The 144,179-nt window shown below is 41.3% G+C and overlaps 1 protein-coding gene across 6 annotated transcripts; it reads left to right on the top strand.

Annotated features, from left to right (window-relative positions):
- The first annotated feature begins 36,820 nt into the window (after positions 1–36,820).
- On the top strand, positions 36,821–117,992 carry vit (vitrin). Of its 6 annotated transcripts, XM_052089799.1 has the most exons (23): positions 36,821–36,958; positions 51,121–51,215; positions 58,552–58,611; positions 58,699–58,855; positions 82,382–82,515; positions 82,813–82,890; positions 83,028–83,195; positions 83,872–83,904; positions 85,221–85,259; positions 90,812–90,865; positions 98,029–98,091; positions 98,197–98,256; positions 99,227–99,301; positions 99,496–99,561; positions 101,536–101,598; positions 102,931–102,981; positions 105,215–105,253; positions 105,609–105,674; positions 105,788–105,935; positions 110,334–110,437; positions 112,576–112,802; positions 113,448–113,961; positions 117,063–117,992. In XM_052089799.1, exons 2-23 carry the CDS (start codon positions 51,170–51,172, stop codon positions 117,239–117,241), a joined length of 2,424 nt encoding a protein of 807 aa, XP_051945759.1. In that variant the 5' UTR covers positions 36,821–36,958; positions 51,121–51,169; the 3' UTR covers positions 117,242–117,992. The 6 variants fall into 6 exon arrangements, with proteins under 6 accessions (XP_051945759.1, XP_051945760.1, XP_051945761.1 ...); XM_052089800.1 differs by lacking the exons at positions 83,872–83,904; positions 85,221–85,259; positions 90,812–90,865; XM_052089801.1 differs by lacking the exons at positions 98,197–98,256; positions 99,227–99,301; positions 99,496–99,561; positions 101,536–101,598.
- The last annotated feature ends 26,187 nt before the right edge of the window (positions 117,993–144,179 follow it).

Below are 144,179 nucleotides of genomic sequence, written 5' to 3' on the forward strand. Positions count from 1 at the left end.
GATTCTCATTAAATTCCATGGGATGGATTTTCTTATTCTCCATTTATAACTTAACAATAGTGCAGAATGCATGCAGGTTGTTTGGAAACTGTTTAAAGGTCACTGACACAAATTGCAGTGCATTGTCAGAGACAGCCCTCTCTGGAATGCAGTGAGAGACAATGACATCTTTGACTGTGGTCACTGTGTCCTCAGAGGATGTGACCAGCTTATTGTGTCTCCAGAAATATCTTCAATGTGTGGGAAAGTGCAGGCAGTAAAGATGTTTACCATCTAAAGCAGAGGTCAATAGGAGCCTGACTTGTCACAGATGCTTATCATCACTGAAGTTTAGTAGCATACACTCTAAAAAATGCTGGGTTAAAAACAACCCAATTCTCAACCCAGCACTGGTTTATTATTGCACCAAATTGCATTGGGTTAAATTAACCCAGCTGTGTTGGTTACAATACTAACCCAGTGTGCTGGGTTGTACCAAGCCCAGCAAGCTGGGTTGCACTACCTCAGCAATGTGTTAAACCAACCCAACAACTTACAGAAAACAACCCAGCACCTGACCAGCACCTGACCAGCACCTGACCTAGCTGTCACGATTCCCGTTGTCTGCTCAGTGTTTCACTTGTCTGTCTTAAAACTACACTTCCCATAGTTCCCTGCCCTCATCACTGCCAGCACTCAGTCATTGTTCTCACCTGTATGTCGTTTAGTCCTCATTACCCCTGTGTATTTAAAAACTGTTGTTTCTCCATTCCTTGTCGATCGTTGTTTGTAGTTGTCTGGATGTTGATGTTTTGCCCTGCCCACTCTGTTCTTGTACCCTTTGAATGTTTTCGTGTTTTTGTTTCAGTTTTCCCATCGTGGACATTTCATTTGTTCCTGTTTGCCTTGTTTTCACTATTGTTCAATAAACCCGCATTTAGATCCGCACTCCTCATCTGCCTCCTCCTACTTACGTTACAGATATGTCACGATTCCCGTTGTCTGCTCAGTGTTTCACTTGTCAACTGTCTTAAAACTACACTTCCCATAGTTCCCTGCCCTCATCACTGCCAGCACTCAGTCATTGTTCTCACCTGTATGTCGTTTAGTCCTCATTACCCCTGTGTATTTAAACCCTGTTGTTTCTCCATTCCTGGTCGATCGTTCTGTAACATGAGTAGGAGGAGGCAGACGAGGAGTGCGGATCTAAATGCGGGTTTATTGAATAATAGTGAAAACAAGGCAAACAGGAACAAATTAAATATCCACGATGGGAAAACTGAAACAAAAACACGAAAACATTCAAAGGGTACAAGAACAGAGTGGGCAGGGCAAACCATCAACATCCAGACAACTACAAACAACGATCGACAAGGAATGGAGAAACAACAGGGTTTAAATACACAGGGGTAATGAGGACTAAACGACATACAGGTGAGAACAATGACTGAGTGCTGGCAGTGATGAGGGCAGGGAACTATGGGAAGTGTAGCTTTAAGACAGTTGACAAGTGAAACACTGAGCAGACAACGGGAATCGTGACACTAGCACTGGTCAATCCGTCAACCCAAATGTTGGGTTAATACAACCCAGTGTTGGGTTACAGTAACCCAGCAAATGGGTTATTTATTCAACCCAAATGCTTGTTCACTTTTACAGGAATGCTGGGTTAATTTGATCTCATAATTCATATTAATATTTTCAGGTTGTTTTATCATTTTTAAATAAACCACATAATAACTGTTAATTTGATCCCTCCTTTATTTTGGATTCATATTAATACACAAAATTTGTTCATTTAAACTTATTTTACAAAATTTTGAATAAGGAGTTTGTAGAACAATAATGTGCAATGTATAATTAATGTTACTACATTAGGCATTAAAAACATAAATATATTGTATCATTAAATTTACTTAAAATTCCAGTGTCTATTCCGGCAGCCAATTAATGTATAAGAATCCAAATGGAAGACAGATACCATGGCTTAAAATATATATCCAAAAAGAATCATATATGGAGAGGTGCTCATTGCCAAGTGGTGCTGCTATCAACATCAAATTAAAGTTGAAACCCAGCAATGTCCAACACAAAATATTTTATTAGGCAACAAAACATTAAAAAGCCAAAGCGTGGGGCCTGGGTCTTGAAGGTAAAACAGCATATGTAATGGATGAGTCACATCCTGACTGGGCTCCAACACTGCACCTGGGACACTCTGAAGTGCTTGCTGCAGAGTCAGACCGGTATTCTCGTCGATTACAATGACAACAAATGAGCATGTCAGTAGCAGGAGACAACATTGAATCCCAAATGCAGGGAGAAATTACCGCAGAAGATGAGGAAGAAATAAACCAGGTGGGAGCAGCACAAGAAAAGGAAGATGACCAGACAGAGACTGAGGCAGATGTGGTAGCAGATGTGGGAGGTGGTCACCAGGCAGAGGTGGGAGCTGAAGAAGATGATGAATGTGGACAACAGGCGGATGTGGAAGCAGCAGTGGATAAGGAAGGTGGAAACCAGGCAGAAGATGAAGTGGCACATGAACCAACAGCTACGAACGAGACTGTCACATATTCCCTGTTGTCTTTTGTTTTTGTGCTTTTATGTTGATTTTTTTTTTTTTTTTTGCCATTTTATTGTCATTGTTCAACAATGTTAAGGAATTCCTGCCTGTTACAAAAAGTTGTCATCCTTTCAAATGCTTTTTTTGACACTCATACGTCTGTGACTTGATCTTCCAGTAGCCCATCTGTCTCACGTAAAACTCTTTCCACTGCCTTTACTGACACCATAGATGTGTTGTATGCACAGCTTAACACCTTGGTGTAATGGCCAGAGAGGCATTGCTTACAAGCCACAATGCAACATACATTTTCATAAGCTTTTGGGAAAAAACTCTTGAGAACTGTGGCCTTCTTAACAAACTGTTACCAGGTGATATGGTGTTAGCTGATCGAGACTTCGATATCAAGGATAGTGTGGGAATGATGTGTGCAGAGGTCAAAGTTCCTGCGTTTACTTAGTGAAGATGTCAACTCGATGCTAAGGATGTGGAAAATACATGAGCGATAGCACACCTGAGGATTCATGTTGAAAGGTTGATTGATAATATGCACAACAAGTACACATTACATAAGAGAATACCAATTAGTTTGTTACTGCCATGTGAGGGGGAGGAGATGACACTTCTTGACAAGATAGTGAATGTTTGCTGTGTACTTCTTAACATGTGTCCCAGTGTGGTTGTAAAACCAGATGAAAATGAGAAATGTGCATGTTAAAATTGTATGTTTCTTTTTATTGTTGTAAATATTTATATTGCTGTTGTAAACATTTAAACTTGTATTACATGTTTGTATACTTCTATTGAAACAGATGACACAATATGATCTTGTAAAAACCTAATAAAAATGCAATTTGCAAGTACAAAAACAAAAACAACAGTTTTGGGGTGGTTGAACTTGAACTGAATTTATCCATCAATAAATGTAAACATGTCTGAGTAAACATCTTCAGAAAGTGCAACAAAAAAGGTTACAAGTACAACTTATAGCAACATATTAACCACATATATGAACAATATAACAGCAAAAGATTGTAAAAATTGTCTAAGCAAAATAAATATCTTAAAGATGAAACAAAAATATTAACAATATTGCAACAAGTAACAAAAGGGCGGTTAAGAATATACTTAAATATACATCTTTCATATGCAGTGCAAGAGCCAGACTGTGGTGTGTTCTTTGAATAATTTTTGGCTACAAGCTCGGGAAAGCAAACTTTCTCAAAGATCTTTTGTGCTTTCTGTAGACGTAGATCCCAGAATTCCTGGTCTGGAAAGACCCGTACTACATAAGTACATGTATCTGCTACTCCTGCCATACATGTGCAGTGTGCACAATCCACCTTTCCACTGCTGCTGACAATCACCCATGGTTTAAAGGCGTTTCATTCAGTCGCTTAGAGTGCATAACCTTGACACAGACAAAAGAAATGTGAATATTGTAACGTTAATGTATTCTCTTCATAACGTTGCCGGCTGGCTATATAAAAATGCTAAAAGAAAGCTGGTTCCTTCATTCGGACGACAGGGTTTTCACCATTGACAGGCTTATAAATCTTCAGGTCATGTACCCATCCATTGGTTAACTGAACGTGGGCTTCCAAAGATTTATAATTCCGAAATTGTCCAGCAGTATAAGCACTGACAGAACACACAAGACAAGTAAAAATATCAGGAAATGTTACGGGAGGTAAGGCGTCAGGGTCGCGGATCCACTGGTCTTTTGGGACTTCATAAGGATCAACATTTCCGATAATGTTGATTATCTGAATTCTTTTCTGTTGATTTTCTCGCATTTCTTGGCGTCCGGTAGGGGTTTGTCTCTGTACAAACCATCTTGTTTTAAACAATTTTTAAGCATACTTAAAAATACATCAACTCAATCAATACGAGGTAAACACTGCTTTTGCATGGTTACTGGCTAGTGTGCGTGGCCACACAATATGGCGGATCCTCCCCACAATACATTGCGCGTCAAAGCTAATGAAGCTAGCGTTACATCTAATACCCAGATAGCAATGAGTCGGCGGGCCGCTGGCGGTGCTCCGGAGGCAATAGAAGCGGCAGAATGGCAATATCGCAAACACGTTTGACGGCGCACCGCCAGCGGCAGCCGCTTTTTAAAAGCGGCAGCCGCCTTCCTACCGCCTTCGTTCCGCGGCCGGCCCGCTGGCCATCCACCGTTCCGCCGCCGTTATATCGAAGGCGGACCTTCCGCAGGGCGTCGAACACTTTTTCCGAGCGATCTGCCGACGCTTATTGTGTAGATATATATATATATATATATTTTTTTATATATATATATATATATATATATATTTATAGCATGCAGTTTATCAAGAATAATGATTGATCAAACCAGACAAATTTCCATTTGGCGTTTTAATTCCACATTTCAAAGTACAGTAACTGTCATTGAAACAAGATGTCAGATCAATGAAATATAAATAACAGAAAAATACAAACATTATACACACACACACACACACACACAATAAAGAACATGCAGGTTTCCAATTCAATTTTGGTAAAAAAAAAAAAAAAACACTATTGTAACACTTACAATAATTGTTAATAATATAAAGAGGTCAGCTCTGGGATGAAAATAATTACCAGTAAACATAAGCAATGAGGATATTTGGTACCAAAGAAAGTGCAGGATACCAAATAAATTGAGGTATAACATCATATTTACAAGTCATTTCTAACAATAGGATAAGTGGTAATAATTTAGAGTAAAGCTCTGGAGTAGAATATACCATTATAACTGCAATGCTGACCTGTGGCACAAGCATTTACAAGCTATATTTAACAATAGAATAACAGTTAAGCACTGTGACGGAATGAAAGTAGAATTTTTGGTACTAGTTAATGTGCAATATCAAGTATCAGAGGTATGAAATAGGATTTACAAACTATAATAGAATTGTTAAACACTGACGGAATGAAATAAGCCAATACTAAAGTCACGGTAAGTAGAATATTTGATACCAGATAATGTGCTGATATCAAGTATTAGATGTATAATCTAGGATTTACAAGCTATATTTAAAAATAGAATAGTTAAGCACTGTAACAATGAAATAAGCAGCAAATTGTATATGAAATAATTGAGATCTTTGGTATCAAGGAATGTGCAGGATAACAGGTATAATATAAATTTTGACATTCAACTTACACATGACAACAAGTGGGAACAAATACAATTAACAGCAGAAAATCTGGCTGTAGAGAACACAGCCAATCAGAATGTCTGGAGTGGTTGGGGTCTGCGTCAAACCATCCCATATTCATCCAAGGAGTTGCCCTCAAAGCAGGGTCACGAGAGAAAAAAAAAAAAACAAAAGAGCAATTTCCACAGTGAACAGTGTGGATTGGGTGAGTGTAGTCTGACACTTTTAGCAGGCTTTTTTAGGGGTCTTGATGTTACTGACTGCAGGATAAAGAAAGGGTTCCAGTTGTCAGTGATGCTGGGGTGTCAGAAGTCAGCCTAGATTTAAGGGGTCGGTTGTGGGTTCCTCTCAGCTGTGCGGCGCCTTTTTCCACCTTCACGTTCAGATGCTCCTTTCAGGTAAAGCGTAACGTTAACCTGGATCGGCTCATCAGTGGCATCCTGGGTTGCCGGGTTCTTCCGGATGGCTCCTGTGGAAAATAAAGATCTGTCATTCCATTTGAATGGCATAAGGTCATACACATCTACTTAAATCTAAAAAAAATATCCAACTTACTTTGAACAATGGTCTTCAGGAACATGTCTCTAAAACATGCTTTATCCCCTACACCAGTCCAGGTTGTATTGATGGAAAGGTGATTAGAGAAGATACTCTGAAGCATTCGCCACACGGTTGTCTTTAGGTCCCTCCCACATTTGATTGCCAAAAACCGAAGCTGAAAATACAAAAAAAAAACGTGTTACAAATTACATTTCTCTGAAGCTTCTCATAAATTTAAAATGTGACAGGCTGTGGATTCAGACTGTAGAATATGCAGTGTACAATCTTAATTGTACATTTTAGATTACCCTATGGCTTTATAAACGAAATCAGCACACTTACAAATCGTTGCTGGAGCTCTTTATCCTGCCTCAAACTGTTGTCAAGCAACGCCAAATCTTCCTGGGTGTCTAGGGGGGAGTAACAGATGCCCTGGCAGGGATAACTCTCCAACCGACACATTGGCACTGAAATGTTGCAGCATAGCATCCATTTTGTTATCCATGCTACGCACAACATCACCAAACTCTCCAAGACATCGCAGCATTAGGGTTTGATCTGCACCTACAGGGGTTCCCAGAATAAAATAATAAAGTAGTCAGTCCTGGTCCCTCAACTACTAAACTATGACATTTATATCTAGGTCTACTACATGTACAGGTGGCCCCAGTGGGAATTAAACCAACAACCACAGGTGTTGTTTGCAAGTTGTACCTGATTGCCCAGTGCGAGCAAACGTCTTCAACATTGTCCCAACTTGCTTCACCTGCTCTTGAAGTGAGCCGCTGTCACCTGGGAAGTAACAATATATTGATTAGCAATACACTAAATATAATAGTAATATAATATAATCACAATTATCATACCAGTAACTTTCCCTGTAATTTTTATCCACAGTATGTTATGCATGGCATACAAGTTCATAATGAAGGACCCTTATGAGAACATCAATTTCATTTTTTTTCTTTGAAGCAGAATATTTGTTTGTAAAAGGGGAGGGAAAAGAATATAATGAAATATTGGTATACAGATTTTGGTTGATATATCATACTGTACAGTGAAATTTGCTATTGTTATATCCCTGTCAGGCCTTTGTAGAGTGTGCTCCTTCGAATAACATAAAACTTTCATGAGTGGGAAGTTGCATATCCACAGGTATTTTAATTCAAACATGCAACATATTGTAATAAATCTACAATATTCAGCCTTTACCTTACACCCTCGGTTGTTTCTCTACACTTTTATTATATTAAATACTTATTTATATAGCTTACTCACTGTATAATCATGATAGCCTAATACTTATAACACAAGATTGCATCTTAAACGAATGACTGTGTTGAAAACTTGAATAAGAACGCATTTTACCCGGAGGGGACCAGCTAGCGAAACTTACCTGCCTACAATAACTGTTTTCATTTGATTTGAGTTACATTAAACGTGAATAACCTTAGCCGAGTCCCCAGGAACATCGGGCTATTAAAGTTACAAGCCTATAACTGCAGTCTTATCAATTCTAGCTTCACCATACACTCAGACTGTGAGGTTTCTCTGTTTTCGTCATGGACCTGTAGCACAATGCCCTGACAGTGACTTCACCTGTGCCCTGATCTTTATTAGAAACTGAGAAGAGAGACAATTGATATTACAATTATCACAAAAATTAACAAACAGTCTGCTTTAAAACTAAGAAAAAACAAGCTTCTATACTAACGTTACATTAAAAATGAACACGTGGCGAACTAGCTTAGCCGCTATCTGCCGGCACACCACATTAGATTAAAATACTTACCCTTGTAGTTGTGCAGATAACTAGATATGTAGAGTTTAAAGCCCTTGTCCCTCTTGCTTGTCAGATCAGGGGACCAGGCATCAACATCGAACATCGCTGACGCAATTTTTCGGAAGATCCTAGAGACATCGAAAACAGACATTTTGTGTGACGCGCAAGTAAACCGTAAAAAGATAAGCCGACTTCTGGCGACAGCGGAAGTTCGTCACTACGCTTGTGCACGTAGGCTATTCAGGACTCCACAGTTCACAGTCTTTGTAATGTGTTTTAGCAATACATTTAACATTTATAATGTGTTTAGATTTTTTTTTTATTGCCTTTACAGGGACTTACATTTGTACAGGTCATAATTGCAAATGAATCCCTTACCTGTAAAAGGTAAAATAACTTAAAAAAAAAAAATCGAGGTTGGAAAAAATGTAAAGACATATAAGAAATTTCTGCGCAACTGTAAAACCAGAGGATAATTTAGCTTTATCATTGAGTTTATCCTTCACGTCAAAACAGGGATTTTCATGTTTATGATAGATATCACCATGGTTGCAAATTAATAAAAAAAATATAAAGTATACCCAAGATTTTGGCCATGTTGCAGATATCTTTCACTGTTCACTGATACAGGCATTGGTGAAAAGTCTAACTTCATCAATTTATTCTGCTAAATTGTTCATACCATGAATTAAATATCTATTTTAAAACCTAATCAGAATCAGAAAGATATTTATTGCCAAGTAAGTTTTACAAAAGGAATTCTTTTTGGTTTATTGGTGCATGTCTCAAATGTGCATCAATCAAAGAAATGTAAACAATTTTCACCTAAGTGCATAAAATAATTCAATATATTTGACATATATTACTGTATAATCGCTTCAGAGTTTCAAAGTAATTTAAATGTAATTTCCTAAACCTTATCTTATCATGGAATCAAGAGTCAAGTCTATGTTATAGACTTTTCGCGGGCGGCATCTCGCAAGAAATGGGAGTGACGAATTCGGCGGCAAATGTTTCATCCCCGCCAGTGGGACGCACCTATAGCCGACAGCTTAGGGTCGGCGGCAAAAAGAAGCTGTGCGGACATTTTTTGCTATCTGGGTAACAGTATTGCCACCTGAGCTGTCCTATTCTGATTATGGAACAGTATCTTTGCATTTTCTAATAATATTTTTATAGATAGAAGTATTGACTGAAAACCTTATTTCACAGAATAAATCCTCCAAATCCTCCAATCCTCCTGGCGCTGAGAACCACTCTCTCCTGAAGTTGATGCAGGCAACTCTTGACACTGCTGCTGGATCATATCGCAGTGGGGGGAAAGTTGTATAGGTTCAACTGTCAGTGAGATAACACAGCCACTAACCCAGCCACAACCCAACACTGAGAAAATAACCTAATAAAATGTCCCAACAGGCTCAACCCAGTGTTTGGTTTGAAGAAACAACCCAGCATTTTTTAGAGTGTACTGTGCTCTCTGGTTTGAAATTGTTTGAGATATTTTAAGCTGCGGAACTGGGGGTCCTGCTAATTGAAGCCATGCTGAAGTGGTGTAACCAAAGCTTTCTGAGTTAGCACTGAGGTCAAAGTTACATACTGTCATTTATAGTATGAGCACAATGTTGCAATGAAGTATGAGTATGGCCTCTTTAGCTTCAGAGTGACTGCAACAGTGTTCCATTTTACCTGCTTTCATTTACCAGTATGACAATGGTCTTCTCCAATACACACATTTTCAAAAAGTACAGATTTTCAATCCCACTGGCACATTTTTGGGAAATTCACTATGAATCAATTGTGGCCGGTAAAAGTGTTGTTGGTTTGCACATGCTGTCTACACTGATGTATTGACCCATTCACTAAAGTAATAATGCAGATTAGATAACAGTGTAAACGGACTCAAAATATCTATGCTGAAACACAATTTGCACACTGCAATTCCTATTATGTGGGTCGGTTCTGAGTGCTATATAGTGGAGGATCTAGCAGCTGTGCATAATGTCTCACGTAAGTTGGGACGTGAAGTTCACACTAAAGGCTTAGTAACTACTAGTTAGTTTGTAACTAAGTCAGTGCTTAATTTGGTTGCACCACCTGTTCTTAATGCAAGACTTCACTAGTAGGTTGTAAGCTCTCCGTTAAGTAATGCGTAGTCACATGATATGACGTTTAACTGTATTGATCCAAAAAACAGCCTTCAAATTTGTACAAAGAAGTGTTAAACAGCCGTGAACTTAAATTTGATCTTGTTACGGTTGAAGTTCAAACCTTGTTTTCTCACGTAACTATCAGCTGTAATAAATAATATCCCCATTAAAATACAATATGTAATAAAAGTAGATTTGATAAATAGCCCTGTGTAAATAACACTATATAGGAACTGTATCTAAACTAAATAAAGGGTGATAAATAAATGCTAATATAACAGGCTGGAAAAATAGACATATTATCATATATATATATATATATATATATATATATATATATATATATATATATATATATATATATATATATATATTTAAATATGTTGAAACTTAAAAGTATGTTTTTTTTTCTCTCCCGTAAATGTAAACGAGTGTAAATGCCAACCCCATCATATATGTCGAAAGGACTGAAGCCTGTCATGCTAAACATGAGCTCATTGATGTCATAAAATATCAGTCTGCTTTTAGACTGAGACTTGGAGTCTGCAGTAAATATTTAGTTTATACACAGGGTTGCGTTCTACCTCAGTTTAATGTTGCAACACTTAAATATTTTGTAGTGCGTAAATTGTGAATCAGTGCCCATTTAAACCACAACTAGGCTAAGCTCTAACGTACGTATAGCTGGTGCAACTAGTCCCTGGACTGCACAGCATCACTCCACTACTGTGATCCAGACACCTGAATCATCTCTTTATCGTGTTGAAAGAGAGCTTGACTAAACCGTGCATCAGGATAAATGTATGTTATAAGCACTCTTCAACATTATTTGATCATTATTGGATGAATTACTGCTGCTGTGATAGGCCGAAAATGTACAGAAACATCAATTTTAAAGAAAATTCCAGAGCAAGACATTTAATACAAGTTTTGTAAATGAAGCACAATCTAAAATCAGCCTAAACTAAATACAAATGAGGGGTGCATGAATGGAAAGGAATGGCAATTACTAATTTGCTCCTGCTTAAACTGGATTGCGTTTAGTGAATAAGAGGCAGATGTTTGTGATGAAATATCACGTGCAAAAGTGGCATAACTTTTGAGTGAATTCCCCCTGTGTTTCAAGGAACTGTGTTTCCTTGATTGAAACCTCTTAATTTTTTGTGTACTCCCAATTGTTCAGTGCATAACTGTGAGGTCAATCATTGTCATTAGGGAGTGAAATTGTTATCATTGTCATCATAATTGGCTTGGAATTTCATCTGCCTGTGGTTTATATTTTTTTTGCTGCAAGCCAGTAATGCAGTGGGATACAGTCGCTTTGTTTGCGTGGACTGTTTGTAGAACGTTAGATAAACAGGGTGCGTCTGGGTAATTACAGAAATTACAGTAAACCCTCCTGTTTCATTTGTGGGAAGATATGAATGGGAGCCTATATTTCAATAGCATTCAAAATTAAAATAATTCAGCCATGGCACATAAAATCACTATATCCCACAGTCATTCTGGAAAAAAAAAAAATTCTAGCTAAGAAAATATATGAAATTAAAATCCCAGCATGTCCCCCATATAAGAGCCTGGTGCTGACAGCGCTTTCCCTTTAGAAACAGTGCAGTGGAGAACATAGGTGGGATGTAAATATTTTTGAAAGAGAGAGAGAGAGTGAGTGAGCGAAACAGGCATGTAGGAAGCATTAACAGGTTCCTCTATCAACATGACGGGACACAAGCAGTTGAATTATACTGAAATCCTGCACCTGAGCATCCCTGTACTCCAGTGGGACACAGAGACTTATTTACACACAAAACACAGATATATCAGCACATAGCTATAAACAAGGATTTCACACAAAATTCAAAAAGGTAAAAATGTAATAATCTGTCATCGAAAAACCCACATTGATATGATAGACTGATGTCACTGAATTTGGTGCTGAAATTCGTTTGTGCTTACCGACATTCAAACCACTGCCCCCAGTGACTGAAGCTGTCATTTTTGTTTACCATTCCAAGCGAAATGGCCACAGGGTGGCGCCAAAGCGAATTGTAATTTTAGTTTAAAAAAAATTAATACGGTCAACAGAAATGCGTATCATCCAGCTGTCTCTTATTCCACCTCCATAGACACTACACATTATATTAACATGTTTTCACATCTGTCAACTTCGATTTGGTCTATTGCAATTTTTATTGTAATCAAACTGTGATCTGTGAACAACCGTGAACAGTGAACATTTGCACATTCTATGGTTCATATTCTGCACATATTTTACACATCTGTACAGCTCCTTTATTAAAACCAGTCAGTTTACTTTTTCTCAATAAATTGTATTTTAAATATAGTTCTGTAACTCACTCGACGTTGTGTCGATGAAGTGACACTAGGGGTCGATCTTGAGAGCCCGAAGCACCTTCACATCTTTGAGAAAAGGCCAATAAGAATTGGTGAGTTGAATTTGCATGCCACTTCCCCAACATACAGGTATAAAGGGAAGTTCATTCAGATTTTTTCTTCTGAGACGAGCGATCGCACTACAGCAAGCTGAAGTCATCTGCTCATTTCAGGGAACGGAGGTTACGACAATGACCAAGACGTTTATTATTTATCTTACTATGTTTATTGTTATTGTATGTATCAAACACCAAGGCAAATTCCTTGTATGTGAAAACTTACTTGGCTATAATGTCAATTCTGATTCTTACCTACTAGTCTACACATCTTCATCAGTAGTCTTCCTCCTGTCCATGCACCCCAAATTGTCCCCCTAACCTGCTAGTCTTCATCAATAGTCTTCCTCACTATTTGACTACTGACCTACCAAATACCAAGTTTGCATGCCAACGCCCCCGGGATGCTCCCCTATGCCCACCGTCGCATAGGTACGTCACTGGACATTTTTGGAAATTCAATACTTTTTCACTTCATTTTGTCCACCCAGTGGCTTTTAAGTGCAAAATCAAGTGCATGACATCATTGCCATGGTAACCAGATACATTTCAGCTCATTTGCTGAAGAATTAATGTATCGCCAAATCAAAGTGCGAAGCAACAAAATATTATTTTTGTAACACTAAAGAAGATAAGGAGGAAGCTGGGACTGGCTTAACACATTTAATGACACTTTTCAGTGTACAAACGAATACAAATATGCACTGCTTTTCAGCCAGCTGTGTCAAATCATAAAGACAGTCAAAGACGCGGACAAGATTCGTACATCTCTCCCCGTCTGACGCTGTCTCTTCTCCTTAAATACTCCCACCTCCCCTCGCTGGAACACGAGGCCGGTATGGCATGCAGGTGGAAGTCATTTGCCACTTATCTTCCCAGACCCTCTCTCTGCCCAGATGCCGCTCGGCTCTACCCTACTCAGCACAAACCCCATTGCCGAACTCAGATCCAGGATCTGACCTGTGCATGCCTGGGAGTGGGAACAGAGTGAAAGAGAGGAGAAAGGGAAGAGGGGGGCAGGAATAACAAAAGGGAGAGAGAAAGCAGAGTGGGGAGGGATAGGAGAGAGAGATGGGATTGCCGGCCCAAGACACTCCATCGACTGGCCCTCAGCTTGCTGTCATGCTTCCGTCTGCAATGCCGGGCGATACCACTTGACCCCTCAACCATCCCTTCTGTTTGCCGGTTGATGCAGTGCTCCAGCACCATCATATCGAGCACTACCTCGGCGACCACCTGCAACTTATTTAACTCAAGAATAGGCAGTCTATGGACAGTCATTTTTTAAACTCCAAAATCTAATAAATTATTAAACAGCATATTTAGGAGGCTCTACACTTCCTCCTAAAGCATGTTCATCCTATTCTGCTGGGTCGCAAAAAATTGCAGTGTCCACGACCCGTCAAATAGGCACTCCGGAGACTCCTGTTCAAAAGTGGTGCCCTATGGTAAGGAATGACTTGAGGGTGTTGCATATAATCCCTAATCCCTTAGACAGCACTCGGGAGGTAAGAGAAACCGGTAATTTTCTGAAGATCAGAAATGTCCCGACAAACACTTGGACAATTTTACAACATAGAAAATACTTGAAATGTATAATATGTTTTTATATTAATTTTAAAGACTATTATAGTTTCTCAGTATCATTATTAATGTGTAAATTATTGTCCAACCTCTTCTGTAGCAGTGCATAATCAGCACTGCCACATGGCACCTGTATGTTTTCACAGCACTTTTCAGGATGCACCAATCACAGTCGTTTGTGATTACTGCAGAAATATTTTTTTAAACTTTCATTTTCTGAAGGATACACAGGGGAAGATTTCCATTTGTAACTGAGGGACAATCCTTGAATTGAATCGATTTTAATTAATCAGTTCATACAATTTATAATGATGCAGAGAGCAGATAATTCTAGGTACACTTCTGCTGTTTGTGTCTTCCCATTAGATCGCCCTGCAGCATGTTAGTGATTTCTCATATTGCGTGACTGCCAAATCTGTACTCCTGCAACAATATTTCATTTCTAAAATGGTCTAAACTGGGTTCTCTCTATCGCATACAATTCAACTCGGCACACTATGCACTTCAATTGGTTGTATAAACAAAGCTATATCTTCATTTTTAGAAACCTTGTAACACTTTTTTTAAAGTTTATAATATTTTTTTATTAACAATTTTTATTGATTCCCTTCAACAAATAAAATAAACATAACAGAAAATATGGAATCAACTTATATAAAATTAAACCCTTCCCCCCGAACCTTTAAGACCAAGCCTATACAATCTAGATGGGGTTCAATAGAATTGATGTAAAATCTTAAATTGCATAAGGCCCACCCTTGCATCTCTAGATGTAGACTTTTAGAATCCTAGCCCACACTTCACCTCCAATACCAAGTTTAAATCTTTTTCCCATAATCTCTTGGGAGAAGTTGAATTGCTCAATCCCCCAGACTCTGAATTAACAGGGAGTAATACACTGATGTCCCATGACCTTTTCCAAAAGCAGTAATCACCACTCCCAGAGTATCTGGCACTTTAGGGGGGTGCACACTACTCCCAAAAATAGTACAGAGCAGGTGGGCACAGCTGTAAATACATAAAGAATTGAGACCTGGGAATCCCAAAATGTTGAACCATACTTTCAAAGGATCTCAACACTCCATTCTCATATATGTCATCGAGTGTATTAACCTCCCTTACAATCGACTCTGACCAGCAGAAAGGGGATTTATTAACACATCATTTTGGGTTAAGCCATATGCTCGAGGCAACATTTAAATAAATGTCTGAATTAAAAACTCTGGATACTTTTGTCCATACCGAGTGCAAATGCAAGATAACGGGGTGTAACTTAATGTTTCCGTTTTTTTTTTTAGAAAGGCTTTGCAATGGAGAAATAGGGGCAAACACTTCCTGTTCAATAAAAAACCATGGAGGGGCTCTCTCTCAGGTGGAAGCGACTGTAAGATTATATGTGCAGAAGAATTGAAACAACATATATCTGGATCTAGGAGAAACCCAGCCTTTCAGTTTGGAATGTTTCCACGTCATAAATTACCGGCTTTCAAAAAGAACCCCCTCCCAGTTAAAGCAGACTTCTCTTTTGTAAGGTTACAAGGACCATCAGATTCACACAACTCGAAGACATTTCATCTTAATCTAGCCTTGCTAGATATTTCTAGATAAATCGCTTTGAACTGTGGTAACGTTTGTACCTGACAAAATAATAATTATAGGCTGATGGAACTTTTTAACCCTCTGGGGTCGACGGACGCGCTGGCGTGTCCAGCTGGATATTTTTGTCATTACAGCGGAAACAATTTAAAATACTAATTTTTGGGTATACAGATACGTGTAAGACATCATTAGAGACCATAAAGGGTCTACTTTTATTTGTGTACACTCACAATAACAACAAAATCTTGTGCTTTTGTAAAATAAAGAAAATAAAAAGGGTGAGGTTTCAGCAGTCTCTGTGTTCACGAGCATATATCTGAAACAAGTCACAAAAATTAACTGAAACTCCGCAAATACTTATCACACAAACATGAAACTTGTCTAAAGAAAGCTTAAAATGTCTACTTTTAAATAAAACAATTCAAATTTAAAACAAATATTCTCCTGCAATGTAATCTGTATGAATCAAAGCGATGTACAGTTTTTACTGGTCTATCTAATTATCTGTAATGTGATCCCACCCACCAGCAGAGCGCGCCATTCATACGCTAATGTGCTGAGACGATCAAGGGAAATGTACACGCCCCCGACTGTGAGGTTTGATTAAAACATATTTAATTCATTTTTCTGCACGTTTGTGACAATACACAGGCGATGAACTCCAGGATATTAAGGAAGAGTTAACATTTTCCTCCGAAGAAGAGTGGGACTCGGATGAACATTTGTATTTTGAAGAGAGACTTGATCCAGCCGAGGATACAATTTTGGACGAGTAAGTCATTTAGTTTTAATTAGTTGACATGCTATTTTATATAAACATGTACATATTTTACTAGTGGGACTGTTTCCAGACTTGCCAGCCAGGATTGAGAGTACTGACATTTGAAATATGCAGGTATTTAAATTGCATGCTGTATAATATAAATATGGTATGTATTAATTATGATATGATATAAAAATAATATGAATGTTTAGATTATATTTTATCTTGTGTTTATGCTGCCTCATTATCATCAACAAAGCTTGTGCTTGCAAATACATTCATATTCACATTCATTCTCTATCCCTCATTGATAGGCCCAGGGGAGGGTCTTTTGTCTCTCAGGTGTGAATTACAATCCATATTCATGATCATTCACGCCTCCTCGCATATTACCTTTCAACACTAAAATTGTCTTACAAAAGTTCAATTACTATATTGTTTTGTATGAATGAGTGATCAGGATGGTTTTCACATCATTTTGTAGCAAAAACTCTAGGCTACAAGATCCAGTTCTCAAAAGTCTTGTGGACAAATATTTTGTATGTGTTATATGGCCTTATTTCAGTGACTTAATATTTTAGTTTTTTCAAAAACCATGCATAAACGTTATTTTATTTTTTTTCAAAATACAAACATGTACACACATGTTGCTCACATATTAGTGTAGCCCAATTTGTGCTGAATAGAGTGTTATCAGACTTAAGCCATTAATGTGTTTTTAAGCAACTGAAAAAAGCACATGTCATGGCATGTCGAAACTTCTCCAGGGCCCAAAATACCCTCAGAACCCAGAGGGTTAAAATGTGTGTAGCGATGTGCAATCACATATAATTGATAAATATAATCTTTAATTTTGTATGATTCATCTCATTCTACTAAGAATGGTAGCTATAAGGCTTAACTTGATAAAATGCAATGATGTGTAAAACCAATATGATTTTGTAAACAGAGATTTTCATATTTTGTTACCTACACATATAACATCCATGAAAAAAATGTCATGTTTAGTATCTAAGTGTTCGCTGGTGTACATAGAAAAAGCTGATGAAAACGATTATCATGTATCTTGTACCGTTCTCAAAATATAAAATCTCATGATTAAATATGCACTATTTTTGAGCTGGAATATTTTAGGAGTCTGAAAAAAAGACCATAACTCAACACAAAGAATGCAAGGAAACACCACAAAGACAAGCAAGTACATCTCCAATATTGTGCTCAAAGTGCTGGTGTATTAATTAAATAATTTGGGTAATCTGATAGCAAATCGATGTAGACTCAAAGAAGGATGAAATGGTTCTTAAGGTATTGTCAACAGACTCTGTAACGTTAATCTTCATTGTATTGATCAGTTATTTCACATTCTGTCACTTTTCACTTACCTGTCTCATGTATATATGTGTTAGATTAGATTTATGTTTAAAATAGTAATTAAGATGGTCTCTGTTCAAAGACGATTTGACTGTGGTATAATTTGATAAATAATCTCATCCCTGTTTCTGAAAGATTTCGCTTCAAAGCTGTACCTAAATATATGTGATATTATTTTCAACAAGCCATGTGAATAATATCACTCCAATAAGTGAATTAATCATAATTCACTTATTAAAGCTAATTCCTTACAGTAGAAATTGTACTAGACGTTGTATAATGATTTCAATGGTGGAGAATCTATTAAGACAAATAATCTAGTTGTTTGTTATTTATCTCATTTATAATGGTTGTCGAACGCGACTAATTCCATTATACATTTCATTACCTAATAAGGACAGTTTAATTTAGTTCATAGCTCACATATTTCGAGACTCTAAATTCCCTTCTAAATGTCACATTTCCTTTATTCCATACATTTTATGGTGTGAGAATGCGGGCATTTTAACTGACCCCGTCCACATCTCTAAATTATATATGTAATACCCTACATATTAAGGTGTGAGAATGCAGGCATAATAACTGACCCCGTCCACATCTCTAAATTATATATGTAATACCCTACACAACCAATGATGCAAACATCTGAGACCGAATGCATAATAATAAAACAAAATCTTGGGTAGGCCTAGCCCAGCTTTGTCAATCGGCCTATGCAACTTACTGAAATGTAATCTGGGACGTTTACCATTCCAAATGAAGGACTTCGCTATACTACCAAATTGCTTGAAATATGAGAGGGGGACATAAATAGGAAGATATTGTAGCAGGCAGTTGAATTTTGGAATACAATTCATTTTAGTAACATTAAACTACCCAGTCATAGATCAATGTAATGAAGCTCATTTACCCTAATATCTCTAAACCTTTTTATTAAAGGGTCTAAATGAACTCTAACTAAATCACACAAATTTAAGGCACGTGGCTGAAAGATGTTACCCTGCAGTACGATGTCAGAGCCAAAGCTTCGGATATAGTCCAATTCACTCTGTATCCTGAGAACCTAGAAAAGGAATTAATATTTCTGTGGAGGCAAGGCATAGATCTAGTAGGGTCAGAGACAAACAATGAAATATCATCTGCGTAAAGCCAAAGCTTATGCACCACGCCTCCCATCAACACCCCTGGAAAATCATCATTCTTATCATGGCTGCTAATGGTTCCAGAGCAAGACTGAACAAAAAGGGAGAAAGAGGGCAACCCTGCCGTGTGCCCCTATCCAGAGTAAAATAATCTGAAATGAATCCATTTGTTTGAACCGCCGTTACTGGTGTCTATAAAGTAACTTAATCCACCCAATAAAAGAATTCCTGAACCCGTACAAAGATAATCCCATTCTACCATATCAAATGCCTTTTTGGCGTCAAGTGAGATGGCAGTGACCGGAGTCTGATTGTTCACCACTGACCACATGACATTAATGAAATGCCTAATGTTATCAGAAAAGTTACGGCCCTAAATAAACCCCACCTGATCTATATGTATAAGAGATCTCATAGCTTTACTTAATCGGTTAGCTGCAATTTTTGACAATATTTAAACATCTAGCTGGATCAAGGAAATTGGACAGTAACTCTTATACTCACTTGGATCTTTGTCCTTTGTAAGAATCAGACTGATCTGGGCTTGCGTCGTGGTTGGCGGAAGCTTTCCATTCTTTAATGGTTCCGTATAAACTTCTAGCAAAAGTGGAGTCAGTTCTGTAGCATAAGATTGGCAAAGCCATCTGGCACCGGAGCCTTGCCTGTAGGCAAGGTCTTAATTACCTCGCCAAGCTCATCCAAGTTTATCTCAGAATAAAGAGATTTCCTTTGCTCATTCATCAGTTTAGGATGTTCTAAAGGTTTCACAAAGTTCTAATATCCTCATCAGTAGACGAAGGCGAGGAACTATAGAGATCATGATAGAATTCTTTAAAAGCATTATTAATATCAATGGCTAAGGTAAATATTTCACCACCAGCAGATTTCACTGAGGGAATGGTAGAAAAAGATTCTCTCTGTTTTATATATCTAGCCTGAAGCTTCCCTGCTTTGTCCCCCTACTCAAAGTATGACTGTCTCGCCCTGAATACCCAAAACTCCACCTTTCGTGACAAAGTAGTATTATATCTGTATTTCAATCGGGTCAATTCTCTGAGGCCAGCAGATGACATTTGGTGTTTCAGCTCCGCCTCGGCTCTTTAAATATTCCCTTCCAACTCCACGAGTTCTCGTGCTTTGAACTTTTTGATGAATGAGGCATACTGTATGATCCGAACCATAAGAACCACCTTAAGTGTCTCCCAAGCCATGTCCACAGAGGATACTGAGGACCAGTTGGTCTACATATAGACATTGATTTCAGTCTTTAGCATTTTTTGGAATTCAGGATTTAGCAAAGGGGATACATTAGGGGATTTATTTTTCTCTGTATGTGGCAACAACTCTAAACACACCAGGGCATGATCTGAGACTAAAATGTTTCCAATTCAATATTCCAAATATTTCAATATTCCAAAAAAATATTATTTTCTTTAATTACTCTTATGGACTGAAGAAAACTTTATAGTCCCTTCCAGATGGGTTCAAAAGTCTCCAAATATCTGTAAGACCAAGATTTTTACATATCCTGTTAAGCGTAAATGTTGCTCTAGGGGGCTTGCACACTTTTGCTTCACTATGATTAAGGACTGAGTCCATCGAAAGATAAAAATCTCCTCCCAATATTATATCACGAGAGGTGCCAGTGGCTTGCAACATCCCCTCAAGATCTATAAAAAGCCCTGATCATCAATGTTAGGTGCATAAATATTAGCCAGAATAAGACATTGTCCCTGAATTTCAGCTAAAACAATAATGCCTCTTCCTAATTTATCTATACTGTGTTGACATTTGAATTGTAGATGTTTACTTATCAGCATAATATCTCCCCTGCTCTTACTCGAGCCAGCACTATAAAAAATTGCCCACCTCATATCTTTCCAATTTTTTCAGCTTCCTGCAGAGAAAGGTGTGTTTCTTGAAGAAACACTATATCATATTTCTTATGCTTAAGAAGAGAAATAACCTTCCTTCTTTTTTGGGGTGCCCCCAACCCATTCACATTCCACGTGAAGAGAGACAATCCTCTCACTTTAACATTTGACATTTTGACATATAAGAAAAAATAGATTGTGTGTCAAAAACAAGATTATAAAGACCACTTTCCAACATTGATGCTCCCATCAAAACCCAAACTTCCCCCAGAACAAAACAAACAGATAAAAGAAAAACATGCACATTAACCCCACGCACAACAGCGCCAACTGGTGTCCATTCCTTCAAACTCAAACAGCCCATGCATGCCTACGAGATCCCCCGCAACAATTTTGCCATCGGGTTACTCAAGTGCGGTGTTTCTATAAAACTTTTGTGAGACAGAATTACACAGCAAAAGATAATCTATAAAACAAACTCCAGCCAATAGGCAGAATAAACACAAAGAGCATGTAGATTCATCCATATAACTATCCTGAAGGTGTGTTACTCTACAAAATAAGCTCCAGCACAAGTGGAACCAGCACCAAAAAAGCGCACAGATTCTTCAAACAGTTAAACAACAGTTAAATCAGTTCAGTGAGACGGTCCACTCGGCTGCAACATGAGGGCAGGCACATGACTTAATCACACCAATGTCATTGCAAGAAATACTCTGCAAAACAAACTCCAGCCAATAAGAGGAATAAGTACAAAGAGCATTTAGGGTTAGCAATAAAACTGTCCCGAATTGTGTAATTATACAAAATAAACTCCAGCCGCCAGGTGGAACCAGCACAAAAAAAGCACTCCGTTTCCTCAAAGAATCAAGTGAATGTTCAGTGAGCTGGTCCACTCGGCTGCAAAGTGAGTACCACAAGATGACATACTCACTCCATTGACTTTATGCAGGACATTGATATCTGTGGGCATGTGAATGTTTTACGGCCCTCCTTAGCATCTATTCTCAATTTGGCTGGGAATATCAGTGCAAAAGCAACCTTCCATTGATATAAAAGCTTCTTGCATTCCTTGAATCAATCACATTTCTCTCTTGTCAAATTCACAAAGTCTGGAAATTCAGATTCAGCTGGGGCCTAAAAATGCTCATAAAATGCGCCGGGGAAGGCATCCCTTTCCGTTACTATTCTTTCAGGAGGAAAAGACCCCATGGAGGCCCTTTTTATGAGGGTAAAAAGCACTTAGATCTAAAAGCACTAGAAGAGAAATGCAGCTGCGATCAGATGATAAGAGCAAGTCATTTGTAAGCAAGTCCATATCCTCCATCTTCCCCCAGACATGCTCCAATTCCACCTTGGTCGTTAGTGGATTATCAGATAATTCCCTCTCCCATGACACCAGTGTTATGAGGGGTGCGGAAGCAGGACAAGACGGACAAGAGGTGCGGATCCAAACGCGGTTTTTATTGACTTTAACACATAAGAAATAAAAGGTAAACACAAAGGAAAGTCCACGATGGGAAAACTGGAAACTTAAAACACAATGAAACAGATTAAACACGATGAACCAAAACACAAAGAAAACTAAGAACTCGGGTGGGGAACACGGACCAGGCTTGGCAACATACAAGAAACGAACGACAATCGACAGAGACTAAACAAAGAACCAGGGTTTAAATACACAGACAAAGTGGAGACAGAACGAGACACAGGTGGAAACAATGATGAGTGCAGGCAGTGAGGGAGGCCGGGAATTGTGGGAAATGTAGTTTTAGACAAGGACAGTGAAACACGTGGCGGACAACAAAGAAAACGTGACATGGAGCGTGAACGGTGACAGGTGAAAAGGAAAACACGGAGCAGACAAGGAAACATGACAAGAATGTGAATAGAGAAACATAGAACACAAGACAACAGTGAACATGACAGAATAAAAGAAACTACAAAAAGACTACAAAACCAAAACAGGAATTAAACTAAACTTCACGATGACAGTACAAAAACAAAAGACAACAGGGAACATAACATAACCCCCCCTCAAAAGGACCGGATTCCAGACGGTCCTAACAAAAAAGACAGAAATACCAAAAAAACTAAATTACCAAAAAGTGAGGGGGTAGACCGGGGGGGAAAACAGACAGATGAAAGGGAGAACAAGGGACACAGAGACCATCCAAGAAGGCACAAGGGACAAATAGGCAGTCCATGGGGGCACAAGGGGCAATTGGGCAGTCCATGGGGGCACAAGGAGCAATTAGGCAGTCCGTGGGGGCACACGGGGAAATGAGACAGTCCACGGGGGCACAAAGGGAAATGAGACAGTCCACGGGGGCACAAAGGGACAGGTTTAGGGGGCCAGGAAGGGATCGACCGGGCAGGGACAGGTTTCGGTGGTCTGGGAGGAGGCCACAGGACAGGGGCCGGCTTTGGTGGCCTGGGAGATGGCCATGGGCCAAGGGCCGGTTCAGGGGACCTGGGAGGTGGCCCCAGGACCGAGGCCGGTTTGGGTGGCCTAGGAGATGGCCGTGGGGCAGGGGCCGGTTCAGGGGCCCTGTAAGGAGGAGTGGCCACTGGGGAGGCCGGCGGAGCCACGTGAGGCAGAGCCAAGGAGGACCTCGGAGGCGGAGCCGAGGGAGGTGATGGCTTAGAAGGCCCTGAAGGCGGTGCTGGGGGTGGCTCAGGAGGTGGAGCGGAAGGAGGCTCAGGAGGCGGAGCCGAGGTAGGCAGCGCCGTAGGAGGCTTTAGGAGCGGAGACCAGGAAGGCTCTGGAGTCTCTGGGGGCAGAGCCGTAGGAGGCTCTGGAGGCGGAGCCCTGGAAGGCTCGAGAGACTCGAGAGGCGGAGCCGAGGGAGGCGGCGCCGTCGGAGGTTTCAGAGGCGAAGGCTTGGTAGGTTCTGGAGTCTCTGGGGCAAAGCTTTTGGAGGCTCGGGAATCTCTGGAAGAAGAGCCGTAGGAAGCTCTGGAGACTTGGGGGGGGCGGAGCCCTAGTAGGCTCAAAAGGCTTGAGGGGCGGAGCCCTGGAAGGCTCGAGAGGCCTGAGAGACGGAGCCCTGGGAGGCTCGAGAGGCTTGAGGGGCGGAGCCCTGGGAGGCTCGAGAGGCTTGAGGGGCGGAGCCCTGGGAGGCTCGAGAGGCTTGAGGGGCGGAGCCCTGGGAGGCTTGAGAGGCTTGAGGGGAGGAGCCCTGGGAGGCTCGAGCGGCTTGAGGGGCGGAGCCCTGGAAGGCTCGAGAGGCTTGAGAGGTGGAGCTCTGGAAAGCTCGGGAGGCGGAGCTCTGGAAAGCTCAGGAAGCTCGGAAGGCAGAGCTCTGGAAAGCTCGGAAGGCGGAGCTCTGGAAAGCTCGGAAGGCGGAGCTCTGGAAAGCTCGGTAGGCGGAGCTCTGGAAAGCTCGGTAGGCGGAGCTCTGGAAGGCTCGAGAGGCAGAGCTCTGGAAGGCTCGAGAGGCAGAGCTCTGGGAGGCTCGAGAGGCGGAGCTCTGGGAGGCTCAGGAGGCAGAGCTCTGGAAAGCTCGGGAGGCTCGGAAGTCAGAGCTCTAGGAAGCTCGGGAGGCGGAGCTCTGGAAATTTCGGGAGGCTCGGAAGGCGGAGCTCTAGGAAGCTCGGGAGGCGGAGCTCTGGAAAGCTTGGGAGGCTCGGAAGGCGGAGCTCTGGAAAGCTCGGGAGGCTCGGAAGGCAGAGCTCTGGAAAGCTCGGGAGGAGGAGCCCTGGAAGGCTCGAGAGGTGCTGGCTCTAGGATGGGCACAACCATTGGCGCTGGCTCTTGGACGGACCTGGCTACTGGCACTGGCTCTTGGACAGTCATGGCTACTGGCACTGGCTCTTGGACGGTCGAGGCTTCTGGCGCTGGCTCAGGGACGGTCGAGGCTACAGGCGCTGGCTCAGGGACGGTCGAGTCTACAGGCGCTGGCTCAGGGACGGTCGAGGCTACAGGCGCTGGCTCAGGGACGGTCGAGGCTACAGGCGCTGGCTCAGGGACGGTCGAGGCTACAGGCGCTGGCTCAGGGACGGTCGAGGCTACAGGCGCTGGCTCAGGGACATCTGAGGCTACAGGCTCTGGCTCATTGACGTTTGAGGCTAACGGCTCTGGCTCACTGACGTCTGAGGCTACATGCACTGGCTCATTGACGTTTGAGGCTATCGGCTCTGGCTCACTGATGTCTGAGGCTACTGGCGCTGGCTCGGGGACGGCCGAGGACTCAGGCTCGCTCACAGTGACATGCGTGGGCTCTAGCTCGCTCACCGTGGCTGACGAGGACTCAGGCTCGCTCACAGTGATATGCGTGGGCTTTAGCTCGCTCAACGTGACATGCGTGGGCTCTGACTCGCTCAACGTGACATGCGTGGGCTCTGACTCGCTCACCGTGGCTGACGAGGACTCAGGCTCGCTCACAGTGACATGCGTGGGCTTTGGCTCGCAGACCGGGGCTGGCGCGGGCCGGGAGGCGGAAGCCCGTCTTCTCTCCCTCCTCCGGGCTGATGAAGTGGGCCACGCTGGCTCGTGGTAGGTGACTGGCGTGAGGGTCGGTTCGCAGACAGGTGGGGCTGGTGTTACTGGGGCTGCCGGAGGTGGTCGAAGGGACTCCATTGTGGATGGCAAGGTAGAGTCCTTCTCAGCAACGCCCACAGTTAACGGTGAGCAGCAGACCCGCAACGTCATCTCCACGAATCTGCAGAGAGTCCACTCGTGCGTTGCTGGTGGCAACCGCTCCCTCAACGAGGCATTCAGGTTGCCCCTGAAGTAGACCACCAGGGCAGAATCCGGGAAGTCGGAGACGCTAGCCAGCCTGAGAAAATCGCCAATGTGAAGCAGTGCCGGTCGGTCCTCTTGCTTCAGACACAGCAGCCGATAATTGGCCTGTTGAACCGCTGGATCCATTTTTGGTCGATTGTTCTGTTACGAGGGGTGCGGAAACAGGACAAGACGGACAAGAGGTGCGGATCCAAACGCGGTTTTTATTGACTTTAACACATAAGAAATAAAAGGTAAACACAAAGGAAAGTCCACGATGGGAAAACTGGAAACTTAAAACACAATGAAACAGATTAAACACGATGAACCAAAACACAAAGAAAACTAAGAACTTGGGTAGGGAACACGGACCAGGCTTGGCAACATACAAGAAACGAACGACAATCGACAGAGACTAAACAAAGAACCAGGGTTTAAATACACAGACAAAGTGGAGACAGAACGAGACACAGGTGGAAACAATGATGAGTGCAGGCAGTGAGGGAGGCCGGGAATTGTGGGAAATGTAGTTTTAGACAAGGACAGTGAAACACGGGGCGGACAACAAAGAAAACGTGACATGGAGCGTGAACGGTGACGGGTGAAAAGGAAAACACGGAGCAGACAAGGAAACATGACAAGAATGTGAATAGAGAAACATAGAACACAAGACAACAGTGAACATGACAGAATAAAAGAAACTACGAAAAGACTACAAAACCAAAACAGGAATTAAACTAAACTTCACGATGACAGTACAAAAACAAAAGACAACAGGGAACATAACAACCAGATAATATATCCATTTCTCAACATCCTCCACTCTTGTAACCACATCAGAGACCTTCGCATCCATGACAGTGATCGATCAACATATCAGGGCAAGATCCTCCAAGTCAGCAACATGACATATGGGAAAAGCGCAATAACAAGTTTCACTCTGATCTTCACACAGAGCAATTTTATTAAATGCTCTATGTAATACATATGTTGTGTATATGGGTGTTTCTTCAACTTTGGGCACTGTTTGCACTGTGGACTTCTAGAAATTAAAGCTTCCAAAAAAAATGTCACACTCTCACTATATATATATATATATATATATATATATATATATATATATATATATATATATATATATATATATATATAGTGCACTTTCCACCCTCTCTGACCTGGGAATCACAGGAACTTCACTTGGATTGGTTGAATCATACCTCACTGGCAGATCTTTCAAGGTCTCCTGAAGAGGCGAGGTGTCCAAGTCACACCAGCTGACCGCTGGTGTTCCTTAAGGATCAGTGCTTGGACCCCTCCTCTTCTCGATATACACAAAAACACTCAGATGATCATTGAGGCACATTGCTTTTCCTACCACTGCTACGCAGATGACACACCTGTCGTTCAAGCCTGAATACCCTACTGTCTACTGTCTCAGCTTGTATCTCTGCCTGAATTGGATATTTTGGCTTGAATGAAGAAACATCAACAACAGCTCATCCTTTCCTAGACAGAAATCCTCATGATCCCAGGTGACTCATATGTTGACCACAACCTCACTATTCATCTTGGTTCAACTACACGTACACCAACCAGAACAGCTAGGTACCTGGGAATGGTGCTTAAAATTACCGTCCACATCTCATCAACTGCCCAGTCTTACAGATTCGCATTCTACAGTATCAGGAAAATCCTGGAAGACCTTTTCTGTCTGAATATGCTGAACAGCTCCTGGTCCAAGCTTTGGCCATTTCAAGACTGGACTACTGTAATGCTGTATTGGCTAGCCTCCCAGCTAACACAATTGAGCCACTGCAGATGGTCCAGAATGCAGCAACGCATCTGATCTTCAATCAGCCAAAAAGGGCTAATGTCACCCCACTCTTTATTTCACTTAACTGGCTACATGTAGCTGCCCAAATCAAATTCAAGGCTTTGACTCTGGCCTTCAGGACAGCCAATGGAACTGCACCCTTTTACTTCAATTCATTTCTCTAGGCCACTTCTCACTGCTCCAAATCGCTCTCTGCGATCTATGAACGAGCGGCTCCTGGTGGTCCCATCACAAATTCATGATCTTTCACTTTCTCTTCCAATATACACATGATCTGCTGATACCATCTCAACATTCAAGAACCAGCTGAAAACACATCCGTTCCATGAGCACTTAACCAATCCACACAAAATGCACTTACTATTGAATTTAACTTGCACTTACTGTACAAAAAAAAATACTTATTTCTCTTTATTCTGCACTAGCACCTCATCTACACCAGCCACCTTGAGAGCTTGGCAGTACAACACTGTAGATGTTGTTGAAATTTGTATGAAAAATTGCTTGCTATGAGCCTGATTTTTAAGTCACTTTTGATAAAAGCATCTGCTAAATGACTAAATGTAAATGTAAGTATTGGCCCTATCCTGATTTCATCTGTTTATGTGTATCTCTCATACTAAACTATTTCAAAACTTCAAACAAAATCTCAAGTCAAGTCAAGTGGTTTTTATTGTTGTTCAACCATATACAGTTAGTACAGTACACAGTGAAACGAGACAACGTTCCTCCAGGACCATGGTTCTACATAAAACAACATAGGACAAACACAGCACCACATGAGACTACACAGACTAAATACAATTTTTACTTAAAGTGCACGTGCAAACATGTGCAAAATGTAACAATAAATTACTAAAAGGAACAGGACAATAGGCACAGTGAGATACAGTGTAGCGCCGACCAGTACACATTTAAATCGAGTAGTGCAAAAAAATGACACTTTCTAAAATACTAAATGTAAACATAACCATACCAGGTTATGCACTATGAGATAGTGTTCTATGGACATAGCAGTTATTGAGGTAGCAGCCAGGTATAAAGTGACAATGAATTAAAGTGCATCTGTGGACATGTGCAAAAGTTGGATGGTGTACAGTTGTGTGTGTGTGTGTGTGTCTGTTAGTCCAGTCCCTGAGTATTGAGGAGTCTGATGGCTTGGGGGAAAAAGCTGTTACACAGTCTGGCCGTGAGGGCCTGAATGCTTCGGTACCTCTTGCCAGACGGCAGGAGGGTAAAGAGTTTGTGTGAGGGATGTGTGGGGTCATCCACAACATTGGTTGCTTTGCGGATGCAGTGTTTTGTGTAAATGTCTTTGATGGAGGGAAGATAAACCCCTAGGATCTTCTCAGCTGTTCTCACTATCCTCTGCAGGGCTTTGCGGTCCGAAACGTTGCAAGTCCCAAACCAGGCAGTGATGCAGCTGCTCAGGATGCTCTCAATAGTCCCTCTATAGAATGTAGTGAGGATGGGGGGTGGGAGATGTGCTTTCCTCAGCCTTCGAAAAAAGTAGAGACGCTGCTGGGCTTTCTTGGTAATAGAGCTGGTGTTGAGGGACCAGGTGAGGTTCTCCGCCAGGTGAACACCAAGGAATTTGGTGCTCTTGACGATCTCCAGAGGAGCCGTCGGTGTTCAGCAGAGAGTGTTCACTATGTGCTCTTCTGCAGTCAACAACCATCTCTTTTGTTTTGTCCACATTCAGAGACAGGTTGTTGGCTCTACACCTGTCCGTTAGCTGCTGCACCTCCTCTCTGTATGCTGACTCGTCTTTCTTGCTGATGAGACCCACCACGGTCGTGTCATCAGCGAAGTTATCCAATTCCAACTGGGCCTGTGTGAAAAACTATTATTACTTATTTACTATATCCCAAAATCTATAAAACTGCATTCATATTGGGGTTCAGCTGAGCTAGACACACCCAGGCCTGATTACTGCCAGCCCTGTTCAATAAAATCAACACCTAAATAGAACTTTTCAGCAGCATGAAGTTGGCTAAAATGTCTAACTCAGTAGCCACTTAGAAAGTGTTATCTTTTGCACTACTCGATTAAAATGTGTACTGGTCGGCACTGCACTGTCTCTTACTGTGCCCATTGTTCTGTTCCTTTTAGTAATTTATTGTACTGTCCTGTACGTTTTGCACATGTTTGCATGTGCACTTTAAGTAAAAATTGTATTTAGTCTGTGTAGTCTCACGTGGTTCTGTGTTTGTCCTATGTTGTTTTATGTAGCACCATGGTCCTGGAGGAACGTTGTCTCGTTTCGCTGTGTACTGTACTAACTGTATATGGTTGAACAACAATAAAAACCACTTGACTTGACTTGAGATTTTGTTTGAAGTTTTGAAATAGTCAAAAGAGATTGCAGAAGTTGAATCTGGATGGGGAAAAAGGTGATTGAAATACATCAGTCTGGGTAGGGTTACAAAGCTATTTCTAAGGCTCTAGGACTCAAAAGAACAACAGTGAGATCCATTATTTCCAAATGGAAATACTTGACACAGTAGTGAACCTTCCAGAAGTTGCCGCCCTTCCAAAATTCCTCCAAGAGTACAGTGATGACTCTTTCAGGAAGTCACAAAAAAGCCAAGGATAACATCCAAGGAACAGCAGGCCTCCCTTGCATCAATAAAGATCACTGTTCATGACTCCACTATCCGAAAGACACTTTCCAAAAATGCTATCCATGGAAGAGTGGTGAGGTGAAAACCACTGCTAACCCAGAAGAACATTAAGGATTTTGCCAAAACACACCTTTTGGGAGAATGTTCTGTGGACTGATGAGTTAGAAAGTGGAACTGTTTGGAAGACAGGAGTCCCGTTACATCTGGCATAAATCAAACAAAGAATTCCACAAAAAGAGAATCATACCTATTCAAAAAAAGTTAAATCTGTTCATTTGAATCATTTCTGTCCTATGTCCTAAGGGTTGATTTTTTTGAAGAAACACCCATGTATAATAGTATAATATAACCAAACTAGTATATTTAGTGTGTAGTATATTTAGAAGTGCAATTAAACGATAATATCCAAAGATTACCGAGACTGTGAGGGAATGCTCCTTATTGAGGTGAGAATGTTATGACAGTAACATTGGCACAGTTTTCTATGCAAAATAGTAGTATACGAGGACATTTTTATATATGCTATTTTTGTCTGTATGTTCTTGTTCATTAGCACCCACGGTGAATGAAAATTATCCAAAGGCTGCTGATCATGTTTGATTCTGAGGCAGTATGAATGAAGCATCCCTGTATACATGACACAAATTGAATATTTCACTGCAAGTTTTTATAGTAGACTACAGAGATCCGATCTGGCCTGGTCTCCATCTGCAGCGTGGGTTGCCTGCGGTTTCCATATACACACCATGAGCAGTTTCACTCGGCACTCGGCCAGGTCACACAGCTTGTATAACCTTTACATCCTTTGGCATGTTCTGCAAAGACTTCAAAGACTTTCACATCATTCCCTTGTGTAGATCAAATATTTTAAGACATTACATCAATGATTAAGCATTAGCTGACTCTCCTTATCATCAATATCTCATGTCCAGATGTGGGACAAATGTTTGAACACTTTACATGATGCAGTAAGTGTGATCAGACACACCAGGTGTGTAAAGTGCCTCTGCACTGCTGTTATCTATCACAATACACAACTATGGAAATTCACTGAAAACAAAATAAGGTTAGGTTCAAGGTTCCTATTCTGTTTCTATAAGGATCCCTTTGATGTAATGTAATGATCTTCTATTAGCTGAAAAAGGAACCTGGAATAAATTTCAGTAGATCAATTATGTAGAGATTTAGTCATAATTTAAATATATTAAAATAGACAATAAAAGGCAATTATGGACACAATGCTGTGATTCAGTTCTGTGAGAATATGTTAGTATTGTTTATACTCAGTATTGTCAGTACATTGTATACTCCAGTGCACATTTGTGGCTAAAGGCTAGAATCAAGTGCATTTCTAGGGAATAAAAATTTTATACTGTCTAAATCTGTGTTTGTAACATGTTTTCTGGCTGATTGATCCTTTCAGACCCTGCATCCATTGCAATGGACATCACTTTTGTCATTTAGTGCCACCCAAATCACAAAGAACTATTAGATTATATGCTGCTAAATCAAACTAAGAGATGTTACTTTTAGAACAAAACAAATCTTCTTTTTAATATTTTATAAAATATGCTTTTCACATGTAAACCCACATACCTTTTACTGTTTTTAATAAATAGTAATAGTATTTGGATTATTTTTCCTTCATTATTGCTTTCTGTAACATTCTTTATATTTCAACATGTATATATATATATATATATATATATATATATATATATATATATATATATATATATACAGGGTTGGGGAGTAACAGAATACATTTAACGGGATTATGTATATAAATACAAAATATAAATTACTGTATTCCACTACAGTTACAATTTAAATAATTGGTAACTAGAATACAGTTACATTAAAAAAAATATTTTGATTACTGAAGAGATTACTTTGAATTTTATTCTAATTTGTTGTCATTTAATATTTAGTCCTTTCAGATGGAAGACATTTATACATATAAATGATGTGATCTAAAGTGCATTTGAACAGCGGTGAAACACTTTCTTATGATGTGTTACATTCATACGAGCAGACAGAGAAGTAAGTTTGAAGTAAGTTTGGAGCAGAAGAAATAGAAATAAACCTTGTGTAAATTGTCAGCATTACACTAAGCTAAAATGCTATATCTAGTCATTTTATATGCACGTTACAAGACACGATCATATTTTGTATTAAGAAAATTCACGTTAGAACATAATTTCTTTTTCTAGTAAGACCTTTGATATTAGGGCAAAAATCATATTCCTGATAATAATTTTTGTATTGATTTCCTGTAAAAATATCTAAAAATCCTTAAAACAAGATCACTTTGATTGATCTCGTTTTAGAAACAACACTGCATAAGATATTTAGGTTTTTGGAGAATCTATTTTAAACGTGTATTTTGTCTCACTGTACTGGAAGAGTTTTTATAGTCAAAACAAGTGAAAAAATCTACCACTGCTGAAGAAGTAATCCAAAGTATTTAGAATATGTTACTGACCTTGAGTAATCTAACGGAATACTTAAAAATTACATTTTACTGCATGTATTCTGTAATCTGTAGAGGAATACATTTCAATAGTAACCCCCAACCCTGTATATATATATATATATATATATATATATATATATATATATATATATATATATATATATATATATATATATACACTGTATATACACATACAGAGTTGGGTGGGTTCCTGTAGCTGCTGGTGCATTGCTCAAGGCAAAAGAAATTGACCTAGTCAAAGAAAAATAGATTCCACCTTCTCTAGCACTCTAAATAGTGTCGCACCCCTTCGATTAAAGAAAGTTAACGACAAATGCCACGCACCGTAGCACAATGATTACACTCATTCTCTTAAGAGAACAACTTGGAAAATGGAACGCAAGTGGAGGAATACATAATTAGAGGTATTTACTGTGCGTGGAAGCATAGTGTCTAGAATCTAGGATTTGTCTAGTTACAGACAGGCTCTAAAACTGCCAGGTCAGCATATTTGAGCAAACTCGTAGAAAATAACCACAACATACCTAGGTGTTTATTCAGTAGAATGGCTAAATAGACAAGAAACAAAGCTTTGACTGAACCAGATGTTTGATTGCAGCACAGTAGTAATGGCTTTATTACTTTCTTAACTGATACGTTTGAAACAATTAGAAACAAAATTAAAACTATGAAGAAAACCTCAGAAGACAGTGTATCATAGTCTTCCCTATGAGTAACTTCAGTCCATTGCTGTTAACAGTAAGGAAAATCTAAAAAAAAAAAACTTATTAAAGAATAAAAAACAACAATGTATGGTAGACCTCATACCTACTAAGATCCTGAGAGAAGTGTTTCCTGTAATCTCAGAACCTCTTCTTAATATTATTAACTCCTCGCTATCCTTAGGGCATGTCCCAAGAAACTTGATGCTGGATGTTAACCCCTGATCAAGAAACCACAGCTTGATCCTGGAGAGTGGGCTGATTATAAACCGATCTCAAATCTCAGATTAATGTCAAAAATACTAGAAATGGTATATTTGATGAATTTTTCAGGATTTATGCCCTATCATAGTAAAGAGACAGCACTTATCAGAGTTACAAATGACTTGCGCTTATCATCTGATCGCAGCTGCATTTCTCTTCTAGTGCTTTTAGATCTTTCTGCTGCCTTCAACATGATAGATCACGACACTCTCTTGAATAGGCTGGAGAATTATGTTGGCATCAGTGGACAGGCATCATCTTGGTTTAGGTCCTATTTATCAGACCGCTACCACTTTGTCTGTGTAAACGAGGAATTGTCAGGTCAAACTAAGGTTTGCAGTGCTACAGGGATACGTATTTGGCTTCTGCTTTTCTCCTTGTATATGCTTCCCCTGGGAGATATTATCAGGAGATTATATAATATTTATAAGATTTCATGCAATATCATAATCGGACAAGACCATCATATTGAGAACGTTAAGCACAAGTTAACATAGCATTAACATTGCTTCATAATGTGCACATTTCACACTGAATAAAGAAACCTCATTTGAACATAAAGATGCTCCCTACTATTAGCACTGTCTTATAGCTCTAACTGATAACGCTGTGTGAAATTGCATTGATGAAGTGATCTTTGAACCAGATCGCATCTCCTTTAATTTTGCGTCATTCAGCCGTTCAAGCTAATTATACCATTTATTTTCATCTGTACAAGGATGCCAACATTATTTAGTACGTTTTTCAGAACTCAGTTTTTCAGAACTCAAAATCCTAATGCAACATTGTATTACTTTTGAGATTTAATGTTCTGCATTGATTTGGTTTTTGTATCTTTTAAGCCCAGAAATAGCTGTGTACTCAATTATCTGAAGTGTGTCTGTGACTAGTGAGACTATTCTGCAATTGCCTAAAGTATTATATTGCTCTACAAAGGTATAGATACTTTTCTATCAGGCATTAAAAAACTAAAAGGCTGAGCTTATACATTTATTTTACCATCTCTACTTCCCTGTTGATTTATTATTCAATTTAACACTCTCTACATCAGGGGGCTGTTTTAATAAAAATAAAAAAATGAAATTTATAGAACTTTTAATGTTTGGGCAAAACATTACCCGTTTACATGCTAAAAGGGTCATGATGCGGGTCTCCATGGTTTGACTTTCAGCACACAACTGAATAACACAGGCCAGTGTTGCCAACTATTTTCAATGGAAAGTAGCTAAAGCCTGCTCGAAAAGTAGCTAAATGTCGCCAGATGACGTCATGCGTCATTAGCATATTAATGACGTCATCGCGTCGTATTTGCATTCTGCCTAATTTGTCGGTACTGTAGCCTACTTCAGTTTATAATAACGGTTATCTCCCCTAAACCGTGCTCATACTGTTTTTATATAAGTATATAGCCGAATGTCCAGTAAAACGGTTCTCAATTACATATTTTCTGTTAGACAACGGAACGGAACTTAGCTAACGTTACATGTTTATGAGTTTGAAGAAGGTTTACTGTTGTGTTTGGATAAGTAAAATGTATAGAGTCTGTAAATATACGATCTGAAGTTGGAGAGTTCAGAAACCGAACCGAATGAATTAAAACTCTGATTAGTAGTGAATATAAGCGCATGCCAAGAAAAAACGGTGAAATTAAATGTTTTGAATTAAAACAAAGGAGAAGGCAGCTGCTATGTGATCACTGATTGGTTCCTGCTAACACAGCGTGCACATGCGCAGCTCATTCATGTCTATGTCCGCTGGCGTGCAGTCAACGGAATGTGCTGCTCCTCTCATCCGCTCACTGAACAGAGCAGACGCCGCGGGGAAGTAAGACCTCACGCTTGCAGTACTGGCGATATTTGGAATTTGGAAAGTTGCTAAGGTTTGTCCAAAAAGTCGCTAGATTTGTCGCTAGTCGCTTTTTTGAAAAAATGTCGCTAAAGGGGTCTGAAAAGTCGCTAAAAATAGCGACAAAGTCGCTAAGTTGGCAACAATGACACAGGCTGCATGACTATGATAAATGATTACTGCAAGTGTTAGATTAACATACAGGTGCAAAGGGACTTCAACGTTTCTAAAAATACATATACATATTCGTCCCTGGCTTGATTTTGCTCGCATGTCAATGATTGCCCCTCAGTGTGTCAATGATGCGAAGATCTACTTTTATATTTAATCACTGAGAATGTTTACCTGCAAAATTAGTAGCACCAAACATCACAAGCAGCCTCAAGAATGGACAAAGAGTATCCGTATAACACTTTTCCTTGAGCAGAATATTAAACTACAGATCGAAGTTTGTTCAAAGGAGAAAGCGAGACCTGCATGGTTGCCAGATTGCACAAAATAAGTATAAAATTAGGCAGAATATTTCCAATTTGCACAAGTATAAATCAAAAACTGGGGGATGTTGTGTCTGTTATCTGGCAACCATGAGCATGTTTAACGCTTGTGGAGACGCGTGATGTCCCAATGCAAGTTAACAAATATCCAATGAAAAATAAAAACGCTTTTACGATAAATGAGCCGCGGGCCACATTAAACCATGTGGAGGGCCTGATACAGCCCGCGGGCCATATGTTGCCCATATCTGGCATAGAAGGAACCCCCATTATCACAGTGCAGCAGTAGGCTTATCGAGAAAACAATAAACACACCAGCAAATGAGTACAAATCTTGCTCAGAAGTCATGTTTGTTATTTTCATGCGTTGCGGGGCTCAATACAATGTGACAAAAAGCAATAATGTTTCACAATATTATGAACTCCACACATGCTATTGATTCATGTAAACATGTAATCATGAACGCTGCACTCACATAAACACATAAACACACAAACACACAACCACACACACACACACACTCACACACACTCTCTCTCACACACACAAACACACACACAAAATACCACTGTATACTGTACACGCACACACACACACAGTAGCCTGTATAGTATATATTACATATTTATTCAAAATTCTGTATAGGCTTGTTCATTTTTTGTTTCTTTGTTTTAAAATCATGTAGCTGTAATAAGCTATTGACGTAATGTGTTCAATAAGATTGGTGCTTTGCAATATTTGCATCACTCTGTTTCGAAATTGATTTCAAGAGAAATAACTATTCCCCCTTCACAACATATAAATTTATATCTCTGACAGAGTTTTGGTCGTGATCTTGATGACTGCTCACAGTGAGTGTGTTTAGGGTGGAACTGAAGCAGGCAGTAACTTTCACCCCTCCAGCATCAGCGCTCACACACACACGCGCACGCGCACACGCACACAGCTGACAGATCTGCGCGTGTGGACTGGAGTGTGCGCGCGTTCATGTGCAGCGTGTGAAGGTAAGAGCGCCTTTATTTCATGTAATTATTGGCTTCGCTTGCTAGAATCGAAACAAAACACTTCATTAGTTTTAATTAACAGCTGCTTTGCGCTTTATTGTTTTCTCCTACAGATACACAGGATTGTTCGTAATCCTTTAATAAGTAGCCTACTTTTTTAATAAGTTGTTGCATCGCATACAAGCAGTCGGGACATTCTCGGGATAGACAGTCTCTGATGTGTATTTGTGGATATATTATGAGTTTGCACTGTACTGCTGTAACACTAGTTGAGACTTGAAGCCTCTGAGTATCAGACATCATTTCTGCAGCAGTGAATGAACTGTCGCGTCTATTCTTTCATTTCTGTCTTTTATTTATAGCAGTATGCGAGCGTGATCAGACCTGTGCTGAGTGAATGTGTGTGTGTGCTGTAGAGACTTGTCTTCTCTTTGAACACTGCAGGGCTGCGTTTCCCAGAAGCATCGTAAGTCTAAGTAGATCGTGAAACCATTGGCGCCAACGGTCTTAACTTAAGCTAACGATTCATTTGGGAAACGCAGCCCAGGACTGATGTGTGTTAGTGCTGATGGTCTCTGTGTATGTATGTGTACATTACTATCTAGCCCCCAATTTTTATTAATTTTTTTTACCATAGACTACCCAAAATGTAGGTTGTTTATTTTGAATATTCATTTTTCAATATTAATTGATAAATTCATGATATAATATTAGATAATAGCTGCAATCTTTAGTGCTCAAACTTTAGCTGTGGTGCTCCTATGGGCAATGTATTTTTGATTCCAGCTTGTGATATTTCCCAGTCACATCCCTCTCTTTCCCCCATTATTTCCTGTGAATTTCCTCTGAATAAATAGTGGCAAAAGGCCAAAAAGCTTGCCGAACTAAGAACACTTTATTGCATTTATTATAATTACAAAAGAGCTCATTTTATATCAAGTGATTTCAGACAAAAATATTTTTTTACCTACTTTGTGCATGAGGGGCTTTAACTGCTGCTACAGTCGGATTTTAAACACAACACAACATGACTTGAGTGGCATTTAGTTAATGTCTGTTTTCTTTCATCTATATGCTATAGGATAACAGACCAAAAATATTGATGACATCATCTTGCAATCAGGGGGGTACATTTATAATGCTAAATGCTAACGAGAATGAGAATGTCCCTTGCCCTAATGCAATCTGATGGCAACTAGCAATAGCAAGTCGTAAATTAAAGGCTGTTGGCTATTTAATAAAAAGGGAGAAGCCTTTCAATGTCTCGTCCCCAAGACATTCCATACTTGTTTTAAGTTGAAATAACAAATGTAACATTATAAATCACATTTTGCAAACTGCCAAGACAACGACAACAAAGTTGTGTTTTCCTTTGCCCCTGTTGTCTTTGACCCTGAAGAAATGGTGTCTTTGGTTTTCTTGACAAACTTGTTGACATTGTAAAAATGTTAGTAATAGTGATGAAACATACTTTGTGCAAGTGTACAAATGCAGACACAAGTGCTTGTCCATGAACATGCTTAAAGGGCACCTATTATGGAATTTAGAAAATTACCTTTCATGTAGTGTGTAACATAGATTTAAGTGAACAAAAACATCCTGCAAAGTTTTATATATGAAAGTTCACCGTAAAAAAAGTTTTTGTCTCTCAAAAGTAGGAGTCAACTCTGAGTCAATTTAATGAATCGATTTTCCAAAGAGTCATTTTCCTTTTCGTTGTGACGTCAAGACGAAAAATTATCAAATTGTCCACGCCCACTCATTGCGCACGCAGATACCAGGGAAAACTTGAAAACATCATGTCGACAACAAGACGCTGTGTTCTGAAGTGCGTATCAAAAGCTTACCTTTTTTCACTGCCCAGGGACGAGCATGTGAAGAATCAGTGGCTAGAGTTTATATTTACAACTATACCACACAAGTATAGCCCGAACCTTGTGCTGTGTTCGCCTCATTTTAATGACGATTGCTTTATAAACATGAATGCTTTCAAGTGTGGATTCGCGAGCCGGTTGATACTGAAGGAAGGTTCAGTACCAAGTTTATTTGGATCAGCTTCCTCCTCCGAATCACAACCTGTAAGTATTATTAATAATTGTTGCTTTTATGTGTTTTTTAGCATGCTTAATAAGTATTTGTGTGTGTTGTTTAAGTTACGCTCAGCGCAGCTTCCAGGTCTCCAATGTAAATTTTTTGAAATATGTGAAATGTTTGTCGATGTTATTGGAGTTGTCATAAAGAATAGAGCAATAACTTGTAGTAATGCAGTGCTTTATCAATATGTTTATGCGTTGGGCTAACACAAACAATAACTGATTGGGTGTTTACCACCGAACTTTGGGCTATGATCGCTAATATAAATCAACTCAAATTCCTTCTCTGATTTTGATTTTTTTACTACAAAGCGGTGATGGGCGTTCCGTTTCCGACAATCTCTGCACAGAGTATACCAATCACAACTGACTGGGTCATCTGACCAATCACCGCAGATTAGCGTCACGCAAAGGAGGGGTTTGGAAAAATGAGTCGTTGAACGAATCATTTGGGAGTCGGTGAGCAAATCAGGTAAACATAAATGCATATTAAAAAGACAACAAAAGTGTTTTTTGTCATTGCATGCATGTAAAACTGTTGTTGGGGACTCCCAAAACAATATTAGGAATATTTTAAATGCCATAATAGGTGCCCTTTAACATGCACTCTTGTGTTGGTCTGGCAGTATCGAACCTCAGTACATAGGCCAAAGGGAGTGATAGAGTTTGTCTCAAGTGTCATTAAATCAGCTGTTGTTATTCAAGTACATGTTGCAATAAATATATTGACTTTAATTTGAACACCAAGATTATTTTCAAATTGTTGCTTCACCCCTTGCAATGCGGCTTGCGCACCCGTCCAAAAATAGAAATTAGCCACAAACTTGGAGCAAATTTACCACTCCTTGTCTTCACATGCAAATGAGCTTTTGATTCGCCACAAATGTTTGCCAGAAGTTTACAGCTCTTCGCCGGTTGTGGTGAACCTCCAGCAAACTTTTGGCAACAATGGACAGTTTGTGAAAATGATCAGCGGCAAGTTTGTGGCAAATTTGCCATGAACTCTCGATTTTCATAAGGGTAGAGTTATGAATTGCAGTCTGACACATATTGTAAATCGGGAATACTTGACCCCCGGCGACACATCTAACTCATGCTGGGGTTCCAGGGGAGCAGGTCCGGCAGTGCCTTTAACCCTGTGTGGCTTTAACTGGTGCCCTTGCCCGCACTGCAAGGGCACCAGTGTGCACACAGGGGAGCTTTTAAAAATAATACAATTTCTAAATACTATCAATTAATTATGAAATTGCATATATAATAATATAAAGCTATCACGGTTTGAAATAATGTGTACAATTTACAAGTATGTACACTGAGTTTACATGGATATTTTACATTACATTAACACAAATGGGGGCATCACAAAAGGGTTTTGGTTGAGTACACATTAACAAGAGAGGAGTTTCACGGTTTCTTCACCACATCCCTTACAAAAATCAAGAGTTCATAGCAAATTTACCACTCTTTATTTTCACATGCAAAGAGCTTGTATGGCGTTTAATGTTGGACAAAACAGCGCAAGCGCAAAAACACAGCGCGCAAGTGAATTTCAACAGTGTGAGCACCATGACACAGCTCGCACGTAAAATTTAAACCTGCAGAACTTGCAAATCACAAACTCGAGCACAAAAAATATGATTGTGCACACAAATTAACAAGTCCCACACACACACGCGAGTTATTTTCTGCACGCGCGCAGAACTGTACACACGCGCGACTTCTTTTCTGCACACGCACAAGATATTTCTGCACACGCGCGCGCAGATCTGTACACACGCGCAAGTTATTTTCTGCACACAAGTCGGTTTTGACACTCAGGGGTGTCTCTTCGAATCTCTTCGTGCTATATGTGATTAAAATGATTGTTTCTTTTTGCTTTTTGATCAACAACTGACTGAAAGAGCAGGAAGGATAAACAAAGAGACATTATTCAATGAAAGTTGAATGCGTGAATCTCATCTTTGATGGACACACATTACATGTGAAACGAGGACTCAAGTTGAGATGGATCCATATGTGGTTTATTAAACAGGCAAGTTCAGAGTACAGACAGGCAAGGGTCGAGTAAACAGGGCAGTCAAACAATATCAAAGGCAGAGCAGAAACAGGGTAAACAGGCAGAGATTCGGTGCAGGCAGCAAAACAGCAGTAGTAGAATTCCAGGCAGAGTAATCAATAGACAGGCAGCAAACGATCATAAAGTGGTAATACAAGGCAAGGTGAAGACACAGGGAAGGCAATGCAATGAATAAACAAATGCTCAGAAATGTAGCCGGGAGAAAAAAGACTTCGCAATGAGTGAACAAACAGACAGGGCTTAAATAGTGAGGTTATGAGGAACAGCTGTGTGGTAATCAGACCAGGTATGCGGGCATATGGGAAATGTAGTCAAATGTTAATATTCGGGTGAGAGAGACCTCCGGTGGCCAATTGAGGAATCTTCACTGGGGTTTGTGACAGAGGCCAACCCCCCCCCGTGAGCTGCTCCTGACGCGAGAGCACATCCGACGTGGGGGTCTTCCTCGAGGTCGAGGGGCCGGTTTCTCCGGGTTGATCCTATGAAATTCCGAAATGAGGTTGGGGTCGAGGATATCATCCGCTTTGACCCAGGAACTCTCTTCTGGACCGTACCCCTCCAATCTACCAGATATTGGATCTGACATCTCTGACGTCTGGAATCTAGCAGGTCTTGCACCAGAAACGCCTCTTCACCATCCATGATCATGGGAGGGGGGCCAGAGTTACCGCCTTCCTCCTCCACCCTCGGACCACTGGCAGGTTTCAACAATGAGACATGGAAAGTGGGAGAAATACGATAATTAGCAGGTAACTGCAGGCGATATGACACCGGATTAATCTGTGTTAGGATTTTAAAGGGACCCACATACCTGGGACTGAGTTTCTTGCAGGATAAGCGAAGACAAATGTCTCGGGTTGAGAGCCACACCCAATTTCCTGGAGTAAATTTGGAACTGGGACGTCGATGGCAGTCCGCTTGCTCCTTTGTCCTGTTTATGGCCCGCTGTAGATGGACATGGGCCTGATCCCACACAGCCTCGCTGCGCTGAAACCAGCTGTTCACAGCAGGAACTTCCAGTCAGCTTGGTTTCGTTGACAGTTCATCCACAGAAATTTTGTGAGTTCCTGATTTAGCCGTTCCGTCTGAAGTAGAAGCCAGCTGCTGCCGGTGAGGTGGATGGACGGATGAATCCCTTAGCTAATTTCTCTTCGATATACAGCTTCCGACTGTCTGACTCAGGTTCCGAAAGGGGAAAGATTCTGCCTCTAGGTGGAGAGGTATCAGGTAACAGATCAATGGCGCAATCACTCGAACGATGTGGCGGTAGTTGCGAAGCTTTGGATTTACTGAAAGCTTTGATCAAGTCTGCATATTCAGAAGGTATCTGTAGTGCTATGTCAGTCTCCTTCACTACCTTGGTGATTCTCACAGGTATAGGGGTGATGGGTTTTAGACATTTGGTCGAGCAGTCTGATCCCCATCGTATGATCTGTTTATCACGCCAGGAAATTTGTGGATTGTGGTCTTGCAGCCAAGGTAGACCGAGGATGACTTGGTTGTGAGGAGAGTGAATGACGAAAAGACAAGTAATTTTGGTGTGTAACGCCCCAACTTGTAATGTGATATCCGTTGTGGTGTAACGTACCTGGCAGGTTCCCAGGGGGCGCCCATCTAGCGCTGCCACTGTCAAAGGAGAGCTACATGGAATCGGTGGAATCTTATGCTGTCGGGCTAAAGCTTCATCAATAAAGTTACCTGCTGCCCCTGAATCCAGCAGGTTCTCAGACTGGCAGTTTAATTTTACAGGCACTTCAAAACAAGCATTAGTCTGTGTAGAGGAAATTAACAAACTCACCCTGTGTCTGTGTGCTTGAGAGAGTTGAGTTGGGCAGTTAGCTCTCAGATTTGAGATGATTATTGATGCGTCGTTCCCTCTCCTCTGGGGAGAGATGTGTACGGCCAACTGGCATGAGTTCAACGTCATCACTGGATTGCTGCGTTGGACTGAGAGGTTTGGATGATCGATCTGGTCTCCTGGAGCGAATGAGATTGTCGATCCGAATGGCAAGGTTAATGAATTGATCCAGGGTTCTGCCTTTATCACGGCAGGCCAGCTTTGACTGCACATCTGTGTTCAATCCTTGACGGAACAGCAATTTCAACGTATCCTCCCCACAAACGTTTGTGTCGCGAGAGTGCGAAAATCAGCTGCAGAATCACTTCCCTGACAAAGTGTGAGCAGTTATTCCCCTGCACTCCTTCCTCCCTCGGAAGGTTCAAAGACCTCTCTCAGACGCTGAATGAAATCATTGAAAGTGGTTCGGTTCAGACCTTGACTATCCCAGACAGCTGTTGCCCATCAAGTGCTCTTCCCGTGAGCAGAGAGCACACCAGGGAGATCTTACTTTCGTCAGTAGGATAGAAGAATGTGGGTTGTTGACTCAGGAACATTGAACACTGCATTAGGAAGCCCTTACACTTGGTGGGGGTTCCGTAAAAATTTTCAGGAAAGGCTAAACGTGGACTGGTGGTTACAGTACTGTGAGGCATTGAGATGGGTACCTGACTCGCTTGAGACTCAGGTGCGGGCTGATGCAGACTCTGAACGGATTTCACCAACTCCTCCGTAAGTGAAGTGAGTCGACCATGTTGATGTTGGTGAGATGCCAGTAGGTTTGCTTGGGTAGTGAGTTCATTGGACATACACAGGAGGACTGCTGGATCAGTAAGTGGCGAAGTCTTCTGTAACGAGGACTCAGGTTCAGATGGATCCATATGCGGTTTATTAAACAGGCTAGTTCAGAGTACAGACAGGCAAGGGTTGAATAAACAGGGCAGTCAAACACTATCAAAGGCAGAGCAGAAACAGGGTAAACAGGCAGAGATTCGGGGCAGGCAGCAAATCAGCAGTAGTATTCCAGGCAGAGTAATCAATAGACAGGCAGTAAACGATAATGGTTATACAAGGCAAGGTCAAGGCAAGGTCAAGACAAAGGGAAGGGAATGCAATGCAATGCAATGCAATGCAATGCAATGCAATGCAATGCAATGCAATGCAATGCACGCTCAGAAATGTAGCCAGGGCAAACAAGACTTCACAATGAGTGAACAAATAGACAGGGCTTAAATAGTGAGATGATGAGGAACAGCTGTGCGGTAATCAGACCAGGTATGAGGGCATATGGGAAATGTAGTCCAATGTTAATATTCGGGTGAGAGAGACCTCCGGTGGCCGATTGAGGAATCTTCACCGGCGTTCGTGACAACATGGAAGAAATGTTCAGTTTTATTTCAAGCACTTTTCAACAAAACAAGGCAGTTTTCCAGGTGTTCCAGTACTTAAACTTCTGAAAGCTAAATTCAAGCACTTAAAGCACTTCAAGGACCTTCTGCCAACCAAAGCAACAGAGAGATTTTGATGTTTGATGGGTCCATTCATTTATGATCACAGACAGAAAACAATGTTGCAAATTTCACAATGTAGAATTTTTCCCCTATATGGTTTGTCCAATATTGTGGTTCATAATATTTTGAAATTAGATATAGACCCTGTTAACACCTGGTGTTAAAATGTATCTTGGGTAATCCGATCACATGTGGTCAGGTGAAACACATAGCTGTTCACACATGGTCACCTAAATGCGTCTCCTGTGACTACTTTTGTTCAGATTTCGAGGGGAGGGACTATGTTTCATGACAACATAAATCAATCACTAGTGCTGCCTTCAAGTGGACCTGGGAAGCCTGTACCTCTGAGTTGGGCACTCATTACAATGACATGTCATGCGTTCAAGTGAGAAACAAAATACAGAAGAAGCCAAACTTAAATACACAATGAATGACGGCAAAATTGTCTATTGTACAAGTGAATAAACATAAATGAGTACACTTGCATCACTTATTCACAACACATATGATTTCTGAATACATGGTATCTCACAAATTATTAATTAATTTGCTTAAATCAAACCGCGAAAGGTGAATCATTAGTTGACTGTCATATATAACAAATGAATATTATTAAAATAAAGTACTGAAGTTAAAATATTTGAGTAAATTATTTCGTCATATTATGACTTTTCTGTCAACATGCCCCTTCCAACATCCCATCTCGGCAGCTCGTGTATCATGTAGAATTCAGAGTTTAGCACTTGTAAGTATGACTTCACTTGATCGATGATTTGCTTCAAACTCATAATTAAGATATTTCTGACTACTGTTGAAGGGCACATGTCAGTGTGTGTAACTGCATGAAAATAAACCGCAAAAAAATCAGAAAAAACAAAACTGCCACGCTGTTTCTTCCGGATGTTTCAACCTAATCAAAAAATCAATTCTCTGAACCAAGAATCAAAGAAAGGTGGTAAAGATGTAGAAGTGGTTTTCACAGTGAATTCCCTTGTGATTTGAATCGCTGTTGGCTTTGGCAGATGAGCACTTTGTGGTTGTCTCTTGGAGAGTGAGGTCTGCATACAGGGTTGACTCAGGGTAATTCACCAGTGACCCGACTGCTGTGTAGAAGAGACTGAGCTCTCTGCTGAATAATCACTAAAGCAATTCTCAGAACCACAGAATTCTCAGTTATTTTAGTGGATTGCCTGTATTAAATACAGATGTGGATGTTACTCATCTGAATCCCTGTATGTTGATATCAGGCACACTGAAGAAGATCCGTGAAGTTCTCATGCATATATTCATTTTGGCACATTTTTCAGGACGATTATTTCCTTTTAAAGCTGCACGTAACCACAAAGGTTAAACTCTTGTTTTAGCGCAGCGGTTGATTGACAGGTGAGAGATGGTGCTTCACTGCTGTCCGGGAATCATTCAGGACAGATAAGCGTAATCTCAAATGCGATGTTGTTTGTGTTTTTTTTTTTATCCGATCACAAAACATTTTTCACTGCGTTTACACCTGTATTTAATGTTGAGCATATGTGATCGGATCACCCGAAATGCATCTTAATACCAGGTGTACCATTTCCATATGAATTATGTCTGGAACTAATTCATACTACTCACTTGCATACCTAAAGAACATACTATTTTTAACATCCAAGAAGTGCGTCCTTCATCAAATGCAATATGTTCTCTGCGATTACAGGATTTCCGATGCAGCTCTAGTCTTATATGGTGTCTTAATGAATACCCAGTAAACAAACTTTGTTATCCTAATCTATAAGCTGACATATTGGCTTTGTGTTGACAGTTTCAGATTCTGTCAAAATGCAGAAGTGTTTTTGCTGCAGTAATGCTTATTATGTAAAAGCGTAGTTGAAGGAAAATCAGCTAAATGAGGATTATGGGACGTTTCTCTGACTAACACATGATTGTTCTGGAGATTTTGCAGCTCAAGGCACTAGCTGCCACCGATCTGTAAATGTTCTGTGTTCAGTCTTGTGATTAAAAGGGTGACTGCTTTGGGAGCAAGTTCATATTTTTTTTTGTTTTCTTAAACTCCTCAAATCCTTACCGTTTTGTCTAGTATAGAAGAATCTATTCTGGAACTTTATATAGCTGTCATGTAGAGTAAAAAAAAAGCAGCTCTGACTACACAGCAGTTTCATGTGCTTTTATAGTGATGATTCTGACACTTGTATTTGCTAAAACATTGAAATGCACAAAGATTAATATGAAATAAATGATTTGTACATATATTAAACTCGTTACTGCAGCATTTCTTCTGAAATTTAAGGGAAAGCCATGCTTCCTGTGTAGTCTGCTCTTCTGGGTTGAAGAAGAGTGAAGTTCTCTGAACTCCAAATCCTTCTCTAATCTGTGTGTTTTACTTGCATTGAATGATTGTATACATATATACTATATGCAGTGTAGCCATTTCAGGTGTTAACAAAATAACTGCTACATCACATGAAAAATGAGTTCAACTTCAGTTCAACAAGTACCTAAATTACAGGTATAATTGCATGTTAGACATGTGTGATGGTTATTGGAGAAAGTTTAGAGACCTTCATGAACCACATGAATCAAAGAAAGGTGGTAAAGATGTAGAAGCAGTTTTCACAGTGAATTCCCTTGTGATTTGACAGATGGCAGATGAGCACTTTGTGGTTGTCTCTTGTAGAGTGAGGTCTGCGTACAGGGTTACTCAGGGTAATCACCAGTGAGCCGACTGCTGTATAGAAGAGACTGAGCTCTCTGCTGAATAGACCAGCATGAATTCCTGTGCATGTCCAGGCAGGTTTATTCTGGTTTGATGCTGGTCTAGTTGGTGGACGAGTATAGCCATGTTGTTCATCAGTGCATATGCTCAACCAGCATGATTTTTCCAGAGATTTTGGTTAACCAAGGAAGTCTGACTAGATAAGTCTGACTAGAGATTTTAGATTAATCAAGAAGACTTGTTGGGCCACAAGCACACAAGTATTCATTTTGAGCAGTTATGCCATGCTGGCCTTTATTTAGCAGATGATCGGTCTTTGTTACCTTGATGTGGTATGGAGCATTTGTGTCAGTGACGTGGTTTAGCAAAGACACAAAAATATCCACAGATGTGAATCAGCACATCTTTGAACTATTCTCAACATAATCTGCATGTCATGAGCATCATAAAACCAGGATTTTTGGCAGATCTGCCAGTCAGAAACTAGCTGTATCCAGAAAAGCACAAAAATACATAGCAAAAGCCGCATCCATGACCAACAGAAAATAACGGCGTCTGCTTAGTCATTTTTAACTGTATTATAACCAGACTGGTTATTGGTTCAGAGAAAATTGGACAAAGTCCTTCATTGACTACATTGAAAATCCCATATTACAAAGTAGGTTATTTGGTCTACAAGAACAGCTCAGTAAGTTGCAAGACAAGTGCTTTTCTGTAATCCATGAACTTTCTTTTCGTCTCACTCAGTGGGCCCTATTTTAAGAGCGCTAGCTGGTAAATGTTCTGCACTTATTTAGCGCCTTTCCCCGTCTGTCACTCACTCGATGTTGTGTCGAATGAAGAGACACTAGGGGACTTTCTTGAATGCCTCGGTTACCTCTGAACTTGAGAAAAGGCCAATGAGAAATTGGCAGACAGAATATGCATGTCCCTTCCCCGGACATACGGGTATAAAAGGAGGGAATCGTGCATCTGTTAATTCAGATTTCTTCTTCGGAGCCAAGCGGTTGTGCGATCAGTGTGCTGAGATCACTTCTGTTCCATCTATAAAAAAATTTCATCAAATTAATTACATGGTGTCCGATTAATTAATCACAATTAATCGCATTTAATCACATATACAAATATTTGCTGAGAAAGCCCCTCATATAAAATTAATTCTATATATAATGATTAAATAATTATACATAGTAATCTTTAAATATTAAAAACGAATTTAAGCCTCTTTGATATAGGATTGCTGTTTCACTGCTCAACAGACATGTCTGGGATTGGTCTTAATATTCAACAGCTGAAAACATATGTTGTAAATAGAAAGTGATGATGCAAAAGGAGTAGACCTAAATGGAATGATGTAATCATCAGTTTTCAGGATTACATAATTGTAGAAGCAGTGATTGTAATCGCTAATCAAATATTTTTTTAGATTAATAATGCTGCCAAGTTAATACTCTATCAAGTTTTAAATAAACAAAACCTTCTCCCTACCCTAAACCCCATACCTAAACCTAAATGATAGTGTCAGAAAAAGCAAATGTGAGATGAAAAACACATTCACGTCATTTTGTGGTGATTCTATGACACTTTGGGCTCACATGACATACCCCAGTCTTTACATCACAAGTGCAATGCTGTATCAATTAAGCTGCTGCACAATTTGATCACACTCGAACAAGCTTATAAATGTATTTGGTTATGTTATGCAAATGTTAAAATGAGTCATACGCTATAGTAAAAGTGTTTACATGTTATAAGATAGCATTGTGTGAACAGGGTGAAAAGTGTTTATGAACTGATAATCTGCTGTTTTACACATATGATTTGTGTGAAAGGGAATAAAAGTAATAGCACCTCTAGCGTTCATTTCACTAAGAAACTGCCACAATATGTACAATGTATCAAATGTTCAATTTAGCAAAAAAATTGTTAAAGGAACATGATTCTACGAGACAAGGTAGCTCAATGCAGTTGCCAAAAGACTTGGTTCCCCTTCTGTCACTCGCTCAACATTGTGTCGATTATAGTGACACAAGGAGTCTCTTCTGAGAGCCTTGTGTACCTCTGAACTTGAGAAAAGGCCAATGTCAAATTGGCAGACAGAATATGCATGTCCCGCCCCCGGACATATGGGTATAAAGAGGAGCAGGCGAGCGGCTGTCAGACAGATTTTTTCCACACCGTGTTTATTACCCCTTCCGTCTTGATCTGTTCAGACAGCACCGCCACGGTAGTGTACATAAATCGCCAAGTGGCGTGTGCTCCCATCACATGTCACAACTCGCCCGCCATCTCCTCCTTTGGAGTCACCCACTCACATCCCGGGCGACCGCAACACAATGGCAACGCACTGCTGTGACAGGTCTCGCTCAGTGGAGAGTGGAGGCTCCACCCCCAGGTGGTCCATCTGATTTGGGACGACTTCAGCAGGGCACAGATAGATCTCTTTGCCTCCCAAGACAACTCCCACTGCCCGCTCTGGTACTCCCTAATGGAGGCCCCTCTCGGCACAGATGCGCTGGCACACAGCTGGCCCCGGGGGTCTACGCAAGTTCGCATTTCCCCCAGTGAGCCTTCTTGCACTGGTGCTGTGCAAGGTCAGGGAGGACGAGGAACTGGTCACCTTGGTGGCTCCTTATTGGCCAATCCGTACCTGGTTCTCGGATCACATGCTCCTCACGACAGCACCTCCCTGACAAATTCCCCTGAGGAAGGACCTTCGTTCTCAGAGACGGGGCACCGTCTGGCAGCCGCGCCCAGACCTCTGGATTCTCCACGTCTGGCCCCTGGATGGGACGCGGAAGACAAGCGGTCTACCACCTGCAGTCGTAGACATGATCAACCAAGCCAGAGCTCCCTCTACCAGGCAGCTTTACGCCCTCAAGTGGTGTCTGTTCGTAAACTGGTGTTCTTCCAGATCTGAGATGCGCAGTTCGGTCAGTGCTTTCATTCCTGCAGGAGAGGTTGGAGGGGAGGCTGTCTCGTCCCGTGTTTTGTCAGGTCAGAGTTGGTAGAACTCGATAATATGGAACAGCCGACCGGGTGTTCCGCTTGCACCTTGTGCCCTTCAACAAGCTGATCCAGTGCACCTTCTTCCCCAGGTTAGCCAGTAAGCTCCCTTCCTGGATGCTCTTCCTCCCTAGCCTTCTGTCCGCAGATTCAGCGGAGGAATTCACCACCAGAACCACCATGAGTCGAGTGCTCCGTGTTGGGCTCCACAGGCATAGTTCCTGCTTCAGGCAACTCCCTGTGAAGTTTTTTCCGCGGTATGGTCCCCTTGCTGGCAGGACCCGCGTCGGCTCAGCAATCGGGACACCTTGTACCACTACAATCGACACAACGTCGAGTGAGTGACAGAAGTGGAACGTCATGGTTACTGTTGTAACCTCCGTTCCCCTATGGAAGGAATGAGACGTTGTGTTCCCCTTGCCACACCACTATCCCTACCACTGAAATGTGCCGTAACCTTACTCTCGGCTCCTCAGTGAAAACCTGTCTGACATTCACTCGCCCACTCCCCTTTATACCCATATGTCCGGGGGCGGGACATGCAAATTCTGTCTGCCAATTTGACATTGGCCTTTTCTCAAGTTCAGAGATACGCAAGGCTCTCAGAAGAGACCCCTTGTGTCACTACAATTGACACAACGTCCTTCCATCGGGCAACGGAGGTTACAACAGTAACCATGACGTTAGCATTTGTCACATTCATAAGCTCTCAGATTAGAAGCCTAAAACAGCAATTAAAATCTTGTAAAAGATGTGCCTATATTATCTTTACAATAGATAATAGCATCATGGTGATACTTATTCCCTGACCTTTTAAATCTTACAAACCTAAGGTTGAATCAAACTCAATCCATTTTAGTCATTCATTCATCTTAATTTCATGGAAAAATTTTACCTTAGTCTTTCCTCTCTTGCATTATAGGACGTTCAAGGAAACTTGAGAGAATATTGACTGGATTTGCTGTCCTGCTATGAAGCTCAAGATGATAAAACCACATCTCAATGCAGTTTTCATCGGTAGGTTAATTTTTGTTTGTGTTTTCTGTCTGTATATATTCCTGACAACTCATTCTCAATTTCAGGGCATCAAATACTGCTGCTTGATTAATAGCCCTGTGTGTCACTATATAAACCCAGTTTACTCGTGGTATTAAGATGTGTCTTGGGTGATCCGATCACATGTGGTCAGGTGAGACACATCAGTGTTTACACCTGGTCGCTTAGGGTGCGTAGCACATTTGGTGCGCACCCGAGTTTGAATGACATCAGCATTCGGTTCTTTTTGGTGGCGTGAACGCTGTTGTCCGAACTCGGGTGCACACCTGCGAACTGCACTCGAATCCACTTGAAAAGGTGGTCTGGAGTGCGGTTCATGTTCACTGCTATTGATGATGTATAATTTGCATCTTTGCAGGCTCCAAATCACAATCATTATGGTTTAATGCATTTCTCAAACCTGCTTGTGTCCAAATAAATCACTTTCAGAGAGCAGCTCACATTCTTCACATCTCTTGCAACGCATCCATTGGCTCGTGGCAGTTTCACATCATTGCACATTCAATGCATCTGTGGCAGACAAACATAATTGTCATTTTGTGCATGTAACTTTTATCAAAGATACTTTCTGTTGTTACTGTTTTTTTCTTTTGTGATTAACATTGTTTTTATTGATTCATTCATTAAAGCAATGAAAAGCAAAACATATATATACAGAATCAATATTTAACCCCCACTATTACCCCTCCCAATCCCCAACCCCATCCTGAGCCTCAACAACATCCCTGTGGTCACATGATTATAGACACACACACAAAAAAAAATAATAATATATATATATATATATATATATATATATATATATATATATATATATATATATTATAATAATAATAATAATAACACAAATTAACATCTACACCTTCCCCACAAAGATTGTCTGGCAATCATGACACTGTTTAGGACCCAATTTTTTATGCATTTATTCTCTATATTGATGACCGCCCCATCACCTAAAATACAGACTCTGGGGTAAAATGAAATTTGAGTGCCCAATACGCCACACATAAATCTCTGAACCTTGAACAAAAATTCTTGGATCTTAAAACACCACCAAAAAACATGGGTTGTGTGTCCATCTTCTGATTGGCATCGCCAGCATGTGGCTGTGTCTTTAAACCAAGCCTATACAATCTATAGGTGGTCCAATACAAACTATATAAAATCTTGAATTGCATAAGGTGCACCCTTGCATCTCTAGATGCAGACTTGATGTTTTTAGAATCCTAGCCCACACTCCCTCCTCCAATACCAATTTAAAATTTTTCTCCCATAATCTCTTGAGAGAATTTTAAGCTCTGTCCCCCAGACTTTGAATTAGCAGGGAGTAATACACTGATGCCTCATGACCTTTTTCTAAAGCAGTAATCATCTCTTCCAGTGTATCTGCCACTTTAGGGGGGGGTGTATGCTACTCCTAAAAATAGTACAGAGCAGGTGTTACATATACTAATTAACTGTGCCTTTAAACAGCTTGGAAAATTCCAGAAGATGTTGTCAATCCGTATGCAATTAGCTTCTGATAGGCTAATTGGAGTTCCCCGTCTGTCGCTCACTTCGACGTTGTGGCGAAGGAGCGACACTAGGGGTCTCTCTTGAGAGCCTTTTGCATCTCTGATCTATGAGAAAAGGCCAATGAGAAATTTGCAGACAGAATTTGCATGTCCCGCTCCCGGACATACAGGTATAAAGGGAGGGAAATGCATCTGTTTCATTCAGAAATTTTCTTCAGAGCCAATTGTTTGTGTATGCAGCGAGCTGCGAGTCACACACTATTCCTCCCATCTCTGAATAGCGATTGCTGTTGGATCTAAGGCGCATATCTTTCTCCCTTCTCTGCACGGCAGTGCAACTTTGCCCCTGGGCGCTACGAAAGCGCAGTAAAAGAGTTTATTTCTCTAAAAGAGTTATTTTCTCTAAAAGAGCATATACACAGCTGGCATTGAACGTCCTTTTCAGGACGCGTCTTTATAAAGATGTCCTTCCGCCCCTGTGTAGTTCTATGATGCGGTAGAGTGCTCTCCGCTCCTGGCGGCCACAGGTTCTGTCTCGTGTGTCTGGGCAGCGATCACACTGAGGCAGCGTTTGTGAATCTAGCTGATCTACCTCCTGCTGTCGTAGACATGATCAACCAAGCCAGAGCTCCCTCCACCAGGCAACACTACGCCCTGAAGTGGCGCTTGTTCGCAAATTGGTGTTCTTCCCTGGTTGAAGACCCACAGAGGTGCGCAGTTAGGTCAGTGCTTTCATTCCTGCAGAAGAGGTTGGAGGGGAGGCTTTCCCCCTCCACCTTGAAGATGTATGTAGCTGCTATCGCGGCCCACCATGACACAGTAGACGGCAAGTCTTTGGGTAAGCACAACTTAATTATCAGGTTCCTAAGAGGCGCCCGGAGGTTAAATCCCTCCCGGCCAAGCCTGTTCCCCTCCTGGGATCTCTCAGTGGTCTCTCAGAGACCCCCCTTCGAGCCGCTAGAATCAGTCGGACTCAGGGTCCTCTCGGGCCTTCAGAGAACCCCCTTCGAGCCGCTAGAATCAGTCGGACTCATCTCCCTGAAGATGGCCCTCCTAATCGCGCTCACCTACATCAAAAGGGTCGGGGACCTGCAAGCGTTCTCTGCCAGCGACACCTGCCTGGAATTTGGTCCGGCAGACACTGTGACACGTGATCATAAGACTGCGACCAGGCTACTTGCCCAAGGTTCCTATCACGCCCTTCAGAGACCAGGTAGTGAACCTGCAAGCATTGCCCCAGGAGGAGGCAGACCAAGCCCCTTCGTTGCTGTGTCTGGTACGTGCTTTGCGTACCTACTTGGACTGCACGTAGAGCTTTAGATGTTCTGAGCAGCTTTTTGTCTGCTTTGGTGGACAGCGGAAAGGGAAAGATGTCTCCAAACAGAGGCTCTCCCACTGGGTGGTGGACGCCATTTCATTGGCCTATCACACCCAGGCCTTGCCCGGCCCTTGCTGGTCCGAGCACACTCAACAAGGAGTGTTGTGTCCTCTTGGGCACTGGCCAGGGGCACCTCCCAAGCAGATATATGCAGAGCAGCGGGTTGGGCAACACCCAATACCTTTGCAAGATTTTACAGTCTCAGGGTTGAGTCGGTTGAGTCCCGTGTTTTCTCAGGTTAGAACTGGTAGAACTCAGTACACGCTGACAAACTGACCGGGTGGACCACTTGCACCTAGCGCCCTTTCCCTCCACTGAGGTAAAACCGTGAGCTCTTATCCCAGGAGATCCCACTAACTCGGCTCCCTGGATGACTCCTCCCGAGCCCTCTGGTCCGCGAATTCAGCGGAGGAATTCACCGACCAAATCTAATGCGGGTACTCAATCTACCCTGTACTGGAATAGGTGCTCCACAGGACGGCCTCCTACGTGGACTTATCCCCCTGTGTGTATTTTCCGCGGTACGGTCCCCTGGTCGTCGTGTCTGTAGCAACTCCTCCCACCCAATGAGGCAGGATCTACCACCGCGCCACTTTCCACATGTGACCTAAAATCCCATGTGATGCATTCACCATGCTTTACCTCCCAGTCTGGGCAGGTGTGGTCTCCGCAGAGTCTTTTCCCCCTGAAAGAATAGGAACTGGGAAAGATCGCCCAGATAGCGTTAAGATGGCCCCAGCCGCTTTATCTCTGTGCGAGAAACATAGAGAGAGAAATGGCGTGGCCTGCTCCCATGCTTGGCATGTCGCCTTGTTCCCCCCTGTCTGGGGTAAAGAACCAGAAGGCTTTGACGACTTTATGGGGCGTTGGGGAAGGGTACGTGCAGTCTGACACAGCCGGTCGCTATGGCACGTAAAATACCTTCCAGCTCCTGTGTCAGCAGTACACGTACACGGCTTAGTGCATGACGTGATTTAAATTGGACCCCTATTGTCGCTTCTTCGACACAACGTTTAAGTGAGCGACAGACAGGGAACGTCTAGGTTACTGATGTAACCTCCATTCCCTGATGGAGGGAACGAGACGTTGTGTCCTCTCGGCCACGTCACTGTTGCGTCTGAACCTCATTTTTGGCTCCTGAATGAAACAGACTCATTTCCCTCCCTTTATACCCATATGTCCAGGGGCGGGACATGCAAATTCTGTCTGCCAATTTCTCATTGACCTTTTTCATAGATCAGAGATGCAAAAGGCTCTCAAGAGAGAGACCCTTACTGTCGCTTCTTCGACACAACGTCTCGTTCCCTCCATCAGGGAACGGAAGTTACATCTGTAACCTAGACGTCAATTAGAGGTATACTTGTGGATGCATTTTGAGGCCTACCTTCAAACTCAGTGCCTCTTTGCTTGATCTCATGGGAAAATCAAAAGAAATCAGCCAAGACCTCCACAAGTCTGGTTCATCCATGGGAGCAATTTCCATACACCTGAAGATACCGTGTTCATCTGTACAAACAATAGTACTCAAGTGTATATATACCAGGGGACCATGGAGCCATCATACTGCACAGGAAGGAGACGCATTCTGTCTCCTTGAGATGAACATAATTTGGTGCGAAAAGTGCAAATCAATCTCAGAACAGCAGAAAAGGTCCTTGTGAGGATGCTGGAGGAAACAGGTAGACAAGTAACTATATCTACAGTAAAACAAGTCCTATATCGACATAACCTGAAAGGCTGCTCAGCAAGGAAGAATCTACTGCTCCAACTTCCATGAAAAAGCCAGATTACAGTTTGCAAGTGCACATGGGTACAAAGATCTTACTCTCTGCAGAAATGTCCTCTGGTCTGATGAAACAAAAATGTAACTGTTTGGCCATAATGACCATCGTTAAGTTTGGAAGAAAAAAGGTGAGGCTTGCAAGCCGAAGATCACCATCCCAACCATGGAGCATGGGAGTGGCAGCATCATGTTGTGGGGATGCTTTTCTGCAGTTGGGACTGGTGCACTTCACAACATAGATGGCATCATGAGGAAGGAACATTTTGTGGATACATTGAAGCAACATCTCAAGACATCAACTAGGAAGTTAAAGCTTGGTCACAAATGGGTCTTCCAAATGGACAATGACACTAAGCATACCTCCAAAGTTGGGGCAAAATGGCTTAAGGACAACAAAGTTTAGGTATTGGATTGGTCATCACAAAGCCCTGACCCAAACCTAAAGACCTTAATCCGATGGAAAATTTGTGGGCAGAACTGAAAAAGCATGTGCAAGCAAGGAAGCCTACAAACCTGAATCAGTTACACCAGTTCTGTCTGGAGGAATGGGACAAAATTCCAGCAACTTATTGTGATAAGCTTGTGGAAGGCTACCCAAAAGATTTGACCCAAGATAATCAATTTAAAGGCAATGCTACCAAATAGTAAAAAAGTGTATGTAAACTTCTGACCCACTGGGTATGTGATGAAAGAAATAAAAGCTGAAATAAATAATTCTCTCTACAATTATTCTGAAATTTCACATACTTAAAACAAAGTAGTGATCCTAACTGACCTAAGACAGGGAATGTTTTCTACGATTAAATATCAGGAATTGTGAAAAACTGAAATGTATTTAGATATTGTCAAGATTCCCTTGTTGTCTGCCCCGTGTTTTCTGTTTCACTCGTCACTGATCACATTCCATGTCAGGTTTTCCTTGTTGTCTGCCCCGTGTTTCACGTGTCTGTCTAAAAACTACACTTCCCACAATTCTCTGATCTCATCACTGCCATCTTTGCATCATTGTTCTCACCTGTGTCTCGTTTTGTCATCATCATGTCTCCTGTGTATTTAAACCCTGCTGTTTCTTCATTCACCTGTCAACTGTTGATGTGTATGGATGTTTGTTCTTCGCCCTGTTCAACCTGTTCTCACCGTTCGTGGTCCCTTGATGTTTTTGTATTTTTATTTTCCCATCGTGGATGTTTCGTTTGTTCCTGTTTTGTCTGTTTTCACGTTCAATAAAAAACCAACTGCATTTAGATCCTCACCCTCATCTGCCTTTACCTACTCATCGTAACAGAAAAACACGGGGCATACAACAAGGGAATCGTGACAGCTATGGTGTATGTAAACTTCTGACTCCAACTGTATACATTTCCAGCCATATTTTGAGAATTAGTCATACTATTGCATAATTGAGTGCTAGGCACCTGGTCATCCAACATGCTTTTGACCCAGTAAGAAATAGTTTTTAATTTCAGACTGTCTTCTGGAATGGTTACCCATTCCACAACATCCTTGGTGACCCATTCACTGTATGGCAAAATAGTATGTACACCCCCTTCTAATCAGCAGGTTTGGCTATTCCATTAGCTTCTGAGAGAACAAAGTTTAATGCTACTCTATATAATGACATTCTTTCAAATTGTGTGCTGGGAAGAGTCCTTTTGTTTACCAGCATGAAAATGTCCCTGTGCACATAGTGAGGTCCATGATAACATAGCTTACTAGTGTGGAAGATATTGACTGGCCTGCACAAAGCCCAGACCTAAGGCATTTGGAACACCTTTGGGATGAATTGGAACGCAGTCTGTGAGCCATGTCCCACTGCCCAACATACTGAGCACTGGCCTGACCTCACTGATGCTTGTTTCTTAATGGGAGCAAATCCCATAGACATGTTCTAACATCTAGTGGGGAAAGCTTTCCCAGAAGAGCGGAAGCTGTTATAGCAGCAAACGGAGGGATTATTGCCTAATGATTTTAAAATTAATTGTTCAAAAAGCACATATGGTGTAGTGTTCAGGTTGGCCTTATAGTGTAGCTGTTGACTGTATTACTGATTTTCATGCATCATCAAAGGACCAGGGTTGGGAGGGTTACTTTTGAAATGTATTCCTCTACAGATTACAGAATACATGCTGTAAAATGTAATTTGTAAGTATTCCGTTAGGTTACTCAAGTTCAGTAACATATTCTAAATACATTGGATTACTGCTTCATATCAAATGTCTTACTAGAAAAAAGAAATTATGATCCAACTTGAATTTTCTTGATGAAAAAATATGATTGTGCCTGGTAAAATGTGCATGTAAAATTGCTAGAAGTAGCATTTTAGCTTAGCATAATGCTGGCAGCTTCTATATAGGAATAAAGCGCATGCTGCTTTTATAGTGCATGCAAATGGGAATGCCATTTTCTTGCAATAAGTTGTTTTCTGGTGTCCAGGTAAGAGTAGTCATTTAGGCAAACTGCAACCAGACATCTGCTAATGCCTTTCAACCAGGTGAACTTGTCTGGCTATAAAAGACTTTGTCTGGCCATTAGAATCAGTAGTCTTACTTCCTGCTACTCTATCCTAAATACACAATTTTTTAGTCTCATAATTTCCTTTTTTATTATGTTCTGTGTTTCCAGCAATTCTACTCACTTGTAGTGGGGCAAAGCCTAATGGAAAGAACAAAAAAACAAAACAAGGTAACTAACAAAAATATGTCAAGTGACAAATGGCAACACATAAGATGCAGAATGTGTTGTTCTTACATTACCTCTCTGCTTTTCCAGTTGTGCCGGCTATAGAGTGTAATGTGCGGGCAGGAAAGATCAATAACTCAGAGTTTATTGCCAAGTGTCCTGCTAACTGCAAGGAGACCAAGGAGAGGGTGTATGGGACGAGTGTGTTTGCCTCCATTTCCAGTATCTGCAATGCTGCAATTCACAGGTGAGTGCAAAGCATTAACCACATATCAGAATCTAAAGCCATGGTACTCAAAAGGCAGTTTTTTTTAGGCTGAATGTACATTCATTTTGATGTCAATTTTCTAGAGCATTTACAATAATTCTCAGTATAGAATTCCAGGTATATAGTCAAATAAATGGCCAAGAATGAGAATATAAGAGTCATATCTGGCTATAAAATTAATGTAAACAAGAGTGTCTCTATGCCCCTTAATATAGCAGCTACTCGACTACCTCTTAGAAATTTTCCCTTCACCTGGAATATGGATAAATTCACTTATCTTGGACTACAAATATCCAGAGACTTGTCTCAGTTATATAACCTAAATTATATCCCTTTACTTAAAAAAGTAGAAGGGGATTTAGATAGGTGGAAGTCCCTCCCTATTTCGTTAACTGGCCGGGTAAACTCTATCAAAATGACTAAACTACCAAAGTTTTTATATTTGTTTCAGGCGCTCCCTCCTGTTTTGGCAAGGTTTTTCTTTAGGGAACTTAATAGTATTATTTCGAGGTTTTTATGGAAAGGAAAAGTGCCACGGGTCAAGCTAAATTCTCTATGTATGACATTCCGGAACGGCGGATTAAAGTTGCCCAATTTTTATTTGTACTACTGTGCAGCTCAGCTGCGCTCAATTTGGATTTGGCGAACGAAATGCACCTCTCCGCCGGCGTGGCGACAATTAGAGGAAGCACAAGTACAGGGTATAGCTCTTGCTGCAACACCTTTTGCCCCTCTGAATTGCTTAAAGAAATTGACCTCTAACCCTCTGATCATTGGTACATGTAAAATCTGTACAGACCTCAGGAAAAAGATGAAATGCAAACAAACTTTGTTCAGATCCACTGCCTTTTATTATAATCTTTTCCTACCCTCAGCTCTTAAAGATGGCATAGCCAAACAATGGTACGACTGTGGTATTCAAACTTTTGAAGAACTTTATGATGGGGACACACTCATGTCTTTCGAGCAGCTACAACAGAAATTTTGCCTCTCTTCTAAATTTTTCTTCAAATACCTACAAGTTAGACACTACATTCAGTCTCAGCAAGGTGGTCGTCTATCTAACCTTTCCCCTTCCCCCATGGAGGACATCTTATCTGATAAAAAAGACCCTAAAAGTCTTATATCATTTATTTATGGTAAGCTGTCCCAGTTGATGGCTGGCAATCTTCACAATGTTAAATCTAAATGGGAAAAAGACCTGGAGTGCTCATTCAGTGATGATGAATGGGAAACTATATGTGAGAAAGCTCAGACTCTGTCGATCAATAGCCGCCATAAACTCATTCAATTTAATGTGATACACAGAGTCTACTATACCCCAGTAAGACTAAACACTTTTAAAAGTAACTATTCAGAGCTATGTCCAAGATGTAAAGTGCAGAGAGGGACACTTCTACACATGCTGTGGTCTTGTCCTGATCTTGAGGTATACTGGGAAGGGGACTTAGAGATCATTGGCACAGTGGTCGGTACTAATATACTCAAGGAACCCAGACTCATCTTGTTGGGGGACACTTCATTATTAGAGGAACGGAGGGGGATTAATCTGAGGTTTGTTAGATTAGCTTTCTTAGCAGCAATAAAATGCATATCTTGAGAAAATTGCATTCTGTTTGAAGAAACGTCAAGATCTGTTTGTAAAACACTGGGACAGTTTCCTTTCATATATGGGTATAACAACAACAGGACAAAATACCTAAATTTAATATGACTTTAAATGCCTTTTTCTTGTTTAATCTGTGTATGGTTTATTAGTGGCACTGGGGGAGGGAGGTTTGGGGTGTGATATAGAGTTGTGATATGGATGAATCATTCAATTTGTATTTTGTATTGTTTTTCCCTGTTTTTGTTTTTTTTTTGTATTTCTTTTTTGCTTTTGTTTTTTTTAAGAAAAAAAAACAATAAATACAGTGTTAAAAAAAAAAGAATGGGAATATAAATCTGATTAAAGGCTAATTTATGTTGCATGAGTGCTGCGTCAGTCTTCCACACTCGCTCGTCATTGCCACGGTGTGTGTCAACGAGTGTCGCATTACAAACCCGACTTGAAGAGCTCTATGGAGATATATGGCCATCGTGAGCAGTTTTCCTGACAAACCACTGGACTTCACCATCATGATTCTGATTGCCGCTGGACTGTTTCCTTGTTCTGGTCTCCATTAGAAGCATATGAAACTACCAAAACCTGTGATCCAGATGGAGAATAACAACCATTTTAAGTGTCATTTGGAGTAAGAATTAGTTGAGGCTCAACTTGTGCAGTTGGATTTATAACTCAAATAATTTATTGATATCCACTAATCTACTAACCTCAGGCCATCGCTTCATCTACCCACTCTAGTGAGGCACCGTCCAAAGACTGTCAACGCAACTCTGTAAAGCAGTGGTTCCCAAGTTGTTTAAACTTGTGTACAATGATTGAAGAATTCCGGTTGTCAATACCGGATACTTTAAGACTCTGAGTCTCAAACAACATCAAACTGTTATCTGAAGTGACTTATCCAGATATGTTGCTGATACTGAGTGATGGAAGTGTTTCGTAGTTTAGATGCTCACAATTATTTCCTCAGTGGAAAGATCGGGAATATTGGATCTTTCCTATTATAATCAATGAAGCTGTGTGTGTGACCTGCGGACAAGGTAAGGATTTATTTTTTGAATTATGAAAATACTTTTCTAGCCTCTTCAGCACGTAGCAGTTTGATACTGCAGAAATGTTTACTTTTGTGTGAAAAATGGCTTGTTTTGTTCCTCATTTGTAAGTTGCTTTTGATAAAAGCATCTGATAAATAACTAAATGTAATAGTAAATTACTTGTGCATGTTTCATTCATTATAATGGAAGCAATCTATAGTCACTTTTAGAGCCTGTAAAGAAAGCTCAGACTTATTTAGCCAGCTATACTCTACCGATCAAACTTAGTTTTAGTTGGCAAAAGTTTTGTTCACTTACAGTACCTGAGATAAAATTACAAGCTACATATCCTACTGTTGTTAAAACATACTGTATATAGCCATCTCACTTCACTGCTGCGGTTCAACCACAATTTGTGGTTGATTTTCCAGAGATCTTAACACTTTAATTTCCATTTGTTTATGGCATCCAGAGATCATCCAGCCATCAAACAACAAGGTCCACATTATAATAATGACATTTTATGACAATCGTTTGAATGTTAGTAATAATAATCATGTTTGTCACTGTAAATGAAGTGCCTCACTATGTTGTTTTGAATTAGATTGACAACTAACAGGACATGTTCAAGATACAAAGACGTCACTTCCTTAAACTCATGAACAGTCCTTGAAATGGTCTATAAGTCCATTCTCAGATCTTTCCAAATGCAGCAGTTCTGCACAACAGAAATCAAGATGCTCATGGAGTTCCCTCATTCCCAGAGTGGTATGCGGAGATGGGGAGAGTGGCAAGTAGAAGGATGGGGTTCAGAATTAGTTTGATAGGAAGTGGGGCAACTACTTAGTGTTTTGAGAGACTCTCGGGGAGGGGAGGTGGAGAGAGTAGTTTAGTTTTAATTATACATGATTATTATATATTCTTTTTTGTTTTCTTTATTTCAGTTTTTTTTAATTTTTTGTGACCACAGGGGTGTTCGTTGGGGGTCAGGGTGGGGTGGCTGGTGGGGAGGTTAATAGTGGGGGTTAAATGTGATTTACGTTTATATATGTTGTGGTTGTTTCTTTGTGATATGTCTATGAATCAATACAAATATTAATTGAAAAATAAAAAAAGATGATTGTGGAGTTATTTGGTTTTTGGAGTTGTTGTGGTACAGAGAGAACCACAAAAAGCTTTTCTTAGCATTCCTAACCTGAACAAGTAGATTTATTAGAGATTTTACATGGTGTGTTGATTTCAGCAGTTCTGATTCAGTGATATAGGATTACCAAGGCCATGCAAAATATGGAAATCTCAGGGAATCTTAAAGTATCGTGAATGTCTATAGTGAATTTGAAATTTATGCTTTTGCTCATTGTGGTAATTTGTGGTATTACATTAATAAATGTCATTGTTACACCAATCCAAGGGTTGGTACAAGACTTACAGATGGAAATTCATCAAACAACTGGCCAAAGAGTATGAGAACTCTGTATGTAAGGCACTTTGTGTAGAAATCACAAGCAGGGAGCAATTAGATCTCGTTCAGTCTTACAGCTTTGAGAGAATCTTGTATCTTTATTTCCTGATGAGTAGTCATGTGTTTAGATGAGCACGTGGTTCTTTAACATCCTGAGAGGCTAAGAGTAAAAATCTCTCTTCATTTGACATATGAACACTTAATTAATCAGCAAAATAACAGTGGTGGAACAAGGGGTACAGTGCCACAGTTACTCCCTTATTCATTGTGCTAAATTCAACAAATAAATTACCATGGATTGAAATTTACAGATTTTCAGTAATTTCTTTGCTGGGGGGTTTGTATTAGTTTCTAGAAAACAAACAAGCTGTTGGAGCCGTTGTGTAGCAGTTAGTGCAAAGACATGTTGTGGTGCTCATTTGGGAGATGTGGTGTTGATTCTGGCCTGTGTCATAAGGTGTCAGTGGCGGGCAATTAAGTTTGAGCAAAGTTTTTTTGATATAGTCTCAAAGCTTTTACCAGGGTTTACTGCCATGGTAACCTCATTTGCTCCGGGGCTGGTTTTGTTCAGGATAACACATTGTAAACATATAGCGTGATTGCTGTAGATAGTTTGATAGCTATAGATAGCTGTATGAAGTGCGTAATGTTGAGAAACTGTTTGCAGAACTTTTCATAAGGTAGTTTTCACACTTTCAGCTTTAAATAGATTTGTTTACTCACTGTGGCCATACAATATGAAATGTCTATAAAATATTACTATAAATAGCTGATAAATATTACATTAATATTTATATAATATAAATAGTAAAGATTATACATAGCTAGTAATCGATAAACCACTTGGATTTTGAGACTCCCCTTGCCAGCCCAGCTAGGCTACTTGAATCCCTGCCCTGGGACTGTGTTTTTCCCTTCAATCTAGCCCAATTATCCAATTATAAAAGGGTCCTGACAGAGTCCGTTTCCACCTGAACAAATAATATACTGGCAGTGATAATCACTCAAAATGACATGGTTTACAATTTTTTTATTGTGAAAAAAAAAAATATATATATATATATATATATATATATATATATATATATGAACATACACATTGCAATATTATAAAAAAAAAAGTCTGTTATTTTTTACAGCAGTCCTGTTACAGCAGAGGTGTTTCTCTTGCAACATAAAAGTTTAAATCCTAATATTTTTTTATAAAGATCTCGTGACCTTCAGTAGAGGAGTAAATTATGCTGAATCTGTCCCTGTAATATGCGATTTGCTGATCATTGCAGGCATCACTCATTCATGTGCACATGATTCAGGTTTAATCATGACATCAGGATCAAACTCTGAGTTGACCGTGAGGTTCATAGTGTGAGCGTCTTGAGTTTGAACCCAGTCTAATCTAGTTGGCTCTGTCTTGTTTGTCAACCTGAAACATGATCTGAAACTTCAATTCACTTTGTTATACAGGCCTCATGTCCTGAATCCCTCTCACCCCATGATGTTCTCACTCCCCTTTCAATAAAAGGTCACAAACCCAAACTTAAAATCACAAAAAATAAAATAATTTATAATGTGGTCAGACTTAACCAAACTTTTGCATGCATTTTAGAAGTGAGTAAAATGTAGATTGGATTCTTTTTTTTATTTCTTAGACCTCCACTGGATAAGATCTAACATACTTTGTAATTGGATCTCATTCAAGTTTGAGTCACTATGCATATATAAAGCCCCATTCACATGCTGCACAAGTGTTTGTAGCTTGCTAGCCTGCTTAGCATTGCTTATTATAATTCTTATATGTTCATCGTTTTATCCTTTGCCATTTTACCGTGTTCTTCAGGGTTTTCCACTTTCCTACTGTTTCAGCGTGCGCATCCGTTTTCTCTCTTTTTTCCTGCATGTCTACATCTCATGTCTCAACTGCATGCATTCGTTTTCCCCCCTGCATTTTACACAAATTATTGTATCAGTCTCAAACGTCTGCTGATTAGTAACCACATCAAACCACATCAATCTCAAACCCTCGCCGCTAAAGGACAACCATAACAACAACAACAACAACAACAAAAATTGCATTAAGTCATGGCATCCACTCATGTTATTTCTTCCTGCATTGCATGCCCCATGTTTACTATAGCTTCTTCTGTCAGCAGTGAGGGATTCACATGTGATAAATGTAAGGAATTAGTCAGGCTGACGAAGACGATTAATGAGTTAGAGACCTGCATTTGAACGCTAGTGGAGGTCAGTGAGAAAGAGATGCCGGTAGATACTGTTTCAGATGTGGGTAGTGTAGGATATTTGGTATGCGACATTTAGGAGGGAACTTAACGTGCCCTCATTCTCACACCATTATATGTTAGATATTTGGTATGCTAAATTTAGAAGGGAATTACGGGTCTTGAAATATGTAAGCTATGAACTAAATTAAACTGTCCTTATTGTACTTTAGTAGGTAATGAAATGTATAACGGAATTAGTCGCGTTCAACAACCATTATAAATGAGATAAATGACAAATAACTAAATTATTTCGATATATAGGCAAGGCCTTCTCATGGGTGTGTGAACATCAGAGAGTGTTAAGCTTTCTCTGGACGTCGAGTCCCGAGCTTCCTTGGGCCTCACGTGGCATGGACCTGGCATTCTGCAGAGTGACCAGTCGAAGCACATGTAGGCAGAAGAGAGAAGAGTGAAGAGCAAGAAGGAAATGAGAGAAACAGAGAGAAGGGGGAGAATTTCTTCCTGTTTGGAAATATTTGAACTGAAATTGGCTGCATCCCCAAAGCTGTCCTGCGCCAATCAGAAGTGACTTTTCAGAGTCACATGGTCGACTGGGCTGTCCTTTCTGATAGCTAATTTATGGTCCTTTATTCCAGAGTCTTACAAATTTCCTGCTCAAATGTAATTTAATCATGAGCTTTTATATCTTGAGAATGGTACAAGAAACATGATATTCGTTGTCATCAGCATTCTCTGCATACGGCAGCGAAAGCTTACATTACTAAACATGACATTTATGGATGTCATGGACATGGATATTATACGTGTAGGTAATAAAACATGAAAATCCCTGGTTCCAAAATAATACTGGTTAATTCATGGGTTATACAACATTGATTTTTTTTTTTTGTGATCACATTTTTAATGGGTTACAGAATGTTAATATACAAAGATCAAAAGTAAAAATAAAATAAACATAGTTCTGAACCCCCCCCCCCCTTAAATTACCCTCTCATTTCCCCAAGGCAACCATACCCCCATCCCCATCTCGCAGAAGTACATACAAAGCATGAATAAATAGCCTTAGATGAGTGTAAATCAAAATCTAAATACAATAAATAACGATATAAAAGTAGAAATATGAGACATATATCTTACAACCGCTCCTTAATTTCTGAAATTGCATCTAGCCATGCTGAGATAGTCCTCTGAGAGGCACCATGTAACCTTGCCACTGAGAGCTCCATGTTCGCAATGTCCAAGAAAGAATGCATCCAGTGAGTCCACGCTAGAGAGTGTGGAGGTTTCCAACGTAAGGCAAGCATTTTCTTAGCAGCAGTAAGTCCACAGAAAAACAACTTTTTCTGCATTAAAGAGAGTGTGTAAGAGGAATCATCACTTAGAAGCAAAAGTCTCGGACAGCATGGTACCTCAAACTCCAAAATGTCCTTCAACGTCGTGGAAACCTGTCTCCAAAACTCGTTGACTTCAGGGCAGTCCCAATACATGACGTGGAAAGCTTCATTAAATGACGCTTCCTGGGAGTGAGATGCATCCTATGAATCATCTTGAAATGGATCAATTGATGATTAGGGTTTTTAGAGACATGTTTGAGGTTAGCCCATATTGAGTCCCAACATATGTCATTACTTTCATCTGAGCCAATCCCATAAATATCTCTGCTCCAAACATCTACAACTGGTAACTTTTTGTAAGAAGCCTCCAGAAACAACATGTACAGGGATGAATCTATACCCCTTGTATTTCCACATGAAGTAAGCAACGTATGCAAAGTCAGACAGGGAATACTAGAGCCCCAAGGAAACCCATATGCACGCATGGCAACTCTCAGGCACAGATAAAAGAAAAATGAAGTGCCTGGTAAATTATATTCAGCACGTAAATCATTAAACATTCGTAAACCATTGCCCCCCCAAACATCAGCCAAAACATGAATCCCTCTATCACTCCAGTCTGAGAAAACAAAAGGCTTATTATCTGAAAGAATACCTTGATTACGGAATAATGGAGAATGAGAATGCCATTTATAGTTATCATGGGAATACTTTGAAGCCGCCCGCCAGGTAGAGAGGAGATATGCTATTATTGGGCCAATACGCTGTTTTATGCTCTTCAACGGAGTATTACAATAAATTAAATCCTGTAATCTATAAGGTAAAACCATATTAATTTCAATTGGTTTCCAAGATACAGCAGAGCCAGGCTTTAACCATACCGTGAGAGGTCGTAATGTAAAAGCCCAATGATAAAGCCTAAAGTCTGGAAGCGCAAGTCCACCAGCATCCTTGCAACGATTTAATGTTGAATACTTTATACGAGGGGACTTGCCGTTCCATGTGAACTTGGAAACCAATTTTTGCAATTTAGACCAGAAATCTAAAGGTGGAGACAGAGGTATCATAGCAGAGAAAAAAGGTAAAAGGTAAAAACGAGGTAAAATATCCATTTTGATGACAGAAATCCAAGCTTGTAAAGAAAAAGGTAGTGTTGACCAGCGAGTCAAGTCCATCTCTACACAATTATATATACCCTGGAAATTTTTCAGAGCTATTGTGTGTAGAGACGGAAATATATCCACACTCAAATATCTAAAGCTGGCTATTATCGGTATAAAAGATGGTAAAACCGACTTGGAGGATGAAGTATTTAAGTGCATTAATGAGGATTTGTTCCAATTAATCTTATACCCAGAGAATTGGCTAAAAGAGTAAAATACTGCCAAAATATGATGAATAGACACAGCAGTATTACTAACATATAAGAGAATGTCATCTGCATATAACGAGATTCTATGAGAAGTGTTACTAAATGTGATAGGACTAACCAAAGAATGTTAACGATTTTTCTGTGCAAGAGGCTCAAGAGAGAGTGCAAACAAGAGTAATTTTTCCCACGTAATATAGAAAATTTTGAAGTGGTGATGTCCCCTGTCATGGCCACAGCAGAGGGATTGGCGTATAATACATTTACCATATTAATATAATCTCTGCCTAAACCAAGATGTTCCAATACTGACCAAAGGTAATGCCATTCAAGCCGGTCAAAGGCTTTCTCAGCATCCCGGAGACCTACCCCTCTTCATACATACAAGAGCATCCCTTAACTTGTCTAATGAAATAGGAACATTTAAAGATGTACCCTCTGCTTCCGAGAGACATGTAAGAGTTAAATCTTGAAAAAATTTGTCGCATAAAGTTTTACTGAACTAAATCTTTAAACTCTCTATTTACAGCTTTAGGTTCACTTATCAAGCTATTAGGAGATTGAATTGCCATTATATTTGAATTCTTTTCACCATTCCTTAATCTAAGTGCTAAAAGGTGACTTGGTTTAGAACCATTGAAGTAATAAGTTCTTCTAACTTTGTGCATTAAAAAAGAAATGGAAGAAGACCGTATGCAACCCTTAATAGCATCCCAGAGAAAGCGGGGATCGTCCACCGAACCAGCATTTATCTCTATAAACCAACTAAATTCTTTTTTGAGCATTGCACTGAAATCTTTATTTTGTAACAGTGTGGTATTAAAACGCCAACGTGATGCTCTAGAAGGTGCAGACACGAGAGATTTTAGCTGAGACCACACTATGATCAGATAAAGGACAAGACTTTATATCAACACTGTGTAATTCTGCGTATGCAGCATGAGATACAAGTATATAATCCAACCTAGAATAACTTTTATGTCTGGCAGAGTAGAAGGTGTACTGTCTCTTTGTAGGATGAAAAATGCGATATACATCAATTAGACTAAGATCAGACATAAACTTACGTAATTCAGTAGATAATTAAGATTGCGTTGGATAATTTTGCATGCAAGAACGATCAAAAGAAACATCAACTACCGCATTCATATCTGCACCAATGATAAGAAAACAATCTTGTATGCGCAATAAAGTTGTAGTGAGAGTAGGAAGAAAATTTGGATCAAAATGAGAAGGGGCATAAATTGAAATAAATGCAAAATTCTTACCCGCAATAACCGTTTTAATGTATGATACTCTGCCTTCCACACAACTATATCTTTCTAAAATGTTAAATGAAAGCTTTCGTTTTAACACGACCAAAGTACCCCTTGATTTACTATCTATTGAGGATGAGGCTGCTACATAATAAAACTTGTTAGAAAACCTTTGAACATCCGATTTTCTTAAATATGGTTTTATTTTCTTAAGATAAATGCCAAATCAACCTGTTGCCTATGTAAGTAATCCAGACAGGCTGTACGTTTAATGGGACCATTCAGCCCATTTGTATTCCAGCTAACTATATGCAGCATTTCTGTAGCCATGAATTAGCTATAGAATAGCATAAAAAGATCAGGAAAACAATGAACTGGGCATAAAACAATAAACAGAATGCACCAAAAAAATATACACTGTACAATGGGAGAAATACCCACCCACCCTGGTCGCCACAACCCAAGAGAACACCCAGTTACCCACACGTCTATCTTGCAAAGTTTTAAACTGTGCTTCAATAAACTGCTGCTGTTTCTCCATAGCAGAAGCAATCATGGTGGCGAGAGAGTCCTCTATCTTATCCGCCTCGTGCGTTTGATCACGCTGCAGTTGCTTGCTGGATGATTTTCCTTGGCGAGAAGACATTCTGTCGATGCCCAATATTCAAACAAAAAACTACATTTCGAGCAACTAGCGAAAAAGCTTAAGTATATAAATGAAAATTGAGTAGGGTTGGCGGAGTCACAACACAATGCTGCCATAATGCTCACAGGTCATATGACCCTCCGGTTATACAACATTGATGAAACGTTACACACATTTTATAGAGGTAAATCAGGATAAAATCATTAATTTGTCAGTTATACAAGTTACCACAGTTCAAAGCAATTGTCAGGATTACCTAGCAAGACTAGGTCTTGTATAAATCGTGGATTTAAAACCATTCTGTACATTTTAGAATGTTAAATCGGTAAATTACTGTGACTTTGTGTAAAATGTTCCTGGATTAAGATGAAATGTCTTAGTATTTGAGTCGTGCAAATCTGATGGTCTTTTGGACACTTCAAGGAAAAGTATGCTTTAACTTTGTGTGGAAGATCAGGAGGTCGTGTAGAGGGGCCTTTCTGACCCCTGACCCTTTTTCTTTAAATTAGGTTGTTTAGAGTGTCTTGACCATTTTATTGTCCAAAGACAGGCCTTCAGTAGGAAGTTGAGGCTTGGTCCAGTAATTCCAGGATTGCAAAGGTTGAAAAACCCTAGATTCAAATCATGTACTTTAAATTCTTCTGCATGTAAAATCCAACAGTAGTACAGCAAGCAACACACATTTTGGTTCCGGATGTAGAGCCCCCGCAGCAGGGCATTTGGGTGACGTCTCGGTGGCATACTTGTTCAGCAAAGCGACACCACTCTCTCATTCCTGTAAGAGTTTCCAATAGATTCTCCCCACTCGGTGATGCACCCACTGAGAATCATGTTGAGAGAGCCTTAATAATTGGTGATTCTATTGTAAGGAACATGGAAAAAGAGACTCCAGCAACCATTGTTAAATGCATTTCCGGGGCTCGAGTGTCTGAAATCAGATCAAATTTTCAAGTGCTTGCTAAACATAGATTTTCTAAAATTGTTATTCATTTAGCACTAACAATGTCCAGCTTTGCCAATCGGAGATCATTAACGATAATGTTAATGACTGACACTGTAAAATGCTCTTGCTCCCTTCCTGCTTGTCATGGTGATGAGGTTTATAGTAGATTACTGAATGGCTGGATGTCTGAGTGGTGTCCGGAGAATAGCATAGGATTTATAGATAATTGGAAGAGTTTTTGGGGTAGACTTGACCTGCTAAAGAGAGACTGACTCCATCCCTCCAGGAAAGGTGCTGTTCTCCACTCTAGTAATTTTGCTCATAGTCTTAATAGTGATAGTATTTGACTAACTGGGGCCCAGTTCAGGAAGCAGACAAACTGGTTAACCCGAACATCTGCTAGCTGCCTTGAGATGTCACACAGGTCACATAAACTACAACGCATAGAGGCTGTATCACTTAGATATCATATAGAGACTGTGTCTGTTCCCCAAACTACCAAACACAAACTCACTAAATTTAGAAAAAAATTGATTATGGTCAAACTTGATAAAACAATTTTTTTTAAGATAAACATCATATAAAGGTAGGGCAACTAAACATTAGATCTCTTTCTTTTGATGTTGATACTATAGAAATTCTACCGCAGAGCGATGACATTTCAGATCATTACCTCATCTCTTGTTTGCTGTTATCAGCTAATGTCACTCAATCTATACCACGCTATCGTTCAGGTAGAACTATTCTTTTGACCATTAAAGATAGCTTTACTATTAATCTCCCAGAATTGTCTCTCATACTCAGTAAGCCAAAAAGTATAGAAGAACGTGATTTAATAATAGAAAATGTAAATACAGTTTTCTAGTGCTCTTTATCACAGGCGTCGCCCCCTGTGATAAAAGAAAATTCAAGAAAAAAATCCAGCACCATGGTACAATGTTCACATTCATGCTCTCAAGAGAGCAGCTTGTAAAATGGAGCACAAGTGGAAGAATACAAAATTTGAGAAATGTTGCGGTGCATGAAAGGATGCCTGTCTTCAGCTACACCATGAAAGTGTCTGTAGCTACAGACAGGCACTAAAAGCTGCCAGGTTATCATATTTGAGCAAACTCATAGAATATAACCACAACAAGCCTAGGTGTTTATTCAGTTTTGTGTCTATGCTGTCATTGGTCATGAAGAGCTAACAAAACTTATCAAAAATTCAAAAGCCACAACATGTATGTTAGATCCAATACCAACTAAGCTCTTAAAGAGGTATTCCCTGTGATCTCACAACCTCCTCTTAATATTATTAACTCCTCGCTATCCTTAGAACATATCCCAAGAAACTTTAAAATGGCAAGTCACTGCTTGATTCTGGAGAATTGGCTAGTTACAGACCAATTTCAAATCTACAATTTATGTCGAAAATACTAGAAAAGTTAGTGTCCTCCCAACTATGTTCATTTCTACAGAGAAATCATATACAGTATATGAACAATTTCAGTCAGTATTTGGGCCTCATCACAGTACAGAGACTGCACTTATCAAAGCTACAAATTACTTGCTCTCATTGTCGCAGCTGCATTTCTCTTCTAGTGCTTTTAGATCTTAGTGCTGCCTTCGACATGATAGATCACGACATTCTCTTGAATAGGCTGGAGAATTATGTTGGCATTAGTGGACTTGCATTAGCATGGTTTAGGTCCTATATATCAGACCACTACCACATTTTATGTGTAAACAAGGAATTGTCAAATCAAACAAAAGTTATGTACGGAGTGCCACAGGGATCAGTTTTAGGGCCTCTGCTTTTCTCTTTATCCATGCTTCCCCTAGGAGATATTATCAAGAATCATGGACTAAGTTTCGACTGTATGCCGACGATAATCAACACTATTTCTTCTAAACTCAATGAAAATTCACAATTCTCCAAATTAGCAAAGTGAATCAAAGAAATCAAAGATTGGATGGCCAGAAATGTCCTTCTCAGTTCTGACAAAACAGAGGTACTAATTATTGGACCAAAAACTTAGACTCAAACTTAACTCAAAAATAAGCCTTTAAAATATAATTTGACTCTCGATGGATGTACTGTTATGTCGTCTTCTACAACGAAGAACTTAGGTGTTATATTTGATACCAATCTGTCCTTTGAAAATCAAATTACCAATGTTTGTAGAACAGCATTCTTCCACCCCAGTAATACTGCTAAGTTATGACACATGTTCTCTGTTGCCGATGCCGAAAAACTATTTCATGCGTTTATGACCTCAAGACTAGATTATTGTAATGCATTACTGGGAGGATGTATGGCAAGTTCAGTAAATAAACTTCAATTGGTTCAAAATGCAGCTGCCAGAGTGCCGACTAGAACCAAGAAATATGATCATATTAGCCCCATTTTATCATCGTTACATTGGCTACCTGTTAAATTTCTTATTATTTTTAAAATTCTGTTAACAACATACAAAGCTTTGAATAGTCTAGCTCCACAGCATTTAAGTGACCTTCTGACACGCTATATTCCATCATGTTCATTACAATCATAAAAGTTTGGCTTGTTAATAGTTTTTAGAATATCAAAATCCACAAAAGGAGGTAGATCCTTTTGCTCTTTGGCTCCAAATCTATGAAATAGTCTCTCTAACACTGTTTGGGATGCAGACACACTCACAAAAGTGTAAAGACTTATTTATTTAGCCTGGCATACACCTAATTTATCCATCAACTCACAGTTAGGCTGCTTTAGTTAGGTCTGCCGGAACTAGAAACATCTATCATGATTTATAACTCTCCATAAAATGTAATGGCATCTAAGCTAATGTTATTCTATTTGTTTCCATGTCTCAACCTCGGGATTCACATCCCAAGGTTAACAGAGCTGGCCAGATCCAGGTCCGTTCCTGCTTGTTGTTGGACTCCACTGCTATGTGTCTGAGTGATGATGATAAACTACAGCTGGTGCTAGCCAGACATCACATCAGTCTTTTACGATGGACTTCAGAGGATGAACTGATGCCAACTCCAACCATAAGAAATGGGATACTTGATATGCCACTGCCTGAACCTTGAATTTAGGATGGACCCCACCAAAATTACTTTCAGGTTGAACTACGATGCACCTTATTGATCTCTGCCTGCATCACCTTTGTATATTGATGGACTACACTCTTGAAATGGGACACATAGACTATCATTTAATTTCCAACAAAAGCCTTCATCAGCCATCTGACAATGCATCTATGTGAACTTCTGCAGTTAATCCAGGATGAACTTCAGAGACATCAGTCATAAATCTTACTGTTCATAAAAAAATATTTTTTAAACACCAGACCTTAACATTTACTTTCTTTAAAAATGTCAAACCATAACTTGCACTGCACACAAATGACTAATATTGGCATTATATTCATGTTGTTTAGCCAGAGGGGAACTGGCCCCCACAGTGATTCTGGTTTCTCCCAAGGTTATTTTTCTCCATTATCCAAAATCTTATGGAGTTTTGTGTTCCTTGCCACAGTCACATTCAGCTTCTAAACCCTTCTATTTAGCTTCAGCTTCTATTTAGAACCCTTCAGGGGTTCTAAATAAAATTATTATTTAATTTTTTAATTTGTATATACAATTTACAATAATATTTAATCAAACTAAACAATGATCACTTAAGACTTTATAGATATTTTATAATGCATGATTTTCTGTAAATCTGCATTGAAACGATGTGTTTTGAAAAGCGCCATACAAATAAAAATGACTTGACATGACCAAGCTATGCAGAGTGACAAAGCAACAGGATCACACTCTTTTTCAAGGAGAGCATTGCGAATTCCGGTGACACAAGCGACAGTGACCATTGGCAAAAAGATGTGGCCATGGTGAGCAACACGACAAAGAAAAATGTAACCATGCAAATGACGAGCGACATTCGGGAGCTATTACCAATGGGAGCTCACGTCATCCCTCACCTAAGAGATAGGTGTGTTGAGTGCTGGCAAGACAGAAAAGTTAACATGTTGAGGGATTTCACTGCTCTATAACCACTGCTTGGATATAATAAAACAATGTTAGGAAAACCGTGTCAGATACTGTCGACATTATGAATTTGATTAATATTTTAATAGATTGTTTGTTTTGTTAATTATGAGGCATCTAGCACTGCTGCAGGTTATATAAAACCCATGCAGAGTGTTAATTGTTAGAGGCAATGGAACAGATTCCTTGTCAAATTAGAATGACATATATATATATATACTGTATATACACAGTTGAAGTCGTCTATGTTACGTATGTAACCTCTCTTCCCCGATGGAGGGAACGAGACATTGTGTCGGAGAAGCGACACTAGGGGTCTCTCTTGAGCGCCGATATATGCCTCTGATCTATGAAAAAAGGCCAATGAGAAGTTGGCAGATGGTATTTGCATACCCCGCCCCCGGACATACGGGTATTTAAGCGGGGCAAATACGGGAGTTCATTCAGGATTTTTCTGAGCCGGAAATGGTCCGGCCACAACAGTGGCTCGGCTCAGCGACGTGGCGGGGAAGACACAACGTCTCGTTCCCTCCATCGGGGAACGGAGGTTACATACGTAACCTAGACGTTCCCCTTCTGTTGCTCTTTCCACATTGTGTCGGAGAAGCGACACTAGGGGTCCCACTTCAATCATGACATGCACTTGAGCCGTGTACGTGAACTGCTGATACAGAAGCGGGCAGGTATTCTTACGTGCAAACGCGACCAGCTGTATCAGGCTGCACCTACCCTTCCCCAATGCCCCATTAAAAGTCATCAGAACCCTTAGGTTACCCTAGTGAGGGGAACAAGGTGATGCTTGCCAACCTGGGAATGGGCCAAGCCTGGCTGGGCCTCATTTCTCTGTTTCTCGCATAGAGCAATTACGGCCGGGGCCCTTACATGCATTAAGGGAAGGGGGTCTTACCCAGTTTCCTATTCTTTCAGGGGGAGAAGACCCTACGGAGACCACACCTACCCTGCAGGGGAGGTAAAGGTGGTGAATACATCACATGGCCATTTAGGACCTATGTGGGAAAGTTGGCACGGTGGTAGATCCAGCCTCGTAGATGGGGGAGTTTCTACAGCACGGCGACCGAGGCAGCTGGAACTGCGTAAGGGAGACACGGGGGTCCGCTCGTGAGGGGACAGTACCGCGGAGATTACACATATGGGGAGTCCGAACAGGAGGCCTTAACCTGTGGAGCACCTATTCCAGTACAGGGTAGATTGAGTACCCGTAGGGGCTTGGGTCGGTGAGTTCCTCCGCTGAACTGCGGACCCATGAGGGCTAGGGAGGAATCAACCAGGGATTCGAAAGATGGGGTCTCCTGGGAACAAAGGCGCACTATTTTACCTCGGCTGAGGGAAAGGGCGCTAGGCGCAAGCGATTCACCTGGCCAGTTCGTCAGTGTTACCGAGTTCTACGGGCTCGGACCTGAGAAAACACGGGACAATACTGACTACACTCGGAGATTGTAGAATCTCGCGAAAGTGTTAGGTGTTTCCCACCCTGCTGCTCTATAGATGTCTGCTAGGGAGGTGCCCCTGGCCAGTGCCAATGTGGACGCAACACTTCTGGTTGAGTGTGCTCGAACCCGCAAGGAGGGGGGGCACGGCCTGGGTGTGATAAGCCAATGAAATGGCATCGACAACCCAGTGGGTGAGCCTCTGTTTGGAGACAGTGTTCCCTTTCTGCTGTCCCCCGAAGCAGACAAAGAGCTGCTCAGAATGTCTAGAGCTCTGCGTGCGGTCCAGATAGATACGCAAAGCACGTACCGGACACAGCAACGAAAGGACTGGGTCTGCCTCCTCCCGGAGCAGCGCTTGCAGGTTCACTACCTGATCTCTGAAGGGTGTGGTAGGAACCTTGGGCATGTAACCCGGTCGCGGTCTTAGGATCACGTATGTGTCTTCCGGACCGAACTCCAGGCAAGTGTCGCTGACAGAGAACGCTTGCAGGTCCCCGACCCTCTTGATGGAGGCGAGCGGGATCAGCAGGGCCGTTTTGGGAGAGAGGGCCCTGAGTCCAGCTGAATCTAGAGGCTCGAAGGGGGGTGTCCGGAAGCCCATGAGGACCACCGAAAGATCCCAGGATGGGAACAGGCTTGGCCGGGAGGGATTTAGCCACCGGGCACCTTTTAGGAACCTGATAATTAAGTCGTGCTTACCCAGAGACTTGCCGTCTATTGTGTCGTGGTGAGCCCCGATGGCGGCGACATACACCTTGAGGGTGGAGGGGCCTCTCCTGTAGGAACACAAGCACTGACCTAACTGCGCACCTCTGTGGGTCTTCAGCCCGGGAAGAACACCAATTTGCGAACAGGTGCCAGTATAGGGCGTAAAGATGCCTGGTAGAAGGGGCTCTGGCTTGGTTGATTGTGTCTACGATGGTCGATGGTAGACAGGCTAGATCTTCTGCATCCCGTCCAATGGCCAGACGTGGAGGTTCCAGAGGTCTGGGTGCGGGTGCCAGAGTGTGCCCCGTCCCTGAGAAAGAAGGTCCTTCCTCAAAGGAATTTGCCAGGGAGGGGCTGTCGCGAGAAGCGTGAGATCCGAGAACCAAGTCCGAGTGGGCCAATAGGGGGCCACCAAGGTGATTTGCTCCTCGTCCTCCCTGACCTTGCACAGCACCAGTGCAAGAAGGCTCACTGGGGGAAATGCGTACTTGTGCAGCCCCGTGGGCCAGCTGTGTGCCAATGCGTCTGCCCAGAAGGGAGCCTCTGTTCGGGCATACCAGAGCGGGCAGTGGGAGGTTTCTTGGGAGGCAAACAGGTCTACCTGGTCCTTGCCGAACCGCTCCCAGATCAGCTGGACCGACTGGGCAAGCGTTGTCGTGACAGTGCGTCCGCTATCACATTGAGGGGATGTGAGTGGCACGCAGCAACTTGAGTCCAAAGGAGGAGACGATGGTAGATTTGTGGTGGCGATTTATGTAAGCCACCACTGTGGTGCAGTCTGACCTGACTAGGACATGTTTGTCTCGAACTAACAGGAGAATCTTCCTCAGTTTCACCGACTGTGCATGCTCATTGGAGAGACGTGCTGACATAGAGACTGAGTCTAACTCCATGCCGAGAAAAGAAATGCTCTGAACCGGGGCGAGCTTGCTCTTTTCCCAGTTGACCTGAAGTCCCAAACGGCTGAGGTGCCTGAGCACCTGGTCACTGTGCGCACATAGTAACTCTCGCGAGGGGGCCAGGATGAGCCAGTCGTCTAGGTAATTGAGTATGCGTATGCCGGCTTCTCGGAGCGGGGCAAGGGCTGCCTCTGCGACTTTCGTAAAGACGTGAGGGGACAGAGACAGGCCGAAGGGGGTGACTTTGTACTGATACGCCTGGCCATCGAACGCAAACCGTAGAAAGGGTCGGTGTCGTGGCAGAATCGAGACGTGAAAGTACGCGTCCTTCAGTTCTACTGCTGCGAACCAATCTAGATGCTGGACACCAGACAGAATCTGTTTCTGGGTGATCATTTTGAACGGGAGTTTGGACAGACCGGTTGAAAACTCGCAGGTCCAAGATCGGTCGTAAGCCGCTGCCTTTCTTGGGTACAATGAAGTAAGGGCTGTAGAAACCCTTCATTTTGGTTGGAGGGACAGGCTCTATCACATCTTTGAGTAAAAGAGAGGCGATTTCCTTGCGCAGGGATTTGGCATGTTCGCCATATACTGCGGAAAAACGGATGTTGGCGTCCTTAGGACTCGTCTGAACCGGCTGGCCGGGGAACAGTCGTGGGGCTGAGGGTGGAGGTACCGCGTTCAGGAAGCCGGGGACTGTTGAGATCTGGAAGCAAAGTGCCGTGAGAACGGAATTTGTGGGCCAGGTGACCTAGAGACAAAGGAAATAGCTCTTTTATTGAGAATTTGGGTACCACAGCCCTTGTTAGGGGGTGCGGCAAATGGAATAACACAAGATTCTCCTCCCGGCCCTCCACCGGGGATGGAGCGGTCTTACCACTTCCGGAGCTAACGTCTTGGACTCTGGGTCAGCTGTCTCAGGAGCGCCTGGGAGCCTTCCGGGTCCTCGAGGGGGTCCGTGAGACAGGGGGCGTGCGCTTCCTGCAGAGTGCTCGACGCTGGGGCTGAGAGCTGGGCCCGGGTTGAGGCGGAGCAGAGTGTTTCTTAGCCGCAAGGGGACGCCCTCGGTGAGCAGACGGGGCATGGTGTGAGAGATGGTCTCCGTCTGCTTCACCGTGGAGAAATGTCCTCTGGTCTAATGAAACAATGTAACTGTTTGACCACAATGACCATTATATTTGAAGGAAATATAAATATATATATATTGGCTTGCAACCCGAAGAACACCATTACAACCGTGAAGCATGGGGATGGCAGCATCATGTTGTGGGGGTGCTTTGCTGCAGGAGGGACTGGTGCACTTCTCAAAATAGATGGCATCATGAAGGAAAATTATGTGGATATATTGAAGCAACATTTCAAGACATCAGCTAGGAAGTTAACGTTCAGTCGCAAATGGGTCCTCCAAATGGACAATGACCACAAGCATACCTCCAAAGTTGTGGCAAAATGGCTTAAGGACAACAAAGTCAAGGTATTGTAGTGGCCATCACAAACCACTGACCTCAATCCGATAGAAAATTTGTGGGCAGAACTGAAAAGGCATGTGCGATCAAGGTGGCCTTCAAACCTACAAAAATTCATGGCAAAAACACTTGAAAGGGCTGTTTTCAATCTCTCACAGAACAAGCTGCTGGGTGACAATCAGCCAGGCTTCAAAATTGGACACTCCACCGAGACTGCCCTGCTGTTTGTCACTGAGTCGCTGAGACAGGTGAAAGCTGAATCCAGATCATCCGTTCTGATTCTGCTGGACCTTTCTGCAGCCTTTGACACAGTCAACCATCAGATCCTTCTCTCCACCCTCTCTACTCTGGGCATCACAGGAATTGTGCTTGACTGGTTTAACTCCCATCTCTCAGGTAGGTCCTTCAAGTTAGCCTCGAAAGGTGAGGTAGCCAAGCCACATCAATTACTTACTGGGGTACTTCAGGGATCAGTGCTTGGGTCACATCTCTTCTCTATATTCACTGGGACCCATCATTCAGTAACATGGTTTCTCTTACCACTGCTATGCTGATGACATGCAACTCTACTTGTCTTTCCAGCCCAACGATACCACAGTGACTGCTCGAATTGCTGCCTGCCTGGCAGACATCTCGGCCTGGATGAAGGAACACCACCTGCAACTCAACCCAGCCAAGACCGAACTTTCCAGCCAACCCTGCTGTTGAACACAACATCACCATGCAGCTGGGTACAACTATAGTATTGCCTTCCAAAATGGTCATAAATCTAGGGGTAACCATTGATAACAAGCTAAATTTCACAGACCACATCTCAAAGACTGCAAGATCATGTATATTTACACTCTACAATATCAGGAAGATAAGACACTACTTCTCTGAACCTGCCACATAACTGCTTGTTCAGTCACTTGTCATAACTAGACTGGACTACTGTAACTCTCATGGCAGGCCTTCCTGCATGTGCAACTAGACCTCTGCAAATGATCCAGAATGCAGCAGCACGTCTGGTCTTTAATGAACCAAAGAGAGTGCATGTTACACCACTCTTTATCTCTCTCCACTGCAAATGATCCAGAATGCAGCAGCACGTCTGGTCTTTAATGAACCAAAGAGAGTGCATGTTACGCCACTCTTTATCTCTCTCCACTGCAAATGATCCAGAATGCAGCAGCACGTCTGGTCTTTAATGAACCAAAGAGAGTGCATGTTACACCACTCTTTGTCTCTCTCCACTGGCTGCCGGTTGATGCAGGTATTAAATTTAAGGCTCTGATGCTGGAATACAAAACATTCACTGGGTCTGCTCCAGCATACCTAAAATCATTTCTGCAGATCTACACGCCCACCAGAAGCCTGCGGTCAGCTAAGGATTGTCACCTTGTCGTACCAACACAAAGAAGCACCAAAACACTTTCCCGGACTTTCAGTTTCATCATACCACGTTGGTGGAATGACCTTCCCAACTCCATCCGTGAAGCTGACTCACTCTCTGTCTTTAAAAAACGTCTTATAACACATCTTTTCCATGAGCACTTAACCAGTCACTAAATAAAAAATAAAAAAAATAATAATTCTTGTTGCACTTTAATCTGTTTTGAATACTATTCTGATGCTAGTGAAACTTTGTAGTATGGCACTTTTTGTACCACTGTCTCCTTAAAATGATTCGCTTTTGGTTTCCTCTTTTGTAAGTCACTTTGGATAAAAGCGTCTGCCAAATTAATAAATGTAAAATGTAAATGTAAATATAGTTACACCAGTTCTGTCTGGAGGAATGGGCCAAAATTCCAGCAACTTATTAAGACAGTGCTACCAAATACTAACAAAGTGTGTGTAAACTTCTGACCCACTGGGAATGTGATGAAAGAAATAAAAGCTGAAATAAATCATTCTGTCTACAATTATTCTGACATTTCACATTCTTAAAATAAAGTAGTGATCCTAACTGACCTAAGACAGGGAATGTTTTCTACCATTAAATGTCAGGAATCATGAAAAACTGAGTTTAAATGTATTTGGCTTAGGTATATGTAAACCTCTGTCTTCAAATATGACTTACATTTTTTTTTTTTATAGGGCTTAGTTTTGCAAATTCACAGCCTTTGATTCTGTTGTGCACTACTTTTGATAATTTATCCAATATACAGAGATAGCTTACTAGAAAGTGCTGCCATTGTCATCTGCCACATCACCTGACAGTTTGCTCTAACCTATTAAAGCAATCTGGGGCCGGATTCATGAAAATGTCCTTAAGAAAAAAATTTAGTTCTTAGGATAAATTATAAGAAGTTCGTAAGAATGTTCCCAAGTAGAATTCTTGAAAAATACATTTTCAAATATTTTCTTAAGAATAAAAAGACAGGCTTTGACATTGTCTGATCAGCCTGCTCGTGAGAGCCTACAACAAATTCAATACTTCAACACTGGTAAATTGCAATGCTAAATGTATCTACTAATCTTTTTTAAAGTAGTAAGAACCTCGCGATCATTTCTTTGAACGTATGAGATGTGTTAGACATTATGACATTAACAGTCAACCATTGCTAACCATTTGATAACTTTTCATTTGACATGGAGGAAAAGAAAAGAAACAAAAACTTCAGTAGACAAGAGCTTGATGCTATTGTTGAGGAAATGACTGCAAGGAAAACGTTCTCATTGGGAAGATTGATATCACGTCTAAAATCAAATTTCTATGTAAAAAGCCTATTGCGACTTAACACTGTAAATTCATTAAACATCTTACCTTTTAGGATTTAAGACAACTGTGAGGTTGTCCTAACTTAAAGATCTTATTTACGATGATTTTTACTAACATTTGTTTCGAGAATTGAATGTTGCTTTCTTTTTTTTTTTTTTTTTTAGAATATTCTTAAGAAAAAAGATCTGAATAATTTTTTTTCAGGGAATACAAAATATTCGTAACTTTTTTCTTAAGTTAGAAATTAAGATGAAAATGGTTAAGATGAAATTTCTTCTTAAGAATGTTTTGTGAATTCAGCCCCTGATCCTCAGTAAATACATAACCCACATAAATATCTCACATGTGTTTGCTGTTTTTGTGTTGCCAGTGGGGTCATCAGTAACTCTGGAGGAAAGGTAATTGTGACAAAGATGCCCAGTCAGGTGTCCTACAAAGGCAGCTTTGCCAACGGGGTGCGATCACTGTCCTTAACCAGCTGGAGAGAGTCCTTTTCTGTCTCAGGTAAATTAGACATTATTCTGATCACTGCTGCAAAACAACAGAAGTTATTCTTTTAACTGTCTCCATATGGCAATAAAGTGACAAAGTAATCAAAATTAAATAATGAGAAACATCCTGCCCAATAACTTTTCTGTGGTAGCCATATTTTCAACATATCACATTGTGTTCAGTTAATGTCACTAATGATAAACTGGTGTAACTTGGTGCCACTGTCATGAAAAAAAGAAATTCTGAAATCTTCCACTGTTTGATGAATATCTTGTATTGATTTCTCATGATTTTGGTTGTGTGTGTCAGTGGGAAAACCAAAGAAAGGGGTAAACTATCCCTCCAGCCTGGACTACACCCCCTCAAGGCCCACCACAGTGAAAACAGGTCAGTGCTTTTATATGACATTGGTTGAATTAGGACCCGATATGATCTGCAACACAAAATCTTCCTGTAAACACAGACTGTAGTTAGCAGAAGTTATTGGATGGTTGATGTCTCATCATCTGTCCATGTTTCTAAAGCTCTTTCAGACTCCACAGTGTGGCACATGACCTCCACTCCAGAGCCAACCACCACCACGAAAACCACAGCCTCACCCACCACCACTCCTGTGACCACACCCACCACAGCCCCGCCCACCACCACATCAGCCAAACCGCGGGTCACTGTTCATAAAATCCGTGAGGCAGGTGAGCCTGGCGGTTGTACATACGATGCTTTAATCAGTGCTTCTAGAAGTGTGAGGAACACAGGGGGTGAACGAAACAAAATTGAGAACCACTGCTTTAACCAAGTGAAAGAATATGTTTGTTTTTGTATAAAGATACAGTTCAGGGTAGGGTTGCACCAGCTGTCCATAAGGTCTTACTTAAATTGGGACACACTAAGGTCTAACTGACTACTTAGTGTGTACCTAATGGTGTACTTAATTTGGTTGCACCATTTGTTCTTAACACACGGTTTAAGCAGCTTCCACATGACTCACATCGGGGCGTCAACACTCCACTCAATGCCAGCATCAAGTGCTGCTTTGCCCTCCACAATTTAAGAAATTCAAAAGCGGAAGGTGCAAAAATGGTACATATAAACATGAAAATAATACATACTCTGTGCTAACTTTATCTTAAATTAATTTAGTAATTTATTTAATAATACTAATACACAAACAAAAAGTGATATGTAATTTTTATGTTAGTGTTAAAACTGGGCATGCATAAGTGTTTAATATAATGACACATTGATCATTTATGCACCTCCTTGTATAACTCTCCTGAGTTGTAATGTATGCATGACTGGTGCAACTGGTCACAGGTTCCCTCCCTATTCCTCTACCTTTCTAAAACAAATTCTCTCTGTGTGATCCAGGCAGCAGTCACCCGTACTTCCGCTCTGTAGCACGTAAGTCCAGCAGCATGTTAAAGCAACACTCATGTGGTTCTTGTTCGTGAATGGCTGTGTTCTCGAGGCTGCTGGCTAATGTTGAGCAATTTTATTCAGGGCTATATGGGGGTTTCTAACAGCCTGTTGTGGGCGTTTACATTTGGTTCTTTAAATGCTAAATATTTATTTATTCTTTGCTTGAGATACTTTTGTAACATTTGGGGGGTATAGGAGGTGCTTGGCCTATCAATAATTTTTTTATTTTATTTAATATAACTAACTTTAAAGTCAGCATGAAACGAAATTCTAAAATAAATACTTCAATTCTGTAATATGATGATTTTGGAGTGAAACATTAAGTTGAACATGCAAAAATTGTGAATGTGAATTTATTAAGTATGTCAATCGATTAAAATAACATATATCATTATTTGCTGGAAAAGACCCCCAAATTAAGATGATTTTAATATATAATACGTAAAATAATTATAAATATACTATCTACAATAAATAATGATTCTGTATAATAATTCATAATAAATAATGAATTTACTAGCGTAATTAACCGGAAGTGAAGCGCTGCTGGCTCGTGATGAACAAATGGCTTGCCAGCACTGCACGAGTCTGTTGGGTATACTGGAGTCTCGTCACATTTTTACTTTTTGTTTAGTCTCCCATTCAGCTCATGGAAACATGCTGCTTGATCACGAGGAAGGATTAAATCAAGATGTAGATTTGGAATGCAGGTGTGGAATTTAAATATATAAAATAGTCTACTCCTCTCTCGCCATTGCTGGTGTGCCACTGATTACCCCTCCACGTGCAATAGGTTGTCAACCCCTAAATTAGACAATACAAAATACTGTATGTCTTACTGGTTACTCTGGACAACAATACATTTTGCAATTGAGTTCATCAACTTTTCACAGGAGACGTTCCATCTGCGTTATTTTTCAGTGTTTGTCTACATGCGACAGATGGATGTTTTTGGAGTGTCTTGCTTTGATTACGTTGAGCCCCACTGGTCTTGCACCATAAACACGCATTTTTAGGATGCGGCAGAATCATTGCCAGAAGTTGTTGGTTGAAATGTCAGCTGAACAATTGTATGTTTCTGAGGTGGAGCAAGTTAGCACATTTTGATGAAAGATTACACAGCCACATTTATCCTTCGAATAACATGCACCGATGAATCGTGCACAATAAGACCAAGTCCATTTTGATTTCATGTTGACTTTAAGGTTATTGTGACAGCTTCATAAAAAAAGGAAAAATAGAATATCAGTTGTATCCAGTGTCTCAGTGTCTATATTCTTTTTAAACACTGGCTGTAGGACAGTCTCAGAGCTCCCAAGGAAAGGGTCCTGCTCAAGGTAAGTCTGGATTTGATACTGGCTGGGTTTCCCAAAGCACTAAGTATAACGTAACGTAAGTAGTAAGTACTCTAAGGCACGTTTTCCAAAACGCCTAGGTTATGGATGTAACCTCCGTTCTCTGATGGAGGGAACGAGACGTTTTGTCGAAGAAGCGACACTAGGGGTCTCTCTTGAGCACCGAATATGCTTCTGATCTATGAAAAAAGGCCAATGGGAATTAGGCAGACAGTATTTGCATACCCCGGCCCGGACATACAGGTATAAAAGCGGAGAAATACGTTGAGTTCATTCAGGAATTTTCCGAGGAGCTGGAAATGGTCCGGCCACTACAGTGGCTCGGCTCAGCGACGTGGCCGGGAGGACACAACGTCTCGTTCCCTCCATCAGGGAACGGAGGTTACATCCATAACTTAGACGTTCCCCGTCTGTCGCTCACTTCGACGTTGTGTCGAAGAAGAGACACTAGGGGTCCAATTCAAATCATGCCATGCGTTGAGCCGTTTACGTGTACTGCTGACACAAGAGCGGGCAGGTATTTTACGCGCAAAGGTGACCAGTTGTGTCAGACTGCATGTACCCTTCCCCAATGCCCTTTTGGTTACACTAAGCAGGGGAACAAGGAAACACTTTCCAACCTGGGAACGGGCGGAGCCTAGCCAGGCCTCTTTTCTCTCCATGTTTCTCGCATAGAGCCAAATGGCTGGGGCCCTAACACTCATCGTGGGAAGGGGGTCTTACCCAGTTTCCTATTCTTTCAGGTGGAAAAGCGACTGGGGGGGCAGCTGGAACTGCCTAAGGGAGACGCGGGTCCAATCGCAAGGGGACCGTACCGCAGAAAATACACACAGGAGGAGTCCAAGCATGAGTCCCGACCTGTGGAGCACCTATTCCAGTACAGGGTAGATTTGAGAACCCGCAGTGGATTGGGTCAGCGAATTCCTCTGCCAAATTGCGGATCCACAGGGCTAGGGAGGAATCATCCAGGGATCCGAATATACGGAATCTCCTGGGAGAGAAAGCGCACAGTTTTACCTAAACTGAGGGAAATGGCCGCTAGGTGCAAGCGATCCACCCGGCCAGTCCATCAGCGTGTTACCGAGTTCTACCGGCTCGAACCTGAGAAAACACGGGACGATACTGACTCAAACCTGAGATTGTAAAATCTCGCAAATGTATTAGGTGTTGCCAACCCACTGTTCTACATATGTCTGCCAGGGAGGTGCCCCTGGCCAGTGCCCACGAGGACACAACACTCCTTGTTGAGTGTGTTCGGACCAGCAAGGGGGGGGCACGGCCTGGGTGTGATAGACCAATGAAATGGCGTCCACTACCCAGTGGGAAAGCCTCTGTTTGGAGACAGCGTTCCCTTTCCACTGTCCACCAAAGCAGACAAAGAGCTGCTCAGAACGTCTAAAGCTCTACGTGCGGTCCAAGTAGGTACGCAAAGCACGTACCGAACACAGCAACGAAGGGGCTGGGTCTGCCTCCCCCCTGGCAATCACCAGGGCAGTCTTTAGAGAGATGGCCCTGAGTCCAACTGATTCTAGCGGCTCGAAGGGGTCTCTGAAGGCCCGTGAGGACCACTGAGAGATCCCAGAAGGGTAACAGGCTTGGCCAGGAAGGATTTAACCTCCGGGAACTTAGGAACCTGATGATTAAGTCGTGCTTACCCAAAGACTTGCCGTCTACTGCGTCATGGTGAGCCACAATAGCAGCAACATACACCTTCAAGGTGGAAGGGGACAGCCTCCCATCCAACCCTCTCCTGCAGGAATAGGAGCACTGACCTAACCCACCTCTGTGGGTCTTCAGCCCGGGATGTGAGTGGCGCGCAGCGACTTGAGTCACTGCTGGCTCCAAAGGAGGAGACGACGGCGAGTTGCGACATGTGGCGGGAGCGTACGCCAAATTGGCGATTTATGTACGGTGGTGCTGTCTGAGCTGATTAGTACATGTTTGTCTCGAACTAACGGGAGAAACTTCCGCAGGGCAAAAAAAACAGTCAGCATCTCTAGGCAATTGATGGGCCCCTTTCCTATGGCCAGATCAGCCCAACCCGATCTGGAGGCGTCGGTCATGACCAGGACGCGTCGGGACACCTGCTGCAGGGGCACTCCTACCCATAAAAAGCAGAGGTCTGTCCAGGGTTTGAATGTTTGGCAGCAGGCGGGGGTGATTGTTACCCGGTGCATGCCGTGGTGCCATGCTCGTCTCAGGACTCGAATCTGAAGCCAGTGCTGAAGCGGTCTCATATGCATCAACCCCAGCAGCTCGACCACCACAGAGGATGCCATATGCCTCAGGAGCCTCTGAAAAAGTTTTAAAGGGGCCGTTGTGCCTGGCCTGAAGGTGGCGAAGCAGTCCAGCACTGACTGCGCATGCTCGTTGGAGAGACGCGCTAACATTGGGACTGAGTCTAACTCCATGCAGAGAAAAGAGATACTCTGAACCGAGTTTGCTCTTTTCTCGGTTGACCTGAAGCCCCAAACGACTGAGGTGCCTGAGCACCTGGTCTCTGTGAGTGCATAGTAACTCAATGAGTGGGCCAGTATGAGCCAGTCGTCGAGGTAATTGAGTATGCGTATGCCGGCTTATAGACATACCGAAGGGGAGGACTTTGTACTGATATGCTTGGCCGTGGAACGCGAACTGTAGGAAGGGTCGGTGTCGAGGCAGAATTGAGACGTGAAAGTACGCATCCTTCAGGTCTTCCGCTACGAACCAATTTAGATGACGGATGCAAGTTATGAAGTGTTTTTGCGTGAGCATTTTGAACGGGAGTTTGTGCAAGGCCCGGTTGAAAACTAGCAAGTCCAAGATCAGTGGTAAGCTGCCGCCTTTCTCTGGTACAATGAAGGGCTGTAGAAACCCTTCTTCATCTCGGTTGGAGGGACAGGCTCTATCGCGTCTTTGAGTAAAAGAGTAGCGATTTCCATGAGCAGGGGTTTGGCATGTTCGCCGTGTACTGCAGAGAAGCGGATGCCCGCGAAGGGGGGCGGGGGCCTGGCAAACTGAATTGCGTAACCTAGTCGAATGGTCTGGGAATTGAAAGCCAAGCATCCAAGCTCCGTGCTAGGGGCACCAAAGGGACGATTATACAGCCCCGTGTTGGGGGGGTACCCACAAATGAAATAAATTCAAAATAAATTCAACACAAGATTCCATTCCCGGCCCTCCACCGGGGGACAGAGCGGTCTGCTTACCCGCTCCGGAGCTAACGTCTTCATCCTTGGGTCGACCATCTCAGGAGCACCTGGGAGCCTTACGGGTCCTCGAGTGGGTCCGTGAGACGGGGGGCGTCGACTTCCTGCGGGGTGCTCGACGCGTAGGCTGAGAGCTGGGCCTGGGTTGAGGCGGAGCAGGGCATTTCTTTGCCACAGGAGGAAGCCCTCGGCGAGCAGATGGGGCATGGCCCATGGCGGCAGGCTTGCGGCGGGGCAGGATATGCGATATGGCCTCCGTCTGTTTCTTCACCGTGGAGAACTGCTGGACAATGTCCTTGATGGTGTCGCCGAAGAGGCCGAACTGGGAGGGGGCGTTGCATCTCGACCAAGTTCAGCCACAGATGATGTTCCTGGACCACGAGTGTGGCCATTGCCTGCCCGAGTGACTGCGCTGTGACCTTCGTGGCTCTGAGGGTGAGATCGGTTGCTGAGCGCAGTTCCTGCAGCACGTCGGGATCAGGGCTACCCCCATGCAGATCTTTGAGTGCCTTGGCCTGGTAGACTTGCAGGAGGGCCATGGCATGCAGGACAGAAGCGGCATGTCCGGCGATGCTGTGGGCTTTGGCCGTCAGTGACGACGTTGTCCTACAGGCCTTGGAGGGGAGTACAGGGAGACCCCGCCAGGTGGTAGGGTTTTCGGGACACAGGTGGAGTGCAACAGCCCTATCTACCTGAGGAATCACCTTGTACCAGTAAGCCGCTCCGCCGTCGAGGGTAGCGAGAGCGGATGAGCGAATTGCTTTGTGTTGTGTGGAGAGTGGTGCCCTCCATGCAGACGTCAGCTCATCATGCACTTCCGGGAAAAACTGGACCGGGGGGGCACGGCAGTGAGCGGCGCCAGTCATCCAACCATGATGGCTGTGGGGAGGACGGAGGGTTCCAGTCCAGCCCCATGCTGGTGGTGGCCCGGGCAAGCATGTCGGACATCTGTGTGTCAGCCTCAGCCTGGGCGTGCTGGCCCGAAGGCGGCAGCCCAGGGGAGTCATCAGTGTCAGACTCCGCGCTCTCCAATGCAGCGTCCTGAAAAGGACGTTCAATGCCAGCTGCGTATTGCTCTTTTAGAGATAATAACTCTTTCAGAGAAATCCCTCTTTTATAGAAACTCTTTAAGTTTTTGCCCAGGGGCAAACTGCACTGCCGTGCAGAGAATAGAGAAAGGCGCTGAAGTGCGCCATAGATCCAACAGCAGGCAAAATGTCAGAGGAAACTGGAACAGGTGTGTGACTCGCAGCTGAATGCAACACGACCATCGGCTCCGGAAAAAATTTCTGAATGAACTCGACGTATTTCTCCACTTTTATACCCGTATGTCCGGGGCGGGGTATGCAAATACTGTCTACCTAATTCCCATTGGCCTTTTTACATAGATCAGAAGCATATTTGGAGCTCAAGAAAGACCCCTAGTATTGCTTCTTCGACACAACGTCGAAGTGAGCGACAGACGGGGAAGCATAGTTATCGAAGTAGTTTGTAAAAACGTTCGTAAACGAATGCTCTTGAACCGCTCATTAGTCCATTAAGTACAATTTAAACATATCTTTCTGGCATCTTTCACTGTTTATCAAATACAATGGGACTTTAAATAAATTGTATTAATATATGGTGATCATGGGAAAGCCATTGTTTATCAGAGGATAACATTTGTTGAAAATATCGCTATGAAATCAATAGGCAGACTCTGCCGCCTGCACATGCGAATTGATAGGTCTAAATTTACAAGACACGTAATACAGTATAACATTATATTGTTTTTTTTGATAAAAGACAACATGTTCTTTTTAAACAGATTATTTAAGAAGACATGAGTAATGTAATGTGACCATGCAGTTTAAAAGTTAAATAAATATTCCTAATAAATAAAATTTGGTTTAAAAAAGAGATTGGAGGAAGAGAGATTCCCTTTTTCTCTTCTTCCTCCTCCGCCGCCTCCTCCCTCCAATGGTTTCAAATCAGCTCGCTTATAGTATTTTTACAAGGCAGTAACAAATTGCCTGATGCATAATGGCAGTAAGATTATAAGTACATAGTGCCTTGAACTCTAACCAGATCATTTATTAATATTTAGACAGGTCTATGAGTAGTTCAATACAGATGCCCGTCATTTTAATCCTGTTCTGTGTGTATTTGTTCAGTTTCCAGCCAAAAATCTACGTGCTGGTTTGGGAAACAGGCGTTACTCCATCGTAAAATAATGAGCGCCATTAGTTAAGATGATCGTAAAAGCTTAAGTTGCAATGTTATCGGGAAACCCAGCCACAGTCTGTATTCTTTACTTCCTCTGTTAGTAACTAAGACCTGAACGCTAACCATCACATCTGTCTAAAGCATTTAGAGGCAGCTCCATCTATGCCAATAGATTTTCATCCCGCACAAGCACAGGTAAACCACACTCATATTACTTCCACAATGTGTTCTCATCCTGTGATGTTTGCTGTACTTTTGTTTTTTAGCTTCTCCACATTACTCATAATTACAGTGAACAGTGATTACAGTGTGTTGTTTGAGAGTTTTGCTGGTGATTCTGTCTTGAGCTACAGGAGTTCATCTGTCATACACTCATTTGCTGTTGTCCTCCCTCACTCATACTTATCCCTCACTTATACATGTACAGTATGTGTCTGTAATTACTGCAGACTATTCCCAAAAAGGTAATCCCAGACCACAGTAATTTCACATGAGCCTCCTCTTGAGTTTAAGAAGAATCTGTGCTCTGCAATCTAAAGTCAGAGATGTGACAATAAACTGAAACATTTCTCATCAATTCTCTAAAAGAGCAAATTATCTGACCTATGCTATCAACATTCTCCTAAGGAATTTTAGGAGAAACATCTGAAACAATGTTGAAAATTTTAATTTAGCTGCAAGTATCAGGGTCCATATAAATGTGAATAGAACATGACCAAAATAGCCAAATTTGATAGAATCCATCATATGAATCCCATGGACAATTGTTTTGGTGTCAAATTTAAATTGTTTTAAACACAGTTGCACATTATGATTTTTTTTTTTTTTCATTCTTAGCAACCCCAGGCATCTGGAATTGATTCAATGTTGCATGTGCCCTCAGAATGTTCTGTTGTCCATGAGGATCAGGGTTTTTAAAAAAAATAAATAATAATAATATAATATATATATATATATATATCATTTAAATGTTTATATTGCAATCAAAAGATACAGGCCAATTAGTCTTTATGGGCCACCCCAAATAATTTATTGGCATATATAAATGTGCTTATTTTAGCACCATTTTGTTTAACAAACATGGTCGATTCTCACAAAATTTGGTATACAGCCTAATTTTTACAACATGTAAGTGGATAAAATTTGACGTACATCCTCAATGTCCTTGTCAAATTTTGCCAAGTTTTGTAAGTGAAAATTAGCCATGCCCACATTATTTATTGGCTTATAACGCTGAAGTGCTTTGATGGATATAAATTATTTTGATAACTTTTGTCAGGTGAGTCTGTAGATGTATACCAAATTTGGTGCAAATTAGAAAAAATATGGCCTAGGATTTGTTCCAAAAAGTAGGGTTTTCAAAAAATTTAAAATGTCAGAAACAGTTATAGATGGAAATCTTCTAGGTTACGTATGTAACCTCCGTTCCCCGATGGAGGGAACGAGACGTTGTGTCGGAGAAGCGACACTAGGGGTCTCTTGAGCGCCGATATATGCCTCTGATCTATAAAAAAAGGCCAATGAGAAGTTGGCAGACGGTATTTGCATACCCCGCCCCAGGACATACGGGTATTTAAGCGGGCAAATACGCGAGTTCATTCAGGATTTTTATGAGGAGCCGGAAATGGTCCGGCCACAACAGTGGCTCGGCTCAGCAACATGGCGGGGAAGACAAAACGTCTCGTTCCCTCCATCGGGGAACGGAGGTTACATACGTAACCTAGACATTCCCCTTCTGTCTCTCTCTCCACATTGTGTCGGAGAAGCGACACTAGGGGTCCCACTTAAATCATGCCATGCACTGGGCCGTGTACGTGAACTGCTGATACAGAAGCGGGCAGGTATTCTTACGTGCAAGCGCGACGAGCTGTATCAGGCTGCACGTACCCTTCCCCAATGCCCCATTAAAGTCATCAGAATCCTTCTGGTTATCCTAGTGAGGGGAACAAGGTGATGCTTGCCAACCTGGGAACGGGACAAGCCTGGCTGGGCCTCTTTTCTCTGTTTCTCGCATAGTGCAATTACGGCCGGGGCCCTTACATGCATTAAGGGAAGGGGGTCTTACCCAGTTTCCTATTCTTTCAGGGGGAGAAGACCCTGTGGAGACCACACCTACCCTGCAGGGAAGGTAAAGGTGGCGAATACATCACATGGCTGTTTAGGACCTATGTGGGAAAGTTGGCGCGGTGGTAGATCCAGCCTCGTAGATGGGGGAGTTGCTACAGCACGGCGACCGAGGCAGCTGGAACTGCCTAAGGGAGACACGGGAGTCCACTTGTGAGGGGACAGTACCGCGGAGATTACACACAGGGGGAGTCCACGTAGGAGGCCTAAAGCCTGTGGAGCACCCGTAGTGGCGCGACCGCCGCGGAGGATGCCATATACACCAGGAGCCTTTGGAAACATTTTAAAGGGACCATAGTGCCTGGCTTGAAGGAAGAGAGGCATTTCAGCACCGACTGTGCACGCTCGTTGGAGAGACATGCTGACATTGTCTAACTCCATGCTGAGAAAAGAGATGCTCTGAACCGGGGCGAGCTTGCTCTTTTCCCAGGATGCCGGCTTCTCGGAGTGGGGCAAGGGCTGCCTCTGCGACTTTCGTGAAGACGCGAGGGAACAGAGACAGGCCGAAAGGGAGGTCTTTGTACTGATACACCTGGCCATCGAACACGAACCGTAGAAAGGGTCGGTGTCGTGGCAGAATCGAAACGTGAAAGTACGCGTCCTTCAGGTCTACCGCTGCAAACCAATCTAGATGCCGGACACCAGTCAGAATCTGTTTCTGGGTGAGCATTTTGAACGGGAGTTTGAACAGAGCCCGGTTGAAAACTCGCAAGTCCAAGATCGGTCGTAAGCTGTAGAAACTCTTCTTCATTTCGGTTGGAGGGACAGGCTCTATCGCATCTTTGAGTAAAAGAGAGCCGATTTCCGTGCGCAGGGATTTGGCATGTTCGCCATACACTTCTTAAAAACGGATGCCCACGAAGGGGCTGAATTATGTAACAGAGTCGAATGGTCCGGTGCAGCCAGCGTGAAGGGTTGGGCAGTGAAAGCCACTTCTCTAAACTCCGTGCTAGGGGCACCAAGGGGACGAGTATTTTGGACTTACCTGGCGGGGCTTTGCAGCGGGGCGGAACAGGTAATATGGCCGTGGTGCGTCCCGAGGCTTTGCTGAGAACAAACTCGAAGCACTTACCTTGCTCTGCACGCCCGGCAGGGGGCGGGTTCCTGACTGAGGAGGAGGTCCGATGTTGGCGTCCTCTAGACTCGTCTGAACCGGCCGGCCGGGGAACAGTCGTGGGGCTGAGGGTGGAGGTACCACGTTCAGGGAGCCGGGACTGTTGAGATCTGGCGGCAAAGTGCCGTGAGAACGGCATTTGCGGGCCAGGTGACCCAGAGACAAAAGGAAATAGCTCTATTATTGAGAATGTGAGTACCGCAGTCCCCGTTAGGGGGTGCAGCCAGTTAAATGAATTCAACAAAAAGATTCTCCTCCCGGTCCCCCACCGGGGAACAGAGGGGTCTTACCAGCTCCGGAGCTAACGTCTCGGTCTCTGGGTCGGTCATCTCAGGAGCGCCTGGGAGCCTTCCGGGTCCTCGAGGGGGTCCGTGAGATTAGGGGCGTCCAACTTCTGCGGGGAGCTCGACGCTGGGGCTGAGAGCTGGGCCCACTCTTGTTTGTTGAGGCGGAGCAACACTTTCTTTCTTTATAGAAAGCCACAGGAGGACGCCCTCGGCTAGCAGACAGGGTATGGCCCGTGGTGGCAGGTTTCCGGCAGGGCAAGATGTGTGAAATAGCCTCCGTCTCTTTCTTCACTGCTGAAGATTGCTGGGTGGAGTCGTCAAGTGGTGTCGCTGAATGGAAGGAGCTGGGAGACAAGAGCGTTTGAGAAAGCGTGCTTTGTCTACCTCCTGTACTGCGACCAGGTCCAGTCCATGTGTTACATTTCCGGACCACGAGGGTGGCCATCGCCTGTTCGAGTGTAGTTCCTGCGGCATGTCAAGAAGAGGACTACCCAAGTGCAAATTTTGAAGTGCCTTAGCCTTGCAGGAGGGGGCCATGGTGTGCAGGGGGAAGCGGTCTGGGACCGTTCTACCACTGAGGGTAGCAAGAGTGGAGGAGCGAGGAAGCTCAGCTTACTCAGCTCGTCATGCACGTCTGGGAAGAAAGGAACCGGTGGGGCACGGCTGTGAGCGGCGAACATGAGGAACCAATTAATCCCGGGGAAGCATAGTGGACCTCCGTGCGTCAGGCTCAGACTGGGCAAGCAGGCCCGAAGGTGGCGGCTCAGGCGAGTTATCTGCATCAGACGCCGCTGTGACGCTCTCCGATGCAGCAATGTCGTCATTCAATGTCCGGGAGCTCAAGGGACCGGACGGCTGGCCGTTAAGCGGACCGCACTCATCCCGAGCTCGGGGGAAGCAAGCAAGCGTGCCGGGGAGGCGGGAGGTTTCAAGGGGATACCCGGCGAAAACGTCCCGTTATTCTCCCCAAATCGTCTTCATCGCCCGCGGCGCCTGCCCCAATCCCGTAGGAAGGAGGTGAGGCGTGGGGTAGCGGCTGAAGTGGCTTTCTCTCACTACAAGAGAAAGCAGAGATTGCAACGCTGCCGCGACTGTTCTCACATTGAAAACATAACCCATTGTAGAGAATGCTCATCCCGAGCTCGGATGGAAACAAGCAAGCGGGCCTGGGAGGCGGGGGGGTTTCGAGGGGATTTTACCCGGTGAAATGGAGCCCGTCATTATACCCAAATCGTCTTCATCACCCGTGGCGCCTGCCCCAATCCCGTAGGAAGGAGGCGAGGCGCGGGGGGCGGCTGAAGTGGCTTTTTCTCACTACAAGAGAAAGCTGTGACCGCAATGCTGTCATGGCTATGTTCTCGTACTGAAAACATAGACCATTCATAAAAACGCTGCCTGCGTGTGATCGCGACCCAGGTATGCGAGGCAGTTTTCATGACCGTCAGAGGTGGGGAGAAATCAACCGCATCCATAAACTACACAGGGGCGGAAATATCGTCTTTAAAAAGACGTGTCCTGAAGAGGACGTCTTTTCGAAGCACCCAGGGGCAACAATGCACAGCCGTGCAAGGAAGGAGAAAGCCGCTGTTATGCGCCGTCGAATCCAACAGCATGCAGAGCGTCAGAGGATTAAACAGGAACTGGTGTGTGACTCGCAGCACACTGCATCCACGACCATCGGCTCCGAAGACATTTTCTGAATGAACTCCCGTATTTGCCCGCTTAAATACCTATATGTCCGGGGGTGGGGTATGCAAATACCATCTGCCAACTTCTCATTGGCCTTTTTTCATAGATCAGAGGCATATATCGGCGCTCAAGAAAGACCCCTAGTGTCGCTTCTCCGACACAACGTGTAGAGAGCGACAGAAGCACATATTGTTCTGGAGTTTTTAGCGAAAACTTATATGTACATACTATTATAGTACCACCAGAGATGTGTGTTTGTGTGTGTGCACCTGAATAGTGATTTGGATTTGGGACCACCCTGCCAAGTTTGGGGACCTTTACAAATTACGGTCTCTGACGCCCAGATAATAATAATAAAATCAGGACTAATATTAGAGATGCACCGATCGACCGGCCAGGGACCGGAATCAGCCAATTTTCCGCATGCTTGGCCCGGACCGGTGACCGGCCGGTCAGCCTCACGTCTTTCCGATTCCAAGCCAGTCCGTTTTGTTGCCAGCGGTGCAGGCAATAACGTCACAGCTGCATGTAAACATGTCATTGACGTGGAAGATCATCACTGTGAAGAATACATAAAGTTCGCAATTTGTAATGATTGTAAGGCTAAAGTAAACTGTGGGGGAACACCCACAATAACGTTCGGAACAACAAACCTAATTTAGACACTTAAAACACCATCACTCAGCTGAAAAGGCCCATTTTAAAAAAAGAAGCTAAAAAAGGAAAGCGGCTAAAGCTAGCCAGAACTCAGAGCCAGCCACAAGTCAGCAGCGTCTCCTATCTTTTCTTGGTATGAGCAGCGAAAATACTGTGTCCGAAAATCAGTGCGACACACATTGCAAAAGGTATTGTTGATATGGCTTCGGGATATTAAATTAAATTCTTCCGTCCAGCTGTTGTTAAATGTACGTGTGTGTGTGTGTATATATAGATATATATATGTGTATGTATGTGTATATATATATATATATATATATATATATATATATATATATATTTTTTTTTTATAGTCTTCTACTCCAATCTACCAATGATTCTTGATTCAACTTCCCGCATCTAATAACTGCGCAAATATCAACAGAGCAGCTGGGTTTTGGTTGTCAGGTTGAGGTCACAAATTATTAGACATTTGTATGATGTGTGATTGTGTTAGAAGGATGCGTTTCATACAAGATCTGGCAACTGATGTGATTATTCATATAAAGAGGTTTGGGCCATACAAATGATGGGAGTTTTCCGGGAGAAATAACAAAACGGGAGAGGGGCAGGAGATGGGTGTGAAATACGGGAGACTCCTGGGAAAACCGGGAGTGTTTACAGGTATGGTTACAAGCCGATCCTGAAGCAGCAATCAGTTTCACAACTGATATTTGTACATCTAACGTAAGCTTAATCTCAATGTTGAGCGTATTGGACACGTCAGTTTTGTTCATAGGCTTGTAATCTTTGGAATTGTTTTGTTAGACGAGTAATAAAGAGAAAAAGGTCAGTTTATAAAAATAGTGGAAAATGACATCTGTTATATAAAGCAACTCATTTGCAGTTAATTGTTATTTCTACCTCTTTCCAGTCACAGAGCACTTTATTTTGAGAGTTGTTTAAGTGAGAGAAGATCCTGTAACTTAGTGCAGTTTGGGGGAAATTGTAATGTTTAATAATTTATTTTATTATGAAAATAAAATTTAGCATTGAAGAAAGGTAGATTTTGTTTGTATATGCAGTCAATAATAGTTCTTAGAAAGGAAATCTGAAAAAATCGGTATCGGCAGGTCACACTTGTAAAAAAATCGGAAATCTGAATCGGCCATGAAAATTGCAATCGGTGCATCTCTAACTAATATATAGGGTTTCATCACTTGGACCCCCAATGAACCATAACTCCATTAAGTCACCTTCACAATGAATGAGCAACATCTGAGCAATAACATGTTTCTCTGGGCAAAACACAGCTGGGGGAGCCTCTGGGCAAAGACTAGCCAATGTTTATAATTTTAGCCATATACTGATTAAATAACTCCACGCACTTGTCTTATAAAATATAGATATAACGTTTTCAGACAGAGTATTATACTTTTGGGTTTCATGGCATTGTTTTCTTTTCAAAATGTTCATTTGTCTTCAACATCTTTGTAATTTGATGGCAGGTGTGCACAGGCCAGACATGGGCACTGCGATCCGGAGACAGCCGCAAGTTCCCTCGGCCTCAGGTTTGCATGATTCATTCATTCAATTCAACATTCATTCAGGTGACAGCTGCGGAGCAGACATCGACTCTCAGATCTGGTTTGCATCTGTTTCACATTGTTAAACAGCTTTGAGTCGCGTGCAGTCGCAGTCTGAGAGGAACCAGCATGCGCAGCAGTCTAATCCCTGTAAGTATCTGCAGACAGCGTCTGTCAGCATGTTTGTGTCTTTGCATGTGTGCTGATACATATCAAATCTCATTCAGCTTATCTTTGAGCATCTGGAGTAATCGGGGAAAGCTGACCTGTTTTCAAATGACCAATATTCACAGTATTGAGTGGTTTTACTCACCATAGGATTTCAAAGTTAAGAAGCTAAGTAATTATATTTCTCTCGAACCCTTAATATTGAACCAACTGAGAGTTCATTTTATTGTCGCCTTGATTTAGCAGCATTTAAAGATAGTATCTACTTTATCATTAGTTCACTTAAATGTATAGTATGTAAAAAAGGTGCTATGCAAATGTAAATAAATAAATTGCCTTTTTTGAAGACACCATGAAATCTAAATTTGAGTTTTGTGGCTTTTAGTCCATGTCTGTAACCCTTGAGGTCATCTATAAATTAGTGTATTTAAAAAGTCAACAAACTTGTTACAAAAAATTATAAATAAAAATAACGAATAAAATGAGCAGACAAATTAAAATATGCATTTAAAATGGACCATCTTTCTCTATTGAAAAAAATTTGCCAACAAATTGATGATTCATCTGCACTTGACGAGATTGAGTCAAACGCTCTCTAGAATGAGAATGTTCCTCATCCTTATAGCACCTGTAACCAACTAGCCAGCACAAAATTATTTGACATGAACTAAAGCCTTTTGACTATAAAAAAAAGAAAAGGCTGATCCCATCAATATGTCCCGCCATGACTAATACCTTAAGTTAGAGGTTAACTTTCATACTTTAGATCATATTCATAGTAGAGAATCTCTATAATAGCCAATGCAAACAAGGTACACCAGGTGAGTGACGACACCATGTACTCTCACACTAACATTTAAATGAGTGCTTGTAACATGGACGCCCCAGCTAAAGATTTTTTGGATGTCTTTATTTGATACATTGCAAGAAGTTTCTCAATCTCTCTATTTAGCATTTGCAAGAAAAGATTGGCCGCACCCTGTGTACGCACGACCTGATTTGTTCTCTGGCACCAGGAGACCAACAGGTATCAGAATCATGTTACAACATCTAATATAACATAACAGCATAGCATACCGTGAGCTAAGCTGATATAAAGACTAAATCTGCTTTTACATTTTTGATGAATGTCTATAAACACATACAGTATTAAATAATACTAATCATGACATTATTATGTTAAATGTGACCTAAGGCCCTGTCTTCACTGTTTGTGTTCAGACACTAGCCACTCACTGCCAAACACAGGCAATAAATTGAGTCGGATGAGCTCTGGTGAATCTGCAGGTAAGGGCTTCATATACTGTTGTTACACGTCCACAGCAGTACTGAGGCAGATTAAAAACACACTCATAAATCTACATGATGGCTTTATAGTATGCAGAGCACATGTCTGTGCTCACATCATATTATTGTATGCAGTGATCCTACAGTATCTGCTGTTAATTTTACACTGTCAGTTTTTTTATACACTAGCTTTCAAGATGTTTTATTAAGTCAATGTGCTGCCCATATGATATTGAAAACATCCAGTGCTGTAGTTAAAGCTACAGGTCCTTCTCAAAAAATTAGCATATTGTGATAAAGTTCATTATTTTCCATAATGTAATGATAAAAATTAAACTTTCATATATTTTAGATTCATTGCACACCAACTGAAATATTTCAGGTCTTTTATTGTTTTAATACTGATGATTTTGGCATACAGCTCATGAAAACCCAAAATTCCTATCTCAAAAAATTAGCATATCATGAAAAGGGTCTCTAAACGAGCTATTAACCTAATCATCTGAATCAACTAATTAACTCTAAACGCCTGCAAAAGATTCCTGAGGCTTTTAAAAACTCCCAGCCTGTTTCATTACTCAAAACCGCAATCATGGGTAAGACTGCCGACCTGACTGCTGTCCAGAAGGCCATCATTGACACCCTCAAGCAAGAGGGTAAGACACAGAAAGAAATTTCTGAACAAATAGGCTGTTCCCAGAGTGCTTTATCAAGGCACCTCAGTGGGAAGTCTGTGGGAAGGAAAAAGTGTGGCAAAAAACGCTGCACAACGAGAACAGGTGACCGGACCCTGAGGGAGATTGTGGAGAAGGACCGATTCCAGACCTTGGGGGACCTGCGGAAGCAGTGGACTGAGTCTGGAGTAGAAACATCCCCGCATTCCCCAGGTCAAGCCACTTTTGAACCAGAAACAGCGGCAGAAGCGCCTGACCTGGGCTACAGAGAAGCAGCACTGGACTGTTGCTCAGTGGTCCAAAGTACTTTTTTCGGATGAAAGCAAATTTTGCATGTCATTCGGAAATCAAGGTGCCAGAGTCTGGAGGAAGACTGGGGAGAAGGAATGATGGTCTGGGGTGCCATGTCAGCTGCTGGTGTTGGTCCACTGTGTTTTATCAAGGGCAGGGTCAATGCAGCTAGCTATCAGGAGATTTTGGAGCACTTCATGCTTCCATCTGCTGAAAAGCTTTATGGAGATGAAGATTTCATTTTTCAGCACGACCTGGCACCTGCTCACAGTGCCAAAACCACTGGTAAATGGTTTACTGACCATGGTATTACTGTGCTCAATTGGCCTGCCAACTCTCCTGACCTGAACCCCGTAGAGAATCTGTGGGATATTGTGAAGAGAAAGTTGAGAGACGCAAGACCCAACACTCTGGATGAGCTTAAGGCCGCTATCGAAGCATCCTGGGCCTCCATAATACCTCAGCAGTGCCACAGGCTGATTGCCTCCATGCCACGCCGCATTGAAGCAGTCATTTCTGCAAAAGGATTCCCGACCAAGTATTGAGTGCATAACTGAACATAATTATTTGAAGGTTGACTTTTTTTTGTATTAAAAACACTTCTTTTATTGGTCGGATGAAATATGCTAATTTTTTTAGATAGGAATTTTGGGTTTTCATGAGCTGTATGCCAAAATCATCAGTATTAAAACAATAAAAGACCTGAAATATTTCAGTTGGTGTGCAATGAATCTAAAATATATGAAAGTTTAATTTTTATCATTACATTATGGAAAATAATGAACTTTATCACAATATGCTAATTTTTTGAGAAGGACCTGTATATGGTTTAAAATGTATGGTTCATGTCAGAGGACCGCTGGTAAGCTGTAAGTATTGAACTTTTCTGTACAGCATGGGATCTGTCGACTTTTTCCTAACACACGCACACACAGGCATTATGGGCATGTTTCTCATAATGCAGTAGTCTGAATTAACTGTTCCTGAAAATACTGGATCTTTCCTGCAGTTCATGACCCAAAACCTGAAAACACTGAGCATGAGCATTGGCTCCATTACTTTGGACAGCACTGTAAGTATTAGCACGTTTATTATATAAAATAAATGTAATTATGCTGAAAAGTGATTAGTGTGTGTGATTAATATATTTTATATATGTTCTGCGTGAATGTGACTCTCTGCAACAATTTGTGTTAATCAAGTGAATGTATACATTATATAGCTACAGATATGCACAGTTGAACTCAACGTGACCATATCAAATACAACAGCACTGCTACATGCCCTATTTGGACAAGATTGGTCTGTAAAGTAATTTTGGTTGCTCTTTATTTTACAACATTCACAACTATATATTTACAACTTTCAGTATACTTACTCAAGAAAGTACTGAGTAATATTAAGTAAGTATGTGTACTTAATATGGGTTACGGTTAGGGTTGGGGTTAGGTTTAGTGTTAGTAACTAGTAATTACTGTAGGTGCTGTAATAATATAGTACATAAATGTAGAAGAGTACTGCAAAATAAAGTGCTACTGTAATTGTTACTGAGGATGCCTGTAATGTTTATTGTCAATTTGCACAGGATATAAGCAATGTCTGTAGAAATTGACAAGATTGGCATGCCTTGTCATTAAATTGTCATTTACGCATTGTCATCATGTCGAAACTGATTTCTTTTGCAGCAGTTAAGTTCAATGCTTTTGGAGATGTATAGGCTAGGCCAGGCTAGATACTGCAGAATAAATCTTACGTAAAGTTGCCACAAGCCTTAATTCTCTGATAAGTACAAGTACAACTATTTCTAATTGTACATGTCAGCTCTTACAACCTCTCAAATCTGGCGTAGCAACTTCAAATCATTGACCTTGACTTTTGCAACAACTTTTGCAAAACTTATTTGTGCATTGTAAGTCCAGATATGAGAGACTGCACGCTTGTGTGGGGGATGGGGCCAAATAAATCATGTCTAGTCACAAGAGCAGCACAAAGGAGTTTTGCAACAGGTTTTTCGCAAAAGTAAAGACACAAAGTTTTGTAATTGCATTGACAGATTATTTGAACATGTTCTCAAATTCAAATCTACAAACTCTCTGCAAATTTGTATCTTTTACACTTTTACCTTCATATAATTTTGTGTGTGTGTGTGAGCGTGTATTTATCACTTTGTGGGGACCAAATATCCCCATAAGGATAGTAAAACCCTACATTTTTGTCTATACCCATGAGGAAAACAGCTTATAAATCATACTAAACAATGTTTTTTGAAAATGTAAAAATGTGTGAGGGGTAGGTTTAGGGTTATTGGATAGAATATATAGTTTGTACAGTATAAAAACCATTATGTCTATGGAAAGTCCCCATAAAACATGGAAACCCAATGTGTGTGTGTGTGTGTTTTCAGCTCCTGATTCAGATGACAACAAGCCTCTGTCTGAGACCAGCCACACAAAAGGTATGACAGAACAACATTTACAATGTATCATTCTTTGAAAAGAGAGATGTCCCACACTGTGCACAGTATAACTATATACACCAGTGTCGTCAGTAAGAAACTATCTACTGCCATCTAAAAAAGACAACTCCAAAGATCTTATAGTCCCTAAATAGTTACATAGCAAATGTTCTACTAATTAACCCAACCAGGGAGGTGTTAAGGTATAGAATAATACTCAGCAGTTACTCACCAGTTACACAGCATTCACACAGCAGTTACACATCAGTTAATCAGCAGTTACTCAGGAGTTACACAGCAGCTACAGATAAGTTACTCTGCAGTTATTCAGTAATTACTCTGCATATGCTCAGAAGTTACAGAAAAGTTAGTCAGCAGTTTCACAGCAATTAATCAGCGGTTAGTCAGCAGTTACAAATCAGTTACATCAGCAGACAATCGTCAATTATACAGAAATTACTCTGAATTTATTCAGCAGTTACTCAGAAGTTACATAAGTTACACAGCTATTAATCAGCAGTTACATATAAGTTAATCAGCTGTTACTCAGAATTTAGTTAGCAATTGCTCAGTAATTACTCAGAAGCTACACATTTACTTAGCAGTTATAAAGCAGTTACTTAGTAGTTACACAACAGGTACTCTGCAGTTATACATCAGTTACTCAGCAATTACACAGCAGTTACAGATAATTTACTCAGCAGTTACACAACAGTTACTCAGCAGTTATATAGCAGTTACTCAGCAGCTATACATCAGTTAATCAGCAGTTGCTCAGAATTTATTCAGCAGTTACTCAGCAGTTACACAGCAGTTATACAGCAGTTACTCAGCAGTTACCCAGCTGTTAATCAGCAGTTATACAGCAGTTACTCAGCAGTTACACTGCTGTTAATCAGCATTTATACAGCAGTTACGTGTAAGTTAATCAGCAGTTACTCAGAATTTAGTCAGCAATTGCTCAGTAGTTACTCAGTAGCTTCACAACATTTACTTAGCAGTTATACAGCAGTTACACAACAGTTACACAACAGTTACACAGCAGTTACAGATAAGTGTAAAGATCTCCTCCAAGGGATGACACTTGACGCAGTGGCTCAAAGGTGAGGGTCTTTATTATTAACAATAATGATCACAAATAACAAAACAACGTGCATGGAGCACTCTTTAAACAGCCAGCTTAAAGACACAGCCTCGTAACTCATGTCACTCCTCTTTTCATGGAGGCCCTCTGGCTGATTTTTATGCCGCTCTCCCCGTGCTCACTGAAATTAGAGACAAGTGTTAGACATAATTTAGCTCAGGTGCAAGCGCCCTTACCGCTTTTCTCTCCCGGACGGGCGCTTGACCACGCCCCCGCTGCCACAATAAGTTAATCAGCAGATAATCATCAGTTACTCAGCAGTTACTCAGCAGTTGCACAGCAGTTACAGATAATTTATTCAGCAGTTACACAACTGTTACTCAGCAGTTGCACAGCAGTTACAGATAATTTATTCAGCAGTTACACAACAGTTACTAAGCAGTGTCTCAGCAGTTATTCAGCGGTTATACAGCAGTTACTCAGTAGTTGCACAGCAGTTACAGATAATTTACTCAGCAATTACACAATAGTTACTCAGCAGTAACACAACAGTTACTCAGCAGTTTTACATCAGTTACTCAGCAGTTACAGATAAGTTACTCAGCAGATAATCATCAGTTATACAGCAGTTACTCATCAGTTATACAGCAGTTACACAGAATTTAATTAGCAGTTAAACATCAGGTAATTAGCAGTAACACAACAGAAACTCAGCAGTTATACATTAGTTACTCAGCAGCTACACAACAGTTATAGATAAGTTCACAGCATAATCATCAGTTATACAGCAGTTACAAAGTAGTTACTCTGCCTTTCTACAGCAGCTACTCAGCATTTACTCAGCAGTTAGCCAGCAGTTACACAGCAATTAATCAGCAGGTAGATTACATTTACACAACAGATCTGCAGCAGTTACTCAGGATTAACTCTGCAGTTAAAACAACCGTTACATGCTGAACATGAAGTTTTCTAGTATAGCCGTGTCTGTGTACCTCTCAAGTGTTCCTTAAACCTTTGTACCCCCACTTGATGAATGCTCATGTTTTAAGCTCTTAATGTCATGTTCTTGCAAGCTTGTAAAACACTGGATGCTTGTACAGTATATTGTTTGTCATAGGCGTGTAATAACTTGCATTATTACTGTCACAGAGACACTTGTTGAATCATGGGAGCCTGAATCAAAGTCAGGTGAGTTATCTGTGTGCTTATGTGGATCAAAGATTATTGTCCCAGATAGATCAAAACCTTTATGACATGTTAATTAATGACTTAACACGTTCAGTGACATTATCATCAAAATCCAGTGCCAGAATTTTCTTGTGTAAATAATTTTATTTTAAATGTGCTGCAATGCATTATGTGTGTGTGGTATTTTTTTAATACCACACACAGAATGTCTTTAAGTGAAAATGACTGAAATAGCTTACAGCACCTTTAGATTAGGACCATAGTAATTGGTGTTCATGCTGTACTATAGATAAAGCAGCACATAAGGCACATGAATGACCTGATTTATAATCAAAGCATTTCCTGCTGTCTCCAGGATTCAACGCTCCAGGGCCGGACTTGACCACCAGAGTAACTGAGATCATGTCTCAAGGAGATCCAAGTGTGTTCCTTTATGTTCTTCAAATACTGTCACATCTTACTATAGTTTATTTTGTTCACTTTACCTTACTGATCACTTGTAAGTTGGTCACTTGTCTTACTCTGTCTCTTCAGACTGTAAAGTTGACATTGCGTTCCTCATGGATGGCAGTTGGAGCATTGGCAAACGGCGCTTTAAGATTCAGAAAGACTTTCTTGCGGAGGTGTCTCAGGTCATTAACGTGGGTGTCGCTGGACCCATGATGGGCATCATTCAATATGGGTAATAATGTGTCCCTGTTCTAAACAATTTATGGATTGCTTTATTTTTATTAATAATGATGAGGGAGTTCTGCTGTTGTCACTGTTTGCATGTTGAAATAAAATTAGATGAAAGTACTGTCATTTAACATGCACTGAAAACCAATGTGATTTCATTAGCATTCCTAAGATTAATCAAATATGATGTTGTCACACTTGTAGATTTTCTTACATGTGGATAGATCAATTATATGATATCAATGTATTGACTGCATCTAAAATGTAAAACCTTTGCTTTACAAATCCTTTGAGGTGGATAGAACATTAAATTCATGGAATTCATGATTTCTGTAATAAGCCTTGATGTTTTTGCATTGTGTAGTCAGCATTGGGCAATCAGTGCAGTCTCAGCGTGAGGCTGTACCGGCAGTGGTTTACCATTCACTGTAGGGTAGACGGTTAACGAGCCAGCGCCCACGCCTGCCACGACCAACGAGCCAATGCCCACGCCTGCCATGGCCAATGAGCCCACGCCTACCACATTCAACAAGCTGGAAGCCTCGTCCGTGGAAGCCACAACTTCAACTTCGAAGTTGGCAACGCTGGCTCTGGGACGGACGAGGCTTCTAGCTCGTTGAATGTGGCAGGTGAGGGTGTTGGCTCGTTGGCCGTGGCAGGCGCGGGCGCATTCTGTATTTGGCAGGGGGCAGTCAATGCAATCTCAGCATGAGGCTGTACCGTCAGCAGCACACCTCATCAAACCAATGAGAGCAGGCAACAAAAAAAGAATAAAGAGCCATTCAAAGATGACATACTTTTGCATTCAAAGAATTCGGGGATCTAGAGACACATTTAATCTGACACAGCATCATATTACGCAGTTTATTATGCATTTACTGAGTAGGCCAATAAATTGAAAATTTTAAATGATATGGAAATAAAATAAATGAAATATTAACTTCTACTAATGTAGATATTTATATGTGATTTAATGTGATAAATTAATTGGCACATCATGTAATTCATTTGATTAAAATAGTAATTTATTGACAGCTCTAGTGTTTTTAAAAGTGTGATGATTATATATGCATCTGTCACGTTTATGTGCTTTGTTCTTGTTTTCATGTCTTTTATTTTAAAGTTTAGTTCCTGTTCAGGTCATGTGGTGTCATGTCATGTGATTTGCGGTTCCCTCATGTGATCTTGTCATGTGTTTCCCCTGTTCATGTGTTTTGTTTTCGTTGGTTCAATGTTTGATTACTTTGTTATCAGTCTTGTCTTTTCATTGGTTTAAGTTAATTTAGTCTTGTTATCTTTTTTATAGTTTAGTCTTGTGATTGGTTGTCTTGTTTACCTGTTTGTATTTAAGCCCTCATGTTTGCCATTGTCGTTTGTCAGGTATTGTTTGTGTATGCATCGTTGTTGGTTCTATGATCAAGTCAAGTCATGTTTATGTTTATGTTTTGTTTCATAGTCTACCAAGTCATGTCAAGTTTAGTTAAGTCAAGTTCATCCTTGTGTTTTATTCACATTTAGGGTTAGGGATTCTGGATATCACAATTTATAATAAACTGCACTTGAGTTCATCACACATCATCGTCATCATCTTCTTTGTAATTGCCAGCTTCAGCAACGTTACAAAATACCTGACCGACACAATAAGAACCAAGAAGTTCAGCTCCTCCGTCTACACCAGGGGAGTAGCCCCTGGAGAATTATGTGGAGGAATTCTGCGCTCTAGCCTGCAGGGTGGATTGTAATGAGGTGGCCCTCAAGCACTGTTTCTGTTTTGGGCTGAATGAGCTGGTTTCCTCCCTGATGCCTGACGGTCGGTGTGCCGATGGCTTTGCTTGGTATCTCAACCTTGCCTTACTGATAAGTGGTGTACCATTCACCGTAGGGGAGACGGTTAATGAGCCAGCACCCACGCCTGCCACGGCCAACGAGCCAATGCCCACACCTGCCATGTTCAATGAGCTGGAAGCCCCGTCCATCCCAGAGCCAGTGTTGCCTGCCTCATCCGTCCCAGAGCCAGCATTGACAACTTCAGGGAACAGGAGGAGGAAGAGGAGAAGAAAGGCTTCTGTTTGCAAGTCTCTGCCCATGTTCACGACCATGGAGGTCGTTCCCAAATCTCTGCCCATGACTACAGAGGTCGTTCCCAAGGCTCTTCCCATGTACATGACCGTTGAGGTCGTTTCCAAGTCTCTGCCCATGTTCACGACTACGGAGGTTGATCCCGAGTCTCTGATTATGCCCATGACCACAGAGGTCATTCCTGAGTCTCCTCCCATGCCCACAACCACAGAGGTCGTTCCCGAGTCTCTGCCCATGCTCACGACAACAGAGGTCATTCCCGAGTCTCCTTCCATGAATTTTCCCCTCGTCATGGCCACCAAGCCAGAGTTCCACGTCATGGTCACTGAGCTTGCGCCACCTTCTACCACAGATCCTCACAGCCATGCCAGAGTCAGCTCCAGGCCATGTCTCCACAGCGCCTCAGTCTACCACAGTTACCTGTTATCCATGCCATGTCACAGCAGCACCTCTGACTGCTCCATGCAATGTCACAGCAACGCCTCAGTCTGCTTCATGCCATGTCACAGCCACGCCAGAGTCAGCTCCAGGCCATGTCACAGCCACGCCAGAGTCAGCTCCAGGCCATGTCACAGCCACGCCAGAGTCAGCTCCAGGCCATGTCACAGCCACGCCTCAGCCTGCTCCATGCCTTCTCACAGCCACGCCTCAGCCTGCTCCATACCATGTCACAGCAGCACCTCAGCCTGTTCCATGCTATGTCACAGCCCCGCCAGAATCAGCTCCAGCCCATGTCACAGCCACGCCAGAGTCAGCTCCATGCCATGTCACAGCCACGCCACAGCCTGCTCCATGCCATGTCACAGCAGCACCTCAGCCTGTTCCATGCTATGTCACAGCCCCGCCAGAATCAGCACCAGGCCATGTCACAGCCACTCCAGAGTCAGCTCCATGCCATGTCACAGCCACGCCTCAGCCTGCTCCATGCTATGTCACAAAAAAGCCTTTGCTCCGCCTCTGCTCTATCAGCCAGCATCCACGCCTACCATGGCCAAGTCAGGATCCTACTATACCATGTTTCCATGTCATGCCATGTAGCCACGCCCCCCACCTCTCTACATATCAAGTCCCCCCTCCAGCTCCCTCACAGTGAACTTTGAGTTTATGTTTTGGGGTATCGGAGCCGCCCCTAGTGGGGGAATATGTTACGTTTATGTGTTTTGTTCTTGTTTTCATGTCTTTTATTTTAAAGTTAAGTTTTTGTTCAGGTCATGTGTTTCCCCTGTTCATGTGTTTTGTTTTCATTGGTTCAATGTTGGATTACTTTGTTATTAGTCTTGTCCTTTCATTGGTTTAAGTTAATTTAGTCTTGTTATCTTGTTTATAGTTTAGTCTTGTGATTGGTTGTCTTGTTTACCTGTTACCCATGTCCTTGTATTTAAGCCCTCATGTTTGCCATTGTCGTTTGTCAGGTATTGTTTGTGTATGCATCGTTGTTAGTTCTATGATCAAGTCAAGTCATGTTTATGTTTATGTTTTGTTTCACAGTCTACCAAGTCATGTCAAGTTTAGTTAAGTCAAGTTCATCCTTGTGCTTTATTCACATTTAGAGTTAGGGCTTCTGGATATCACAATTTATAATAAACTGCACTTGGGTTCATCACACATTATCATCTTCTTTGTCATTGCCAGCGTCAGCAACGGTACAGCATCACATTATTTAACAAGTAATCACATTTACCTAATTTGACATTATTATGAGAGTTTAGTTGAGTTCTTATTTCTAAAGACCACTTGGAGCTATTGTTATAGCACACACAAAATTCTGTCATTTACATGTCCTCATGTTGATCCAAGCCCCTACTGTATGACTTTCTTTTTTCTGTGGAACACAAATGGACAGTGTCACTTTCACTGCATCTTTTAATAAAATTCAGACATACAAAAAGTGCAAATGATTTTGCTTTTATTAAACCATTTGAGTTTTATTTTTCTCAGTCAAAGATTCTCTATTATTTACTGTTTAATAGGAGGACCGCTATGGGCTTGTGTTGGAGCATTAGCCTGCAGCGGTATCCTCGTAAAGCTTTTTTCAGTTCCCAGCAGTCGTCAGAGGATTTTTCGCTACTTGTACGCTTCTTATGAGGAACATGTGTAAAAGTTCCTGTGTTTTAGATTGTTAATACGTTGATATTTTATATTTTAGTTTCCAAATATCCACTGTGTCAATGTATCAAAACGTACAAAAATATACACTTTGCATACCTTGATATAACATATTCAAATATCATGACAAAAGTACACATTTTAAAAGCTGAAATTGTCAGTAACCCCCCTAATTTATTTTTCTTTTCTTTTTTGTTGTTTTAATTTTTTGATCCAGGGATGATGCAGTCACAGAATTCAGTCTGAGACAGTTCTCCAACTCCAAAGATCTAAAACCAGCCATCAACAAAATCGTCCAGAAGGGTGGTCTATCTAATGTAGGTGAGTAGTAACCCCGAGTATAAACTTAGAATGACACAGAGCAGTTAGCACACGCTTTCCCTCAATCGCAGTTTCAAATGAGATCTAAATGTGAGCTGAGAACTGTGACTAAATGACAGGCCTGGTGACCGGCTGGGCTGTTTTTGAGTAAGCGGACCAAATGCCTGAGGTTTATTCAACCTAGAGTTTAGTTTTCACATTGGTTATATGGTTTGTGTTATAGATAGCGTCTGTGTTTAATGTAACAGAGGAATTCTGTAAAACAGCAGCTGCCATCTTGAACAGAGTCATAAAGTCAAAGATAGCTCGAAGGGAACAGCACTATCTGGTTTGATGATGTTTAAAGCAATACCATAACCCCTCATCTTCTGTGGATGATTTACACACTCACTTGTTTGGCCTCTGAAATCCCAGAGGGCACACAGTGGCTCCAAAAAGCATTTGAACACTAAAGCCACACTTAAAATTGTCTAAATGTAACAGAATTTCAAAGCAAGTGTCATTTATTTAAAAGAAGCATAGCACAAACAGGCTTTTCAAGCAGTGCCACTGCCCACATTGGCTGAAGTGCCCCTCTGGGTGAAATCAACAGTTTTACTTTTATTCATTGAACAAACACTATAAAAGAGACTTACATATCATACATTTATTATATGTGATTGTTTCGTGGTGTTTTAATCCATGTAAAATATTGCTGTTTTTTTCATAGTAGTATTTTTTACATTAATCGTGTCGGGTCGGCTATGTTTGTTAATCGGTTCTCCAGACCTTCATTTTCAGTCAAATCATACAAATGGTCACATATTTCTCTTTGCGCACATATGCCATGATTTAACATGTTCAAATAATGCCACAACACATCTTAAGTTTGGTTATAATTACCTTTATTTCCTTTAAACAAGTGATTAAACATGTAAATCAGGGGTGTCAATCACACGACCATGCAGATCATGTCCAATCTGGCCCATGGAATGGTTTGGGGAAAAATGTCAAGTTAGATGTAAAAATGTAAATATACTAAAAACATTTGTGTCCATTTATTATTGGCATGTTATATTCACATTATTCTATTTTCATCTACAGCATTATGGATAAACTCTTTAATTTGTTGGGTTGCATGTTATACCATGTCGCATTAAGTGGTAGAATGCTTGTGCGTACAGTACAAGCAAATTTGTGCTTTTTAGAAGAAGAAGAAGAAGAATCCTTTATTGTGGTCACCCATTATACACACATTTTGCATATATACAGTGAAATTTATTAGTTTTCACATATCCCAGCTAAGCTGGGGTCAGAGTGCAGGGTCAGCCATGATACGGCACCCCTGGAGCAGATAGGGTTAAGGGCCATGCTCAAGGGCCCAACAGTGGCATCTTGGTGGTGCTGGGGCTTGAACCCCTGTCCTTCTGGTCAGTAACCCTGAGCCTCAACCACTGAGCCACCACTGCCCTAATACTGGATCAGTGTGTCGTCACACACTGATCCAGTATCAGCTAAAAAGCACAAATTTGCTCAACGTCTCAGAGCAACACAAGGCATTATTTCACAGTTTGTGCAATAATGACAACATGAACACGTAAAATGTGCAGGTAAAGTGAAATTCACGGTTGTTCTCCAATTGTCTCCACAATGATAATGATAATTAGAGATGATACATTAAAACCCTAAATAATAGATTTCATGCTACTGGACTTTTACTGAAATTAGGTCTGTACAATCAAATTTGCCAAATGTTTTTTCTAATTTTGGGTTCAGGCTTTAAGAGCTATTAAAGTTATTGTCTTATTACAGTATATAACATTTGTTTTCTTTAATTCTTTGTCTCATTCAAATATCTGCTCAGCCCAGCTTTTTGATGCCGCTGTATGAAGAAATTCTGAATGTATTTGACTTAAACGTAAAGGTTGAAATGAGAACTATGAATTCAAAGAGATGGTTTAAGGGCATGCTGTACTGTTTTAGCTGCACTAATAGTTTTCAGCAGTGAGCTATATCCTGTTGCTCTCTCTGCTATTCCTGAATGCTGGAAGTATTTCAGGAAAACATTTAAAGGCAGGACCAGACCCATAACACTGCTGCAATTGAATGAATGAATGAATGAATGAACTGTACTAATTCTGTTTCTGTGGACGTTGAAGGCAAGGCTCTCTCCTATATCAACAAGCATTTCTTCAGCGATGCTAATGGCAACAGAGGTGGTGCACCGAATGTGGCTGTGGTCCTTGTTGATGGCTGGCCCACTGACAAAGTGGAGGAGGCCTCGCGTATGGCCAGAGAGTCAGGCATCAACATCTTCTTTGTCACCATCGAGGGCCCTGATGAGAATGAGAAACAGAATGTGGTGGAGACCAACTTTGTTGACAAGGTATTTGATACAAGTCATTTTATCAAATGGGTGCCTCTTAGTATTATTGGTATTAGTATAATAAGTGTTGTCAATCGATTCAAATTTTTTACCATTATCATTTGCATGCTGATTAATTAATCAAATGTATTGCAATTGATCACAGTTATCAATATATATACCAAATTAATACACAGTTTCCAAAATTATAACTCAATACATAATGGTTAATTATAATTTTTTAAATAACTAAAAATCTATTAATAAATACACTTTCAGATCATTAAAATGCATTTAATTGTTGTGGCAGAAAATTAACGCTTTGATTAGACAATTCAATATATTTCTGTATTCTATATAATTTCTATATCATTCATTATATACCTGGAGGAGGAACATAGGACCATTTGTCATGTGTTCATTATGTGCCATATAAATATGGGGAATATAGGAATGACCCCTTTAGAAAAATACATAAAACAACACATAGTAAAATGTGGCATGAACTTTGTATTGCTAGTCATTTTTACACATATTATAATGTGGGCCACAAATGGCACTTGTTTTGTAGAATGGCCATAATTTACAGTTTTACACTTTCCAGAATGTCATGGGACATTTTTGAGGAACACAGAGGAACTTCAAACTTCTTGTTTGTGTCCGTAGGCTGTGTGCAGGACAAATGGCTTTTACTCGCTGCCGATAACGAGCTGGTTTGCATTGCGTAAAGCCGTGCAGCCACTGGTGAAGCGCGTGTGCGACACGGACCGCCTGGTGTGCAGTAAGACCTGCCTGAACGCCAACGACATTGCATTTGTCATCGATGGCTCAAGCAGTGTGGGAACCGGAAACTTCCGCACTGTGCTCCAGTTTGTCGCTAACGTGACACGCGAGTTTGAGATTTCTGACACGGACACGCGTGTGGGCGTGGTCCAGTACACGTATGAACAGAGGCTCGAGTTTGCTTTTGGACAGCACAATAACAAAGCCGACCTGCTGAACGCTATCAAGCGGATAAACTACTGGAGCGGAGGAACCAGCACAGGAGCCGCAATCACATACACTGCCGACCAACTCTTCAGCAAATCCAAACCCAACAAACGCAAGATCATGATCGTCATCACAGACGGACGGTCGTATGATGATGTGCGGGCTCCAGCACTGGCAGTACATCATAAAGGTGAGGTCAACAGAACATCTCACCTCACTGATTTACAAAAGTAGGATATCTTCAGCCTGTTCTTATAAAAATGATGTGACTGTTGCAGTTCCAAATTGAAATGTCCTATGTGGCGCTAAAACGAATGTTTTCTCAAACAAATGAGGTTTTTAAGGTTACATTTATCGAGTTTTAAATGAACCACAACTACCTCCCTACCCTAAACCTAAACCTAACAGACAGTTTCTTACATAGCAGTTTCTGCAGCAACCACGTCATTATGTGGTGCTTCTATGACACTTTGGGCTCACGTGTGGACTCGTGTGAGGAACGGAGTGAAAAGTGTTTATGAACTGATAATCTGCCGTTTTACTTGTGATTTGTGAATTAAAGTCAATGTTGATGCGCCTCCAATGTTCATTTCACCAGGAAACTGATGAGATATGTTCAACGAACCATGTAAAAAACATTTTGCAAATATTTAAGTATAGTAACAAGACCTGGTTGGACATTTTCCTGGGTCGACATCCTTTGTTGCTTCTAGAAGAGCACTCACATCAAGCAAGCATACTTGGCCTAAACCGCACCCTAAAATCCCTAGAGGTCTTGTTGGTTAATAGTAATGATGTGTCAGGACCTGCAAAGAATGTTGATTGAGGAACAAGTCATATTGGAAAATGATGTGAAGTCTTCATGATCAGGGCTAAAGCAAGGGTTTTTGGGCACAAACAAATCATTTTCACAGTGTAAGCCCAAAGTATACTTTGTTCATATGCCAACCCTTGGCATTTAAGAGAAGTAGTCTAGTAACTTTTAGCAGTCGTACCGTGTATGCGCCTGAGTTTGCGCACAGTCAAATTGAAGGATACTTTGAAATGCTGAGCATTTAACTGTATGCATACGTTAAGTGCTCGTGTCAAAAGCGAAGTACACTTCTGGCGTAATACACATAAACCATTAAGGGTTAGTTCACCCAAAAATATTTACTCTATCATTCATCCTTATGTCATCCTAGATGTGTATGGTTTTCTTTCTTCTTTTGAACACAAATGAAGATTTTTAGAAGAATATTTCAGCTCTGTAGGTCCATACAATGCAAGTAAATGATGATAAGAACTTTGAAGGCCCAAAGGACAGTATAAAAGTAATCCATAAGACTCCAGTGGTTAAATCCATGTCTTCAGAAGCGATATGATAGGCGTGGGTGACAAACAGAACAATATTATGTCCTTTTTTACTATCAATCTCCACCTTTGACCAGCCCCAACCAGTAGGAAGATTTACAGTTTAAAAAGTACCTAAATATTGTACCTATCTTTCTCACCCACACCTATAATATCACTTCAGAAGACATGGATTTAACCCCTGGAGTCTTATGGATTACTTTTATACTGTCCTTTGGGCCTGCAAAGCCTATCTATTAATGTAACTTCATAATAACAGAAAAAATAGAAAAATGATTTCCTTAAAGGAATTGAAGACTTATTGCATTGATATAGGATGTCATAAATAATCATTGAAATATAAAAATAGGGGTTACACTTAAGTACTTGGAAACCAGTCAACTATTCGATTGTAGTAATATCTATTATTATCATATTTTATGAAGTTTCAAATGTAAATTAGGGAGGAGCTTGTTCATCTATATATGTCAATCATATTCTAAGGATATACAGTATCAGCAGCTGCTTCCTATCGACCCACCAGTGATGATACTTTGAAGTTTGGCGGGTACATCCCTCCACCTCCCCATTTTCCACCATTATATTTTATAATGCCAATACCAATTATTATTCAAAACTGTCTTTTTATCTTATTTCTAGCTTTAGATTGATGCGGATCTCTGAGTTCAAGCCCAGTGCTGTGCTTGAGCCCCTCCATTATGGACAGCACAACAAATATGTTTATCTTAATGTAAAGCGTTTAACTTACCTTAATCGCACTTTGCGATCAACAGGCACATGAATCCATGTTTACTTTAGTGTGAGTTCACTGCGAACCACGCACCAACACTTCAGCTGCTCCGAGGCATTTAATCTTCACGTGTTCTGTCAGTGCATTTCATTGAAACTTTTTTTGTGATCAACTGTTTTTTATTGGTTTTATATAAAGAAGGTCAATTACAGATTGCCTAGATTCTTCACATGAAAAATAACAAAAAAATGACCCTCCATTACCCCCCCCCCCACCCCCCAGCGGTCCCCCTAGTCCAAGCCACTGATCCTTATAAAAATTACAACAAAAACAAATGACTTCTTTTTACACATCTGGTAAATCTTTAAAAGATAAATAAATACATATATAAATGAATAAAATAAAGGTTACATCATGTCATTTAATCTTCATCATTTGAGAGCACCTATATCTCATTTTGCAGTACAGTAATTAATTTACGTCCATAATTTGCACGTGTGTATGGCTCATAGGAAGTGGGGAAAAAATATAAGTTATTTTCACACGCTAAACAGTCCACATTAATTGCAGAAATGAACACATCAAATAACTGTGATTTAACAGAAGATTTAAGACATCTAAAGCAAATTTACATGATGATATTTGCACATATAGACAAGCGGTTTTTAAATGGGCTACATGTTGGTAACATGCTATTCTTGTCCAATCAATGCTATTAAACTATAAATATGACTTCTGTCACCCTGAACACCCTGAATTAATAACTAACACTGGGTGAAGAATGAACAGTACGAAACAAGACAACTTAGGAAAAGTGAACCTCGATTAAACGTTTAAGTTTGGAAAGCCCATATTTGCTTCCAGAGCAACATTCAACCTGATCTCACGAGAACTCATAATAATAGTAGAAGACAAAATCTTAAGAAATTGGAAAATTAAACAATTAACTTAAATAATCAGTGGTTTGTATTGTACAAATAAATATGGACCTTTTTTAAATAAAGTGTTGGTTAGGTGACTTATTTGATGCCTGTATTATATAGATTTGAAATCTCAATGGGAATAAAAGTTGTACCTTTTCTGAATGAGCCAGGTTGTACAATATGTCTTTTTGTTTGCACACCCATATAAATTATTACGAGTTGTCATGAGTTTATGTTGGCAACATTGCCTTATAACTATTTCACTGCCTCTGTCTGATGAATCAGGTGTGATTGCGTACTCCATCGGTATAGCGTGGGCTGCACAGGACGAGCTGGAATACATCGCCACTGACCCCGACAAAGAGCACTCGTTCTTTGTCGATGAGTTTGACAACCTCTACAAGTACGTGTCAAAAATTATTCACAACATCTGCCAAGAGTTCAACTCTCAGCCTCGCAACTGAAGCAGGAACACAGAGAGATTTGATGAGCCATGGGATTGTTCATTGCATCACCACACAGGCAGCATGGCAGTATTACATGTATAGCATAGATAGAGGCTTTTGAATGAAAGGCATCAATGCTATATGTTTTCATGCTTGATATTGTTGATTCAGTGTGTAAATGTTCATGAACAAACTATTATTCGTTTCTGCACATCAGTACAGTTATTAAAGACATATAGCTTTTTGATACACAGTTTCAGTAAAAGACTATTTATAATTTAACATACAGAACAAAAGTATTTTATTATAAAATCTATGTTCATATGGAAAGCTTGCAGCTAATTGTATGTGCAGTCAAAAATGCCTTGTCAGATATTCTTTGTTAATGAAATGTCTTGCCTGATAAATGCACAAGTCCAGGTTTAATAGAGGAAATGTGGTAAATAAGTGGGATTTTGCATATGAACTGGAAACAGGAAAATGGTGAATGGATTATGATTGTTTATGCATGCTAGAACTGACTGATCTTACTGTACATCACAAGATTTATTAAAGCACAAAACTGAGCAAATGTTTTGGATGGACGACATGCATACATTTAAAAAAGAATGGCAACATTTATAGAGTTCCTGTTGTACGACTCTTAACCATTCTAACAGGAGCGGATTATAAACGTTGAGTATTTTCATATCAATTTAATTTCCTATATGTATATATTACTTTTAAAATTGATCAATATGCCATTTTTAATAAAAATTTGTATCGAAAACATGAATTGTGTTGGATTGATTTGAAAAGTGTTTTGTTGAGATTTGTACAATTTCTGATTGCATTTACATTTACATTTACATTTATTCATTTGGCAGACGCTTTTATCCAAAGCGACTTACAAAAGAGGAAGAACATCAGCGAATCATCTTAGGGAGACAGTGGTACAAAAAGTGCCATATTACAAAGTTTTACTATCATCATAATAGTATACAAAACAGATTTAAGTGCAACAAGAAATGTAAATATATATATATTTTTTTTTTTTTTTTTTTTATTATTATTATTGACCGGTTAAGTGCTTTTGGAAAAGATGTGTTTTTAGCCGTTTTTTGATGATTGTCATGTAATATCTGTGTAAGAAAGCCTTTACTAAGTGTGATACATTTATCATATAGATGAATTGATTTATTTGCTTACTGTCTAAAACATTCTAGGCCCAGCTGAAACAAATGTCCACACTGATTAAGAGTGTAAATTGTGTTTGAAACCACGAGTAAATAGTGTTAAACACAAATAATGAAAAACAACTGCACGCTGGATGTCCATCCACATAACCATATTTTAGGTAAATTCCCTTCGCCTTTAAAGAAACAAAAGAGAAGGAAAAGTATTTTAGAGTCATCTGAGTAGCAGCTTTGAAACAAACCACTGAAAATGTGCCTTAAACCAGAGCACCCACAATTTTAAAGATTGAGAGAAACGATCTAGGAGACACACCAAATGGAGAAAGTAACATTTTAAATTACAATGTTAGAAATTAGAAAGTTTGGAATGTGAACATAGATGAAAACGTGATCTCTTTTGAAATAGACAAATGATTATGCCAAATTATAGGATAGGTTAAAAGATATATGATTTATATATATATATATATATATATATATATATATATATATATATATATATATATATATATATATATATATGATTTGTGTTTATTTTGTTTTTGTCCTTATTTAAAATATAAAATAAAAAAGATCAGATAAAACAATAAAATATCAGGAAACTGCACGTAATAATAGATTATTCAGAAAAGGCCTTATGAACTTCAAAAATAGAGCAGTTTAGTTGCAGTTTTATTCCTCATGCAAGGGCGCCCTCTAGTGGCTAATAGACGGAACTGCGTCCTCAGATCCATGAAGTAAGGAGATCTATCGACTTTATAAACAGTAGCGCCATCTTTCATTTTTAACGGCAATACAAACGAGGATGTGAGGGATAAAACGTACAATTTCTTCAATGGCACACGGTATAAGGCTCTTAGATCACATCTGATTTTCCACTACTCATGTTGCCTGGAGTTTCTTTGTCTACAAAAATGTATTTTTTCAAAGTTTTTGTCCTTTTGGAACGATCCAAAAACACTTTAATCAGCAGTACAGCCAATTGAAGAACCTGTAAGTCTATCCCTCACAGCCTCGTTGTCATTCCATCAAAATAAAATAAAAAATGGCACTGTTGAAAATAAGATCTATGTGGGTATTACACACCTGGTCACTTCATGCGTTTTTACTGATTTGATAGCTATACAATCATGAAAAGACCAAGTATAAGTTTGCATTGGGAGTTCAAACTCCCGACAGTACGGTCATTCTGCAATTGGAACAGCAGTGTACTTGATGATGTTACCACCTCAGCTGGTCTTGACAATATGAGCCAACTGAAGTTATCTTCACTGTAATGAATATTTACAATAAAACAAAATATGATATAAAACACTATACTGCCTCTTTTCGTTTTCATCTTAAAAATATGAATATGTCTATTTTGAGATCTCCATTGACTTAATGAAGGCCATATCTTCTCATAAACATGTGAAATGTATACATCCATCTTTGCCATCAATTCTCAGCTTAACTGGGTAAAGCAATGCGAAGCTCACATCCTGTGTGTGAAAAAACTTCTTACACTCTTTGAATCTCTGCTGTTTCACTTGTGTAGCACTGGCAAAGTCTGGAAAAAACATCATGTTTGAATCCTTCCAGCATAACTTTGTTATGCCTTTGTTTTATGTGCAGCAAGGAATAAAGTCTCTGTCTGCCGACCGCAGGACTCCAGCCAGAATGGATGAGGTCTGTTACCCACCCTGCACGTCTATGTTGTATGATGAATTATTACGTATTATTAGTCCGTATTCTACCACATTTGTGACTAATCACAGTGTTTCTCATTTTGAATCCCTTCATCATATTTGAACCCGGAGTCTCTGCTTTGTTCTTTTAATGTTGTTCAACCATTTTAGATTCCATTGCACCCTTGAAGGTGAGGCATGTAAAAACCAAGCAGAGCCTTGGATTAATGATACTATGCAAGCACTTAGACAGATTTGCAGAAGAGCAGCGCATAAATGGCAGAAGGATATGGTCAGGGTGTCTTGAGAAATTTTAAGGGACTCCTTGAATACTTATCAAAGTATTTGTCTGATATTATTGAGAAGTCACAAACCTAGAGTATTATTTACAACTATTACATTTACATTTATGCATTTGGCAGATGCTTTTATCCAAAGCGACTTACAGAGCACTTATTACAGGGACAATCCCCCCGGAGCAACCTGGAGTTAAGTGCCTTGCTCAAGGACACAATGGTGGTGACTGTGGGGATCGAACCAGCAACCTTCTGATTAACAGTTATGTGTTTTAGCCCACTAAGCCATCATATTTCATGGCCTGATATTTCAGTAGATACTTGTGAACATTTAAAGAGAAATATTAGATTTCAAATAACACCCACTGTTTGTGATCTATCTGTCCCTCTGTGTTGCTCTGTGGTGTTTGATCACTTTGAACTTCTTCATCTCTTTAGTTTGGCTAAAATAGTAGACCAGCTGAGGCCATCAGAATCCCCACCTAATATTGTCCCTTGAAAACTGGTTGGGCCTAGTGTTTTAGCGATAATAAATAGCAGACTTGTATCAGGGTCTGTTCTGGCATTTTTTAAACATGCCATGGTGCAGCCTTTAATTAAAAATATTAATTTAGATCCTACAGTTTATTTAAACTATAGATCTATTTCAAAATTACTTTTTCTCTCAAAAGTGTTTGACAAAGCTGTTTTTATTCAGCTGCAGTTTTATTTGAATAATCATTTTTGGAAAGAGTCTGAATATGTAGATTGTATCAGACAAACAATGGAAGAGTTTCTGAATAAATTGACTACAATCACAAATTTGAAGGAAACAACATGAATGGCCATATGTGGACTGGCAAGCAGTATTAAATAAACATCTGACTGCTGAGACACTGATAAATCAAGTAGAGGGACTTCATATACTGAGTCCTACTCAACTGGGGCAATTAGCTGTGTACACAGAAATACCCATCAATTCGGTGTACATCCCCTAACTCAGATGTGAAGTTTCCTATTTCAGAAGGACATTAGGGAGCCATCAGCCAGAGAGGCTAGGAGAAAGAGGGGCAACAGTATTACAGGATGTGTACCTTGCTGTCAGCACAGACATATGACCAGTACAGTGGAAGAGTAAATTAATATTCAGTAGAGAGCAAGATGAAGAAATAACACTAGTCTACACAACGAATGGGACTATAGGAAAGCTGAAGGTAACAATTGGCATAAGACACCCAGAACAAATAAAACGGGTGTGGGTAGAAATTTATGAGAATATGTTTAATAAGATAATTTTATTTAAGAGAATATAAATATGTTACAGGCAACCTGCTCCTTGAGGATGTGACAAAAGAGAAACCATGCTATAAGCCATCTAACTAATTAATTTTTAAGCAGTGTGGGTCTACCTAATGAACATTCAAGCAACATGGACATGCCTGGAGAAGATTTAAACTACATGCATCAACTCTGAGTATATCCAAGCAACATGCATCCACACAGTGAGGAATTGGAACAATATTCCATAAGTACCTAAAACAGTGCCCAATTTTAATCAAAGGCACACAAGGACAGTATGTGCCATGAGCCAATCAGGATCTTGATGGACTGATAGTCCACCTTCCAGACATCCATGAGGGGGCTGGAACATGTATCAGAATGGTGGAGGAGGAAACGATGGGAAAACTGCTATCAATTGGAGACATCAAAGCACTACTAGCTTAATGCCTGGGGGGATCCAAGATGAATGAGATCCTTAGAAAAATTTATCTCAGAGGAGCAATTTACAATACAAGACTGGATGGGGTCACATTTGAAAGATATTGTGCAAATGGACCCGAAATCCCTGAGAGGAGAACCAATAGGTGAAACAGAAAATCCTACCACCTAAATTCAGAGACAAATGTGAAGATGGAAACAAGCTGGAGAGAAACCCAGAAGGAGATCCAGTGATGACTACATTATTCAGAACGGTCATAGTGGATGCTATGCCACCCACATTAAAGGACAAATTGGAAGATGTATTTGAACTGAACTCCAAGTCACACAGGGAGTTCTGTGAACATGTGACTCATGCTGTGGAACAACACAGGAAGAATGAACTACAGAGAATACTAACACAGATACATCTCGAAGAACTAACTGGAAAAAAGAAGATTCAAGCTGCAGTAAAATAAAAAGGATAAGAACAACCAGCAGTGATGGCTCCTGTAAAGATGTCTTGTCCAGAATGCAATGTCACCAGCTGAAAATGCATCACAGCCACCAGCACCAATTATAATACACCTAAAACCAGAACAACCAAACAACAGAAACTGGAACAGACCACAACAAGGAGGAAGAAGAAGACAGAAATGTGGCCCTACAAATAATGGCCCTCCAGGAATATGCTGGGGATGCAGTCAGCCTGGACACAACCCCACTAATCCATGGCAAAAAGTATATCATCGCGTGAACACAATAGGGCTATTAGGGCTGCCCAGAGGATCCTATGGGGAGGGGTCAGCTTCCAATGATATCATCTGATGCTGATCAAGAACCTATGCTGTAGGTTAAAATAGAGGGCAAGTTAACACCAGTTATGCTAGATACTGGAGCTACGTTCACGTGTATAAATCCAAATTATGCCTCTCGCCTCCCCAAATCTGGAAATTATGTAAAGACAGTAGGATTCTTGGGACTTACATAGCTAATTCCAATGACAGCCCCAGTCAGTAAATGACACAGAAATAAATATTTCCATTCTAAAATCAGAACAAACACCTGTTAACCTGTTAGAGAGGGATGCTATATGTAAATTGAATTTGCAGATATGATGCTCTCCAGAAGGAATATACATAGACAGTATGGAATCAAACAAATGACTGTCACAAAATCCCAAGAAACTCAAGAGGCACAAGCAACCATATATTGGTTAGGAGATTTAGGGAAAGATGTAGAAGAAACAAACAAATGGCAAAATATATTAAAGAACAGCTTTGTGAATCAAACCTGCCAAAAACTGAATTTCATTGTACCATATTATACGATTCAGGTATGGACCCAAAGCTTGAAAAGGTTGAATGACACAAAAGGACAAGAAGTATGCTACCTTATATGCATGTAAGTGAAGTCAGGCAAAAGATTTAAGATCAATGATAAAGAGAGCGGAAAGGAAAAAGTGGGAAGCCACAGAAAGTCCTTTAATCTTTGAATCAGCAGACAAAACATACCTCCAAATTCTGTGTACTACTATTTTGACAGGCATCCCAAGGGTTGTGGTGACTACTAAAGAAAAAGAAAAGTTGGGTTCAAAAACAATAGAATTAATGTTAGAGATGGAAAAGACTATTGGCTAAAAATGAAACTGTTAATATTTATACAGATTCCGCATATGCACATGGAGTGTGCCATCTATTTGGAGCAGTTTGGAAAACAAGAGGGTTCAAAAAGAGTGATATGACACTAATTCAGCAAGGTGACCAAATAATCAAGCTCATTTCAGCCCTGATGCGTCCAAAGAAATTGGCTATCATCAAATGTCAAGCACACAAAAAAGGCAATGATTTTGTCTTTCAAGGTAATAATGCTGCAGATTTACACTCCAAAAATGTCTCAGGATGCCAAGTTGCAGTAATGGCAACTGTATTAATTTTGATTCAGCCTCAACCCCAATTAGATGATATTGCATGTATGCAACATCAAGCTGGCCTTATGAACATGGGGTATGGCATCACAGAGGTGCAAATAGAGATGTAAATGGTATATGGCGATCACATGAAGGACACATGATTGCTCCAACAGCAGTCCTTACTATTCTAATCTCAGATGTGCATGGTTTTGACCATTGCGCAAGGGGGGAGGTGATTAAAATGATTGATTACTTTTTGCTGAATGTGAAATTTGTGCCCAAAATAATGTCAGAAAGGGTACATCTGCACCAATAGGTCATATACCAGTCCCAGAAGGACCATTTAAACACCTGGTAATAGACTATGTGGACATGAACAAAACCAGTAAGAGGAACATTTTACATGCTGGTGATAACAGACAGATTCAGCAGATGGGTAGAGGCAGTACAGTCAGCAGATCAAGGAGCTCAGACTCTGATAAAATGTTTGACCAGTGAAGTCATTCCAAGATTTGACATACCATCTCAAATAGTTCTGACAATGGCTCAGAATTCATTCAAAGAACAGTGCAACAGCTGAGAATAAAACAAAGACCAGGGTGTGCCTACCTTCCACAATCACAGGACATGTTAGAAAGAGTGAATGCAACTCTCAAAGCTAAGCTCAACAAAATTTGTGCTGATACTAAACTCAATTGGGTAGATGATCAACCCTTGCATTGTTGAGTTACCACATGCAGACCAATAGAATCACCAACCTAACACCGCATGAAATGCTAAAAGGCAGGCCCATGCAGTACCATATTTGAGGGGTCCTTATGAAGGCTCACCTCTAGAACAGTTACAGATGGATTTAAAGGCTTACATGTGGCAATTACCTGCTATACATGGAACCATTTATTCACAGGAACAGAACAGCCTCCCAGACAAGAAGTAGTAGTGCCATGTCCCATAGTTCCTGGAGACTGAGTGTGCATGAAAGTTTTTAGGAGGAGGTGGAATGAACCCAGAAGGGAAGGACCTTATAAAGTAGTAAGGGCAACCCCAACAGCAATGCAGGTGGATGGTAGCACAATGTGGTATCATTTAAATCAGTAAATGAGTGCCTAAATTGAAACTAAGAAGACCAGAAGATCAAATAGATAGAGTAGAAGATGATCAGGAAGATTTAGACATTGATTCTCCTGAAGATGAAGGAGAACTTTAAGCTAATTGAACCAAGACAGTGCAGAACAAGGAGAACAAGGAGAGGAAGGGGCAGAACAGGAGGGAGAGTGTAGCGACTCTGTTACACCTCATTTTAGGGCAGCTGAGCATGCTGAAGCAAGAGAGGAAGTACAGCTGCAAGAGGATGTACCACAGCCAGTGGAGACAAAACAGGAAGGTGAGAGAGGTTCTGGCATTAATATTGATGTTGTTACACCTGATGCAGCAGTTACCCCAGGCTCAAGGTCTCCCAGAGGGCTATCCCCAAGACTTTCCTGAGACCAATCCCCAGACCCAGAGAAGGAAGGGACTCCCCAATCCCACTTCTCACCAGGGCCAAGAGAGTTTCGCATAGTTGACTTCTCAGAACTTGAAGGTTTTCGGTTTCTCAGATGATCTCCATAATGCCACTATCTCAACATAAGGTACTCAAGTAAATAAATCCATTAAAAAGAGGTCTTTTGACCCCTTGTATGACAAAGTTCTTATGGTTCAGATGATCAGTCTATAGATTTGAAGACCTATCATAACAAATACCGCCAGACTACAAAATTGCAATATCGGGCAACACAATTGCCATACAAGCCTATGCAACTGCCATTAGCAATGATTCATTATGATACAGATTATGAAAGTAACCCATCATTGAAAGAAAAAAGATTGTTAAAAAACACATATCATAATGACTGGGTTAGGTGGGCAGAGTATACAGCTAAACAATCAGTAATGTCTAATTGTGTGTTGTGTAGACCATCACCTTTGAAAAAGCTCACAATAGTGCCCAATCAGTATGATTATTTGAATGTGCCCAATATTATTCACGAAATTGTGTTAAAGAACAAATAGTACGGTGGCCGACAGAGCTCAACGTGCTGCAACCTAAAGAAGACGCATGCAAATAGAAAAAAAACGCATGCAAATAGAAAAAAACGCATGCAAATAAAAAAACACCCGCAAATTAAGAAAACATCTTCATCAGTTTCACAACACACGTGTGCTCCAAATACTCACAACACACCAAAATACAGAAACGCGCTGCAAAAGCTCACAACACAACCAAATACAGAAAAAAAACACGAAATGCACTGGATGAAATAATGTAAAATCTTCTTACAAAAAGAGTGGTATGGAAGGGGAGCCTTTTTTTTTTACTCTTTATTTTCAAATTTCTATTGTTTTTGGATAGCAAGAGAGTCATCATACTCATTGTATTTTCTTTTATGTAAAATTAGGTAGCACTTAAAATGGATAGAGTAGGCAGGAAGATAGATGTATTATGCTCCTTATTTTGGCATATACCCCTTCCTGAAGTTATTATTTATTTTAGAATGATGTGAAGGTACTATTAATCAAGTAAACTGTTGTTAATAAACTTTGAAAAACACTGGAAGTACCACTGCAGGGCCAGAGAATAAGACATCACAAAATGAAGAAAGGCTCGACAAGCACCTCAGTGCTTATCAGCAAGAGAAAGACTCTACTGGTGGTTTAAAAACATTCTGTCTGCTACCGGGCTGCCAGGCTACTGGAAATGTTCGTCTGGCACTGTGGGACATATCTTATGTCGAATAGTCTGCTGATATTGTTTCATCACTGAAGTATGTAATCTACTGAAATAAGTCTAATTACTGATGTACATAACGCAAGGCCAACTCTGCACGCACATGCATTATACAAGAATTTGATTGATGTTACCCTCAAGAAAGAATATAGTTAGGGAGATGAGATCTTTTACTCCCTTCTAGCTAAATATGGATTGAGAAGTTTTGTCTTATTACTCTTGTGTAAAATTCCAAAAGAGCAGTTATTGTTAGAGGAATGTGTGACTTACATTGATCACTTGGAGACTGACTTGTGAGGTTGAATTCTGGGTAAGGGAAATAGAGGTGAGACAATAGGGAGTCACAAAGGAGGGAATATATAGTATATTTTTCTATATTATAGTGTATTTTTATATATCAAACATAGAAAAAGTACTTATATAGAATAGCCTGGGCATTATGTGATCCAGAAAAGAGAATATGAGGCCTAAAGTGCTTATGCTGCAAAAACACACAGTGCACTCAGCTGTAGAAAACACAATGGTCAAATGCATACCTAAAGCACTGAGAAACACAGCCAGTAGTTAAAGATTACCACAGCCAATGGTCATAGTTACTGTATTATGCTTAAACTGTTATATTCTATTTACTCAAAATGTATATTTTCATAATAAATAAATTTAAAATGTTATTTTTAAAAATTTACTAGAAGCCAGATTTCCACCATTAAAAAGAAGTCAGAGGGTTTGTGAAATAATGGTGGCGGACGGAACCTATTGACTTAAAAAAATAATAAGAGGGTCATGTGTATGAGGTAATTCAATATAACAAACTGTATAAGAATCAGAGGGTTGACTGACAGAGTCAGAATGGACAGCTGGCCTTTCTCGGGTTTGTTGTTTTTCTCAATAAACTCTAACCGTTGTCACCTGAAATAGGGTTCAATACTCCACGACACGAAGGCCATCTCATTTAAACAAGGCTTTTTTTAAAGGAGGACACTCAGTATACTGGCCTTCAAAGGACACGTCATAGCTAGCATGCAGCCTTCAAAATGAGACAAAGCTAGTTTAAAAGGAAGTAGCATCTGCTACTTCCGGAAAGGGAATTAGCTCTCAAACAGATCTTTGCTAACACTGCTGACTGGATTATACCATGTACATTGTGGAATATTGACATTGTTGAGCTCTGGTTATCATATTGCAACTCTAGGACATATTCACCAGTGTGGATAGGAGTACATTCTACAGCACAACGGAATAACGCTCATAGGACTATGTCTACTGGTGAGATCGATTCCATACAGACAGAATCCTAGTAAATAATATAAGTGGACTCCCTAAGTGAGCATTATTTCAGTATCAGAGAGAGAGAGATAGAGACAGACAATGGCTGCGACCGAAACAAGGAAAATGCTGCCTCCAGATGCTGTACATAGAGATAGGAAGGGACCAAGGCATGTCCGAATCCAATGTTTGTGAAGGCAGCATAGATGTATTATTCACTGCATATGAAATCCCACAATCCTATGGGTGCATTCCACAACGTTTGAGCTGAAGAAAATAAATAGGGAATGAAGAGGCCGTTGATAGCCAATTTGTGTATAAATGTATTTTTATATTCACCGTTTCCAACTTTTGATTCCATTTCTAGTGAGAAAGTAGTGTTGTAGTTATTAAATATTTTTTTATTTATTTAACCAGGAAGTCCCTTGAGACTAAAATCTCTTTTCCGAGGGAGACCTGGCCAAGACGGCACACCAGTTACAATTTAAATACAAATACAGCATACAAATACAAATAGCAAATACAAACAAACAAGCATCACACATAAAAGAAAGGAGCAGGTCACATATGGCAGTTACATTTTTGAGTTATATGGCATTTTAACATAGCCTTAAGTTAATTTAATGGGACTGGATAATTTAGATGTAGCGAATTTTGCTAATTATTCCAAGACCATGGCGCAAAGTAAGAGAAGGCTTTTTTTCCCAGCTCAGTAAAAACCCTTGGAACCTGGTAAGAGAGCCACCTGGTGGAGCGGAGATGAAAACTGGGGGAATTCTTCTTGAGGAGATTACATAAATATGCCGGCAATTTACCCAACATGGCCTTGTATAGAAAAATATGCAAATGTAGTTGTCTATGTAGACTTAGTGACGGCCAGCCTATCAGTTCATATATACACTTGGTTATTGCCAAAACTCTCATGATTTTGTTCTAGATTATTAGACCATTCAGTCTAACCAAACCATAATGAAGCAGAAACGTCATCTATAGTGTCAAGTCATATTTATATGTATAGCGCTTTTCCTCCTCGTGGTCATGATTAGTGGTTCTTTCTCTCAAGGGGCATGTGGTTAGTTGTGCATGGATCGCAGAGTGTAGCATGATTCTCCACACGCAGAGTCTCCGCAGTGTCATGCACAACGAGCCAAGTGATAAGATGCACAGATTGACTGTCTCAGAAGCGGAGGAAACTGAGACTTGTCCTCCACCACCCGGATTGAGGTGAGTAAACGTGCCACCACGAGGACCTACTAATTAGTGGAAATTGGGCATTAACAATTGGGAGAGAAAAGGGTATAAAGTTAAAAATAAATGATAGTCTATGTATTCCATTTCAATAGACAAAGGTGATGCAGGCAGAGATCAATTAGGTGCAATGCAGTTCAACCAGCAGGTCATTTCGGTGGGGTCCATCCTAATTCAGGCAGTGGCATAAGAAGCATCCGATGTCTTACAGTTGAAGTTGGCATCAATTCATCCTCTGAAGTCCATGATAAAAGACCTAAGTGATGTCTGGTTAGCACCAGCTGCATTTAGTCATCATCACTCAGACACATAGAAGTGGAGTCCGACACCAAGCAGGAACGGAGCTGGATCTGGCCGGCTCTGGTAAATTTAGGATATGAATTAGCGAGTTATAGATCATGATAGATGTCTCTGGGTCTGGCAGACCAAACTAAAGCAGCCTAATTGTGAGTTGATGGATAAAATTGGCATATGCCTGGCTAAATAGAAGAGTATATAGTCTAGACTTAAACTGAGTGAGTGTGTCTGCATCCTGAACAGTGTTAGGGAGACTTCTTGTTACATTCTGTTTCCGTTTGTACTACGAAGGCCGTCTCATTTAAACAAGGCTTGGTTGGATGCTTGGTATACTGGCCTTCAAAAGACATGTCCTAGCTAGCACACAGCCTTCAAAACGAAACACAGGTAGTTTAAAAGGAAGTAGCAGATGCTACCGGGAAGGGAATTAACTCTCTCAATCAGACCCTTCCTAACAAATACTCTTACTTTTTGGATTTAAGATTGTCATTGCTGACTGGATTATACCATGTACATTGTGGAATATTGTTTATGAAGAAAAATAATCTACCTCCTTTAGTGGATTTTTATATTCTAGGAACTATTATCAAGCCAGAATTAAGTGATTACAATGAACGGTGAATGGTTCTAGTCAGCACCCTGGCAGTCACAGTTTGAACCAATTGAAGTTTATTTATTGATCTTGCTGGACATCCTCCCAGTAATGCATTACAATAATCTAGTCTTTAGGTCATGAAAGCATGAATTTGTTTTTCGGCATCAGCGACAGAGAGCATGTGTCATAACTTAGCAATATTGGAAAAGGTGGAAAAATGCTGTTCTACAAACAATGAAATTGTAATTTTCAAAGGACAGTTTGGTATCAAATATAACACCTAATTTCTTCAGTGTAGAAGAAGACGTAACAGTACATCATCGAGAGTCAAATTATATTTTGGCAGCTTATTTAGTTTTTAGCAGAGTTTTTGTCCAATAATTAGTACCTCTGTTTTTTTGGAATTGAGAAGGAAATTCTGGCCATCCAATCTTTGATTTCATTGATATACTCTGCTAATTTGGAGAATTGTGAATTTTTGTCGGGTTTAGAAGAAATATAAAGTTGGGTATCATCTGCATTAATAATAATATCTCCCATGGGAAGCATGTATAATGAGAAAAGCAGAGGCTCTAAAACGGATCCCTGTGGCAACTATTGTTTGATTTGACAAATCATCGTTTACACATACAAAGTGGTAGTGGTCTGATAAATAGAACCTAAACCATGCTAATGCAAGTCAATTAATGCCAACATAATTCTCTAGCCTAGTCAAGAGAATGTCGTGATCTATCATGTTGAAGGCAGCACTAAGATCTTAAGAAGAGAAATGCAGCCGTGATCAGATGATAAGAGCAAGTCTGTGATGGGGCCTAAATCCTGACTGAAATTGTTCATACATACCATTTTTCTGTAGAAATTAACATAGTTGGGAGGACACTACCTTTTCTAGTATTTTTCTGTGGCTTCTTAATAAGCAGTTTGATAACTTGGGACATGTCCTAAAGAGAATGAGGATTTAATAGTACTAAGAAGAGGTTCTGAGATGGAATAACAGGGAATTCTTCTCAAGAGTTTAGTTGGTATTGGATCTAACATACAAGTAGTGGCTTTTGATTTTTGGATAAGTATTTTAGCTCTTCATGACCTATGACAGCAAAGGATTGAAGTTGCTCATGAGGACAATTATGAGACACTGTTTTCTGAGGTGCTGTGACAGTTGATTGAATAGTTCCAATTTTATTTCTGATGATTTAAATTTGATCAGTAAATAAATTCATGAAGTCATTATTATTGTGCTGCATTGGAATATCTGATTAAGTCGATGCTTTATTCCTAACCAATTTAGTCACAGTACTGAATAAACTCCTAGGATTGTTGTGGTTATTATCTATGAGTTTGCTAAAACATGCTAACCTGGCAGCTTTTAGTGCCTGTCTGTAGCTACATACACTATCCTTTCATGCACCATGACATACCTTTAATTTTGTATTCTTCTACTTGCGCTCCATTTTCAAAGCTGCTCTCATGAGAGTATGAATGTGATCATTGTATCATGGTGCAGGGATTTTTTTCTTGAATTTTCAATAGTGCTAGAGAAGACTGCATTTATATTGACTTTTTGGCTTACTGAGTATGTGAGAAAATTCTCAAAGATTATAGTGAAGCTATCTTTAGTTGTCGAAAGAATTGTTCTACCTGAATGATAGCATGATGTAGATTTAGTGACATTAGTTGATTGCAGCAAAGAGACAAAGTATTGATCTGAGATGTCATCGCTCTGCGGTAGAATTTCTATAACATCAACATCAACTCCATATGACTAATATATGATTAAATCTAGCATATGATTATGGTGATGAGTTGGTCCCGTCACATTGTGTCTGACTCCAAGAGAAATTGAGATGGCATTGAGGATACATATCGAGGCGATGGCAGATGAATGAGCTGCGTTACTATGGATGCAGCGGAGTGTAGTTATTTATACAAATTGAAAATTAAAGTAAAGCATTTGAAGATTTCATGTGCTCAGCTTTCAGCCCTGGCTTGAGGAGAGAGTCATGCAAGGCTGGGCCAGCAACATATCCTCCTCAAATCTCTGCACTCTGCATCTGCCATATGTCGCTCACAAGTTGGAAACATTTGCGGAACAGAGTCTTGAAAAATGTCTCTTATGTTCTTTATGTACTGTATACAATTTAACACAGACTCAATGCAATAGCATTACAGATGTGCTAGTGATAATGGATACTCAATTCGTCCGAGCACAAGCAGGGAAGTAGAAATAATCAACTCGTTAAGTTGTGCAAACACACACATGCTGCACATGTACACACACAAACAGACATACTGTACATGCACACATACACATGCATGATGCAACCTAGGTTTGCAGATTTTGTGCATTTTCCTTAACCGATAGTTGAACAGGTTAACAATCAATAATCGGTTAATCCTTAATAAGATACAAAATGCACATCTTTTTCTAATTATTTATTTAAACAATAATAGCAGCACATTAGTTATGTGAAACAATATGAAGCACAAACTATTTAAACAAACAAAATAATAAAACAGTAAGGCTCTCGCTCGAAACGGCTGCCTGTCCTAATTCAACAAATGGCACAGCCAAAAAAACAATGTCAAATGGGGCACAACTACTGCCATTTCTAGACAAGCAAAGGCAGACCAAACCAAACCCGTTTTTTAAGTAAACATAAAGTGCTGTATAAAAGGAAAATAAAAAAGACCTCTGCACAATAAACTGAAATCGTACTAGTTTGTATTTAAGAAATGTATCATATCTACATGAAAAGTAGTGAGTTGTGAGCACGGTAAAATACTCTTAAACTCACCACAACATATTTAAGACCAAGGCCTTTTATTCAAACTTTTATTTAGAAAAAATTGCATATCTATGTGTTCGGGATGAGTCGTGCGTACAGTCTGTTCACTGTAAGTCCAGCTGCAGAAAACACCCTCTCTGATGGCACCGATGTCCCTGGGATGCACAAATATTGCACGGCCAACTTGGCCAGCCTCGGGAATCCTTCCGCGTTATTGCCTCTGCACGCACATCACTACAGCCTCTTCTAGCTAACATTGACATGATAGTTTGTTGGGAGGACAGTGTTCCACTTTCAACTTCCACTGCAACCGTCGGGTGCTGACTTTTCAGGTGGTGCAACAATGACGTTGTACTGGAGCTGTATTTTAAGACGCAATATTTACATTGAGCATTGCCCTCTTTTAGAGTGTAATGCTCCCACGCTGGACTACGTTTTGCCCTCTTCATCTTGCCTCACCATTTACTGACCAATTCTTTTTTTATTGCGTGCCAGTACCGTTTCTCAGCTGCAAATGTGAAGTACGCCCTCGTGTGGTATAAGTTAACATAGGCTATACAGGGTATGTGCTCTGGAGAAATGGTACATATAACATAAATTGTCGGTTAATACATTTTTAATCGGTTAAATACTTAACGGCAATTAACTGATTAACGGTTAATCATTGACATCCCTATGTAATGCACAAGCAAACCTGTATATTCATATTAAAAAGAAACAACAAGCTTTCACATCATTGTGCATGTGAAATATCATTTGTGATTTAAAATCAAAGCTGTTTGCAAATTATTTCAGAAATATTTTCTGTTCATTAGTATTATTTTTCGGTCTTTCACACCAACTCAAAAACAGGTAAACAAGCATACTGTACACATACATGCCACACACAGCTAAGAACAGTGTAGATAGCAGACGCACACACACACGCACATCTGAAGATATTACTACAGTATATTTTAAGTTAAATTGCATATTTTGAAATGTGTTGGATCTTATTAGCCAAGCTGTTGTCTTTGTCATATTGCTGTAATTGTGTTACTGTTTTCAGTCAATATTAAAGTACTAAAAGAGCTATTAGTGTCACATTTGTTTTTATCACAAGTTTGATTGGTTTTAGAAAGTAACTTCAAAGTACAGTAATTAGTAATCTGATTACTTTCCCAGTGAATTATTCGGTGAAGTAATCAGATAAACATTTTACACAACACTGCCTTTTATTTGATGTTTATCTTAAAAATTTTTTTTTTTTCAAGTTTGACCTTAATCACATTCTTTCTAAACGATTTAGTGAGGGGTTTGTTTTTTGGTAGTTCAGGGAACAGAAACAGTCTCTATATGATATTTAGGCGATACAGTCTCTATGTGTTGTAGTTTATGTGACCTGTGTGATGTCTCAAGGCAGCCAGCAGACATTCGGAATAACCAGTTTGTCTGCTTCCTGACCTGGGCCCCAGTTAGTCAAATACTATCACTATTAAGACTGTGAGCCAAATTACTAGAGAGGAGAACAGCACCTTCCCTGGAGGGATGGATTCAGTCTCTGAATTCAGCAGGTCTACCCCAAAAACTCTTCCAATTGTCTATAAATCCTATGCTATTCTTCAGACACCACTCAGACATCCAGCCATTCAGTGGCACTAATCTACAATAAACCTCATCAACATGATGAGCAGGGAGGGGACCAGAGCATATTACAGTGTCTGACATCATTTTTGCAAGTTCACACACCTCTTGAACATTATCTTTAGTGATTGCCAACTGACAAAGCCGGACATCGTTAGTCTTGAATTTAATAACAGTTTTAGAAAATCTATGTTTAGCATTAGTCAGCACTTGTAAAGTTAATCAGATGTCAGACACTCGAGTCTTAAATGCTTGATATTTTTATGGGATTCAAATAAAGTTTTCTGTTTGTTTTACTCAACCTATGTCTGATACCTGACTCAGCCGTAAACTAATCTGTGAGCCTTGCTCAAATGAAAAGGGCGTTTCCCCGGAAAAAGGCCCCCGGGGTGGCGTAGTGGTTGACTGGGTAGCAGTCCACTTTATTCTGTGGTCTGCTTATCCATGCTTAGGTGTGAGGGTTAGGGAGAATTTACTAGACGTTCAGTTATAACCTCCAGTTATGATTGCCACATTATGGTTGTTCTTGAGTGGCAAGGGTTTGAGATCAATGTGGTTCCTGATCAGCAGATGTTTAAGATTGATGCAATAATCGGTGTAAAACACAGTGGAGAAAACGTAGACAAGCTTGAAAAAAAAGAGAGAAAACTGGTGCAAACTGTAAAATACACAAAGTTGAAACAGTAGAAAAGCAGAAAAACCTGAAACACGGAGTAAAATGGCAATGGATAAAATTGTAAGTACCTTCATACACAAATGCTCTCTGTTGGATCATTGGCTGATAGGGCAGCAAGGCAACAAGACAGCTTGGTTTCGGATGCAGCCAAATAACTTTTGATGGTGTTTGTTTTTATTACTACTTGGATTGTATATATTGTAGTTTCACTTGCATATATTATATAATACACAGTTTATTGACAGTTATTATTTACTATGTAGCACCCGTACACCACTCTGTGAATTACTTACGTGAGAATGGAGGGTGCTTGGGTTCGATGTAATTCAGGTGGATACCACGAAGGTGCACCTAATAAGTGTATAATGAGTTGTAACACTTCTAACAATAAAATATTTAAAAATAATGAGACCCAGAGATAGTTGTTATTTTAGAGAAAAAATAGGGTAACACCCTTGTTTAATTGGATAACAAAACTTGGCAAATAAAATATAAAAGCTTTTCCCCAAAACTCAACATTAATGAATACACAAAATAAATAACCAAAAGATTCCTCAAACACTTAAATAATAGCCCCTTTAAATTTAAATAGAAACACCAATAGTTTCAATCACACTTGTTACACCAATATAAGTGGTCTAAACGTTCCCCTCCTTTATCTCTTTCCTCACAATAGAGAATACACAGAGAACTTTACAATAAACAAGAAAAACAACGTCAAGTGTCCTGAAACCAGTCTTAGCAAATGCAGTGATGGGCCCACTCACACACACACATTCACACGCGGTCCAGTTTACTCACTGTAACGTTTTGAACAAAGAAGAAAAATATGTTGCAGGCCTGTTTTGGTCTAGCGAAACATTGAGTGCGCTGAACGGACACTTGTAAAACATTGAGTGCGTGGAAATACCTCAGTCCGGCTGATCAGGTGCGGTGCTATTAACCGACAGCTCCGCCCAGCATTACCCACCGTGGCTAGCTATACTCGGCTCCCTCCGAACACGCTCCATCAGACGGATTCTCCGGCTTCGTTTCTCACTCAGTCTCTCGGCTCACAAACATCCCGAGTCCGTGGTCATCTTCTCTGAAACCTCGCGCTCAGTTTCATCAACAGTAACAGCACTTTCTAGCGCCTTATCTTTCTTCTTCTCCTCGTGTCAATGTCTCGTGCTCACACGAGGACCGCGAGGCAAAAAAAACTTTTTCTTCCTCTTCCATGTCTCTCTCCAGGTCACGTGAATATCTGCAGCCAAACACTATTGACTAATACAGCGTAAATACCCAAATGACTAATAAAATTAGTCACATAAAATCAGTAAAAATAAAAGTAATATATGCTAACTGCATACAACCTTTGGTAATCTTTAGCTAAATAATATAAACTTTAAACTTTAGTTTCACTGTCATGAAATAAAATTACCAAATATCAATCTCCTTTTAATTATGTAAAATGAATTTATATTTCCTTATTTAGAAATCAGATGTCTCCTACTATTTATTTCAAAGTAAATAAACGTTTACTTTTTTAATAGTCATATGACTCGTTTTTAAGATTAAGAGAGATTAATAATAATCCACCCGGTTCTCAGTACACTACAATAGCCAAGTTTACCACCGGGCTACATCCTCCCCCTTCTAGAACGTTTTGATGCCCTCATCAAAATAAACCTTAGAGGACTCTAATAGTCTTAAAGTCAAGGGTAGAGGCCAGATTAGAACAAGTGAAACACAACGCCATGGGGTGGCACCAGAGAGTTTGACATATACTGCTTCTGGAGTCTCCGTAGAGTCCACTTCCCACTAACACTCCATGGCTTAGGACTGTCACAGGGTATTCACAGGGTTTGCCAAGTTCATCGTAGCTCAGCTTAACCACTGGACGAATGACTCTTTTTGAACGTTCAACTTGTTCAATCTCAGCTTGAGTGTCCGGATAGGGGTTGACGTCTGCTCCCTCTTCTAGAACGTTGACTTCTGAATCAGCGTTGGGAGGCAGGTTTGGAAGATCATTGACCACCGGCTCCATCTCAGCCGGGTCTTGAGCTTGTCTTTCAGGTTCGGTGACGATTGGCTTGGACTGCTTTGTGGACAGTTCTGGACATGCTAGCATCTTGTCCCAGGCTAACTCAACGGGTCTTGGCAGGTATACTTCGTCGTACTCTAATTCTGAGGACACGTCTTCATCGTGGTTGTTTGTCTGTACCAGTTCTTTTGTCTTTGGATGACATGCTCTGGTCACTGGTCTTTGTAGTGGCCCCACTTCCCTTTCATCAACGGGGATTCTCACAAGGTAACCAATGGGTAACAGGTGATTACAATGAATAGTCTTTTCAGCTCCCATGCCCCTCTCTGGCTTGATCTTGTAGACAGGTAAGTTGGGTAGCTTCTCCGTAACAATATATGGTGAGGATCGCCACTTGCATTTCAATTTGTGCTTTCCGGTGACCCCAAAGTTTCTCAGCAGCACCCTGTCGCCTTTGTCAAGGACTTGTTCTTTGACGTGCTTGTCGTGTGCTTTTTGTTCCTTTGGTGGTTCTTGTCTGACGATTCTGTTGCAAGACTGTAGGCTCTTTGGAGATCTTTCTTGAGCTTGGCAACATACTGATGGTAGGACTTTGTCTTTTGGTTGTCCTCGGTCACGCCAAAGCATATGTCTACTGGTAAGCGAGCTTCTCTGCCGAACATTAGCAGATAAGGTGAATAACCCATTGCGTCATTTTGAGAACAGTTGTAGGCGTGGACCAACTGACTGATCTTTTGACTCCATTTTTGTTTTTGTTTTGGATCGAGTGTGCCAAGCATTGACAAGAGCGTACGATTGAATCTTTCTGGTTGCGGATCTCCCTGAGGGTGGTAAGGCGATGTCCTTGACTTACGAATACCCAGCATCATCAGAAGGTCTTGGATCAGTTTGCTTTCAAAATCGCGTCCCTGATCCGAATGTATACAGGCAGGGAGTCCGTAGTGCACAAAGTAACGCTTATACAGTATCTTGGCAACGGTGGTCGCTTTCTGGTCTTTGGCTGGAAAAGCTTGGGCGTATCGAGTAAAGTGGTCTGTCACTACAAGGATGTTGGCGAAACCTTGAGAGTCTGGCTCAAGTGACAGAAAATCGATACAGACGAGGTCTAGAGGGCCTTGGCTGGTGATCTGTTTTAAGGGAGCAGCTCTCTGAGGAAGGGCTTTGCGAGTGATGCATCTGCCGCAGTTCTTGATGTACTGCTCAACCTCGACTCCCATTTTTGGCCAATAGAATCGATTTCTAATAAGTTCGATAGTCTTATCCATGCCCAAATGACCGGACTCATCATACAGAGATCTCAGGACCATCGGGACATACTCTCTGGGCAGTACCAGCTGCTTTACCTCAGTTCCACTTTTCTCAACCTTTCGGTAGAGCAGATTGTTTTGAATGAACAGCTTGCTTGATTCTTTGTTCAACAGGACAGAAATTGGATTGTCGGAGCTAGTAAGTGATGGACCACCACGAAGTGACTGTTTGACTGGAGCGATAATAGAGTCAACATCTTGAGCTGTGACCAGGTCTTTATGACTGAGCTGACTCAGCAAACCGAGATCCAACCGAACTGGGAAGGCGAAACACTCTGGTATACCATCAGGTGACACTCCGAGTGACTCAGCAATAATTGTGGACTCTGTCGAAGTTTCACGGCACTTGATCTGCTTACACAGAGCTTGAACACTTTCAGTCGGTACGCTTTGCCAGCCTTCTTCCGTTGTTGGAAGAGGGTTGCGTGACAGGGCATCGGCGTCGACGTTGCTGCTGCCAGGCCTATACTGCAGTGTGAAATGGTATGTGGCGAGTGCTGAGAGCCAGCGGTGACCTGTCGCGTTGAGTTTGGCAGTCGTGAGAATATAAGTTAGGGGGTTGTTATCGGTTCTCACGGTAAACTGGGCTCCATACAAGTAGTCATGGAACTTGTCTACCACTGCCCACTTGAGTGCCAAAAACTCGAGCTGGTGCACTGGATAGTTCTTTTCAGAGGCACTCAGCTTACGGCTTGCGAAAGCAACAGGTCTCAAACCCTCGGGGTACTCTTGATTGAGGACAGCACCGAGCCCATGAAAACTGGCATCGATGTGAAGTATGTAAGGCTTGGTGGGGTCGGAGAATGCCAGCACAGGTGCATTTGTGAGGCAGTGGATGATCTTTTGGAATGCCTCTGAACACGACTGGTCCCACCGTTCACCAAAAGGCTCTTTGACTTTGTAATAGGTCTTGTCTGATGAAAATGTAGACTTTTGCTTCTTTTGGGTGGGAGGATACCCTTTGCACAGCTCTGTAAGTGGTCGGACAATGATGGAGTAGTTTTTTATAAACCTGCGGTAGTAGCCGCAGAACCCCAGGAATGACTGCAGAGAAGGAAGGTCGATTGGCTTCTTCCACCGCGTCACTGCTTCAACTTTGTCCGGGTCTGTGGCGATACCTTGCTCAGAAACAATGTGCCCGAGATAGGTGACTTGTGAGCGACAGAACTGGCACTTGTCGAGGGACAACTTGAGTCCGGCTTCTTCAAGACGAGCGATGACTTTGAGGAGTCTTTGCTCATGCTCCCTCAGAGTCTTGCCGAAAACAATGAGGTCGTCAAGATAGACGATGACTTCCAGCATATACATGTCACCGACTGCCTTTTCCATAAGTCGTTGAAATGTCGCAGGGGCCCCTTTAATCCACCCGGTTCTCAGTACACTACAATAGCCAAGTTTACCACCGGGCTACATCTATATCTGTGGTCTGCCCTATATATATAAGCAATATCACACGAGCAAGAGTGCGATATGGCCCTAAATCAGCACTGCTGTGATTCCGCCACAGGTCGAGTGTCGTAGGTAATTACAGCAGTGCTGATATAGGGCCATATAGCATGATTGTGAATGTGATATTGCTTATATACAACAGTTCAATGAACAAGTACATTTTAAAAAAAAATTGGAAAAACCGAGTATGGTCATAAAAATGCATTTGTGCAAGAAACTACTATCTTACGCGACGAATCAGAATCTGCCATTGCTGGTAAATGATGCGTCCAAGCCTCCGTTAGCAATTCAAAAAGTTCACTTCAGAAATAGTATCACGGCTTGTGCTGTTTCTAACAAGTTATTGGATAAACAAGGATAGCCGGCTGGATGTGTGGATGAGTGTGTGTGTGTGTGTGTGTGTGTGTGTGTGTGTGTGTGTGTGTGTGTGTGTGTGTGTGTGAGTGTGAGAGAGAGAGAGAGAGAGAGAGAGAGAGAGAGAATGAGAGAGAGAGCGTGTGCAATCACCTGTTGCCACACCCAATCAGGGATGCTGTCAGCTTTTTCAGTGGAAAATAGACACCCAACGGTAGAGGGTATTCCTCTCTATTTTGCGGTAGCCAGTGCACAAGAGTCATTCTCTATAGAAACAGCGATGTCCTCCGCCATTTTAAACAGTATGTATCCAATGTGGAATCTCAGGAAAAAGGTAAGCACTTGAGTTCTGAGTCTGTTGTGTGTCTCAGCATGAGCCTTAATCCTGAAGTTGTCCGTTTAGAGTAAACAGGTGGTACTACAAGCTTGCATTTCTCAGGAATCTTCCTTATTATGGTGCGATTAAGTGCATTAATTTTTTTAAAGCTTTATTTTTTGTCAAATTAATCGGACTGAATTAACGCATTAAATCGACAGCCCTAATATATATACACATACATACATACATACACACACACACACGCGTGTGTGTGTTTGAGGTGTCAGAGGTCTGAACTTTTATCTAGTGTAGCCTTTGCCTTGAGCGAATGTTACAGTGTAAACAAAGAAAAATAGCATATAGTGATGATAAAGGTGGAATTTTAATAATGTTGAAAAAGTAGAATTTATTTATTTTTGTGGCAGAAAACAACAGTATATGATGAAAACATTTTATAAGGAAAGTGACCATGATTCTCTATATGGATTTCAGCAAAATTGAAAGAGGACCAGGTGTTCCCCGTCTGTCACTCACTCGATGTTGTGTCGATGAGTTGACACTAGGGGTCGCTCCTGCGGAGCCCAGACATCTCTGATCTTGAGAAAAGGCCAGTGAGATTTGCCGTGTGGAATTTGCATGCCACTCCCCCGGACATATGGGTATAAAAGGAGTGAGGCTGCAAATACACATCAGATATCTTCTTCGGAGCCGAGAGAGCAGTCACAGAGCTGAATTCCTCTGCCGTTCATTCATTTCTACAAGCTGTTGGTTTTACGGCGCTTTCCAGCGGTCCTCCCCCTCGCACACTACGTTGTGCTGAGCACACACCCCTGTGCGCTTCAGCAGCAGAAAAAGCGCTCACGGAGTGAATAACTTCATTTATATATATATTTATATTCCCATATACATATAAATACATATATATATATAGATATATATATATATATATATATATATATATATATATATATAAATACATATATATATATAGATATAATGTATTATATAAACACCAATAAAAGAGTATATTTCTCTAAAAGAGTGGCGCAAACTCGTGAGACATGTTGTGTGCTCACAGTGGTGCTCAGGCACCTCAGCCACTTGGGGCTTCGGGTCAACTGGGAAAAGAGCAAGCTCATCCCGGTTCAGAGCATTTCTTTTCTCGGTATGGAGTTGGACTCAGTCTCAATGATGGCGCATCTCACCAGCGAGTAAGCACAGTCAGTGCTGAGCTGTCTGCATACTTTCAGACAGAACATGTTGGTCCCACTGAAATCCTTTCAGAGGCTCCTGGGGCATATGGCATCCTCAGCGGCAGTCACACCACTTGGGTTGATGCATATGAGACCACTCCAGTACCGGCTACAGAGAGACAAGCATGGCACCACGGCACACACTGCGTCCTCGTCATGCAGGCTTGTTGCCGCTCTCTCAGCCCCTGGTCAGACCTAGCGTTCTTATGGCAGGAGTTCCCCTAGGCCAGGTCTCCAGGCACGTCGTGGTAAGCCTCCCAACGGGCTGGGGTGCCGTATGCAGCGGGCACTCAGTCGCCGGCCCTTGGACTGGCCCGCGACTGAGTTGGCACATCAACTGCCTTGAGTTGCTGGCAGTACTACTTGCCCTCAGGGTGGCTTTTGCCATTGATCCGGGGCAAGCATGTGTTACTCAGGACGGACAACACAGCCGCGCCGGCATATATCAACTGCCAAGGTGGTCTACGCTCTCGCCAAATGTCACAACTCGCCCGCCGTCTCCTCCTTTGGAGTCAGCACTGACTCATGTCGCTGCGAGCCTCTCACATCCCAGGCTACCTCAACAGCACAGCAGACGCGCTGTCGCGACAGGTTACATCCAAGGGAGAGTGGAGGCTCCACCCCCAGGCGGTTCAGCTGATCTGGAGTCGATTCGGCCAAGCGCAGATAGACCTGTTCGCTTCCCCGGAGTCCTCCCATTGCCCACTATGGTACTCTCTGACTGAGGCCCCCCTCGGCACAGATGCCTTGGCACACAGCTGGCCCCCGGGTTTCGCATGTATGCGTTTCCCCCAGTGAGCCTACTTGCACAGACATTGTCAGGGAGGATGGGGAGCAGGTCCTCTTAGTGGCCCCTAATTGGCCCTCCCGGATTTGGTTCTCGGACCTCACGCTCCTCGCGACAGCCAACCCCCCCGGCGAATTCCCCTGAGGAAGGACCTTCTTTCTCAGGGACGGGGCACCATCTGGCACCCGCGACCAGACCTCTGGAATCTCCCTGTCTGGCCCTTGGACGGGACTCGGTAGACTTAGGTGGCCTACATGATCATGATCATTCAGGCGAGAGCCCTCTCAATGGGTCTGAGACACTGCCCTCTCTAAGTGGCGTCTGTTCACTCAGTGGTGTTCTTCCCGTGGTGAAGACCCCCAGAGATGCGCAGTTGGATCAGTGCTTTCCTTTCTGTAGGAAAAGTTGGGGGGCCGGCTGTCCCCCTCCACCTTGAAGTTGTATGTAGCCGCTATATTGGCACATCACGATGCAGTGGAAGGTAAGTATTTAAGGAAGCACTATTTGGTCATCAGGTTCCAGAGAGGCACGAGGAGGTTAAACCCCCCCTGGCTGCGCCTCGTTCCCTCGTGGCACCTCTCCGTGGTCCTTCAGGGCCTTCGGGGAGCTCCCTTCGAGCCCCTTGACTCAGCAGAGCTAAAGTCGCTCTCTCTGAAGACCACCCTCCTGACGGCACTCACCTCCATCAAGAGGGTAGGGGACCTGCAGGCGTTCTCTGTTAGCAAACTGTGCCTAGAGTTCAGTCCGGCTTACTCTCATGTCATCCTGAGACCCCGACCGGGCTACGTGCCCAAGGTTACCACGACCCCTTTTAGGGATCAAGTGGTGAACCTGCAAGCGCTGCCCCAGGAGGAGGTAGACCCAGCCTTGGCGTTGCTGTGTCCGGTGACGCCAGGATGGGATTCACTAGGCCCCCGTACTGCGGTAAGTGCTCCACATATGCTGGTTGTCCCCTTCAGCAACCCCATGTGATGTTTATCCCGCAAAATGGCTTCCCTGCTGGTAAACCACGTCTTCCTTGGACAGAGGGCCCTCTGCCCTGGGTTGCCGTGTTTGTAGTAACTCCTCCCCCCTTGGGTAGGATCTACCAAGACGCCGCTCCACACGATGTGCTTCCGCTCCTAACCAGTAAGACTGTGTGTGTATCCCCCCCCCCCTCGGGGCCGGGTGTGGTCTCCACGGTGTCCTCCTCTTTGGAGGGACACCCCCCAGCTTGGACCATATATTTGGCCCCCAGTTTGGCACACAGAGGTCTGCCCTTCTCGCACCGCCAGTCTGCATAACTCGGTTTAGCTCTTGTGGCATTTTCCATTGGGACCCCTAGTGTCAACTCATCAACACAACGTCAAGTGAGTGACAGATGGGGAATGTCTCGGTTACTGACGTAACCTCCGTTCCCTGATGGAGGGAACGAGACGTTGTGTCCCTCCGGCCACAACACTGAACCAACCGCTGAAAGTGCAGGGGAGCAGAGCTTAT

The sequence above is a fragment of the Xyrauchen texanus genome, chromosome 24 (assembly GCF_025860055.1).
Source record: "Xyrauchen texanus isolate HMW12.3.18 chromosome 24, RBS_HiC_50CHRs, whole genome shotgun sequence".
Classification (NCBI taxonomy): domain Eukaryota; kingdom Metazoa; phylum Chordata; class Actinopteri; order Cypriniformes; family Catostomidae; genus Xyrauchen; species Xyrauchen texanus.

Bases quoted from the DNA above. Each gene is read 5' to 3' on its own strand.
- vit (XM_052089799.1), top strand. From the start codon at position 51,170: ATGAAGCTCAAGATGATAAAACCACATCTCAATGCAGTTTTCATCG. The intron at 99,302-99,495 runs GTATCAGAATCA...GTTTGTGTTCAG, and splicing joins TGGCACCAGGAGACCAACAG to ACACTAGCCACTCACTGCCA. The intron at 102,982-105,214 runs GTATGACAGAAC...TTACTGTCACAG, and splicing joins TGAGACCAGCCACACAAAAG to AGACACTTGTTGAATCATGG.